We start from the raw sequence: 109482 nt of genomic DNA on the forward strand, positions 1-109482 counted from the left end.
ATGTACCGACGACTCCAAAGGCACTCGTTGGTTGAGATATCTATGAAAGGAGGATAAAATGCATGAAAGCGACAACAGGTAGTTTTTCAGCATATTTCCCCCCGCTACGATGTGTTGGATACCTGGAGTATCAGGGGCGCTTAGTGAACAATCCAGACCGAATGGAATTGTTATGTTTGTGAGCAGCAGGCCTCCCCAAGCACCGCCCCCCAGCACGCCCCGCCCCCCCGTGAGGGAGACTGTCACTGCCCCGTCCTGCCCCCGGGATGGGGCCCTGTGCAGCACAGAGCCCCTCCCCTCATGGGCTCTGGCCAGCCATCCTGGCCAGCTCTCACCTGCGCTGGGGGTGGTGGCACGGCCGGGAAAGCCCGGTCGACGCTGCTCCCATGTTTCCTGCCACAGGCACGAGCTGAGGGGTTGCGCTGAGTCGCGGTGACACCAGTGAGGGCAGCGCTGCTTCTGCACTGCTGGGCTTCTTTTCGGAAGCAAGAGGAGGAACAAGCAGCATTACTAGAAAATGCAACTGAGGGAAAGTGGGAAGAAAGAAAAGGCAGAAAAAAGGAAAAGTGTACACACGCAATTAAGAAAGAAAGGTGCCAAGGTATCCCGAAGACCATCTCAGCCCAACTCGCTTTCGCTGGCAAAAAGCTCTGCAGCTCGGAGGAATAAAACCTGACTTTGCTGCACAGAGATGTCTGAGTTCAGCTGTGAAACAGCTGAGAACCTTGAGACGGCTCCATTTCACTGTCCTCATGCCTTGTGCATGCTGTGCCTTCCTCGTTTCCCTGAAGTCCCACCAGACTAACAGGGATGTGGCGTCTGTCCAGTGTGCGTGTGACAAGGAGAAACATTTCCGCCCGTGAAGTGGGTAGGAAAACAACTGCGTCCGCAGAAGCAGAGGCGCAGCCACGCCTCAGCTTTGGAAATGGCCAAAGCTGCCCCGAGCACCAGGAGCTCCTGGAGCCGCGGCATTTGCTTGGCCCTGAAGCGCTGTGGAGCCTGCCAGCCCTGGGGAGATGCAGGGACAGGGGCAAAGGCCAGTGGTCAGCCCCGCAGCCACGGACAGAGCGACAGGGCTCTGTCCTTCCTTCTGGCCACAGGAAGATGCCGTGGGCAATGCCAGGCCAGGGCGTCTCTCCTCCTGGTTGCCCAGGGGCAGGCAGGGCCTGAGGAAGGCCCTGGGTGCTGGGCTGGGCACGCGCGGTGTGAGCGGGGCAGAGCCCTGACTCCTGCCAGGCGCCGGCCTTGTCTGATGCCAGCAGCTGCTATCACGCAGCCGCTCCTGCCCAGGGCTGTGGCCAGAGCACAGACAGAGCCGCATTTTCAGAAAGCCTTGCTGCTCCAGAGCAAAGCCCCGGCGGGTTTCCTCTCCTCCCCCTCTCCCCTGCCCTCCCTCCCTGAGCAGGCCCAGCCCCGTCAGCGCCCCCAGGGCCGGCAGAGCTGTGCACAGCCCCTGCAGTGTGCATGGCGCAGCTCCCGCGGCCGTGGCCCTTCCTGCAGGCCGCCTCTGCGCAGGGCCAGTGTCCCGGGGGGCCTGGGGCAGGGGCGCAAAGGCCAAGGGACCTGAGGAGAAACGGGCGCGCGGCAGGGCAGGGCCAGCCGGGGCGAGAGCGGGGCCGGGGCGAGGGCCAGGGCCGCTGCAGGCGCAGGGGCAGGTCCCTCCTTTTCACCTTCTCATTTCTCGCATCCAGCCAGTCGTTTCCAGCATCCACGTTTCACCTGATGTGGCCAAACATGCCTTAAGCATCCAAGCCCCTCTGTTAGGGGCCAAAGTCTCATTTCCAAAGTCCAAGGCTTTGAACCTAGGCTTGAAAGCCTTTCTTTCAGGGTCCAAACCCACACTTTGACAGACCACAGCAGCATTTTGAGAGTCCTGTGACTCATTCGTAGGGTCTAAACCCTCTTTTAGGGAAGAAGCCCTCCTTTTGAGGTTCTAAACCTCTACTTTTAGAGTACAACTCCTAGTTTCTAGGGTCCAAAGTCTCAGCTTTCACATCCAAAACTGATTACAGAGCACAAACTCTCTTTCTCAAAGGCGCAAAGCCTCATTATTACGTGCCAGTCTTCCATTTTGTGGCCCAAGGCCTCATTTTTAGGGCCCAAATCCCTATTTCTATATCCCAAAGTCTTACTTTAAGGGATCAGATCCTCATTTTAGGATCCAAAGTCTCTTTCTAGTCTCCAAAGCTACACTTACAGCTACGTGGTCCAAAGATTCAGTTTCAGTTTGCAAGTGACCCAAAATTACACGCTTAGCACACAGCCAGTAACTTTTTGGGGGATCCAAGCCACATCTTGAGTGTCTACACCCTCATTTTTATGCTCCCAATCCCTCTTTTCTGGACCAGAGCCGCATTTATAGGGGCCAAAACTTTGATGTTAGGGTTGAAAGCCTCCGTTTTAGGTCCCAAAGTCTCGCTTTCAGGGTACGAACCCCCATTTATGAATTCCAAAGCACAGTTTTAAGGTCTGAAGACTCGTTTCAAGGACCCATAGTGTCATTTTTAAGGGCCAAAGTCTAATTCTGAAGGTTCAAAGTCTCATTTTTAGAGTCCAAAGCCTAATTCACATGATCCCAAGCTGTCTTTTATGAACAGCAGCCTTTTTCAGGACACACGCTTTCATTTCTCAGGTCTAGTCCCTCACTTGTATGACAGAAAACCTTGTTTTTGACTCCAAAGCCTCGTTTTGATGGTTCAAATGTTCTGTTTTGGATCAGTTTCCAAAGTTTCATTTTTACACTCTAAAGCCACATTTTAAGTTTCCAAAGTCTCATCTGAAGGCTTCAAAGGCTCAATTTTAGGATCTAGCTAGTTGGTTTTACAGGTGTAAGCCACATCCTGTGTTTCCAAACCCTCATTTTATGGTCCAAATCCCTCATTTATGGCTCAAAGTTTCATTTTCAGGGTCCCAAGCTTTGGTTCTGGCATTTAAGCCCTCCTTTTTTATGGTCCAAACCCTCATTTTTAGGGTCAACATGTCCCATGTCTAGCCCCCAGCGTGCTGACAACACAGGCATCCACGTCCCTGCAATCCCCCGTATGAAGTTCAGACCAGAATTGCCGAGTTCCTGGCTTTGCTGCCATGGTGGCCCGGACAATTCTGCTGTTGCTCTCTATTTATACCTCCGCTGTTATTCAGGAAGAAATAGTCAACCCCTGGAGCTGTCCTGAAGCACATCCCCAATCTGTACCCCAGTGAGGTGGCCTCAAGCCCTCCCGGAAGATCAGGGCAATGGTCTTAGGGGACAGGGCGATGGTTTTATTTCCTCCGAGGGCTGGAGGTCGCAGGGTTGGTCCCAGCTGACTGACTGAGATGGGGACAGTGGGAGTGGGGATGGTGGCTGGGAGGGGTGAGTGGGCTGAACAGCTGTGCGGACTGGCAGGAGCAGTTCTCCGGTGCTCCATGGCAGGCGAGCCACTTCTCCAGGCACATGCGGTGGCTGCTGGCATCGGGTCCAGCTCTCAGCATTGCTGGGGCGCACAGGATAGCTGTCGGGGTGCGAGGGGTGGCTGCTGGTCTTGAATCAGACAGGTGAAGCTGGAGAGTTGTGCCTGTGGAGAGAGGAGGCTGCTGAGGCCCCACCACAGCTGCAGTGCCAGGCAGGTGCAAGGGTGCAGGGCAGTGCTGGGCGCCCTGTGGGGTTCAGGCACTCGGCTGCGCATGGAAGCTGTGGATGTGGAGAGCTCTGTGCAGAAAATGAGGTGTCCCGCGCCCCTTGGCTCGCCTGCCCGTGGCTCGTCTCCTCTCGGCCCTGACCATCCTGACCTGCTTTCATGGCATGTGCTGGGAAGGAGACCCGTCCCCGACAGAGCGAGAGGACCAAAGCTGGGCATGGCACTGCAGGGCCAGGAGAGCCTCCTGCTTTCCCTTCTCAGTGTGCCTGGCAGAGAGCAGCACCCCTGCCCATCCCCGACCAGACAAGGTGGCAGCCTCGGCTCTCTCTGCAGTGAGGTGCTCTCCATCCTCCTCAGAATACACACTCAGAGACATCACCCCCTGCCTTTGCTGAAATTACGCACGCTGGCCGTGTTGGGGTGCACAAGGGGCAGGCTCTCTTTCTCCAAAGTAAGGATGGTAGCTGGGAAGGTTCCTCCCCACGCTCTGAGTTGCTGGGACACCCTGGTTGAGATGAACACTGGACGTTTGTGGCATCACCTAATCACAGGGTGATTTCTGCTGCTAGCCTCACTGATAGGCAGGTGTTGCTCTTCCAGTTCTCACTTTCTAGGGCAATGTCGTCCCTTGTTGGTTTTACTTTCTGACCTTGCTCTGCCTGCCTCTGTCGCTGGCTCTGCCCTTGTTGAGGCAGGGTCACTTTCAACTAACACTTGCCACAGGAGGAAGGGACTGCAGAAAAGAACACCCATGAATTGAGAGGCCACTTAAAACAGCTCACAGCAGCAATCTCCGTCGAGTCTGGCCAATAACTAGCTTGGCACTCCACAGTACCCTACCTCTAAATGCTAAAAGCAGCCATCAAATACAGAAGTTTGGTAAAAATCTCTCCCAGCTACTCACCGTTTTCTCTTCCACCACAGACAGATAATGCAAGACAATACTACACCAAGCAGCATGGAGCCCAAGACTGCCGCGACACCTTCTGTGCAGTACTTCCAAAAATCTTCACTGTCTGCAGCATTTGAGTTTCTCTCGCCATCCGCTCCTGGGGAAACAGTTCTGCGTGTTAGCGTGTCCTGTGCACTCCTGGTACTCTCACAGGAGGTCTGACATTGCCAGGAAATGTTCTTTCCACTTTGTTAGCATCTCTAAAGCAGTGAACATCCTGGGCTTGCAACATTTCCTTGGTATCGGGAGAAACAAAGGATATTCCCAAAGCCATTGCAAATCAATGCACTCTGGAGCCTCTCTGTCTCCTCTCAGCTGTGCTTATGCTCTGGGATGGCCATAATGCAGTTTTCCCAGTGTCAAGGATTTGCTCCCCCCCTTCTTGGCCACCTTCACATTTGCGCACAATTACTTTTGCACTCTCCCATCTTCAGTCTCCAAGGCTTGCTGGTGCTGCTGCATGGAGGCTCTCTCTGAGCCTTTGGGACAAGCTGTCCCACTGAACAGAACTCATGAGGCCAGATGGAGAGCACGTGGGGAAGCGCAGCTGTTTGACCAGTCCTCCCGTTGAGTGACACGGACAGAAACCATCCCTGCCTCAGGGAGTGCCACCCCCAAACGTCCATTCCCAGCTCAGCACCCACACCCCGAGGGGATGGAGTCAGGCCCTCTCAGGAGACACCTCAACCTTGCTCTCCCTCTTTGCCTTTTCTCCAGCACGGGCATACGAGCGTCTCTCTGGCACGCCGATGGCAATAACCTCCGCACCCCAGAGACTACAGTCATCCTTCAGAGAGCCACTTCTGGCTTCTTTTACAACACTTGCTCTGCACTAACAGTTTGTCTGCTGACCTGATCTCCGGTAGCAGGCACCACGTGAGGAGCCTGCAGACACACAGCGATTTTGGTTTATGACACTGAATGATCGAAGGACAGCCATTACCTGGCAAGCCTTTGGATACAATTGCCCCCGTGTTTTCATCAGAGACTGGCAGCGCACGACTGCCTCCTTCCTGACGCGCCTCCTCCACAGTGTCGCTGTCTGCTACCGTAGAAAGAAAGAGGAACAGTTTCGTTAGAAGTAACCGTTGCTCATCAGGAACACGGTATCTTCAGGAGGCAAAATACATTAATAATGCTTAGAAAGTAAGCCTGAGCGTTTGGGGCTGCACCTCGTCACTAGCCCAAACAATGTCTCATTCACAGAGAAAAATTTAAGCACTTGCACTCTCCAGTTTATCAATAGACAGCCACACCTGAGCTGCTGAGAGAGAAGGAGATCGCCTGTCATCTCCTTGTTCGCATTCCACTTAGTGCATTTCTGGCAGGGTGCAAGATGACGGTAAATTACTTCCTTCAGAGAAGACAGGGAGACCGGCTACAGGCAGTTCAGCTTCCATCACATGGTAAGGTTTACAGACACACACAGTGGGCTGAACCCCAAGCTCTTGCAACCATGTTCTGGGCACTTTCACTCAGTGTTTCAGAAAGTGTTTCCCACTGTTCCCCAAAACAAGAGGAAAGCCACAACCAAGGTATCTAAAACACAACTACAAACTGACAGCTAAACCACCCGAGACTGAATTCACAGCCCTTCATTTGAGCTGCCTTCAAGTCTGGAGTCCGGCCTCAAGCTGGGCGTCCAGCTTTCACCTGTCCCTGACCTCAGGGTGTCACGGAGGGGCCTCAGACACCAAGGAGAACAATGGGGCTGGAGCAGGCTGTGAAGCCAGGGCTGCTCCAGTCCCGGCCAGGCCATGCCTGCAGCCCAGGCAAAGTCTGCTGGTCTCAGCAACCCCGCCTGGGGTTGCCTGCGCGTCCTCTCTACCACCCAAGGGCAATCTCCCCTCTGGCAACCGGCAGCAAGGCGTGAGCATTGCCAGTTCCTGCCAGCTGGATACCAACATCTGCCCAGAACAGCTCTGGCCAATAATGGTATAAGTGGGGCAGCAGCTGTCCCTGGGACTCGGCTTGAACCACAACTGGCAGCGCGGGCTCTGGACCATCTCTGTGGCTCACCAGCGCCTGCAAGGTGTGAAATCGACTGTCAGTGCCGTGAGGCTCTGATCGATCCCTTTCTGCTTGTGTTTGCTACGGCTTGTCCGTACGTGGACATAAAACCTCAGCTGCCCGAGTCTTCTGGTGAAGAGGGACATATACCCACCCCGTGCTGCTTTCTCCAGTTCCTTCAGGATGTTCCTTACGACGTCTGATGACTGCTGGGAATGTTTTTTAATCTTGGCTTTATATTTTGCTCCTGGATGACCTTAACAGAAAGTATTAAGTTAAATCTCTCAGTAATGCAACACTGAAAACGAGTGCTTCCCCTGTGAAGTCAGTCCAGACTGACTACTCACCCCTGGGATGCCAGGCAAGCCCGTCTGCAGGGCCCAGCCAAGGAGCCTGCGCTGTAGCCACATCTGCAACCAAACACCCAAGAGAAGTTTCCGTCATACGCTGTGATACACCCCATCCTATCTGAATGGCAGAACATAGAAGGGGATCACGTAATGACATGGCACACACAATGCAGGTCTATATTTGCTGCAAGAGATCCTTGCCTCACGTTTGGCCTTTGAGCTGGCAGCTCTCAACAGAACAAAAAACCCATGACGTACCCACGCGATCTCCCTGCACGTCAGCCCTGGAGCCCAGCAAGGAAGCAACATCTTTGTTGCCTCCGGCCATATCTGTAAACAAACAGATCAGAGCAGCTCCCGTGATCTAGTTCAGTAGACACCTTCAGATCTGAACAACAGTGAATGCAGTTCAAACACGGCATTGTGCCGTGGCACTCGTCTCTCCCCTCCACTCAGGAGCATGGTGCAGACACTTCCCGGCTGCCTGGACCACGCTGATCCAAAACCAAGCACGCCCGCCGCTGTTGGTAGAAAGGCCTCCCTGCAGCTCACGCCACCGCTCCACTCAAGCCCAAGGCGCCCGCTGGCTTAGCAGCAGGCACTGGAAGCGGCGCGGGGTGGCACAGGCTGGCAAAGACAGCTTTGCAAGGCAGAGCGCCCTAGGGCACGTCACTGAGCCAGGCCACTGCGTGGCTGCTCTTCTGCCTGTCTGAGCATCGGGCAAGAAAATGCCAAGTTAAATTCCGTAAGAACAGAATCCTACAACCTACACGCTCATTCCTTCAAGTGACCGACCTGCGGGATGGCCCTGAGTCTCCCCGACGCCACCAGCCTGAGATCTCGGGTAGCCTTCGCCAACAGGCACAGCTGGAAACAAGCACATTGCCGTGAGATGCTGGCATCTACTTCTTTCTCAGGGAGCTGCAGTGACTGGAGGGGCTCGGGTCGTGGTGTGGGACCCGGGCGTGGACGGAGATTTCCAAAGGTGCAGGGGGGCCTGCGTGACCTGTTGGCTGGAAGCTCTCCAAATGCTCTTGCCAGGCCGTGTGCAACACCCCTCGTGGATCTTTAGGAGCCAACCCCTCGTCTTACGGACCAAATGCCCCTTTGAAGGCCCAAAGCCTTCTTTTTAAGGTTCAGCAGCACTGCCTCATCTGTTCCTCTGGGCTGCAAACTCGCCACGGTTAGGGGATCTGGGGTTTCGTTCATTGAGCTCTTGAGGGTTCAAACACAAAAGCTCACGTCCTCCTGTGCAGACATCCTGCAAGGTTCGACGTCTCCAAGTCTGAAATCTGGGACCCAGCTGCCTCTATAGTTGCTTTCTCACCCCAGAGCACCGCTCCAGGCCTGTTATCCTGGAAAATCCTCTCAAATTGACCCCTGCGCCTCCCCAAAGGGGGTCTTCCTCCCACCTGCATGCAGAGCTGGCCACAGCTCACCCGGCCCAACTGCTCTCCCGGCTCTGCCTCACCACGTCCCTGGCCCCGCTGTCACGCTCCTGCCTGTCCACCTACCGAATCTCCGCGCTCGCCATGGAGCAGCACAGGCGTCCCAAGCTTGCAGGGTCACCAGGAGGAGAAGAATAAGGAGAGGAGTGCGGGCCACAGCCCCTCGTGCCTGCGCCATGGCACTGCTGCTGCCGCCGCTGCCACCGGCACTGCTGGCACTGGCGGAGCGGTGCCCGCAGCACGGCACAGAACATCCCGGCCTGCACAGCGGGGCTCTGTGACCTCACAGCACAGCCTGCTCACCACGGCCACGCGCCTGGGGTGTCACCTCCCCAAGCAGCGCCCCCCAGCACGCCCCGCCCCGCCGTGAGGGAGACTGTCACTGCCCCATCCTGCCCCTGTGATGGGGCCCTGTGCAGCAGTCCAGACCCTCATTTTTAGGGTCAGCATGTCCGAGGTCTAGCTATTGCTCCCACATGACAAGTGCCAGCACTGGCAGCGCTTGCTGCTCCTCATCGGTTTAGCGTCACGGTTAATGTTAGACCCTCGGAAAAAAAGGCCTCAAAACTGGGAACGTCGCACCATTGCTCCCTCACAAGAACTGCCAGCACTGAAAGCTTTTCCAGCTACTCATCGTCCCTTTCCACCACATCTACACGCCCACAAACATTGCTACTCTGCGCTTTCCTGGACAACTTGCACTCCGACAGATAGAAGCATCTTGTTCAAGTAGCCCAGAGGAAACGGCGCTCAAAAGCTGTGAACGTCTGGCAAATCTGCCAGACGACAAGTACCAGCACTGAAAGCTTATGCTGCTCCTCACTTGCTCTTGCAAGGGTCTGCGTCTACAGGCCCACTAACGTTTGGGCTCTGTGCTTCTCCCCTGACAACTAGCACTTCTAAAAGTTACAATCACCTTGTCCAAGCTGCCTGGAGGGAAAAAAAAGGCTCTAAAACTGCAAATGTGTAGAGAATCTCCCACAGCTGAAGTACCAGCCCTGCAAACTTATGCTGCGCCTCGCTCCTCTTGCTAGCAGACCTGCAGGACCACAAACATTTGGACTCTGCCCTTCCCTTAACAACTAGCGCTCTGATACTTAACATCGTCTTGCCCAAGATGCCCAGAGGAGATAGGACTCTAAAAGGGCATACATTGGACATTAGCTCCCACAAGAGAAGTGTCAGCACTCAGAGCTCTTGCTGCTCCTCAGTTGCTCCTGCCACTACACCTATAGGCCCACAAACTTTTGATCTCTGTGCTTCCCTATACGACTGGCACTCCGACAGCTATCCTGTCTAAGCTGGACAATCTGCTGACTTTCTTGTTTTGGCCCCAAGGTGGGCTGACCGGTGTCCTCCACCCTGGTCCCCAGCCTCCATGCTCTCCAGGTCAGCCAGGAGATGAGCTCAGGCCCTGCCATTGATGGCTGGCACCATGAGCCTGCCTGGCTCTCACCATCGCATCAGGTGCCCTGCTGCAGCGGCCCAGAGGTGCCGGCATGCCAAGGGAAGGCTGTCGGGAAGCCTTCACTGACGTAGTGGCCCGGTTAAAGTGCACCTGGAGAAGGGCCAGTGCAGCGCAGACGCTCACCCAGCAAGTGCCTGGCAAAGGCTGCCTTGCTGCGCTCAGCAGTCTGAGCCCACCACTAGTCCCAAGGGGTGCTTCCTCAGGGCTTCTGCCCAACCAAAGCTCCTTCACCAAAATGCAGGGTCACCTTCTTCACATCCCTGATGCATCTCCTTCCTCAGCTGAGCCACAGCCTCCTGCAGAAGCTGCATCTTTTGGCTTTGCTCCACAGAAAAAGACTGTGAATTCCTGCAGGAACGGGAAAGCACATCCTGCCAGACCGTGGCCCATCCCCTCTGGAGAATATCTGAGCTCAGCAAGGAGCAGAGATACATGTGCTTTCGCTGCTTGGCGAGTGCTTCCCTTCCTCACCAGGATGAGCAAAAGGCAAAGGCAGGAGGGAAGTATGGGAGCCCTAGCTGTTAGGAAAATGAGTGCAGGTAGCACGATGTGGGCTGATGCTTCTGCACAGACCCAGTTCCAGGAACCCTCTCTTACCTCAGGGTCTTCCCTTCTGCTGAAAACAGAAGACATCAGCTCCCGAAGGGGAGAAATGCTCTGTTTTTAGAGAATCCACTAGCAAACGTGCCAAGGCTTCCCAGGAGAGGCTTTCCTGGGAAGACATTGCCAAAGCTGCTTCTTCTATGGGTCACCCTGCATTGAAGCAGAAGAGGCAGTGATTTATGCAGGCACTGTCAGCAAGGCTCCCTTGGAGGAGATGACTGGCCCACGAGAGTCAAGTCACCCACGTCTATCTTTCCCTTTGTTCACGCTGACCGCACTGGCTGTGAGGTCCTGCGGTAAACAGCAGCTGGAGTTCACATCACCCAGACAACGTTATTTGACTAGCTTTGCTAGCTATCTCTGCAGTCACCTTTTCTCCTCCCTGGTGGCTTGACAGGTTAGCTGAGGAGGTGGGGTGCGGAGAGAGGACATGCCTCTATTCAGGAGGCATCAGCTTAGGCTTCAGGAGAGAGCGTAGCCATCACCTTGAGGTGTGTCCCAGAGCTATTCCCTGTTTCCCCTTGCTGCTTCCATGAGCCCTTAGAGTAGGCTGCATGGGCTACGGAGGTACTTCTTCGTTCCCCTGCACAACCCCTCTAGCAATCCCCAGATTTTGCCTGTAAAAAACGGAGGCAGTCCTGTGGTTGTCAATAAGCCGAGTCTTAATTACTGGGGACACTGAGGCTGGGGACACGGGAATGGGGAAAGGCACGCACCATCCTGGGAATGATGGATGCCCTCTTTTTTTATGGTCCAAACCCTCATTTTTAGGGTCAACATGTCCCATGTCTAGCCCCCAGTGTGCTGACAACACAGGCATCCACGTCCCTGCAATCCCCCGTATGAAGTTCAGACCAGAATTGCCGAGTTCCTGGCTTTGCTGCCATGGTGGCCCGGACAATTCTGCTGTTGCTCTCTATTTATACCTCCGCTGTTATTCAGCAAGAAATAGTCAACCCCTGGAGCTGTCCTGAAGCACATCCCCAATCTGTACCCCAGTGAGGTGGCCTCAAGCCCTCTGTATTGTCTGTATTGAGTTGTTAATCATTTTTTTGCAAGCATGGTATGTTAATGATTATGCCTAGTATGATGCCTAGTATCACAATTCCGATTTTAACCAAGGACAGCAACCACCCAGTTATGCCACACACAAGCTTAGTTAATAAAATTACTGATCACACGTTATACATATTCATGATTACGAAGCAAAGCTAAGCCACTGAGGCTGGTGGGACTCTGTCTCAGGTTGCCCAGAGAGGTGGTGGATGCCCATCCCTGGAAATATTCCAGGCCAGGTTGGACGGGGCTCTGAGTAACCTGATCTGGTTGGAGATGTCCCTGCTTCTTGCAGGGGGTTTGGACTGGGTGGCTTTTGAAGGTCCCTTCGCACTCAAACCGTTCTATGATTTCTCACAAGTTTCTGAAGTTATCCTGCTCCAGCGTTTGTTTTGTGTGGTGCTGTGCAATAGCACTGGGGTCCTCCCTTCAGATCAGGCTTTCTGCAAGTGGCTCCTGGGACAAACAGCCACCCTGGGACACGGGCCCTGAACCAGCAGGTCCCTGCTTGCGCCCAGAAGGCGAGGGGCTTGGATATCAGCTTTGCTGACTGGTGGAACTGGGATGGTTGCCGTGGAGCAGCTTTAGGGGAGAGCCCTTCCTGTCTGGGCACTATCCCCTGACAGGGTCAACGTGCCACTCGAGTCCCCTCACTGGGCTCCTGGGCCTACAGCTGAAGCCTTCTAATGCCTTGGACTGCCATGGGGTGATCTCCACCCCCGGACTCCAGGGATCCCCTAGGATGAACTCCTCCACATTTACCCCGCCTGACATTAACAGTGACCCTAACACTAAACCTTACTCTAAATCCTATCCCTAACCCTAACTATAATTGAGCAGGTCGCTAACTCTAACCCTAACCCTGAGACAAAGCTGGTTGTGGACACAGATACTTGTTGTCCACTCGAGAAGCCTTAACGGCGCATTCTAGGTGTCAAGAGGATTAGAAATCTTTGTTTCTGCAAGAAGTCTAACAGTATGTCTTACTGGGGTCGGGGCAGGATACCTTGCTGGCAGGCAAGCGCTTTGCCTGGGAGGTGCTGTGGGATTGCTGCCACAACTGGTTTTGCCTGGGCAGGCTGCTGTGCTGGTGCTGAGGTGGGGACAGCTGAGAGAGGAGCCTTCTTTAGCCCAGACGCGGTGAGGAGAAAAGCACCAAAAAGACGATACCAGGAAGCTTCACATAGCTGCTGGGAGAACAAGGCCAACCAACAGCTGGCAGAGGACGCAGCGGGGACCAGCCGCTGCCAGAGCAGGTACGAAGTGGGCTGCTCCTGCCTGTGGCGTCAGGATGCAGTGCTAACTGGGCCACAGCCTCACACAGACAGGGAAGCACGGAGCAGGGTGGGAAAGCTGCCAGAGGCTTCTGAGGAAGGGCCTCGTGGCTCCCAAAGGCCCCCTTTTCTGGGATGGGTGTCTGCTGCAAGTCTGGATCCCTCTCCAGCCAAAAGCCAGCGAACGTGTAGCAGGGGCTTTTGGGGAGGTGGTAGGCTCGTTCAGCAAGGTTTGGACCCCAGCACTGCTGTACAGCTAAGTAGCATTTGTGGGGACACCAAGCCCCTGGGACCTGAGAACGGCCCCCTCAGGACTTTGAGGTGCTGTCCTGCCTGGCCGAGGGGGGCACGCAGAGGTGCCTGCTGAGGGGCAGGTCCTGCTGGGGACAGGGGGAGAATTGGTCTGTGCTGCCAGGTGGGCTTCCCAAGGAATGGACTGCTGTCACAGCTTGCTTTCGCTTCTGTCACTGCAAGCTTGGAAAGCAAAGGATGGGGCAAGGAGAGGTGGGAGTTCCCCAGCCAGCTGCCCAGCGCTCCCACTCGGGTGCGGAAGGTTGGGAGCCACTCATGCTGTGGCCATTCTCAGGGGGAATCAAGAGCAAAGCCCTCTGCAGTCTCACATACATGCGTGTGCCTGAGGTCGAAACTTTGGTCGCGGTAGGACAAGCGGCTGTGCATAGCCAAACCTCTGCAGGGTATAGTTCCCCCAACTCTGGCAAGAGACCACACAGGTCTGGGACGTCTCTGGAAGGAAAGCCGGACAAGGCTCCTGCACTTCCTAGTCGTGTGGAAAAACACCCTTAAAAGAGATCTGAGTGATCAATACTGAGAAGATTCCTTCTTCTCCATCCAAACAGAGAGAAAGGTACACAACTTTTGCTCAGGCTCTTTACTTCCCGTTATTATTTTAATTCCCTTTCGCAATCTGCTCCTGTAGCCCTTCCTTCGGGGAAGAGCTGGCGGCAGTGTTGAACAATGGCTGTGGACAGAAACACTCTTCCTCCTGGGTGCTGCTCTGTCAGCTCTCTCTCAGCAGCAGGCTTTTCAGCCAGAAAGCAGAATCCACACGTGAAACGGTTTGCTCAAGACATGGCTTATTGAGAGCCACAAGACTCCCTCCCTCTTTCACAGACAAAAGATGCCCCCTGCAGAAGAAGATGATAGGCCTCTTCTTATGGCTCTCAGTTGCTCTTGGCACGTTTGCAGGATCAAACACCTAAGAGGGACAGCTTGGCTGTGCTGGATGCCAAGTTTCAGCTAGCCGCCTAGCCTTTTTGATGGTTACGTATGGAAACTGCCACAGCCCAAGTGCTTCCAGAGCCGTTGCTTGACTGGGACTGTCTTTTTGGGTATGGGGAAGACTGGTAGGCTGTCAGACATGCTGCTGCTCTGGCCACTGGAACAAATAGCTTGCTTAGTGTGCAAGTCTGCATGGGAATGGGGCATGCATTTTTTGAGCCTGAACTGGGGAGTACCAGAGGGGCAATGTGGGGCACCTGATGGAGAGGCTTTCGCTGGTTTAGAGCCTTTTTTTTCTCAGGGCATACTCGACCAGGTCATTAAAAAAAATGCCTGAGTGCTTATCCCAAAGATGGTGAACATTGGATGATTGTTCCCACAAGGGAAGAGTCAGCACTTAAATCTCTTGCTGGTCCTCACTTGCTGTTGCTATTGCATATATAGGTTCAGAAACTTTGCCACTCTGCACTTTCCTGGAGGATTAGCACTCTGACATTTACAATCAACGGGCACCAGCAATCAAGTGACATTCCAAGTTTTAAAGCCTTTTTTCTCTCTTCACGACTTGACTGTAAATGTCATTGTGCTAGATGTACTGGAAACCACAAAGTTGAAATGTTTGTGAGCCTGTAGATGCCCTAACAAGGGACTGCAAGGAGTACCAAGAGCTTTCATTGCTGGCACTTCTCCTTTGGTAGATTCTTCAGATTGTTGCAGTTTTAATGTCTTTTATCCTCTGAGCAGCCGACGGACCTTCATGATTGCCAGACATCCAGGAAAGAGCAGAGGATCAATGTCTGAGGGCCTGCATGTAGGCTGGTAAGAGGGAGTTATCAGCAACAGCCTAGACAAACAGATCTTAAACGTCGTAGTGCTAGTCATCCAGCAAAGTGCAGATTCCAATTATTTGTTGGCCTGTAGATGCACTGGCAAGGGTGAGTGACATGCAGCAAGAGATTTCAGTGCTGATACTTCTCCTGTGGGAGATTCGTCTGAAATTCGCTGTTTTAAAGCCTTTTTTTTTCTCTGAGCAGCTGGGCCAAGATGGTGGTAACTGTCAGGGGTGTTAGTCGTCCAGGGAATTGCAGAGCCCAAATGTTTGTTGATGTGCAGATGCATTTGCAAGGATGGTGAGCAGAAGCAAGAGTGTTGCGTGCTGGCCAAAACTTGTATCTATTATTATCTATTTACACACATTTTAGGAGCCAGCATTCCTTGGGATTAGTGGTGGTCTCGGACTGCTGCCTTTTTGACTGCAGTCCAATCAGCATCCAGTTTAGAACCATAGAACAGTTGGGGTTGGAAGGGACCTTTAAATGTCATCTAGTCCAACTCCCCCACAATAAAATTATTGTTGACACTGTAACATTGCCACTTGACTTTACAGTTCATGTATTTGCTGCCCCAAATTGGAGCATTGTTTTACTAACATATCCTTTTGTTGGTGTTGTTTACTATATGCTCGTAACAAAATCCATCCCCGCTGCTGCCCAACATGTACATTATATTTCCATTTGTCATTAAGCAAACTCTGAATACATTTTTAACATATCTAACGATTCACTCTTCGTAACCTATTCTTCCCAATATTCACTCAGTCCTCCCAATTTAGCCCATTGAAGTGCTTAATAACATGTAGGGAAGGTTTTACCATCCAGGAATCTCAGAAGGGACATCTTCCCCTCTATTACTCTTTTGCTTAGATTTAAAAAAAAAAATGGCATCTTAGTGCGGATTCTGCCCGTCATCGCCTTTTATGTTTTACCAAAGAGTAGAATCAGCCCCAGAATACACTACAATATTAAGTTTCACTTTATTTATTCAAATAGAGAAGTTAATAAAGGATTAGTAGTGATTCTCAACAGATTAACAGCAATAACATTTATCTCTCCTTTCTCCACTATTCCTGTTGCAAGACTCTTTAATAGCAGTGGAAATGTTTATGCACAGACATCCTAATAATAATGTTATAGGAACTGGCCTTGTTTTCTGGATCTCATCATCTGTGGAATCACAAGCGTACACTTCAGAACCGTTCCACAATGAGGTGGGTTTTGATTCTTTCTTCTCCTCTGTCCCAGTCGAGTGATTCTGTCACTCAGCCTCATTTCATTCTTTCATACGGCTACCAGTCAATTCTGTACACCATGGGGAGGATTAAAATATTGATACACTCCATGTTTCATAGTTTTCCAAACAGAGTCTAGGTAAAAGCCCCAGGTTAGGTCATTCCTTATTTCTTCACAAATTTTCTCAGTTGTTGTTCTATTTTGCTTTGTTTCAATTTTCTTATAATGTCTGACTGCACCATCCTATTCCTTTATGTCCCAGTAGGAGAATCCACCTAGTCTCTGACAAGTCCATTTTCCCATAGATACTACCTTTGTTCTTTCTTCAAACTTCCATTCAGGCACCAGAATTTCACCCCAGTACGATGGGAATCCAGTAGCTCACATTAGGGTTATTTTCATTCTTCCTGCTCTGCTATTTTTTCAAATGTCCTGGTCGAATCAAAAGTCAAACTTCCCCATTCTATTGCGTCTTTTGCCAATTTCAACAGAGGCAAACAGGCCTGGTATTTGGCATATTCCCAAAAGACTGGATCAACTGTAAAACAAAATTTCCACTCATATTTCCACGGTATTTACAAAGATACAAGAGTATAACAAATAAAATCCGTGACTCACACATTTTTCTTAAATTTCAGTTTTAACTTATCTGGATTATATAGTCCACTGGTCTGGTGTTGGTGCCTTCTTCACTTGAGAGTAGTTAAACCAAGGCTCAATGCCTTCCACCTTTAGTGCAGTGTACATCTTCAACAGCACTTGGTGATGTCCTTTCCAGTTTACCCGTAGTGGCTCTGAGTTCCATGTTTTCACATGCACAAATTGTCCTGGTTGATACTGATGCACAGGAGTGTCTAGGGCAAGTGGTCCCGTCAGCACTATGTGTCGTCGAAGTGCTGTAAAAGTTCTCCCTAAACAGATCAAATATGTGTTTTAAATGTGTGTCCCCTTTGATTTTTATATCTTCCGGAATCAATGGCAACTGATATGGCTTTCCACGTAGTACCTCATAAGGTTTTACTCGATCCCTTGACCTTGACTGTATTCTAATTCTCAAGAGGGTCAAAGATAACGCTTAAAGCTGCTTTAAAGAGGTTTCTTGGCATATTTTAATAATTTGCCTTTTCAGAGTCTGATTCATTGTTTCTACTTTTCCACGAGATTGCTGTCTGCATGAATTGTGTAATACCCAAAAAATTCAATACCCAAAATTTTACTTAACTGTTGCATTATAATGTCCCCTATCTGAGGACATCCCAATCGGTAAAACAATCCTTGGAATTATTTCTGTCAACAATACCTTGACCACCTCCCTGGCCTTGTGTGCCAGTAATTAACCTAAGTTACCATGATTCGGTTTAGAGGTTGGAAGTTTTACCTGTTTTACTGGTAGTAGAGCAAGAATGCCTTTCTCCACCACCTCCTTTGCAGTTTTTTCAGCCAATTGGTTGCCTACATTTATCACTGTTTGTCTAAATTGATGTGCCTTGCATTGCATCACTGCCACTTCCTTAGGCTACTGGATATACTCAAGGAGTTGAAGAATTTCTTCCTTATATTGATCCTTGAGCTGATAACAATCCCCTTTCCTTCCAGATTGCTCCATGTGCATGGATTACACAAAAACTTATTTTGAATATGTCCAAATATTTGCCCACTTACTTTTAGCAATCATAAAGGCCTGTTCCAAAGCCACTTACTCCGCTTTCTCTGTTGACTTGTTTGCAGGTAAAGATTCAGCATGTATTACCTGGAGTGTGGTGACCACAGCTGTCCTGCCAATCATTTTCCATCGGGGACTAAACTGCTTCCATCTGCTAACAGCTCCAAATCAGGATTGGCTAGTGGCTCATCCTTTATGTCCTGTTGTCTAGAATATACTTGTTCAATAGTTTGCAGACAATCATTATTCAAAGGCTCAGCATTTTTTTTTGTTTTAGAAGTCAAATACATTGCTGGATTTACTCCTGTAGTAGTTTTGAGTTGAGTTCCACATCATCATGTTCCAAGAGGATGACTTTGTATTTGAGCATGCCGCTCAGGGACAACCAATGCCCTCCTTTTACTTCCAGGATGGAAATAACCATATGTGGGACATAAACTGTAACCTTCTGCCCCATGGTCAATTTTCTGGCTTCTTGAACCAAAAGTACATCTGATAAATATCCAGGCCATCCTTTACTAGCATTATCCAGTTGTTTAGAGAAATACCCGAGAGGCCGATTCAAGGTTCCCAACTTTTGAGCACATGTAAGGCATGGTGTTGTCTCTCATATACAAATAGTTCAAAAGGTTTTGATTAATCTGGGAGACCCAATGCAGGTGCAGACACTAAAGCTTTTTTAAAATTCTTAAAGGCCATCTGACATCCATCCAGGTTTCCATAACAGGTGATTCTCCTGAGAACATTTCAAAGCTTCATACACAGTCTTTACTAATAATCCATAATTGAGGATCCACAACAGACACCATTCCCAAAAATGTTTGCAGCTCCCACGTCCTCCCTGTCTCTGGGACATGACAGATTGCCTCTTTCCTATCTGGCCCCCATTTTTGTCTGTCCTTGGAAATGTCGAAGTCCAAATATATCACTGTCTCTTTTCCAGTCTGGGACTTACCTCTTGATACTCAGTATCCTGCTAGTCCTAAAAATTTCAGTAAGTTTGTTGTTACCTGCAGGAAATCCTCCTGAGTTTCTGTCGCAATTAGGATATCATCTACATACTGTAATATGATTCCTTCTAAATTTTTCTTCTTCCACAGCTCTAATTCTTTTACCAATTGGTTGCAAAATATTGTCTGGCTGGTTTTTAAATCTTTCAGGTAACACCGTCCAGGTTAGTTGATTATTTCATCTGGTGGTGGGGCTTTCTCCTTTCGAAGGCAAATATTGCCTGGCTATTTTTGTCTAGAGGTATGTATGCAGAAGAAAGCATCCTTGAGGTCTAGCACAGTAAACCATTTATATTTTTCCTTTAAGGATGTTATCAAGGTCTATGGGTTAGCCACTACTGGATGATTATCTTGGACAATTTGATTCACCGCTCTCAAATCTTGGAATAACCTATATTCTCCGTTTGGCTTTTTCCCTGGTAATATTGGAGTATTTTATTCTGAGTCACTTTCTATTAATAATCCATAATATAAAAACTTTGTTATTATTTCTTCCAATCCTTTCCTGTTTACCACTTAATAGGTTATTGGTTTTGTCTTACCAGCTTATTTCCAGATTTTTAAGGCAACTTTTACTGGTTCCGCTTATTTAGAAAGGCCTGGGATTCTCTTGGCTCATACCAAAGGTGTTATGGCATTTTCCTTGGTCTCTGGTATGTCCTGAAACACAGAAAGCTTCGCCTCTACGTCTTTTGTCTCAGGTGTTAACAACTGAGTTTCTCCGTTTTGAAAAATTATTTGTGCATTCAATTTGCTTAACAAAGCTCGTCCCGGCAGGGACGACAGCTGTTCTTGCATATATAGCAATTAATGAATTACCCATTGTTTTCTGAATTTAAATTTCAGTGGTTTTAAAAGTGACCAATTTCCACGTTCCCGTGTTGCACCAACTTCTGCAGTTTTATGACCAAACCCCCTTTAAAAACATTTAGTATTGAATGTGCCACCCCTGTATTAACTAAAAAGTCTACTTTATCATTCCCCTGGTCCCCTACAAGTCTTCATCATTTAAAGTCATCGATTTAATTGCCTGCAATGAAGGATCCAGTTCTGCCAGTTTGGGGCATTGTCTTTTCCAGTGCTCCTTCTCTTTACATATAGCATATTGATCTTCTGCTAGTCGGGGAGTTCTAAATGGGGTTGCTACCCTTCCTGGTAGCTCCCACTCCCCTTCCCCTTCTTCTGCCTTTTTTGTCTCTCTCTACTCCTCTTCCTCTCCCAACAATTCCTATTAAAGCTGCAATCAATCTTCCCTCTGTTTTCTGTTCGCACCTGAAAAACACTTTTTTCTCTCTCTCTGTTGTTAAATACTATCCAGGGTACTTCTAGCATTTTTTCCCAAATCCCTAGAATCCACCCGTTCTCTGTGAATGAGACCAAGGATACCAACATGCTTTTCAAGTCTCGCTAATTTGCAGATGCAGGAAGCTGGGAGAAAGACAGACAGAATAATGGATCCAAACTGGCCAAAGAGAGTATTCCATGTCATAAATGTCATGCTCAGTATGTAAGTGGGGGCAGGCGAGGGTGGGTTATCTGCCTTCCTGGCATTTCCTTTGCTCCTCGTTTTGCTGGCATCGTTCCCTCTCCCTTGCTGGCTCCCTTTTGCTCCTTTGCTTGCCGCTCAGTTTTGTTTCCATGATCGCTGCTCGGGACGGGCTGTATCGGTCATTGGGACGTCGGGTGGTGAGAAAACACATATTGTTCTCTTTATATATTTTAATATCTTTATATTGTTATTATTGTAGTCTTTCCTTGTTATTTTAGTAAATTGTCTTTATCTCAACTCACGAGTTCTCCTTCCTTCCAATTCTCTCCCCCATCCCACTGGGGAGGGGGAGGGGGAGTGAGAAACTGTTTGGTAATTCGGGCTAAACCACCACACTCCCTTAGCCAAAACTCCACAGGCTTTCTCCTAGCAGAGATATGGCTCCCTTAGGTACCTTTCCTTAGCCCAACCCTCCCCATGGCTTTCACTGTGTCTTATGGGCAGGCTGTGGGACTCAAACTGACAATCCAGAGGGCACTCTAACTCCTCTCCTGGTTACCAGTTATCCCTTATAAAGAATGCCTTTTACTCACCTCTCCAGGGGACTCTGCTTAGAATTCTTCGGTCCGGGGATCAGAGGTTCTCCCCGAGAATCCCTTGGTGCTGGCTGGAGGTCCTGTGATCCCGTGGATACTTCAAGATTCAAAAGCCATGTCCCATCTGGGGTGCCAGAAAACTGTCACCGAAACCAGGAATCAAAACTCCGTAACATCAACGTAGTGTTAAGAAGCAGGCACTCTTTATTGCAGCGCTGGATGCACGGGGGATTTCTCCTCGAAATGTGCATCCCAAGTTAAGCAACAGTTGAGATATTTATGCATCACTGTCGTAGTTCAGCCCTGATCAGGACCAGACTACGCAGTCTCTCTCTCACTCCCCCCACCCTCCGAGAGAATAGGGAGATATAATATAAAGAAAAATGGCTCGAGGTTTGAGATAAGGACAGGGAGAAATCCTTAAAGTTACCATTACGGGCAAAACAGACTCGACTTGGGGAAAACTATTCATTTATTACTACAAACAGCAGGAGAATGAGACAGAGAACAAGATAACCTCCCCCCACCCCTCCCTCTTCCCAAGCTTAACATTATCTCTACTACCTTCCCCTCCTGAGCGGCACAGGGGGGAAGAGGGAATGGGGGTCGTGATCAGTTCATCACGTGTTGTTTTACGCCGCTGCTTAATGGTCGGGGGGAAGAACTCCTCACATTCCTCCCCTGCTCCGTTGTGGGGTCCCCACAGGCTGCAGTCCTTTGTGAAACTGCTCTGGCGTGGGTCATCTCTTCCACGGGGTGCAGTCCCTCCAGAACGGCTGTCCCAGCGGGCCCTCCACGGGCCACAGCCTCCTTCAGGCATCCACCTCCCCCGATGTGGGGTCCTTCACGGGCTCCAAGTGGATCTCTGCCCCTCCGTGGACCTCCATGGGCTGCAGGGGGACAACCTGCTCCACCATGGCCATCACCACAGGCTGCAGGGGAATCTTGGCCAGGAGCCGCATTACTCCTCCCCCTCCTTCTTCACTGACCTTGGCATCTGCAGCCGTTCCTCTCACAAGAAAAGTTCTTCACAACAGGCTGGCAGACGCCTCTCAGGATCTCTTCACATCTCATCTCCTCTCCACTTCTTGCAGGTGGGCCGGGCCGAGTCAGGCCCAGTTGGCCGCCTGGCAAGAGGCCAGAGGGTGAGGGGTGCAAGGCCCATGAGGCCTGCGCCTCCCTCCTGCACCTCTGCCCCTGCTCAGCTTCTTCACATCTTTTTTCTTTTTCTTCTGTTTCCCCTTCTTAAATATGTTATGGCAGAGGCATTATCATGGAACATTCTGCTACCAATCGGCTCGGCCGTGGCCAGCAGCGGGTCTGCCCTAGGCCCAGCCGAGTCCACTGAACAAAGGGGAGCAATTTCCAGCAGTTTCCTACAGAAGCTACCACCTTAGGCCCCCCTCACTAAACAAAACCACAACAATCACAGACATACATATTCGTAGAATTCCCGAGGACTTGGTTACATATTCATTATTTTTCCGATAAATTATTAGAATACATTTCCACCTGCAGGGGATAGGTTCTTCCCCGGTCTTTGCCGCCATCCAGTGTCTGGGTAGAGTGCTGAACAAGACACAACTATTTCACAACTGAGCATTTCCTAAGACGACATATCTACTGATACTTGGTTATAAACTTCTTGAAATTATCAAGAAGGCAAAGTACGAGTGGAGCCAGCACTGTCTGGTACATGTGGAGTAGATAGCAGCACTGTCTGGATATTTGATTTTCCATCCCCTCCATAACATTATGATGTACTTTCTCATACTCTGTGTATACTGAAGAAGTTACAATTAAAACACAAGGTTAAGGAATTGTTACTTATTTTATTATGCACTTTTTCACATTCTATGTATAATGAAGAGGTTATAATTAAAACACAATCCTGCTGAACATTAACAATGTGATATAGATCATCCATGAGTCGGCTCTGGCTAAGGCCTGTTAATCAGGACCTGTCAACTCAACTGGCCATCCAGGAGAGGGCAAACCCCAGTGTCTGTGGTGCTGTAGGCGCGCTGGCAAGGGTTGTCGAGGAGCAGCAAGAGCTGTCAGTTCTGGAACTTTTGGTGTGGGAGTAATTTTCTGACATTCGCCATTTTGAGGCTTTTTTTTTTTTATGGGCAAATTGGAAATGGTCTTTTATTTCTGTATGCATAACTCAATTTTTAGCAATCTCTGTTGTCAATATAAGAAATTGTTTAGCACCTAGATGCCAGTACAAACGTAATTAATGAAACGTGGGGGAAACTGATGTTTAAACTTGATTTTTTATTCAGTTTGGTTTTTTTTTATTAGAGTGTTGATGACATACTGGCCTGTGGCTCAATCCACATTCTGTTCAGTGGAGCTTTGAATCTACAACTTTTACATTAAAAAAAAAAAAAATCCTTCCAAAAAAAGAACTAGTCATTCATACCCTGGCAGTGTTCAAGAGGCGGCTTGATGAGGAGCTACAAGATATGGTTTAGTAGCTGTGGCAGCAATGGTAGTGGGAAGATGGTTGGACTAGATGATCTTATAGGTCCCATCCAACCATGTGATTCTATGATTCTATGATTCTATGATAGGATTGAGGTATGGACTTGGAGCGTCTCTTAGGTACATGATCAGAATTAAAGACAAATTTCACTTCATGTTGCTGCTGTTTGCCTTCACTTTTGTTAATTTCCCCATTTCTCCATCACAGTTTGGAGAGCTGAGTAATCTTTTTTTTTTTTTCCAGTTTGAAACACCTTTTTTTTTTCCCTAAGGAGACTACGTTTCAAAGTTAATTAGTTTCCTCACAAACGCCTAAGTCAATAAAATTAATGTAATAAACTGTGAACTGTTTGTTCATCAAACCTTGTCAGAACAAGAAAGTTACATGAAATACGCAAGGTCGGCCACAGGCACCCGGCTGTGTAAACACGGCATGCAGGGCTGCGAAAGGAGGGGGGGGCGGCTCATGAAGACGAAGGGTATAAAACCAGTAACTTTCTAACCATATAGTTTGAAGAAGCAATTAGTGGGAGGGGGAAGTCTGTTTTCATGAGGGGTGAGAAACAGTCTCACATTATCTCAAGGGAGTGATTAAGAGGAGCAAGGATTCGAAAATAGGATGGCATCCATCCCATAAATCTCCTTGCTCAAGGAAAACGGGTGGTTAACAAGGACAGGAATCGGCCCAGACTGATAAGGACACTGCCAACTTGTAGGATCAGCACATTCCAGGCAAAGGTGAAAAGTACACCATGAAGAAGACCTATGGCCTTCCTCCCAAAAGACCCCCGAAGACCCTCGCCCACAATTCCTGGGAGAATTTGCACAAGCACGAAGGACTGATAAGCTAATTAACATACGAAGCGAGAGTAGGCGGGTTTAGGTAATGAATATGTATCAGCGTCAACGAAATATTCATTGTTTTACTGTATAAGAATGGGGCGGTTTGCTACCTCAGCGCGCGCCGTTGGCGGAGCAGGAGACTCCCCGGCCGCCCAGCGCTGTTTTGCTTACTGGTCGCTTGCTTTAATAAACCAAATTTTTACTTGGCCAATCTCTGTCATTTAATTGGACAAAGAGGACAGATAAACTATAACAATTAAGTTATGATTATTTAAAAAAACCCACTAAAATGACACCAGTCTTACAGGTTCAGAATAGTCCAGATTTGTGTTCACGACGTGCAAATGTCATTGGGATGAAGATCATCTGCACGTCGTGCTCTGAGAAGACCATGTGCTGAGAGAGGGAGAACTCCGGAAGAAAAAAAAAAAAAGAGAAAAAAAAAACCCAAACGAAAAAAACCCGATGCAAGGTCACGGGGTTTCTTGTGTGCTTGTGTGTGTGGTTATTCGTACGCGTCCTTTTTGTTTGTTTGGGTTTTGTTGGGTTTTTTTTTTGTTTTCTTTGCAAGGAGGCCGTTCCCAAGGGCGGAAGGGCGGCAGTACCGCGCTGTGGCCACGGGGCGGCAGCAGCAGCGAGCACCCGGCGGGCGGCGCCGGTTCCGGCCCCTCCGCTGCGCCGTCGGCGGCCGCGCATGCGTGGTGCCCGGGAGCAACATGGCGGTGTGCAGGTTGCGTGTCCCGGTAGCGGCGGCGGCGAGTGAGCGCCGAGGGCACCGGCGAGGTGAGCGAGCGCCTTTGGCGGGTGCGGAGCTGTCTCCTGCCCGCTGGCCGCCCGGGGCTGGCGGGACGGGGCGCTTCAAACAGCCCGTTGCGGCAGGGTCCTGGTCTGCTGGAGCCGGGTGAGGGCAGCCCCGGGGCGTGACCCGAGAGCTGAGAGAGGGGGAGGGGGGAAGGAGGGGCACGCTCCCCCTCTGTCACAGACGCCGCGCTCCTCCCCAACTCGTCAGAGCATCCCCCGGCCCCGCTCGCCCCGTGCAGCTGCCCCCAGCTCCAGCACCTCCCCTGAAGCCCAGGCCCAAAGTACGGTACAGCAGCATGGTGTGTGAGTGTGTGAGGCTACATCTCTAAGACGTCTGGTAAGAGCGGTGAGACACGCAGGTATTCTCTTAGGTGGAGGACTCCCAAGTGACCGGAGTTAAAGAAGAGCAAAGGAGGACAGAAGGAGAAAGAAGCATCTGACCTTTCAAATTCTCCCAGCAGCACCAAAAGCAAGAGCTGTGTTGAGTCACAGAATCATAGAATCATGGAATGGTTTGGGTTGGAAGGGACCTTCAAAGCCCATCCAGTCCAACCCCCCTGCCAGGAGCAGGGACATCTCCAACCAGATCAGGTTGCTCAGAGCCCCAGCCAACCTGAATGTTTCTAGGGATGGGGCATCCACCGCCTCTAGGCACTCATCTTCCAGGGCCCTGAGGACCTGAGACCCGGGCCCTCAGGGCCCTGGTGCCCCTCTTGTGTTTTCCAGGCCCTCCCTGTCCCTCCCCTGGTCACCTGTCTTTTCCGTGCTGCTATGATTTTTTTTTCCTTCTCTCCTGTAGCTCCTTTCTCCATCTTGCTCTGAGTGGCTCCCTGTCCCCATCTTTTAGGTCCCCCCTCTCTCTGCCTTGTAGCGTGTGGCTGTTTTTTCCTTCATTTCTCTCTGTCACTGTTTTTGCTTTCCTCCTTCTTTGTCCTCTAGCCCAATGGTATTTTTGCTGTCTCTGGCACTCTGTCCAGCTCCCTGTCACTGTTGTTCATGGTCTTCCTTCTTGGCTCTGTAGCATGTCATGAGTCTATTTCTTTCTCCATCTCTCTTTATTCTGCTGCCCATCCCTCTTTTAGAATTCCTCCCTCTTTGTCCAGTTGATCTTTGCTTTTTTTTTTTCCTTTCTCCATGTCACTCTGTCTTGCTCCCTGTTCCTGGTTTTCTAAGTCTTCCCTCTGTGCTCTCTAGCCTGTCATGGTGTGTCTGGCTCCCTGTTCCTCTTTCTCAGTCCTCCCTCTCCGCTGTGTTGCCCCTTGCTTCTTTCCCTTCTCCCTGCCTGTCTGTCTCACTTTCCCCATTTTTAAACTCTCCTTCTCTGACCAGTATTCTGCCACTGTTTGTTTTCTTTCTCCATCTCTCTCTGTCCATCTCCCTGTCTAATTTTTAATTCCTCCCTCTCGCCCTGGAGGCCTGTCAGGACTTTTCCCCTTCTGAGTCTCTTTGTCTAGCTCTGTCCCTGTTTTTTAATTCTCTCTCTGCCCTGCTACCTATTACCATTTTTATTCACCATATATTCTGATGGCTCACCCTTCCCCTTTCCCAGGGGATTGCGGGAAGGGTGGTGGGCAGGGCCCGGTGTGTAAAAGCCACAGGCTCTCCTCAGGGAGCTTATTCTGCATGTGGGTGTCTCTAGGATCAGTGGTTTGCTGTTCTTTCAGTTGGTTGCAGCTTTTGAGCTCACTGAGCTCTTCGAGCAGGTGTATTTTGGCATTTGGAGAAGAAGAGATGTGTATTTCTGGTAGGAGTTTCACAACCAGTTGAGGTTCATCAGCATATATAGTGAAAAGTGCCCTGGTATACAGCTTTTTTTTCTTCAAGTCAATGCTTTCTCTGGGATGTTCAAGGGTAGCAATTCTTAATTCTAGGTGTGTTGTATTTTCTGGGAACTTCTGGCTTTGTTGATGGGAGTTTAGTCTGTTTCACTAATTTTGCTGTAGTCTGTGTGAGCTGCTCCTTTCATCTCTTAGTAGGACTGATAGTGAGATTATCTAGCAGGCGTTGAGGCAAGCGTCTTGGATGCATCTGTATATAGAATTTTAGTCCTTCTCGAAAAAGCATCAAGGATATAAGGCCTAATGTCTTTCAGGATACGGGACAGCTCATTGCCTTTCCCAATCACCTACAGAGTAGTGTGTTGTTCCTGTGACCTTTGCAGCTTGTGGTAGGCCTGTTGTATTTCATAAGCGTTGTCACTTTTCTTATTTTGTGGGCCTGTAGTGGAGCCTGGAGTCTGTGGGAAAAGAGAAGATAAAAGGTGCTTGCACAGAGCAAGGCACAGCTTTAAAGAGCAGCTCCTGAGGAGCAGCTGACACGGGGGATTTGGGGGCACAAATACAGAGTGGGAGCTGTCAGGAAGGACTGGGGTTCATTGCATCACAGTTCAGGAGCGGAGAGGGTGTTTCTAAAGTTTTAGGATGGGGGCATGGTTGAGAAAGGGAGGCAACTGTTCATCAGTTTCTCAGATGAGTTTTGCTGTTGAATTTTGGTGTTGACAAGGTTTGTTCTGTTTTAATTCCTCCACAGGTAACGGGGAGGTATGTCAAAGCCATTAGAGATGCAACGTAAACTGTCCAGGCCTCTGCATAGCAACACACGGAGCTGAATGTCAGATGAATCTCATCTCAAGAAGCATTAGCTACATTAAGATACATATATACGCATATGATATACGCCATCTGGAACGCTGAGGTCTCCGCTCCTCCCTGTCTTTTACTTAATGCATTCCTTGACTTAACTTTTGCGACTGTCCCTTTGCCATTGACCCAAATGTGATGGTCATTGCTAGAGGCATTGACTAAGCACGTATTTCTGGTGCAGGCCTGTGTTGCTGTCTCTGTTGGAGTGTCTTATGGAAGAGGATGTATATTTTTTGTGCTTTTAACAATCTCCATCTGAGGGTCTCTTGTTTATTGTGGGCCTGGGTAAGTAAGCTTTTTTGGTCAATTTCTTTCTTGTGTTTTTCTTTGTGTGTCCCATGAGGTTTGCTCTAGTATGTGTCATGGCTGTTAGAGTCTCTTCTTCTTGTTTACATAACATTTTTTAATGCTGGGTTCTGTAGTCATAAGGTATCCGTTTTAAATCTTTGAGTCATTCTGTCATGCCATCATGGTTTTTCCATTGACAGACTGTTGCTGTAATTCCCTAAGGCGCTTTGTAGGTTATCAGGGTTAAGGGTCTCAAGCTATTCAAATGGCAGACCTCTCATTCTGGTGGCTTCATTCATCAAGCAGTCTCGGTTCCTGTGTGGTATGACGTCCTGTCTTTTTGAGCTTCGTGAGTTTTCAGTATGTTCTGCTATTTGGTTAGAATTTTTGTTGCAGGTATTTTTGTTTATTCCTACAAGCAAAGCTGGGTTGTCTTTTGACATTCAGGTCTCCGTGGTGCTCCTCCATCGCTCTTTTGCCAGGTATTCTTATGGTTGTGAGAGCTCAAAAGGAGCTCCTCCTTTTGAGGAACATGTTGTTAAGAGATACGTGACTGACATGGTGCTTACAGCTGGCACTTGTGGGTTTCTTTCAGATGAAGAAGAACCTGGCAACTGTAGGAATATCCTGGTTAGCCAAACGTGGATGGATTCATACCATAGGCCCTTTGAAAGCTAAGTTGAGGAATTAGTGTTTAGGAGAGGGCTTGGGGGGAAGAGGATATTGTTGGGAATTGCAAAGAGAGGTTTTGAAGTTAGTGTTGGGTAGGGGGTGGTCTAGGAACAGTCCCCTTTGGGCAGGTAAAGGGTACCCTTCAGCACGATGCTAGGCTGTGCTGGGCAGGGCAGTTCCAGCCTGTGTCTGTTTGCATGGTTTGAGTAATCTGGTTTTTTAGTTCTAGGCGCTCCTTGGCTCTCAATGTCCTTGTTGCTCTTTGTGCCTGAGGAGTGCGGCATGTGCCTCGGGTGCCATCCCTAGGGTCTCGAATGCCAGTTTTCATTGGCGTGGTCCCGACTGGGCCCTTCTTTAATGCCATTACAAGCTTTAGGCATGGATTGTTCTTGTGTCTTGGAAGTTTAGAGACAGACCCCTCATCTGGCATTGTTCCCAGCTGCATCAGCAGCTCTGCTCTCTAGCTGTCCATTTTCACGGACTGAGATTTCTTCCCTGCATCTTTACGTTCTTAGGTCTTGAAGCCAGGCTTGTTGCCCATAAGTATTATCACTTTTTACAGTGACTTCTTGTCCCATGTCACAATGTTCTACTCTTTCTCTGGCGCTGCCAGAGAACCTCCTCTCATTGCTATCACGGTCCTGCAGGTCGTCTTCCGCAATGCCCTTTTCCATCTGGGCATCATCTTTCGGGCCAAGAGTTTTCTTTGATCTTTGAGGCCTGTTGCTTGCAGCGTTCTGTGTTGTGTGGTCTCTGTGTGTGTGTGGCTTGGAGGTGCCCTGCCCGGAGGTGTAGAGTCAGGGTTAGGTGCAATAGTGATAAGAGTCTGCAATTTATATGGTGAGATGCCTAGACTATGGAGGCAAAGATTGTATGGTCATCTCGGATCAAGAGGCTTTCGGCAGCAGGTGAGGAGAGTAATTTTTGCAGTATGTTGTGGGCGCTGAGGGGATGACTGGAGCTGTCTGGGAGAGGCAGATAGTGTGCCAGTTGAGAAAATGGAATCTCGAAGGTGTTCAAGCATGTATGTGTAGAGCTTAATGTGTGATTTTTGTATTTTCTCTAATGGCAGGCTGTAGTTGGACTCCGGTTGGTACTCCTAAATTTAAAATAAGACCTCTCTGGAATTGTTAAGCTATTGCTCTGCATGCAGTTGACTTGATTGATGATAATGTTTGTACAGATGCAGAGGGCCGAGCTGTGCACCAAAGGGCACTGGAGGAGAGGCGAGTGGTAAGAAGGTGGGTTGGTGTGTGGTATTAGAGGGGATGATTGATGGGTGGCTGTAAGAGTAAACTAAGGTATTGCTTTTTCTTTTTAATTTGAAGGTCTGTATTGATCAGTGCTGTAAGAGCCAGACACCGGAACAGACTCAGGCAAGGTGAGCGGTGATTGGCGGGCGGAAGTAGCGGTTATTTTTCAGATGTTGTCTGGCTGGCAAAGTTTTAAGCAAGCCGTGTTGTTTGGGGTTTGCAGGTGGAGCACCAGCCTCAATGCGGCAGTGGGAACTGAGGATTCCTAGGTGGATGAGCCGTCAAGGTAAAGGAGCAGGCAATGGATGCTGGTACGGGCAGGCTGAGGTTTTGGGCAGTATCTCAGCAAGTGCCTTTTTGCTTGGATTTTCGTAGGTGCTCTATGCAGGCTGGGAGGGATGCCGCTGGACACTGATGAGGAGTCTGAGAAGGTGAGGCGGTTGTGGGCCAGGTTGGTGTTTAAGAGCAAAGTGTTACATGGCAACTCAGTGTAGTGAGGTTTTTTTTGTTTTGCAGGTTCTTTGTGGACTGCCTATGGAGCTGTGTGAGCATTTGAGGTGAGGTGGGTGGCGGCGAGAAGGAACGTGGGGCTGCTCCTTTCTTGACACTGCAGTGGTAATTTTGTCTTTTGCATTCTTAGGCACCACAGGCAAAGACAGCTGCAGCATCTGAATCCGGAATTGCTCATGGAGCAGGTGAGCAGAATGCAGTGGTTTGCCTGAGGTGGGGCGTGTTGCCGGAAATGTCTGTGTTGATGCAGATGATGCTGAGTAATGGCACTGTTGGGTGAAGATCAGCGTTGGCTTTCTTTTTTGCAGACAATGAAGAGGGACCTGGCGACTGCAGGAATAATCCAGTGGTGTGACTGTGTTTTTCTTGTTGAGGATTGAATCAGGCTCCCAGCTCTCTGAAAGTGAAGTTGAGGCAGGGGTGGTGGCGAGGGGTTGGGGGAGGGAGGGGATGAGGTTAGCAATTACAGGAAGGGGTTTTAGAGAATCAAGTAGGGTAGAGGGTGTTTGAGGGACAGTCTCCATTGGGCAGGTGAAAGGGGGTGGGTTACTGTTCAGCAAGGTGCTGGCGTGTGCCGGGCAGGGCAGTTCCAGCCAGTGTCTGTTATTGTTTTGTTTGTGTGGTCTGTCTTCTGTGTCTTAGACCTTCCTCGGGTCTCCATGTCCTCCTTTTTGTCAAGGAGCACAGCAGGTGCTACAGGCACCATGCCTAGGTCTTGAATGCTGGTACTCATGGGCATGGTCCCAGTTAGGCCCCTCTTGTCCTGTGTTACAAGCATAATATATGGATTGTTCTTGCATCTCAGAAATTTAAGGATGGCCTTCTTTTCTGGCATCGTTCTTGGCTGCGTGAGCAGCTCTGCTCTCCAGCTGTCCACTTGCATGGACTGGGATTTCTTCCCTGCCTCCTGATGTTCTCTAGGTCATGAAGCCAGGCTTCTTGCATATACATCTCAGTTTTGAGAGGACGGTCTTGTCCTAGACCATGGTGTTCTACTCTTTCTCTGGCGCTGCCAGAGAGCCCCTTCTCCTTTCCATCATGTTCCCTGACAACGTTTTCTGACTGTCGTTCTTGCAGAGAGTTTTGTCTTACCTTTGAGGTGCGTTTGTAGTGTTCTGTGTACTGTTGGTCTGTGCACATGTGTGTGTTTGGCTTGGAGCTGCCCTGCCTGGGGGTGTAGAGTCAGGGTTAGGTGGAATAGCAATAAGAGTCTGCAGTAATTATGCTGATATACATAGGCTGTTGAGGCAAAGGTGGTGCAGTCACCTGGAACAAGTGGCCATCAGGAGATTGTGTGTGTGCAGCCATTTCACTGGTGCCTGAAGGGGATGCAAGGAGCGCTGTGGGCGGGGCTTTTCAGGGGCAGTGATCCAGATTATATTTCAGAGGTGTTAAGGCTCATTTGTGGGGCTAAGAAGTTGGGTTTTTTGACTTTTTGATTTTTTTTTTTAATGACAGCTGTAGTTGGGGTCTAGTTGTTACAGCTACATTGCAACTAGACCTCTGATTTGTTAGTGATCGCTCTGTGTCTAGGTAACTGGTTTGATAATGTCTTCTCAGTTGCTGCGGAAGGAGCCGTGCACCACAGAGTAACAAAGGAAGCAAGGGAAGCATCGTAAGAATGTCCCCTACAGTGGGAGGGTAGCACATGCTTGAATTCACTGAACTAGGGTGCAGCTCTGTTGAAAGGGACATGGTTTGAATATTATGTTCAGTTTTGGTTCCTGCTATACCTAAAAGAGATATGGACAGGTTGGACAAGGTCCAGAGAAGGGCCAGGAAGACGGCTAAAGGTCTTGTAGGCCTGCTATATGAGAACGGGCTGAGAGAAGTGGATTTGTTAAGCCTTGACAAAGAAGGCGTAGGGGAGGCCTTATCCCCATGTTCCAGTATTTAAAAGGTGGTACGAGCAAGTGTGATATGAGAAGTGAGGTGGTTGTTGACCAGATCACCCTTTAATAGCGCAGTGTTACATGGAATACCATTTAAGAATTATCTTTTTGGTTTTGTGGGAGCTGTGCTGGCTGCCTTTGGAATCAGATGACCATTTGAGGTGAGCCCGCTAGCAGGAGAGAGGAGCATGGGGCCAGTGGTTTCCCACAAGCGCAACAGAAACTTTGCCTCTCGGTGTCTCAGGTGCCACAAGTGATGGCTGCAGCATATGACTGTCAGGCTGGTGCACAGCAGTTGAGCGGAGCATTCTGGCACTTTAGAGGAGAAGGGTGGTGCAGAAGAAATTGTCTGTAACTCGTGTGATGCTGAATACTAGTGCTCTCTAGGAGTTTGGTTTTTTGCAGAAAGTTAAAAGGAACTGAGTGAATGCAGGAATATCCTGGGTAGTGTGTGGGGTTTTTTGAGGATGGAATTGGATTTCTGGCTGTCAGAAAGATAACTGTAGGGAGCAGAGCTGGGGAGGGTACAAGGCTGGGAATTGCGGGGAGGGCTTATCGAGTAGGGGAGATGGCTGTCTGGGAACCATTTCCTTTGGGCAGGTCAAGGGAGCGGTTAGTGTTCAGCATGATGGTAGCGTATCCTGGGCAGGGCAGGTCTGTCCTGTGTTGTGTACTTTACATAGATTCTCTGTGTCCTATACTGTAGCTTTCTCAGGTCTCGATAGGTCTGTGAGAGATCAGGAGGCACCTCGCTAGCCCTGCTGAGGGCTTTAAATGCATAGTCATCTGTTTAGTGCTGGTCGAGCCCTTTCTGTGTTGGCATTGTACCTTAAATGATGGACGTGTTCGACACGATGGTTGTTTCTAAGGGGTCATCTCTTGCGGTGGCAAGTGTGGCGGTGCCTGCAGTTGTGCTTGCGAGAGTTCTGTTTCCACAGTTGTCTTTAAGAGTTTCATTCTTGTGTCCCTAACGGTATGAGGTCTTAAAGCCTGGCTTTTCACGTGCTTGTTGTTGCAGTGTTGATGATAGCTTTCTGTTATGGCCTGCAGCAGTTGCTTGGTTTTCCTGGGGATGCTGTAGAGCATTTGGTAGTTGTATTGCAGTACTGATTTTTCTGGTGGAGGCTACTGAAGTTTTATGGGAACATGGTGTTACGTTGGTCTGCACAGATTCTTTAGGCAAGGACTGTATAGTCCATCTCTGGGCATGTAGCTGTAGAGGGCTACCACAGTTAGAATCATGTGTTTTGAAGATGCTGGATGTTGAACTCTTGCCTTTTTTGGAGCAGCGGTTTTCACAGTAGTCAAGTGGGTTGAATCTTGAGCTTGAATTAGCTTGTATATGTGGGGCTCACTGTGTGGGGTTTGTCACTCTGCTGTAGCTAGAAGGCATATGTGAAAGTAAGACAGAAATTTGGTGTGGTTATGCTAACGGTCACCATCTCGGTGAGTCGCTTTAGCGTGAGCCATTCGGGAGGAGGTCACCCAGGCCATAACTTTGGGTCGCTGGTTGGTGTTGGCATGCAAGGCAGTGTCCCCTTTGTTTGGTTTTGTAGGTGCATCAGGATGATTTGGGATTTTTCAAGGGAGTGTTACCAGAGCATACTGGTGGAAGACAAAATGGAGCAGGGACGGGCAGATGTAGTGAAGTGTCTTCCTCGGTTTGCTATTAAGGATGATGAAACTTTGGAATGGCATGGGGTGGCAATGTTGTTTTGAGGTGCATGGCAAGGCAGTTCCAGTGATGGCTCTGGAACTGGGGTGATATTCTGCTGTGGGAAGGGGGAGGTGAAAGAACTGTGTTTTGAGGCAAGGGTGGAGTGAGTGGTTGTTCTCAATGTGCCTGAAGTTGGAAGTGTGAAGTTTGTTAATGTATGTTGCATTTCATGTTAAGAGTAATGTTTTACATAGTGACAGAAGAAGAAAACCCCAGCTTCGGTATATTTTTTTTTTCCCCAGCTGGGTTTTTTTCCCTTGGTCTCTGCTGCTCTGTGAAGTGATGGTCATTGCCAATGTTTGGGCACAGGTCAGGCTTGGGCTGGGGTTTTTTCAGAGAGGCTGGGTTTTTGTTTTGTGGCCTCTGGGAATATGGTTCCCAGGGAGCAGTGCAGAGGCAGGGCTGTGATCTGTGGTGGCAGGCTGGATGAGTTGAGTGTGAGGGGTGGTGTGCGTGGTAGGTGAAGGTGTGGCAAGTTTGGAACGTATCTAACAAATCAGAGTGTTGGGTTTTCATGTTGGTTTTTTTTCAGGTTGTGTGTGGGTCTGACTGTGTCTTCCTTTACAGGCTTTTAGAGAAAAAAAAAAATCATAAAAAAAAAAAACACCCCAGCTGGGAGATTTTTTTTTTCTCCCCTAGCTGGGCTTTTTTCCCCTGGGTCCTGGCTGCTCTGCGAGGCGATGGTCATCACCAATGTGTGGGCACAGGTCAGGCTTGGTTGGGGTTTTTGCAGGGAGGGTCATTTTTGAGGCCTCTGTGGATTCCATTCCCAGGGAGTGCTGCAGGCACAGGGCGATGATGTGTTGTGGCAGGCTGGAGGCAGATCAGCTGAGTGTGAGGGGTGGTTTTTTGTGGTAGCTGAATTGGTGGTGTGTTTTGAGCATATGTAACCTTGTTTGAGTGTGTGGTGAGTTTTTAGTGTTTCTTTTTGGGTTGGATGTGGAGCTGAGTGTTTGTTTTCCCTTTTCAGGCTTTTAAGAAAAAAAATAAAAATAATAATTTAATTAAAAACCCCAGATAGGAGATTTTTTTTTTTCCTTCCCCAAGCTGGGTTTTTTTCCCTGATCCCAGCCACTCCGTAAGGCAATGTTCATCGCCAGTGTTTGGTTGGAGCTTGGGCTTGGGCTAAGGTTTTTGCAGGAAGGGTCATTTTTGAGACCCCCTGGGAACGCTGTTCCTGGGGAGTGCTGTCCGTGAATGTGGCGTTTGACTGTCAGTGCAGGGAGGTTTGTGCTGTGAGTGGTCAGGGCAAAGATGACTGAGGATTTTGCTGTGGAAGGGTGTGGGGAATTTGGAGTAGATGGCCAGTGCTGAAGAGGACTAGCTTGTGAACCAGCTGGGCTTAACTTTGATTATTGGTAAGATTGTTACATCAGAACGTATAAAGCCCCTCAAAACAACTTACAATATCTGTTTTATTTTTTTGTGCGCAGGCACAGGAGACAACTAGTCATTGAGTGAAGCTCGCTTGCTTTCTACCTGGGAATGTAACATGCAGAGATGATGCCTCCTTGCAGAGGAAAATGGGTACGTGTAAAGCAATGGACCGAGTATGGAACAGGAGAGTGCAGTGTGGATGAGAATCATGGGCACGAAATCATTGTGGTGGCTTGCAAGGTAAGGATGAATTTTTAGGGGTCCTATGTAGTTAATGAAATAATGAGTAAAAAGTGATTATTTTTAACGTAGTAGCAGAAAAATATTTGTCTACTAAGTAGAGAGTTGGTACATGGTAGAAATGAGTGGTAAACCACAGCTTTGGAAAATGTGCTTGGAGTCAGCAATGGAGTAAATTATTTTTGTTTACAACTGCTACTCCTGATGCATTCTAATATGAATTGCAGTAATAACTAAATTGCTGAGGAAAGTACAGAGTGAAGCCCATGTCTTTTTTTTAATCCCTATGGGGGTAAAAAATAGCTGTTTTGGGGAAGGGAAAGAAAATGTTGGAGACATGGAGAGCTCTTGCTTTGGGAGTGCTGCAGCCATTAAATCTGTAAATGGTACTTCAGATTGGACCGAGGCACGGGAAGGAGGGCTGTCCACGCCGCAAGGTGAATGGCGCCAGTGACAGGTCATAAGAAAGCGCCAGTATACGTAACCTCTAAGTTGACTTAAAGGGGTCTTGTAAAGGTTTGATATGTTCATATTTCTGAGTAGCTTAAAAGAAACTGAGGATACTACTGTAGCATAAATGATGCTCTAAGAGAGATGTTAGCAAGATTGTAGTGGGCAGGAAATATCCTTACTCTACATTGCTCTCTATTAGGATGCTAATCACCCTCTTATTATGCAACATATTTGATTATTTATACTCATTCATCAATTAATGATGCAAATTATAAGCTAAAAAAATATACAACAGAGAAAGGGTTAAAAAAAATGCAGCAGTTCAAAAAAAAAAAAACCAGCATGGCAGAAGGACTTTGATACCATAGCTGTTACCGTATTCATGCTACATGGTCAATTCTGGATCATAGACGTTAAAGCAGGAAGTATGTCTCTATGATCCTGCACTAGAGCTAGGCCGGAAGTAACCCTAAATTCATGGGAAATGGCCTTTACAGCACTGGGAAAAGCCCAGATTATGCCGTATGAAAACCTGAAGTCAACCTACAGAAACCGGAAGTACCCTCAAAATACACTAAAATCCACTTTTAACCCCTTTTTACTACTGCAAATCACATTTCACCATTACAGCCGTAGTACTAAACGGTTAGAGGTTAGGGTTACAGTTAGAGTTTTGGATCAGCTTTAGGGTCACGGTTAATCTTAGACCATTGGAAAAAAGGCCTCAAAAGAGCGAACGTTGGACCGTTGTTCCCTCAAAAACTGCTAGAACGGAAAGCTCTTGCTGCTCCTCACTGGCCCTTGCCAGCACACCTACAGGCCCACGAACACTGGGGCTCTGCACTTTCCGGGATAACCATCGCTGCAACGTTTACCGTCACCTTGGCCTGTCCGCCAATATCAAGAAAAGGCCTCAAAACAGCAAATGTCATATGACTGCTCTCAGACGAGAAGGGCCGGCGCTGAAAGTTCTTGCTGCTCCTCACCGGCCCTTGCCAGCACATCAACAGGCCCACAAACACTGGGGCTCTGTGCTTTCCTGGGCAACTTAAGAGATGCACCTTGTTTAGACTGTGAAGTTTTTACTTAATATTCAGTATTTATGCTCTGCATCAGTCACGTGAGTATTTGAAAATTCACTTTAGAGTTGTGTTAATGATCTCCAGATCTCCTGCTTTCACAGGTACACCTACTGCTGTTGCTGGATCATTTCATGCCAGTTTGGCAGTTTTATAATTTGTAAGGACTTACCGTCATTACATAAACCAGTGTATGCTTTGGGACTACATGGCATGAAAAATCCCTTTAATGTTGGAGGGATCTCACTACTATTGGATTAATTATTGCACGTCAAGAGAAAGGGCAGATAAAATAATCTGCAGATAGTTGAAAATACTAAGCAGACATCGTATGAGTTCTCTTACATAAGTAAAGATGTATATGTTTAAGTATAATTAAGTCTGCTATGTTTAAAATCTCACTATAATGAACTTTGCCAAGATTTTTAAGTATGATTTTCTTTTAAGCACTGTTTTTTTTTCTCTCCTATAATAGGTAATTTTATGTAAAATGAACTAGCTCTCATCTGTTTTTGACAACAGCATTTATAGTTGCTTTCCTCTCAGAAGAAATTTAAAACAGGAAAATACTGAGTTGCTGTTTCAGCCTGCTGCCTTCTTGTTGGTATAATCTCTGTAGCAAGATGCTTCAACTAGTCCCGCTGTTTCCAGGATCAGGGCACTGCACACAGGCTCAACAGTTGAACAGTAGCCTTGTGGAAAAAAGTAACCGTTTCTTGCCGGGCAGTGGGCCATAGAACAGAGAAGATTTTGTGCTCTTCCTGGTCTAAGCTAAAAAGTACAGACAAAGTCGTGATCCCCTCTTCAAACAAACAGGTATATCAGTACTGCCGTTGGGTTTGGGGACATGGTAGTGCTCTGACCCAGAAGTTGGATGGCCTTTTAGTTTAAGGTTTTACAGGGAGTGGGGGCAAGCTGAGAAGGAGAAAAGAGGTGGGAGGGGTGTTTTGGGTTAGTGTTTGTCTAGGTTATCACAACAAGGGTTGTGAGCTGGCAAGCAAGCAACGGAACTAGCAAACGCTGAGAAGTCATGTGTTGTGAAAGGGGAAGGTGGGGGGTTCTGACCAGCCAGAGGAATTAAGATGTTCTGAGGCTGGGAGACCACTGACCATTTCCAGAGAGAGACCCCAGAACTTCCCGCAGTGCAGGTTTTACTGTAAGTGGCTGCTGAACCCATGCCTTAGCGTGTCTAGAAAACCCAATTCCAAGATGTTTTTCAGTGCAGCCCTGATTCTGGGATAAAGTTTGGGATTTGTGTAAGTTCTGAAAGACTATGTATTGGTCTAGAATGTTACAGCAGTAGCTTACTTACCCTCAAGCAAACTGATCTTTGTTTCAGCCGCTTCAAACTCGAGTATATAGGCACCTCATTCTGCAGTTTGCTGTTGAAAGTAAGTGCAAATCACAGCAGTGACCCTTCTTTTTCTCTCCTTCGTGGTTAAAATGCCTGTTTTTCATGTTACTAATCAGCTATAGTATCTGACTTCAGTTTATCGGTGTTTTTTGGAGAAAAGCAAATAAATCAACAAACTAACAAAGATATTTGAAGAATAAGTGTCTTTATTGAGGCTGGGTTTGAGTTACAGTATTTGTTTAGGTCAGCTAACTTACTGAATAGTGCAGTAAACCAGCCAACCTCGTTTGCTTCTACTTTGCTTCCTTTTCTAAGACAGCACATGCCTTCTGCACATGTCAGGGCACACTTCTGTTGCCTTTATGTTAGTAGCTGCTGTGATTGTACCTGTTAGATGGGTCTCCAGTAGTTTGCATTTTTTAAAATGTTTTCATGAAGGTATCTTGCATAACACTGCAAGTCTTGTTGCATGTGATTAATGTGTTTTATAGAGGATGGATTTTCAGTTGTGAACTATCCCGCTGAATTAAACATAGAGTACTTGCTCGCTAATGTTTTCCTCAGTGCTTCATTTAAGAACTGTTTTACAGGCTGAACACCTGGGTTTTTTTTTTATTTATTCCCTTTTTAGTAAAGGGAATAGGATCAAAAATGTCTTTCTAGAGTATTTAATGTTCTCTGTAAAGCAAGAAAAACACAATTTAACACGTCTAGTCTCCTATGTGTATGGTCTAGAGGTTTGTAAAACATATAAATAGTGTTTATGCATCCACATGAACCTTGTTTTTGCTCAGCTTGCTCAGTGGCATTAAGGGGAATTTGTGTTATAGAAATTTGAAAAAATGGGTTACTGCATGCCTCGGATGTATGGCTAGCTGTAGAGATTATTATTATTTTTTATGAGTGTTTTCGAGTTATGTTCTCTCGGTAAGAATACCGAATCTTGTTTGTGGAAGTCGATTGCTAACAGAGAGAAGGAAATTCTGGAAGCAAATACTTCCAAAAGCCCTCCAGCCGCGGCCAGGGTTGGGCGTCCCGGGGCCGCCCGCAGAGGCCGCTCGGCGGCAGGAGCGCGGCGGAGCACCCTGCGGGGCGGGGCGGCTGCTCCCCGCCGGCACCGTCCCCTTGTGGGCGCACAGAGCCTTTGTTTCACGGGAAGGGAGTTACCGAGCTGCGGCGAGGAGGAAATAACGGCCCAAGTTTTGCCCAGCACCTTTCGCGGTCGGCACCGCCAGGCCGCTGCCCCTTCGCTCGTGTCCGCGGCCGGGCTCTGCGGCCTGGGGAGGGGCTCTCCCTTCATCTGAGGCGGCCAGGCCGGCGGCGGGGCTGAGCTTCGCCTCCCCGGCACGCAACGACGCCAGCTCCTCTCTGAGAAACGGGACGGGTCCCGGGCAAGGCCTGCGCCGGCAGACACCGCGTGTACAGATGCGGGCTTTGCAGTGCGCCAGGGCGCCGGTGAGGGCAGCCACGGCCGGCTGCGGCGGCCGGCGAGCGCGCACCCACTGCTCCGGGCCGCACCGGCAGCGCGCCGGAACGGGCAGGGGACGCGAGGGAGGAAGCGGCAGCCCCGGGTCTGAGCTGGCCACGCCTTTTCGCCCCGCCCCCCCCCGACCACCGCCCCTTGGATTGGCGGGCGGCGTGTGTACACACACGGGATCGAGCCAATGGCGCGGGGAGGGCGCTCGACCTCACGCGGTGCGCCGGCCAATGGTCGCCACCGGTTGCCAGACGCCGCCAAGCTTGTGCGGGGGAGAAGGACCTGGGCTGAGCGCGGCGAGCGGGGCTGGGCGCGGCGGGGGGCGGGCGTGGCGGCGGCGGCGGCGGCAGCGGCGGCCGCCGCCGAGCTGGAGGCGCCGCGGCTCGCGGACTGGCCCTGGTGGGCTCCCGTCCCTGGGGCCTCCTCGCGAGCGGCAGGTGCGCGGCGCCGGCCTGGCCGAGAGGCGTCGTTGGCGCGCGGGGCCGGGCGGAGCGCCTGCTGCTGCGGGACCGCCGCCCTCGCGTGGTCTCGGCGCCGCTGCCTAGGCCCGGCCCGCGCTACCGCCTTCCCCCTCGCCGCCGCCGGGCCTGCGGGTGAGCGGGGAGCCGGGGAGCGAGAAGGGAGGGGCAGAGCGTTTCTTCCCGGTGGGCTGGGGCGCCGCCCTGCGGCATTTAACGGCCGCCCCCCTCCCCCCTACCCGCGCCTGGAGGAGTTACCGGGCGGAAGGGGACCCGGGGGGGCGGGGGGCCGGTGCAAAGTGTAGCTGGGGACTTCGTGGCGTGGTGGGTGTGACTCGCGGGGTTTTGTTGAGAGTCCGGCGGCAGCAGCGACAAAACTTCACCGGGTGCCTCTTCCTGCCCCTTGGAGTCACAGGCCCTCCCCGGCTGTCGGACGGGAGCGGTTGGGCGGCAGAGGTGAGTACGAACGGAGTGCCGCCTTCGGGAGCTGAGGACGCCGACAATGGGAGGAAAATACGGAATAAGCAAAGTGCCTTGAAACGTGGGGGAACACGGCATCCGCGAGCATCCCGCTTTCAGTGCACGGATGGTGCTGAGCTCTGTAGCACAGGTTGTGTTGCTTTCCTCTGGAGAGTGGCCTTTGGCTTTCGTTTTCTCTGTAAATTTTTGACTTTATTTTTTTTTTAATTTTGAATAGTTTGAATTTATATGATTTCACATACTGTGCAAAAACTTAAAACTGTTATTTGGTCAGTTTTAATAACTTGGAAATCAGTTCAGTTGTTTTCAGGACTTCTCATTAATACTTTTAACAGCTGATAATTGGTTTTTTTTTTTGTTCCCAGCCGTTATCACTGATGTAGCTTAATTATGCTGACAGGAAACAGAGCAAAACGTTGGAGCTCGTGTGATGTTGTAATTAATTGCAACTTGATATAATCTTTGATTAAAAAATAATCCTATGCTAGTATAAATTGATGCCATTAAGAGAGAAATGAATAATTTATTCCCATTTCTTTACCCTTACCAAATTAACTTTAGTTCATGTGCTTATATTATATTCTGTCTTATACAGATGACCGGTGTTATAGAATGAATGCAGAACTGTACTTCACGGCCCGTATTTGTGCCAATTCTATGCATACTCAAAGATGTTTTGCATATAGTGAAGTACTGAATTTCAGAAACTTCTGTTCAAAATAGTATATAGAGTGCTAATTACAGCACTTTGGAGAAACATGAAAGAGCAAGAAGTTTGCATTATAGAAAATAAAATACTTGTCAGGAGAGGTGCTCATCAGAGTAAAAAAAGGACAAATTCTTCTCCTTTAAAAAGTTTCATGTGAAGTGAGTCTAGTGCTTCTAGAAGAGGAAAGAGTAATGGACCAAGTGATGTAGTTCTATACTAAGGGAAAAACTGAAAATTATTAAAATATTAGCAAGATTGTCTCATGGGTGAATTTAAGAGTGATCTTATTTCACTCTCAAATTGTTGGGCTTTCTTCTAACTGCTTCCTGTTTTGTACAGAAATCACTATTGTAACACAACAAAAAGAAACCATTTGGCTTGTACTATTTTGATGTAATGAACTTTACAGAAAACATACACCTCTGATAGGAATGCTCTTTATTACTGGAGAGGGTTCTGACTGGCAGCCCCGCTTCACAAAGTGGTAAGGTACAGTTTTCAGTACAGCATCTTCACAGCAGCTATCCAGTGGAAAGGGGATCGGCCAAACAGTTAAGCTGGGCAAAAGGCCCTGTGCTGTTCTGCAAGGGATGTTGGTACTGCAGGGGAATTATTTATCCTTGTCTGCTCCTGTAGATGTTGGATACAACTCTAGGGGCCTCTTGTGCATCTGGATGTACTTCCTGGACAATTGTGAGCACTGTTCAAGCTTACTTTTATACTTTCCCATATTAATAGCATAAAAACCAGTCTAAGCAAATCAAACTTCACTTTGCAAGACTATTATATTATATATGCTAATATTAAATATGCTAATAATGTGTGTACTAATATATGCATTAGTAGAATCCATAACAAAAGCACAGCTTTCTAGAATATCATATTTCTAGTGAAATACAAAATAGCGCTTAAATGAAAAAGAGTAATATTTGGAAATAACTTCTCCTGCATCTAGCTATTCACTTACTGCTGTTGAAAAAACACTTTGCCTTTCAGAACACAGTTTGCAAAATTTGTGGTCTGCTGAAGGCACTTTTGAGAATATTTGTCTTTACTGAAACCTGTAGAAATTTTTAGATCTTTGCAGCACTAACTTGGTGATAAAATAATGCTTTAGCCAGCTCACATTTAGTATTGGCTGTCACAACAGACTGAAACTGAGCTGTAAAAGGATTAGCGTTTGTTTTTGTTCGTATGCTTGGTTGTGAACTGCAGCAATTCAGATGTTGGCACGATTTTGTTCTTTCTGACTTGATGATAACATTTAAAAGAGAGGTAGAAGACAACTTGATATTTTTAACTTCCCAAATCACTTAAGCTCCCCAGCCCTCTGAATTGCAGAGGGAGCTGCTTGAGAGGCATCTTTGAAAGCGCTATCCAGAATTGTCATGGCAGTATGGTCTTCCTGGTTTTTTTTAATCTTGACTTAGGATATTTTACAGCCAAGTTTTTCCCAAAACTTCTCAACATACTGTTGGGTTAACATACCTTCTAGAAATATCCATTTTATAAAGGTGATACTCCTGTTCTTTTGACTGGTTTTATGTTATTTGCATCAGTGAGATATGCCCTGGCCACCAGGTTTTACACAAACAGTGGTAAGAGTGGTGGTAGTGATGGTAGGTGAGATTATACTTCTGTTCCTACATAGCTGATTCTTTTCTAACAGTGACTGGAGTGCGTGGCTCCCAAACATGAAATTTTTGTTAACTTGTATCGACCAAAGTTCATTTTTGACTGTAACTCTAGTCTTGCAGCTTAATTTATTTTTTTCCTATGGAAGTTAGGGCTTGTTCCTCTGTTTGGCAAGTTGAGTTTCTCCTGTTTCATCAGGTTCCTGTTACTGTCAGGTTTGTCTCAGTTTGGGTGGGAAGTTATTCATTTGTGTCTTACAACGTCTTTAGTTCTTTTCAACAGAGTCCCTTACTAACCTGTGTGGAGTGACTGTATCTTCTGGTAGGATGCATGAAAAGGTGGCTTTGGTAGGAACTCATAATCATTTCCCCGTGGTAGGTGTTAGCGGATCTGTTCTACATGAATATGTGACGATTTTCATTCACTGTTTTGTTATCGGGAATTTCAGCCCAGGATGTAAGTGGAAGAAAAATCAAGAAGAATAAGGTCATATGTTTAAAACAAAATTGGCAGGTTGCTATAGGTACATGCTGTGTTTAAGGCTGTGAAGTTTTAGTGAAGTTGTATAGATTAATTCTTCAACTTGGTAGCAGCTATTATAATGATATTTGTGGGAATTAAAGTCTTAAAACAAAAGTATCAGTATTTGTTCATTAAGGCTTGTGAATGTCAATGCATTAATGTACTAAAAGTCACTTTGTAAACCATAATGGTCCTCCAAGTATTAAACCTTTCCCATATAAGCAATAGTTGTAATTACCAGAATAACAGTAGTAGACCTACGGTAGAAATTATGGCAGTAAAATGGCCAATAATCATGAATGAGATCAGGAACTGCAAGTGAAAGTGGGCTTATGTCCCCAGAGTGAAACCATAAATCTTCATGTGCATGGGCTCTTCATATAAGGAAAGAGTTAAGTAACTTTTCCCTTTGTTATAAACTTGACTTGAGAAATAAATTTCTGTTCTCTTAAATGTGCAATCCAATTGTTGTAAGCTTCAGATTGTCTACTTAAAAGCACTGCAGCTAAATTTCTGTTAATTCCAAATGTGTCTGTGCTGAGAAAAGTAAATTGTCTATAAAACTGAAAAAGAAATTTTAGATTGTCTTACACTTTTAAGTGTTGCGTGAGCGTTATCCACTATTTTGATGTCAAGTCCTACCTTGAATGACAGTAAGCTGGTTTGAGGAGTTAAAAGAGCCTTCGAAGGTTCAGATACTCAGGAATTATTCCGTATGTTTAATGTAACATCCTCCTTATTTGACCAATAAGGGACATGGTTCACCTCACTGGTTTTGAAGTAAGCCATAAGTGCTGCTCCTGTTAGACATACTGTTTACCACTAGTACTTGCATGACATTAGACATGTCTAAGAGCGTGCCTAAGAAACCGAGTCCCTTGAGGGAAGGAATATCTTGTTCCAGGTTGCTGGGATTTGGGTGTCGGTGCTGTCAGGACAGCAGTGAAGCACATGGAGTCTTTGGGTGCTTCCATCTAGGGGAGAGTTAGGTTACAGTTTTGGATTTTATTCCTGTGTTGTGTGTTCTTGTCACTCGTCCGTCAACTCAGACCTGGTTTCATCCCTGGCATTCAAGATACTCAGTAGTGTTTTTGCTAATGATGTTGTAACATGTACAACACTGAGGGTAAGTCTAGCGGGTTCTTTGTACTGTTGTAAATTTGAGTCATAACTACTGCTGTTGTCAGGAGGTGTCGGTTAATTTGTTTTGATGATAAATGGGCATTATGCTGAATCACAGGAACTTAGGAGAACCTTGTCAGTTGTAGGTACTTGTTTGGTTTTGTTACTCCCGATTTCTTGTGTGTTAGCTGGTTTCCCCAACCTACGAGATGAGATCTTCACTTTCAAATTATGTTCAGGTAGTTGTATCTTCCATTTGCATCTTGGTTTAAAGCAGCCACACTCACTTCGGTTTTGTGTCATGTAGTAGTGAAAAATTCTGTATTTTGGATTCATAGGTTGCAGTCATGTAAAAATGATTAAACAATGAAACTTTTAAACTCATTGCTCTTCTTCAGTTACTTTATTTTGTTGAAGCCTCGTAATATTGTTTAGCAGTCAGGTCACTTAGATTTCTTTTGTTCAGTTTCTCTGATCACCTTGTCAGTTATCTACTAGGGCTTTTTTGAAGGCATATAGTTGCTCACAGCAAAAGCTGAAAAAATAAGTCGTAGTACCTGCAAGACCTTTTATCATGCACATCATGGTGGGAGTTCCTTTCAAATGTTTCCTAAGAGCTACTTTCTAATATTATTGTCAAAATAAAAATGACTGAAGATGGTGGCTTATTTCCCACTCTGTATGTGCAACTTCTTGAATACACTCTTTGGTTGGCTTTTATAAGTTCTTCATTAAGTGACAAGCTGGATGTTTTATGGTCGTGGGTGTTTCTGTCTTTTGCAGTTTGTAGGACAAATTTATTTCTTGTATACATAATTAAGGGATAAAACTGGGACTGAGTCAGCTGAAGAGGACTCAGGAAAATAAAGTTGACAAATCAATGGAGTCTTCTTATAGAGATTCAAAAGCTGTAATTTAAATTTCAGAAATTTGATAACAAAGTGGAATTTCTGTTTCTTGGGGTACAAAGAAATTAATCTGACCAGTACAGATATTTTCACTAAAATTGGTCCTTTTTTTATCTCAATAGTTTCAAAAAGGAGCTGGATATTGAAATGTTTTTTTTTTTTAAGAACAAGATGGGGAAATGCTTCCTTGGAGCAGGTGAATTTCTGATAAGTACTTCATAATTTGGGAATTTTACTGGTCTGAAAACTGAGACACAATAAAGCAACATATGTGTAACAGGTGGTCTAATCCATGTAGATGCTGTGCATAAATTAGTGGTTTAAAACTGAGCTTGTGCTGATTAATAAGGAATCTTTTTGTTACTGCTGTCTTCTGAAATCGGCCTTGCAGTACCGTAGCTTGAAAGTAAGTACTATGGAGCAGGGTGTGAAGAATATAAACTAGTTTCTAGTGGACAGGCTGGCCTTTTCTTGAAACTGATGACACTTTCTTTACTGTTAGCTGAACCAGTTACTTGGAATGATTTTCACTTTGCAATACTCGTGATCAAGTAAATGAAAAAAACGCTCATTGGTGATGATAGTCATTCTAGTATACTAAAATATCTCTACAAATTTTTTTGTGTTACATGAAGGCTTTTCATAATAGCAATTTAGGTAACTGTCCAATAGTTCTCTTAATTTGTAGATGTTTAATACTGATGTAATAATTAGGTAAATTACACTTTCTGTTCTGAGATGGAAGTGGCCTTGAACCGGAGAGAACCTTTGTGTGGCGCTTGTCCGCGTGAAGGTGTGATATGTGAAGTACTGATCAGAATTTGAGAAAGCTAAAGAAAACCCGTGTAAGTTGGATAAAGCTTAATTTTCAGGGGTAGAAAATAGACTGTTATGGTATGGGGCTTTATTCTTTTCTACTATTAGGTTTTAGCCAGTATGTGTATCTTAAAGGGATAATTTAAAAAGAAGACTTTGGACCACAGAATATAAACCTCTGAAGGAATATAATATTTTTCTGCAGATAACTGTTTTGCGTTGTGTCTTGTACTGGGATTCAGCTTCAGTATCCCCGAAACTTCAGAATAGATCTGGCTTTTAACTTGTAACAAGAACAGATTCAGATAAACACTCTTCTACCGGTTTGTTGTAACTAGAGCTTGATTGTCTGGGCTTTGGTAAATTTAATGCCCAAACTGACTTTTTAATGTCATTTGCGTAAGTGATTAGGCAACATACGTTCTAGGAGAAACTACAACTCAAAATTTACGAAGTCAGATAGTTCTGTTGGCTTACTGTACTGTACGATATTTGATGAAAAGGCAAAATGATGGAAGTGGATTATAAACCAAGGCTTAGATTGCGAAGGGACAACCTTGGTTCAAATAAAGTGATATTTGTGTCTCACGTGCTTTGGGCTCTAAACCCATCTTTATGAGGTAAAGAATTTCAGTAGAAACTGGCTAAGGAACAAAAAGTTTGCATTTTGTGTTTATCTGTGTTGTGCAAGCTGTCAAACAACAATGGGGAATGAAGAGAATCTCCATTTTGAGGCCATCTGTGTAGGTTCTTTTGTTTGAACCTGACGAGATCATGGCAGATGGTGAGGTCACAAAGTCTGGCCTCTAGAGCTTGACAAAATGTGTTCATAAGGTTGGAAGAATACCAACTGTTCACACTGGCTGAAGAGCATTGTGGCAAAGGACTGTAATAGTTCACGGACAATTCCTTCTGGATCCCTAAGCTTGATAGCAAATAACTTGTCAGAGATGAGACTAGTTTGCTTATCTGTAAACCTGTTAAAACTGCTTAGCAAATGTGTTCTTAACTATGTTTTGTTTGAGTAAATTACTTGTAAAGCTTCTTAAAGCAAGAGGGGGGGAGGTCAGACTGCGTCATGAATTTTGCCCAGGGCTCCAGATTATGTATTTGGAGGGTTTGTGTGGAAAGAGGAGGAAGGTGGGAAAAGAAAAGGCACATAGATGATAGTTTTCAGATGCAATGCAAGGATTCAGTTATTTGCTCTTTGCCGTGACTGCTGTAGATTTATGACTTTTTTGTGACTCTTCTTCAGGTTTCAGGATTGCTACACAGATCCAGTAGCCCCTTTCCCCAGGGTGTGAATAGATCTCTCTCTGTAGTGTTCTCCCTGAAGGCAGAGAAAAATGCTTCTTATTTTCTTGGATGTTTTGTTGTGAAACTAAAACTTACAAGTTTTCATGGGAGAATGTCTTAGTAGACAATGTTGTGTGGTGTTCACATGCTAGAGTAACTGCTTAATTATGGCTGCAATAAGTGGAGGCGTTAAGGAAGAGAAATACAACTCATTGAACAGGAAATGGAGGACACCTCTACGTTGAATAAAATCTTTTTCCACTAACTCTAATAGCAGTTTAATTGATATGATGTCTGAATAAACCAAGAAATGAACCAAAAATCCTAGAATTTAAAATTCTTCTGGATTGTCCAACCCAACTAATGCAGTGAGAGTTGAGTTCCACATTAGCTGCGCACACTACTGAAACAATTTTGACATTTTTCTAGAAAGGAGGTGAAGATACTGGCTGTTCTGAGACTTTGCGTAGGTTAAGATACAGAGGAAATAGCATGAATTGCACTCTGCTTTTGTAACTAGTGAGTTCTACTGTACATGGTCGTGGCTCATATTTGGTAACTAGTTTAGAATCACAGAATAGTTTGGGTTGGAAGGGACCTTCCAAGGCCACCCAGTCCAACCCCCCGGCCAGGAGCAGGGACATCTCCAACCAGATCAGGTTGCTCAGAGCCCCGGCCAACCTGGCCCGGAATGTTTCCAGGGATGGGGCATCCACCGCCTCTCTGGGCAACCTGGGACAGTGTCCCACCAGCTTCATTGTAAAAAAATTTTTTTACTAATATCTAATCTGAATCTCCCTCCCTCTATTTTAAAACCATCACCCCTCGTCCTATCACCACAGGCCCTGCTGAAGAGTCTCTCCCCATCTTTCCTGCAGCCCCCTTTGGGCACTGGGAGGCCGCTCTCCGGTCTCCCCGGAGCCTCCTCTTCTCCCGGCTGAACAGCCCCAGCTCTCTCAGCCTGGCCTCACAGCAGAGCTGCTCCAGCCCTCTCAGCATCTGCGTGGCCTCCTCTGGACCACGAAGATTAGGCATCTTCCAAAAGATTTTGCTGAATTGATTCTGCACTTGAAAGTGTGAACAGTTCTCCCTTTCTTATACATCCAAGTGCAATTCATATGTCTTTTGTAGTCTATTTTTTTTTTTTTTAACAGCAAGTAGTACTTATAAGGTACTTTCAAAGTACTTAAATGCTTTGTCAAGTTAATTCTCTCTTTAAAATGGTTTGTGTTGCCAGCATTGACTTGTAACCTGTGTTCTTCTCTTTTCTTTAAGGCTTCTGGAAGCTTTGCTTTAAAAAAAAAAAAGTCACTTTAAGTATTTTTCGGTATAGCAAAATGTTTGTCTTTTCCTGGAATTCTAATATTATAATTCTAATTGCATAGAGCTAATTAAAAAAAAAACTGTGAAAATATGAAAAAGATTAGTTTGAACTGGAATGTTTTTTTTTTCTTGGCTGTCTCCTAAAAATACTTAAGATTTGCTGTGTATATACATTTCATAGTATTTCCTACTTTTGTATCAAGATCTTTGAATGTCTGCAGTGATGGAATTAGAAGCCTTCTCTGTTGGTGGAGGCTAAAGACACAATGGAGAGAATTAATTCACTTCCAGTTTTTAGAGTTAATCTGCATTAGATGCAAGTGATTACTAAAGTCTTGTAATTAAAATCATTGAATGGTATAACATGTGTTACTAGTGCATTAATATAGTTAGGCCTCTATGTAGCGTGAGCCTCTGTTTGTAAGTTAACATTTCTGCCTAATCCAAGCAATGTGCATTTCTAATATCTGTGCAGAACCTGACTTTTATCAAAAAGTGAAGGGAAAAAAAAAAATCTGTCCTCTGGAGGTGCAGGGTTTCAGCTAAAGAGGTAACTGAAAATATATTTTAACTAAGATATTTCATTAACTTTCTTACAGCATGTTCATTTTAAAGATTCTGTGAAGATGAAAAGGGATATCTCATGGTTTTACGGACTATAAAGCAATATTGTCTGACATGACGGCAAAAAATGTAAGTATAATTCTACAACACTTATTACTCTTTACATTCGCTTGCTGCCAGTCACTTCTGGCTTTCAGAATTTGAAGATCTTTGTGTTTGATTTCTTATATTTGTCCATACAAGAAATCAAACACAAAGACCTTCAAATTAAAAAATCTTGTCCGATTTTTGTATACCACAAATATGTACCCCCATAATTTTCTGCAGTATTATTTTGAGAAATTTAAACTGGTTAGAAACCATCTAAGGATGTGGAGTTTACTCAGCTATAGGTCAGGTTGATAACAGCTTTATGCTGTTTCCTTATGAATCCATTCCAACTTGAGATATTCTATGATTCCTCTAACATTGCTCCAAACTCCTCATTTTGTTGAAGCATCTTCCCTTTGCACCAGAGTAAAATCCTTCTACTGAGCCCAACTCTTAAAACTCAATAAAGAACAGAAAGACAGCGTATTTCTTTACTAATGTCTATCCACTCTTGGTTTCTAGAAGACTGAGAGCCTTCCTGTTTCTTCATCTGCCACATTAACAAGCCTGTAGTGAGGAGTCTAGAGGCTTTATATTTGACTCTCCTGTTCTGAGGAAGGTCATGAACTGTCTAACGTCCTGGCCTTAGTTTTCTGCCTAATTAGCTGTGCTTCCTGAGGTAGACAATTTCTATAGAGAACAGTTCTGATCAAGCTTGGTGGTCAGTGAGTTCACTATGACTTTGGGTGCCTGCCATTTTACCTGTTGACTGCTTTTGGTAGGGCATCCTGCGGTCTAATTAAACCTGAACAGGTTTGTGAGCCAAGATGGCTGAAGAAATACACAATAAAAGTGTAGGTAACCCTAGGATGGCTCTCTGTTCAGTAACTGCCAAAGATTTTGTACATATTTGGTTAGATTGATGCCAACAGCGTAGTTTGATTAAATTAATTCTCAAGTCTTGGAAATCTATTTTCTGTTAGTTTTATTAGTAGTTTCATTTGCTGTGTCATTCTAGGTAAGGCTTTCAGATGCCTTATGTCTGATGGTTTGCTTCAAGCTGACCAAACCAGAAAGTAAATTGATATGTATATGCAAAGCCCTTTGACTGACTTATTTCATAGGCCGTATTCAACTGTAATATAAATAGGTAATTTACTGATGTATGTGGAACAGCTCCACAAATACAAATCGTTTGTGGTTGTGACCTTTTATTCTATGCAGTCAAAGAATAAATACCAATGTCAATAAAATCCACGGAGTATTGTGTGGTAGTCTTAGGTTGACATCGGTTGGGAAAGATCTCAGGAGGCCATCTCCTGGTGCTTTGTATAAAGCTCTTTTACGCTTGAATTCAGAACCCAGTGGCTTGGTGCGTTGTTCAGGACTGCTCAGGGCTTTGGGTTTGGAAAACTTCCAAGGACATTCAGTCTGAGCAAACCTACAGAATAGGTATGACATTCTGTCTGGGTCTTGTGCAGAATATAGAAATATGGTTTTGTTGTTTAATGCAAGGCTATGGTTATATAGACTACAGTTTTATAGAATAAATATTTTGTTGGTATCTATGCTTTGAAATTTTGCATATTAACTAGGTTTGCATCGTTTATGTAGTTCATGTTTATGGGTTTATTTTTTATAAAGCAGTTACTGTGGTATAGATGAAAGAAGAATTGTTTTCATGTTTGTTAAGTATACCTGTTCAAAGGATTTACAAAATAAATAACTGTGTGAAAACAAGGGTGATAATATGCTTTCTATCCTTATTTATAGCACTTCTTCAGGATTTCCTGACCTAAGTTACTCAGAACTGCACACTCAGGCCAATAGTGTCAGCCCTAGTGTTTTCTGTTGCTATTAGAAGGCCCAAGAATGCTTCTGAATTTGCAGATTTCCAGGGTTTAGCATATGTCTATGGGTTTCTGCAGCCTGAAACCTGTTTCAAATGTAAGGTTTGTGTTTGTCCTTTATACTGTCTAAAATATTTTAATGATTTGCAGAGTGAGTTAAGGGAGAGAGCTTCTCTGCAGAACTATTTCCATCTTTTCTTTCTGTTGAAGCATCAAGGAAAGGGAACTTTAAGGTACTGGAATTCGGACATCATCTGGAAAACCCTTAAAGGGCATGTATCTTATACATCAGTATCTTACACAGTTACACATCAGGAAGCTGTCAGCTCTGTATTCTGAAATCGCTACCCCTCAACAGGGACACAGTAGTCTAGGGAAGTTTGTGCTCCTAATGCATCACAAGAACAAGGTGCAGTGATCTTAGGCTAAAATGTCTTTGCATCTCACATGCATAAACTATGTTGAGCACCGTGTCTCCAAGGAAGCTTGTGCTTCAAGCACATGGCAAACTGTTTCCATAGATTGAATATAAGATGAATAACAATCCTCGTCACTGTTTTTCCATGCTAACTTTTTGAGTACATGATGGGAGAACTATTAAGACTGGGCTCACTGCTCACTTTCTCTAAATGCAGGACACTTTCTAGTATCTGCTTGTGGAACACTACTTACGGGTAATTTGACCTTCCTTAGAAAACAAATGCAACCAAAGCAGCTATGAGTAATAAAATGTTGAATTAAAGCTGAGATTAAATGTTTATGTGCTTGCCATACACATTGTACCCGGATGTAATTTAAATCACCCTGTTGTAATGGGTTATTTCATTCTTTGCTTATATAATAAAATGCATTTTTCCTGTCTGTTTTGTACTTTCATTCTCATCTGTCCTTGAGGCAAGAAGGCACTAAAACAGTACTGAGAAATCGGGGGGGGGGAGAATGAGTAAATACTAATTGTAAACTTATTTTTAGAACAAAATAAATAATATGACTCAAGCAGGTTATTTGAATAAGGCTTAGTTTTGATTGTCTGATCTGAGTTTATGTACATATGCTTGTGAAGTTATTTGTCGCTGCTTCTCAGAGGGTGGTTGTACTCTCATAGATGAGGTCAGTTAAACGGCTGTAACAGTTCTTTCACATGTCAATATGGAAGAAAACAAGTTAGTTTAACTGCTAAAGTTGGTCAAGGGGGCCTTAAACAAGGTTTAACACCTGTCTTCAAAGGAAATTCTTCAAAAACAATGTAAAGGACACTAGCTGTTCTGCACTGATAGTCCATGCAGGTTTCTTTCAGTTCATGATGAGAGCCCTTTTTAGGCCCTACCTGAGTTGTTTCTGTAAGTGTACTGTAACTTCTACAGTATGTCTACAACTGGGTCTGTTAGGGCTTACAGATATAAGAAAATGGACAGTTGATGGATTCCCTATCCATTTGCATGCTGTAGTCTGAATGAATGAGGGCAGAGAGAACAAAAACTCTTCAGGTTAATGGGAAAGTTGATTTCTGTCAGGAAAGGGAAGGTCTGCAGGCAGAGACTTGCTACCTGAACGCTATGTCAAGCAGCAGAGAAAACTCATAAGCTACCAGAACAGCTTGTGACAGTGTGCCTCGTCTAAGATTCTGGTTGTGATTCTTTTTTAATTTCCCTTTGCCCCATTTGGGTACTTCTTAGTCACCTACTAGGAAAGGGGATAAAATCTTGATGAAAATATTTAATAGGATGCAACAGCCTGCCAAGTGCTTGCTTCATTGTACTTCATGGCTGGATTCATCTTGCTACAGATGGACAGAAGCAGGAGTCCAGCTCCTGCCATAACCAGTAATCCAGACACTCTGGAGCAGTGTTATAAAGCAGAAATATCATGTGAGCCGCACAGAAAGCAACAAATGATACCTGTGTAAGCGTTGAATTGTTTGCTGGTTTCAGATTAGGAGTGGTTAAATAACAAGATTCCCCAAAGCAGTGGCACAGTCTCCTAAGGATATGGCCTGGGGCCTCTCTGACATTGAAATGGAATGCTTCAACGTTCTCATTCTGCTGCAGTATTGCATCGCACTTTGCTGCTTCTGAGGGCTTAGTTAGGATAATTTTTCTGTAAGCGAAACAAATTCCTTTTAGATCTGCCACACTTCTCATTTAAGTTCTCATGAAATTCAAGTTTGATTTCAAGTTCTTCTAAACTTTGATACAAAATTATAAAATTCAGTGCTTCTGAATGAAGCGTCCTTCCTCTTGGAACGAGTTAAGGCTCTTATATCTAACACTTGATATTTATTCCTGTGGTTCCCCTTTTCCTTCTCTGCATTAAAATTTTCTCATATTTGTGTTCTATTTCTTGCAGAGGCAGGGGTCCTAGGGAGAAGCTGATACTATTATTTATTATGCAAAGGCAGCAGTAGTATGATCCAAGAGTGCTGACTCTTCGTCCTGGCTTTGCAGTCATGATGCCCTTTCAATGCTATATGCTATGCAACTTAATAACCTTTCCAACCTCTCTTTTAAAGACCTCCTCAAGAATACATTTTCAGTGTAAGGAGTCACAGCTCTTACCACATGAGCTTTCCTTGCTGCCCGATCACCTGGGGAGAGGAGTACTAGAATGCTGCTGGTTTCTGCATGGATTTGTTACCAAAGCATGATAGGAGACATTGTGTTTTGGTTTCGTGTCTTCCTCCTCTTTGCCCTGCTCAAATCCAGATGTTCCTGTTCATGTCCTCCCCAGCTACTTTGTCTCTGCACCGCTGCCACCCGATGGGAGACAAAAGGGAAAACGGAGAGGAAAAAATGGGACAACACTTGCTCCGTTTCAAAAGCAACTCCTGGTGATACCATAGTCTGCAAGAAACGAAGCACTTGCTTGCCCTTTGGAAATAGTATATGACTGTCTAGTTGGGTGTGACAGGAAAGAGCAAGTCTGATACAGACAACGTTTGAAATAAATTGATGAGCCACAGTGAGCATCTCTAAGGGCTTGTTTACACAAGCACGTAGCTTAGCTCATTTAGGCAGTGTTTTACAATCAGGGTAGTGCAGCAACAGTTAATGTTCGTATGTTCCTCGTGATGGTGAAAAAAATCTTAATAGAAGTAATTTCAAGAGAGTCTGTCACAGTGCTGCGTGCACATTTTCCCCTTCAAAAATTACTTGCTGAATACAAGTTCTCTTGCGGAACTGAGCCATTGAATGCTTGTAGCAGGTATTTTTTTGTTCTTGTGTAGTTAATTTTAGTGTTATATTACTACTGTTCAATTTGCTTGCAGTTAAATGATTCTCTAATTTGATATGGTTAAAATTCTATGAGTGGCCCCAGTATATGTTCCATTATTACTACATACATCTGTAAAATAAAGCAAATATTTGATCCTTGATTCTATGATTGTTTTTTCTTAACTTAGAAACTCTTTGTTCCAATTATTTACAGAAGTACTCAAATTTTACAATATTTCAAAAAGAGATTTTGTCGTATTTTAATTGCCTACTGCTCAGGCAGAGCTCAGTCCCTCAGTGCTTGTCACAGCTTCCATCTTGGAAACAAAACAAAATGCTTTGTTGAACAGAGATGACTAAGGTGGTGCAAGCACAATGCTCTGAAACTGCAGAGTGCCTTACCATTACTTGCTTTTGCTGGGCCCATCCCTCGTTAGCTGGAATCTGAGGGACTTTCCATCTCTTCCCTCCCTCATCCAGGAGCAGTGATCTTGCATTTTTCTATATGAAGTCCACCTTGCCATGCTTTGTGTGCATGCCAAAATCTGAGATGCGCCATTCTGTATGTGGTTTAAATTCTCTGTGTCTCCGATAATTTATCCTCAGGGCAAATCAGTTTATCTCTAAAGACTGGTGAATGTATTTAAAATGCATCGATAGCCACATCTCAGACCTGTGGACTGTGCAGCTTAGTACTGAGAATACTGGACGTCAGGCAGATCTCTGCTGTGTGGCAGCTGTTCCGTTTGACTTGGTGGGGACAGTCGCTACTTACACTGTAATAGCCAGAATGTGCTGCTCAGGTCATGTATAGTACAATGTCAGAATATTCAGTGTTTATTTTAGGTAAGAACTTAGATAAAATTAGTGTTTGTCTTCATGTATACACAGTAAATGTTTTGGATCCTTTGCTTTGAATCTCGTGCTCTTTTTAGACTCTACTGCCTGCGGGATTATGGTGTTTCAGAAATGCAGAACAGATCGCTTTCATAATACTGTTAGTTGCATACTAGAAAACATAGAAAGGTTTATCATATTTTAAGACTTCAAAAATGTTTTGTCAGGTTGGTGTGACTTCCACAAATGGAGACTTGAAAGGATTTATAGATCAGAACCAGAGTCCAACAAAAGGTAAGATATGTCTATCTGTATACACAGAAAAGAACCATACATTAAGACTTATTTCTCCCTTAATGTTTACTAAATTCATGGTATTGCTGATTTCCCTACATATGGTTGGTTCAGTTTTGGGAGACTCAGAATTTAAATGTTCAAAATATATTTCATACATCCACACTGGTAGGTGTTTTATTACTGGCATGCAGGTATCGGTAACAAAGATTGGAAAATCTTCAGGTTTTCAAAGGGAAAAGAGAGTGTAGTAGAAATAATTAGAGGATAAAATAAGCCTTTTTTTTTTTTTTTTTTTCCCTTTCCTTCATGGTGAATAATGTGCTGAATTTCCTGATTTCCACTCTGCCCTTAAAGTTCTCAGGCTCTATTCTAGTCCAAATGGGAGAGGAGGTTAAGCATGACTTCATGGTCAGTGATATCTTATGGTACTTCAGGATAATTTACACTGGTAATTATGTTTTGTCCTATAATGTTTCATCTTAGCGTTTCTAGATTAATCACTTCTGACTCTAAACCAGTGTGTTGGCAATCAGAACAGCTACAGGATTCCAGTAAAATAAAACTGCAGCCCCTTATCAATATTAGAAAACATGAAGATTTACAATTCAAAAAACACTTCCATCAACCTTTCTAAGTAAATACTGACTTGCTGTTGTACACTGCAATAAACAAACGCTTGTACTAGCTGGAACAATTACTTTTGGCTCATCACAACAGTTTAGGTGCAGCAGAATTCAGAGTCTAAAAAATGAAAAAGTCTAAGCAGAAAATGAGTAGACTGTGCAGGATATTCCAGACTGGTTTTAGGCCTTTGAGAATGAATTTATTGTGCACGGGTGAGATAATTGCCCTTTGTGTTTCATTGTTTTGTGAAAAAGACTGAAATAGCGCAACATTTTCATACAATTTCTGTGAGACAAGCAATTGATTTTTTCAGATAATAACTGAGTTGAATAACTTCTAAAGTATAGGACGTTACTGTTAGTAGTAGCATCTGTCCTTATCTCAGTCTTTATTAGATTTTACCTCTGGGATGATGGATGTATTATTTACCTCCATTCCTCTATATTTTCTGAAATGTTATGCTCTAATTATTATTTTTTTAACCTTGAGGTATAATTAAAAATCACTGACATTTACATTGAGATACAACATTTTGTTCACGCTGGCTTATTCTGGCTTATTCTCAGAGGATCAAATATTCTGTAAAAGCTGGAAAAACTTGCATGCCAGTATTTAAGCTGTCTCTTACTTTCAATTTGAAGTATCCTTTACGTACTTCTTCTGGCATGTCCACTGTTGAACTCTGGAAATTGAGGAGGCGGGGAAGAAACTTCAAACAGGCGTTCAGGTCCACTATGTCTTAACAGGGCTTTGTGAACTTCCTAATGAATACAGTTTTTATTGTTTTATCCATTATTTTAGTTAACTCATTTGCTATAGTAAAATAAAGGCATATCTGGGCCTGCTCATAACATGCTTTCACAGCGTTCTTAGGCTGAGGCGTGATGGATTTATGGTATATGCAAGAGCAAAAGTGAGAGGCCATTTGCTCAAATAACTATTATCTTGAAAGCATCAGTTTTCAAGTGCTAGAAATTTTTGTTTAGAAAAGTTGCTTTTTTTTTCTTTCAAAAAAGATAATTTTTTTTGTGGTGTGTATTTATTTGGTATTTGGCTCTAGCACAACCATTCTAATTTAGTACCAATATTACATTAAAGCAACACCTCGTATTCCAGTGCTGAGCCGTGAGCACATGGAAAATTCCTTGCGAATTTTATCTTCCTTTTTTTAAATGAACTCTAATCTTCTATTATACTATGAAATCTGTTGTGTAATCCTGGTTTTACCAAGTTTATTTTTGAAAAGAGCTGGACTGTTTGAGGTGAACCCACTGCTCTGCTGCTTTGCTGAATAACAGTAGAGTGCTGCCTGGATCTTTGGGGATGCTGTTTCGAACTGCAGGAGCACTTGGAACACTTCTTGGAGCACTTACCAAATCAGCTCTTGCTCTTTCTTTGCTCGTACAGCTGCAGTCTCATTCTATAGCATTAGCACCACGAGATATAGTTATGTAGGAGAAATTTTCTGGCTTTTTCACGCTAAAAATACATAATCAAAATAGCTAATCCCTTGACTCTTGCACTCTAAAATTACTTTCTCTGCGTTTTTTTCCGTTCACAGGCTTAACTTTCAAGATCTGTTTTCTTCTTGAGTTTTTCCCCTGGACCATCCGAAGCAGTTACTCTGTTGCTGCTGTTCCAGGGTGTCTTTGATTAGGCTTCATTTATCTTTCCTGTTGTGACCTGTAGTGTCCATGCACAACCTCCAGATATTTTCCAGGTTTATTTTGCTACAGGAAAAGTGAATGCTTACAGACTGCTTAGGTGTTGCAATCTAATCTGTAAGTCTTAAAGTACTTCTGTGTCACTTCTGCTGATTTTTCAGTCTGAATTACTGTTCCTAAATAGCTTAACAGGTTGCTTGGTTTACTTTGGTGTTCAATTTTATTATTACTTGCTTGTTGCCTGTGCCTGTTAGTGAATACTGTGGTTTTCTTGCTGTAGCTTTTTTTGATTCAGGCTTTTTAGAGTACTTTAAGTATTTTTTTATTCTTGTATAAATGGTATCTGGGAAAAAAAGAAGTATTTTTAGTACTCAGTGTATCTAAACGCAATACAGTTTTACGAAGGAATTTGATGTTTTAAAAGTGATGATTGCAGAATCAAAGCACATACATCCAAATTTATAATCCTCATAAAAAGGCTTACTGCCTAATTCTGAAGGGAACTAGATTTTTCTTTCTAGATGTGGCTAGAAGAAATATCACAGTGGTCAGCAGAGCATTAACTCAGAATGTTGTTCACTTTGTTCAGTGAACAATTCCTGTTCAACAGACAATTTGCTTTCCTACATTTGTTGCCTTTAACTCAAAATTAAAACTATTTGGCTATGGTAAGCTGGGCTGACTAGTCTTCATTTTCTTATCTGAAAGTATCTGGCAGACTAGTGATTAAAATGATTCTTGTTGGAGACCTGGATTTTAATTCTCCCGGACAGAAAAGATTGGCGCTGGTTCTCATTCTTTACTCTTGAGTTACTGAATGCCAAAGGGATGCTCTCATGTTTTGGAGAACAAAGGTGATTGTTGCTGATCTGAACCTTGGGGACAGAGCTGTACGTATGTATTAGGTGTTCTTATAGCATTTTATCATGTATTGTGCCCCTTGGGAGAAGCTCCTGGTATGCTCCATGCTAACAAGACTGACACACGCCTAGGTGTAGGCAGAACTTTGGTGCCTAATAAAGTTAATTGACAACAACTAAAGGACTCTATTATTTAGGCAAAATGCTGGTTTAAGTGGCAAGATGTGTTTGTGGAGTTGGCCCATTCTGTTAAAATTATTAAGTACAATAGTTCAAGTTAGTTCTTAAACAGGTATAATAATGTTTGTGAATTAGTTGGATAGTGACAGTTCAGTTGTTTTGGGGTGATTGTTTCAAGCTGTGAGTGAATTAAATCAGACACACCGTAGAGTTCATGTTGAAAAGTTGCTTGTGTAACCAGGAGAATTTAAAATTTAATCTGTTTGGGAGACATTCACAGTCAATTAAGTTAGCACTTCCAGTTTTATAATCCTGTTCTTTTATATTGGAAAAATGGAAAATCGAATCTTTTCCCGCAAATTGCAAGCAGAGGGCACATCTGTATTACCACTTGGTCGCTTGTTCTGTAGAGCAACCTCACCTGCCCTCTGTGCGCCCACATGTATGTTCGTGGCTTGGAGCGCTCTGTTCTAGTTTAAGGAGTAGCCCCAAGGCTGCCTGATCCGCTGAGCGTTGCCTAGGTATGAAGGCCTGTAATAAAATCAAGGTTTGCAATCAGGTATTTCTTGCAAAATCATTTCAGTTGTCAGAGAAGCTGCTACTTCTTCTCAGCTCTAAGTTCAATGAGACCAGTGCCATCAGGTGCATGCTCTCATTCAACACACCTGAAATGAGTTGTTACCCTCTGCAGCAACAGCTAAATGGAGAACGTGTCCTGAAGATTCCTTTGAACAAAACAAGATATCGAGAGAACTCCAAATCTGAAAGCAACTGCAGATTTGAAAGGTTTGTGCTTGATCTCTGCAGCTGTGCAGAAGAAGCCGAGGTGTGGCTGCCCACTCCAGGGCAGAGCAGGACCGGCCAGCTTCCTGCTCTGGGAAAGCGCTCCGTCTTTAACACAGAGCAGTGTTGACTGCTCTGAGGTGGTGTCTTTGCTTTGCTCCCCTGAGTTCCTGACATTTCTTGCCGTGAAACTCTGTAGCCTCGGCAAAATCTTTTTCCTCCAATTTCCAGGCGCCACTACCGTGGCTGAACTGCAACATGGGACTGGCTGCATTAAAACAGTCTGTTTAAATTTAAGAATATCAGGGTGAATGGCAGCTGCACGCGTGGGAATGGAGAGGCTTTGCTAAGGCAAGTTTGAGACTGTGCCTCACGTTCTGTTGCGGCTCCCAGAGCACTGGGTCACCCAGTGTGTGTGTATCCGGGTGGAGACACTGGGTACTGATCCACTTTCGCCTGTGAGCAGTGAGTTGACAGTTTTCCACAGGTTCACTATGAGTGACATATCTGTTTCTCATCTTAAAATGTATAATGTCGATCATATTGCCCTTAGTTAATCCTTGTTTGTACTGTATTCTTACGTTCTGTGGATTTACATGGTGTTTCTCTGTTTATTCCTGTGGAGGGAAAAGGGAGTCCAGCTCTAGTCTGCCGGTCTTGCAACAGGCTCCACGAGGGAGGATCCCTCAATTAGATCACATCGCAACCCAGATTGCTTTTGGTGGGAATCTTAACTTTTAATACAGCTTCACAATGAACTTTGTTTCAATACATCTTTTTTGGTGCAGTACCTCATTTTTACTAAGTCCTGACAGGGCTGGCATTTTAGAAACTTCTCAGCGCACAGGACTGCGTTGTGCCTATGCTACTGTAATAGAAGCAGGAAGGCAGGAGTGTTTTTTCTTTCCTTCTGTTTTTTTAATTAACATATTTACCATTTTCTGCTTTTCCATGCAATGTAATCTTTTGCTTGCTTTGATGCACATCTTCTCTGGCAACAGTGCCAGTGAAGGTGGCTCTGGTCGCCTCACAGCTACTTTTAAACATTTTCCTTTGCTTTGTGCCAGCACAGCTGTGTAAGTGGCTGAGCAATTCACTGGACCCAGGAACAGCTTTGTCCAAAAAGTACTCATTGTTCCGCCTTGCCAAAAGAACAGAAGGCAAGTTCACTGCATAGCCATGGCCGTGGCTGTGCTGGCTTATGGCAGGAATGAGCATTGGTGAGGAGGTCGGCAGTGTGCTGAATGACCAGGCTCTGAGGGGGATTCCAGCTCAAGACCTGAAGAGCACCGTGAGTTCATTGTGTGCTTGAAGAGATCTGCTAAAATGGCCAAGGCATCAGAATCGATCACCAATAGGCTTACACTTGGTACTGTGAGAGTCGTTCAAATGTTAGCCTTTATAAATTTGTCTCAAATTGAACAGTAAAAGACTGAAAATGTACTGGTCAGCACACTGAAACATCATCTGCCCCATTTTGTTTTTTCCTTTCTACAGATCTCTTTGATTTCATGTATTTCTAGATATGTATGTGCTTCTGCAGACTATGGAATTTTTGAAGTAAAGTTCGTAGCCTATTAAGTTTGTACAATAAACAAATGAAGAAATGTACCAAGAAAATATATGCATGCTAATAGCATGTTAATAATTCAATTTTTCTATATGCTTTTATAATATTGTCTCCTGATCTTAGAGATCAATTTATGTTTTAGTATAATAGAGGAGCCTGAGGACACAACACATGTTATTGCAAAATATCCTAATGGAGTTCTGATATTTTCACAGCTCTGAACTGATTACCATCAAGCTATAGGCTGTATTATTTAAAATGTCTGTTCACTGATACACTTGAAAAAATGTGAACATTTGTTTCAGAGCTCTGAATATGAAACCCAAATTACCAACACTTCCCTAGTGTTTTGTATAAAAATTCAAAGACTTTTTTTGTTGACGTACACATTATGTGTGACCCCAGCCGAATGGTCTGTGCTTCCCATCAGCTATGGTTTCCTTCAGACTGGCAGTGAGAGATTCTATAGATTCTTTAGTTGACATGGATTCCGTTTATCTTTGCAACTAAGCTGCAGTCCTAATGGATTTAGTTGTACAGGAAAAAAAAACACTAAAACCTCTTTAGCTTCATATCTGTATCGGAGTCCGTGTTGTTTGTGTGAACTTAAGCTATTTAGGATGTCACATAATGATTTAAAGTTAGTTCTGTGGGATGGTTAGTTAGTGTGTGGATGTGAGCATACATGTACATAAACCTGAATAACTTTGTCCTGTGACTGCTTAAAGCTGAAGGTGATTTAGATTGATTTTTTCCTTTGTGCATGCAAGTTCTAACATTTCACAGATCCCAGGAAGAATAATAGTTACGTAGTGACTGTGTTTTTCTAAATATGAGAGAATAGCAACATTGGTTTTTCTCCATGAGACACAACAAGAGTGGTGACTGAGAGATGGAAGAATAATTTACGTAGAAGCAAAGTGCTTTTGTTCTAAGAGAAACATTCATATATGTCCACTGGCAGACTTTTATTTTGAACTTGCGTCAGTGACGAGCATGCTCAGCTTCTGGTGGTTTTGTATGTATTGCAGTTAAAGCAATACTCTGTGAGTTTTAAGTGGGTTTCTTTCCTCTGTGCCTAGTTTTCCATAGGTACTATGGGAATCATTACACTGACCTCCTTTGTGCTTTGAAAATACTGCTGAGAAACATTATATAAGAATTGGGTACTATTGTACAAATCATTCTGGTTTGATCCATCTTGGCTGACCTTTTTCATCCGTGCAGTAAGATTACCGTGACTGGGAGGCTGGTGGGTCTCATTGTGTTCAGCTTAGCACTGTATGCACTGCTGTTTTTTCAGTGGGACATAAATTGGTGTAGTTGGTTTTGTCCCCAAATGATGGGCGTTATTAAGACTTGGCATTTATTTGGAATTTGATCATGTTTAAAGCCTTTACAATTGCTGTGTGATAAAGTATATGTAATTAGATTGGTGATATTTCTGCTTTAAGTTGAATACAGAAATCTGTTGAATTTTATTTAGAAGTCTGTTGAATGTTTTTAGATGGTCTACGAACAGTGTGATACCTACTTCCTCCTCCTTTTCTATGCTATTTTATAAATGACTTGAAAAAAATTGTTCATGTTGATGCTTGCTGTTTTGTAAGACTGCTTTGCCTTCAAAACTTTAGAAATTAGCAGCTTTTTAGCAAACAGAGGTGCACTAATCTCAAAAATTTGATGTAAAATACAGCTAGTCATCTTAGCAAGCCACTGCCTGCTTTCTGAGCTGGTTGTGCTTGTGTCGGCAATTTCCAGTTTGTAGTGATTTTTTTTGTTGCGCTGGGATCGGTCCTGGCCAGCTCCAGGTCTTTCAGGGGCAGCTGTGGCCCATAGACCCAGGCCACTGCTGCGCGAGGGCCGCAGGCAGGACGGGATGCTCTTGGAAGTTGGATCTCTCTTTGTTTAGAGAAAAGTGGCGATGCTGGTGATATTGACTGCAAAATCTCTCTCCAGGTTGGGGTGCTGATGTGATCTATTTGGAAATACATGAACTTTTTGCAGCAGCTAACTGAACCAACTGTCGTATTTGCTGGGAAGAGACATGGGAAGTTGATATTTCCACCAATAAATATTTGGAGCAGTTGAGGTCACATGAGTATCTAGACTATGGCACTATTTTTGAAAAAAAGAAAGCAGGAGGGAGGGAATCTTTTATTTGTTAGTGATAAAACTTTTTGTTTACCATTTTTTCAACTGCTGGCAAACACACAGAATGAGCTCTTACTGTGAAAAATTTGATTACTCTTTCCTTCTGTCCATGGTGGGTGAGAGAAGCCTCACTTATAAAAAGAAACTGCTCCCTTTCTGTCCTATCTGTGTTTGAAAGTCTATGCATTCACGTATTTATATTTACCCATGAAGAAATTTGAAAGGAAGGACAAGGGCAGGGCAACATTTCTTTGAAAACCTGATCAACTCTGAAGATTGTTTTGACAGTGCTTCTGCCGAATGGGGGATTTGTGTAGGGATTAGAAGATGAAGATCTTACTGACACTAACTCTAGCCAAAATAACTTTTAAATATATGTCATACATAAGCAACTGTCTTTTTAAAATGAAGATAAGTAATGTGAATGTAGTTTCAAATGTAATTGAAGAAAGTAATTTGGATGAAAGTAATTTGACCGTAATTGAAGAAAGTAATTTGAACGACCCTTGAATTACTAAAGTTGCTCTAATGGTGACTATGCACATTTATCTAGGTAGCCTTGTAAATGAAGGCACAGTGCAGCAGTAGCTCTTTAATAGTGTTTTTTCCAGGGTTGCTACAGTAAACCGAGTGGTTGTGTATGGCTTTGGCCGTCAATATGGTATTTCTAAGCTACGGTTTTCAGAGAGTCTGCATGCGTGTGTGAGGGGAGGTACACGCCTGTGTATGTATACACATACATACATGTTAAAAACTAGTACCAGTGGAAATAGATTACAATCTGCATGCCACGTGTTGAGAAAGAAACAAATCTTGTGCGCAGGTTTGAGGTGGGGCAGTGGATAGACGCATGCATTGGACTGTGCCCCAGCAGTGCCAGCTGTGTGGTACAGAAAGTCTGGCGCATCTCAGCGTTACGTTGTGGAACGAGACGTGTTACGGTGCCTCTTGCAGGCCAGGAAGTGTCGCTGGAGATGAGTGCGATACAGCCCTACAGTAAGATAGCTGTCAGCCAGAGGCTGGTGTTTCAGGATTTTACTGCGCTTTGCCGTGTGATCTTACAATATCAGCACCGGAGAAGGTCATTTATTTCTCCTCCCTGGTGAGAAAAGGGACAAGGAGAAATAGCACAAGAGCTGATCTGGGAGAAAAGGAGGTCAAAAGATTCATCCGCAGCAGAAAAGAGGAAAATTTCTACAGCGGTACTGGGAAGTGACGGGAACGTCACGGATCACAACAGCCTACAATGAGAGGGGAAACTAGTTTTGGTGAGAATATGCTAGCATGGCTTAGTAAGTCCTAGGCAAAATGCTGTAGCCAAAGTAAAATTGACCAGTAAAATAGTTTAGAGAACTATTTTGAGCTTGAAATGGGAACATGGTCTATGTAAATTGTGAATTACTGTTGTCTTGTGCACTCTGGCACTACCTCACAAAAGGTGTTTCATAGTAGAGCAAGGATTTGCTGTCGGGGTGGGTTTGCAAGTGCATGGGGCTTATAAGTTTGGGTTTGGTTTTTTTTCTAGGTGAGTTAGGTCACTGATTAAATGATTCCATTTATTGAATAGAGAAGCAGCAAGGTGCTTCTGAAGATGTTCTCAGATACAGATCTGCCTTTTGAAAAATTAATATTATGTAGTAGCATTACTCCAGATGCCAAAGGAATATACACAGAAGATTACAGCATCCTTGTCTCAAATTGTAAATATTTCTCATACTTCTGTTCATGTTTTATAAAGGTGAGACTTTGCATATGTCTACATCTTTTCTACTGCTGTGCTGTAGCTGCAGAAGATCCTTTTTTAAGTGTTCCTTTTCTGTCAATTGTGTTGCTTCTGCTTCATATTGCAGAGAAGTAACACTGTTGAATTTATGATTTTCCAGTTAACTCATGGCAGAATATAGGTTTACTAAAATTAAATTAAATTCAATTTAAAAGGCCATGGTTCAGGACCAAGTGAGAAAAGAAGAGTGGGCAGTGGAGGAAAACAGGTTATATGAGAAAAGACCGAGGAACGGAGATGTCTGACACCACTGAGTCAGCTTGGGACCATCTGCGCTAAGCAGAATGTTGTCCAGCTCCTGTGAAAGGAGGGCAGGGCAGGGCGGTGGTGAGAGCTGGTGTCTGCACTGCTCTGAAGGAACTGGTCTCCTCAGATGCCTTCAGTTTCTGTACGCTAGTGCCAGAGAGTGTAAGTAGCTCTTCAGGAGCCGGCCCTGGCATTTGTGAGGTGCTTAGCTAGAGCTGCACTTCTCTATGTAAAAGCAGGATGAGTTAGGTCTGTAAGCAGTCCGGGATCACAAATGTGATAAGCACCTTGGGCTGAGAGCGTACTGGGTTAAAGATGGCGTGGTTGGCTTTGTCTTGATGTCGAGCTGCCTGCTCTGTTACTTCAGGGAAGTTGTAAAGATGTCATTTACTTCATGTACAGTGACAGGCTGTGAGAGGCTTACTTCGCTGATGTTTGCAGAATGCTTCAGTATAGTAAGATGAGGAATGGTTAAGGCTATGAGGATATATGGATACACATTTTGTACACATGCTTATGATTATAAATAGGGGTTTTATGATGACTTCTTTCTAGAAGTACACTAATTTTTTACTTTTAGTGCTGAGGTGTGGCAGGCTGTGTGCTCTTTGTCTTAAGTTAGAAGAAATTGTTTCTGGAAATAAAATACTAACATGTAATTTTAAAGGCAAAATAGTGAATGTGTAGTTTTGTGACATGTCCTTGTGACATCTGCTAAAAGGTCTGGAGGCTGTTACGTGAGGGTATGTTTGCAGTGTGCGAGACAGAAAAAAAGCTAACCTGATACCAAAAAGTGAAAATGATGTGAGGATTTGCTAAATGGTTATTCACAGGTTACTAAGGAAGTAATTTAAAACTCTCTTTTTACTGCTCTTTTTAGGTAATATTTCAATAATCACATTACCAGTTTCCAGTACCAACTGCCCCACTAAGATTTTGCCAAAGACCTTGGGACCAATCAATGTGAATGTTGGACCCCAAATGGTAAGTTTTGCAACTCTGGTGATGCTAGCTTGTGTAACTGGCTGTGTGACTTCCTACTGCTGTAATATGGAAACAAGAAAAACAAAGATGTGAGCAGTGCTAGGAACTTGCCACTTCCTGCTTCAGCAGAGGCTGCCGAGTGCCCCACTGAGGCACTGACCCGAGGGCACAGCAAGCTCCGCACGCCGGAATTGCCATTCCCAGCAACGATCTTGTATGGGGGTACCTATTTTCCTGGCTTTTGAATGGAAATTGAAACAACTTTACTAGTTGACATTTTAACTATTACTCAGAAGTGTATTAAGAAAAAGAAAATATCTGGTTAAGAATGTTATTGATACTCTGAATATTTAGAGTCATATTCTCACCAGTAAATCTCCAGCATTGCCAAAGAGTAAATGCCTCTGATGTGTTGCTAGAGCTTTAAATGGTTGATACTACTCTTCTTAAAACTGTCTTTTCCTGTCAATGATAACGGTATCTGAGTGTATATTGCTGGTTCAGGGATTTTGGAACTGGTTTTGAGAAAAATTTTTGGTTTTCTGGTGGCCAGAGAACTAAATAGGCAATACAGTGAACTGTTTGTAGTAACTTGGTGCTTACTAGAAGCACTTAGACGAAGTACGAGAGCCATTTGATGTGTTTTATAAATAATTGTGTTGAATCTTTTTCACATCAGCAGTTATTACTATTTTTCAATGGCTTTTATCCCAGTTGGACAGATGGGCACAAGCATTACGGCCAGGCCTCCCCGCGCTGCGTTCTCCGCTGTGTAGAGCTGTCCGTCTGCTGTACTGGCCACAGGCTCTCTGCCAGGGATTGGTGTTTCTCAGTGCATCAGTGCTGATGCAAGTATTGCTGGAGCATGTGTCCTGCAGCATTTCACTGGGATAGTTCTACTGCAGAAGATGTATTTTGTGAGTGCACTAAAAAAAGAGATGTATTTTGTGAGTGCCAAGAACAGGGGAGACCAGTCAGTTAATACACTTCCTACTCTTACGAGCGACTTCTCAAGGCCCTGCTTTTGGTTTAAATGAACCCTAGTTATGGTTTAGGTTCTATAGCAAGTAGGAGTTGCAAAAGCTATTGCGTGGTGTGACACACACATTTTATTATTTTTTATTCTTATTTTATTTTTAAATAATTTGTTATTATCACTTTATTCATCTGCTTTGCAAGGATGAAAACATGAAAACATTTTCTTAATAAATAGCCATTTTCACAAGCTTCCTGAGACATCCAGTGTACAGCTGTGTTGTGTGCCAGACCATCTAAAAGAGAATGCTCACAAGTTCTTAACAGTGGGAATGTTTGCGCTCCTTTGGCATCTCACCCGTGTTAGTAACATCCTGCTGCCGCAAGGGCTGTTTGGCTTCATCTGACCCCTGTGGATTGCAGCCCTTGCGGCTGCTCTGGGCCCTTCACCCCAGCACGCAGCTCTTTGAGCCGTGGAGCGGGCTGTTGGCCGAACCGTGGCCATGGGCTTGGGTCCTCTGGGGCAGGGCTGTGTGGTGATGACAGCACAGTTTGCAGGCTGGATTCTTGCACACTGGTGTTTGCTACAGTTTCTTTAGATTCCGTCTGTAGGTGTAACTTAAACAGCATAAGTATTATTGATAAAATGCTAGTGCTTAATGACAGGGATTTAACACATCCTACAGATGCTCTATTTGCTAAATTAGGGTGAGGTTTTCTTCTGTTTTATGCTATGCGGTGAATTAATGTGGTAACTTCAGGCACACTGGAAAAATGTTTGCCATTGAGATGGAATTAGTCCTCTAAAAACACGCAGTGTAGCATTTTTTGTGAAAGCAAACATTCAGTATTAAATTTTAAAGTGACACTGAAACACCACTGATTTGTACACCCATGACATCTGTGTGCCTGCATCCGGGAACTTGCAGCTTTACTAGTAAACTGCAGACAGGTGGATTTTTGTGGTTGTGCAACGCCCATCAAACCAGCGCGGCGTGGCTGCCGTGGGAAGGGGCTCCCGCAGCGCGTGCGGTGGGTGTCCATTTGCCCTAGATGGCCCCACGGGACAGCTCGGTCTGAAACCCCCAAACAGGATTTTACCACCTCTGTTTGTTTTAGTGGGTGTGCTGAGAAAATGATGAGGACATAAAATACTCTTTTATGACCCATTTTACCAGTGATTTACAAGACATTGGTAGAGCAACCTAAAAGCTCAGAGAAGGTGAAATGTGGTGACATGCATTTCAGTATGCAAAATATTTAAGATCTTATTTAAAATCATTTCTCTCTGGCATGTGTCTGCCGTATGCTGGTAGAACCATATGCTTACTGCAAATAAGCATCGTAGTGTTGCAAGAAATTGGTATTAAAAGTTCAATATCAATAAAAATTTATATTAAAAGGATTTGATTGATGTTTAACTGAAATATTGCAATACTGATTCTCACTTACATACTGGTGTTACACCAGTGCTGAACTTAAGCAAGCTTTTACAAGTTAATCATTCTATCACAAAATGTTTCTGACCTCAAACCAATGTAGCAGTAAATCGGTAAAAGTTGATACCTTTCCTGAGTCTGCATGTGGTGTGTAAAGCACCCAGCCAGGGATCGTCAGTTCTCTAGTATCAACCAGTAAATATCTGTCTAACTTGTACCTGTGTTTTTGTTTTCCTAAATTTCTGTTTTGACTTAATTCCTGTCAAGCTATCTGCTTGCAAAAATATATGACATAATTTATGTCTTTAAGACAAAAAATACATACACGTAATCACAATGTGGTGGCAGGAGGGATGTGAAGTAATGCTCAGTGATCTAAGGAAGTGGGAAGTTCCTCAGATAAAATTTTTTCTACTTGTTTAAACAATATTGATGGATATGAAACAAAGTATCTGCTGTATGCTTACATGGGTGTTGGGTCAGTTAAGTAGTAAAGGAAACAACAAAGTTTAATAAATTTGCTACTCAAACTGTCACTAGCAAATGGAGTAAAGTAAAATAAAGTTTAAAAAAATAAGGTATATGAGTAAGAAGCGTTCTTCAAGAAGCTTTGATATGAATCTTACCGTATTTGAATCAAAACAATTTAACATGTGTTTTATTTTAGATTAACTAATTAATACTCTTTCATTTTCAATACTATCTAAATTCTTCTCGTGACCTGCTTTAAAGAATTAACTTAGATATGATTTAAAAGTTGAGACTAAGTACACTGTACAACAACCACTGTACATAAAATTTCACCAGGTTTGAATAAATGTGAATTCTATCTATACTGTACAGAGTTTACATTTAATTCCACAGGCACAATGTTGTATTATTAGCTTGCAGGGAATGCCTTGAGATCTTGTGAATGCTAGAAACTGCAGGGAATACTTTGTCTGCAGCTCAGGTTTTCTTTGGTACCAAAGACAGACAGTTACAAGAGACAAATCCATGGGAAAGGAGGCTTTATTGATTACAGTGATCCAGAAATTGCCTAGATGTACTCTCAAAGAAACAATGAAATGTATACAGCTGCAGATCCTATCTGCCATACCGAATAATTATTTCTATTTGTTTAGTTCTTCTCCGTATGAATAATACAGTCATATGGTACAATTAGTAGAAAACTTAACAGCATTGTAATTACTTTCATGTATGAAGATCTTCTAATGACAACTCTTACGTATAGTTTGACTACAGCTTGCATCTGGAACATTTATTTTTTTTCTTAGTACCGTACTCAGTATGAATTTTTGGCTGTGGTAACCTCTGTTTTCTTAAGAGCTGTGTTTTTTATTTCTAAATTTCGTAGCTCATTAGCACATCACAAAGACTGACCAATTCAGGGAGTGTTCTGATTGGGAGTCCATATAACCCAGCTCCAACAATGGTCACACAGACACACATAATGGAAGCTTCTGACTGGGCCTCAGGGTAAGATTTTTGTTTCATTTAAAGATGTCTGAGGATCAGTTCTGATTGGCTTATGGCTTCTAGTTCTTGCACAACTAAAAGGAGTGTGCTCTTCAGCCTATTATGCACTTTTAATGTCTGCAGCATGTGAACACAGGACAAGCACCGGACACTTCACTGCCTGTTTTAATCTTGTTTTATGGCAGTGTCTGTTGCTTTGTGAAAATCGAGTGTCACAAATTCATGAATCATGTTAAAGCAAGCCTTTATTTTTTTTTCTTGAATTCATGGTACATCCAAGTAGCTTTGCTAATTGAGCATATCAGCGGGTGCAAACAGGGGCAGAAAATGTCAACAACACTTCAAGAGGCATTTAAGAATAAACTCTAATGGAAAATTTTAAATTAATACATTTTTATTGATAGTATTTTTATTACTATTTTACATTAGCAACGAGTTCTCATGGGGTTCTGAGGTTCTCCAGAGTAACACAGCTATCTTTATCTCTTCTAAGGAAATCTGGCCCTTACAGTATTTCATGGTTGGTTTTTTTTAATGCCAGTACTGCTGAGCTTATCTGTCTCAAGACAGGTGTAGTGCTTTGCCTCTGAAAATTAAGAAGTAATTTATTTCCACATCTAGATTAATTTTTATAATAAGTGATGAATGTCAGTAGTACCTTTTCAGCTTTAGAAGTGGGAAAATGGCGCATCTAGGAGAAATTAGAGTAATGTTTGTACCTTGACTTTCTTCATTCTCTGCTGTAAATAAGGACTGTAATAGGCTTGTACTTCCCAATCACTATATTCCCACCATAGAGTCAATATACTGCATGCCTAGCTGAGCAGTTTTTAAGTTTGATTTTTTTTCCTGAGTATATGTTTATTTCCTGAATTACCTTTTGAATCCACTTAGTTCTGATTTTATTTGAAAAAGGAGTTGTCAAAGATTTTGTTTCTGCAAATTTTGTAAAATGTGGAGGCCAGGCAGAAGTTCTTTCAGAGGAGAGAAAAGTTGTAGTGTCTGTTGACAGCTTGCTAAACAAGAGAATTGATGTCCGTTAGCTTTCTTAAGCTTTATCCAAACCCAGTGATGGAGATTCCCAGAGAGAAGCCTAGATGCAGCGCATCAACCACCACCACCAAGGAAAAGCACCATCCTTCTGTCTGTATACTGTCAGAATCTAAACACAGTATTTCCAATGAGCCTAACTATTTTGCCCATAAAAAGGAGCAAAATGTTCTCCAGACTGGCCAGTCAATACTGATCGCTGTAGAAGTCCATACAATAGGTCAGATTTTTCAGATTTTCATCTGAAGAACAGAGGTGAGGAAGGGTCTGTGGTATTGCTGAACCTAAGCGGTGAGCCCTTGCTGAAGATAGTTCCAGAAGGTTGCGAGCCCAGGCTCCTTGCTTTAGCCCTTGTTTACTCCCCTTCACAGATTCCAAATTGTTGCCAAAACCAAATGAGACAAGAACACAGTTATTCTCAGGGCTCCATACAACCTCCGTCAGCCTGGCTTACAGACCAGGGGACAGCTCTCCAGTCACTGCCGTTGCAGGTCCTTGTTGTCCAAGAAAATGCGAAATGCTACAGCTCCCTGCCCCAGCTCTGCTGCATTGAAACTCCGGTTAAACAGCATGAGCAGTTAAGCACCACAGACAAGGATTGCCAAAGACCTAAATCACAGAATCATAGAACCAAATCCTGCTGTTGCTGCTGAGGAAGTCTTCTGCTGATGGGTTTTGGATTGCACAACCAAATACATGCAGGCTTTCATGGTACAGACCTTCAAATCCATCATTTTTGTTCAGCTCCCTTCATAATACTATCAGGTTTTTAGCTGCCTAAGTATCTGCTGAGAATCCTGGTTTTGAAACTGCAGGGTAACAATGTGAAGTAGTTTACCAATAGTTCTCGAGCAATGTGCGTTATGTCAGCTGCAAGAATGAAAGGCAAGTTTGGAATACAACTTCTGAGGTCTGCTGCTTGTAGCTAATACACAGAAAGATACAGAAACCAGCAATGATTAGTGACTGCTACTCCTACGCAAAATTCATGTCAGCTACTTCTTCAGAGCATCTTTCTTCAGCTCTGTATGCATCAGCTCTGATATGAACATGTTTGGTGTTTTACCGTGGTTTTTGTTTAAAGATACCAAACATTCAATGTCAGGAAAATATAGGATATATCTTATGCACTGTTTAATGGTATTTTTCTTCCACATGAAGGAATTTTAAATAGAAATTTTCAAAGGAGCCCAGCTTCCTCTTTTTGATAGGATTTAGTTATCTAGCTCACATCAGCACTTCCTATAGTTCCAGATGAAGTGAATTCCCTAAAACGCTAGAGGCAAAGCAGAGTAAAATTGGGAATAGAACTTGTTTGGCAGTGAGCTTGCAACCTCCAAAGTCCTAACCACCTTCTCTCAAATTTTGTCAAACTGTATGTGTGTGATTTTCCCCTTTCAGTAAACACGTAATAGCAAACATGAGTACTCAGCTAGGTCCCAGATACATTTATTTTATTGGTCTAAATATGTAATGTTATTCTCATCTAAGTTTGAATTGTCTTTTCTTAGGGACAGAAAGCGAACTCGTGAATTTATAGAATCAGATTTTTCAGAAAGGTGAGTATTATTGAACATATATTTTATGTATGTGGTCATAGCTGTGTTACTTCAGATCTACTCTTCAGAGAGATGAGTGCCTAGTTCCCACTTTCAGCAGTTTTCACTCCTCCACGTAAATGCTATGTTGTATGTTATTCCTTGTAGTTATAACTCATTACTCTTTGCTTTATTGCTTCCTGATAAATACATCTGCTGTTACAGAGTTGTGAAAAACAAACACAACACATCTGCAGAAACAGAGTTGTTGTAGTTTTCAGTCTGACAAATACTTGTAAACAGATGGTCTTTACATCTTTACAACTACTTACATGCTTTCTCGGTGACTTTATTTGTTTACCTGTCAGGGATTACTCAAATTGAATATCTGCCTAGGGATTAGGAATGTTGGAGGTTTTTTTAAATCTTCTGGTGTTCCTTTCCACTCTTCCTTTTCTCCTGCCCTTCTTTCCAATGTTCGATTTTCTTAAATACATTTAAAATTTTGAAAAGCATTATTGTATTTTAATGTTTTCCTTAGCTTGTAACTGTTGGTGGAACTAATCGTTTTTCTGTAAAATAATTGATCTCCCTGAAACATATTATCAAACCAACTTGTAAAACTGTAATTAAAAAAAAAAACAAACAATACAGCTGAGCTTTCTAAAGGTTTCTGTTGAAATATGGATCCAAATCTAGCTGGTGCAATAAAATCACTTGCTCCTGTTTTTCATTACCATTATTTGAGCGCTTGTTTTTCTGGAGAAAGACAGTGAATGGGAAATAACCCTGACAGTTGCCAGTTATTAATTTGGCACCATAAATACCAATCAACATGTACTTACCCTCCACGAGACGTTCTTGTATCTCAGTCTTAACTATGATGGCACAGATATTAAACTTGGACGTTAGGAGAATTAAGGTATCTTCTGCTGTACTGTAAATAGGGATGTCTGAGCCTTGCTACTTTAAGCACAAACATGAGAATTCCCTGTAAACCTGGCTTCCAGGTACATAAGCACCATGTGAAGTTTCCCCCCTTTTTTTGGTTGCTCTTTTGTGAAACTACCTGGAGATGAATTACAAATCCAGTTTTTTAGGCATCTGCCCAGCAGCATGTGTTCAAATGCCCTATGTAGAAATCACCAAGAAAGGAAAAGGCTCCAGGATACTTTTTTGCCAACTCATACAAAAAAAGAAACTGATTCAAAAAAGCAGAACAATTTTATTTTTTATTTAGGGAGTACATAATGTCGTGAGTCCTGATTCCTGTTGCAAAAGGTAGACCTTTGCTGTGTGACAAAGTAGCTTATTAACGTTCAATGTATTAAAATAATTCCTTTTCTCCTTCCAGTAAGAGAGGCAAAAAAGGAGATAAAAATGGAAAAGGCCTGAGGCATTTTTCAATGAAAGTATGTGAAAAAGTTCAGCGTAAAGGAACAACTTCGTACAACGAAGTCGCTGATGAGCTGGTGTCAGAATTCACAAATTCTAACAGCCACCTAGCGACAGATTCGGTAAGCAAATATGTGCGGAAATTTGTTACACCATTACAAAATTGTCTAGTTTATCGTGGAATTCTGTCCCTTCTGTTTCTGCACTGTTCTGCCACACTCCGTACTTTCCTTCGCTTACTTAACTGCTTGCCAAAAGACATAGCCTCTGAAATTTCAAAATACAGACTCCCTCTAAATTATAAACAAAATAGAGAAGTCTGCCAAAAGAATTATCTTTTAAAAAAAGGCTGCTCTTGTCCCCACCAAATGTGATCTTGCCAGGCTTTCACCTGTAACAGACTTGCCATGATGGGAATTTGCTGCATAAAGGCTTCAAGCAGGCCTAAAGCTTCCATTTACAACCAATTACGCTCACGTGGTATCCACGTAGTAGCACAGGTGAAGGCATCGTGTTTTAATACCACCCTGACCTGAACTGCCATTTTGACTCTTTATCTTCCACATGTATGAAGAATATGTTCAGTCTTTTTTTCCTTTTTGAATTCTTTTGTTGTAATTAGTGTTGTATTGTTTTATTAGCAGGCTTATGATCAGAAAAATATTAGACGGAGAGTTTACGATGCCCTTAATGTCCTGATGGCAATGAACATAATTTCAAAGGAGAAGAAGGAAATAAGATGGATTGGCCTTCCTACAAACTCAGCTCAGGAATGTCAGAACCTAGAGGTAAAGTGAGGTAGATGGGGAAATTCTGTAGAGTTCACATGTTGTGATAATGGAGCTGCTCTACTTTAGAAGAGGGATTTTTTCTCATTTTGAACCTGATTGGTTTTGATTCTTGCACATTATGAAAATACAGCTTTGGATAAACTGAAAGGATATGTTTATGTATGTTTAGTTCAGTTTTATTTAGTGCACATTACATGAAGTTTAAAAAAAAAAAAACATGTTTATAGAATAGTTTGGGTTGGAAGGGACCTTCCAAGGCCACCCAGTCCAACCCCCCTGCAAGGAGCAGGGACATCTCCAACCAGATCAGGTTGCTCACAGCCCCGGCCAACCTGGCCTGGAACGTTTCCAGGGATGGGGCATCCACCGCCTCTCTGGGCAACCTGGGACAGTGTCCCACCAGCCTCAGTGGAAAAAATTTTTTCCTTATGTCCAGTCTGAATCTACCTCCCTCTGTTTTAAAACCGTTACCTCTCATCCTGTCACAACAGGCCCTGCTGAAGAGTCTCTCCCCATCTTTCCTGCAGCCCCCTTTAGGCACTGGGAGGCCGCTCTCAGGTCTCCCCGGAGCCTCCTCTTCTCCAGGCTGAACAGCCCCAGCTCTCTCAGCCTGGCCTCACAGCAGAGCTGCTCCAGCCCTCTCAGCATCTGCATGGCCTCATCTGGACCCTCTCCAGCAGCTCCACATCCTTCTGATGTTGGGGGCTCCAGAACAGGACACAGTACTCCAGGTGGGGTCTCACCAGAGCAGAGTAGAGGGGCAGAATCCCCTCCCTCGACCTGCTGGCCACGCTGCTGGGGATGCAGCCCAGGATGCCGTTGGCCTTCTGGGCTGCAAGGGCACATTGCCTGCTCATGTTGAGCTTCTCATCCACCATCACTCCCAAGTCCCTCTCCTCAGGGCTGCTCTCAGTCCATTCCCCGCCCAGCCTGTATTTGTGCCTGGGATTGCCCTGACCCGTGTGCAGGACCTTGCCCTTGGCCTGGCTGACCTTCATGAGGTTGGCATGGCCCCACCTCTCCAGCCTGTCTAGGTCGCTCTGGATGGCATCCCTCCCGTCCAGCACGTCGACCGCACCACACAGCTTGGTGTCATTGGCAAACTTGCTGAGGGTGCACTCTGTCCCAGTGTCCATGTCGCCAACAAAGATGTTAAACAGGGCCGGGCCCTGAGGAATGCCACTGGTCACCAGTCTTCACCTGGACATTGAGCCATTGACCACCACTCTCTGAGTGCGGCCATCCAGCCAATTCCTTATCCACCGAGTGTCGGTCCATCAAACCCATGTCTCTGCAGTTTAGAGAGAAGGATGTCGTGCAGGACAGTGTCAAATGCCTTGCACAAGTCCAGGTAGATGACATCCGTTGCTTGTCCCTTGTCCACCGATGCTGTCACCCCACCAAACTGGTCAGGCACCTTACAAAACTGGGGGTTGATTAAATCAGGGGTTACTTTTAAAGTCTGAATTAACCAGAAGAAAGTAAAAAGAATTTCTGGTACCGTTATTCCTACAAAATAGCTTACATTTAAAATAAGACAAATTTTCTATTAATGTCTGTACTTGGAAATGCCATTCAAACGAAATGAAATTAAAACATAATTCCTGCTAGGATGTAACATACTAGTTATGAACTGACAGGGGAAAAAATTGTTTACTTACTGGTTATTTCCATTATTTTTCCAGCAGGCTAAGAGTTACTATCATTTTGCAGGAATGCCAGAATTTATATGCACACATGTTGCTTGTCCTTCAGGCCAAATGCTCTATAAATAAAACGCACAAATTACTGTATTTTCCACAGAGTGCTGTAATGACTGCCTGTAGATATATCTTAATATGTATTATATTTTGTGATACTTATTATATCTGAAAAGGTGAGTGGGGTCCCTCTCCAGTACAGAACAATTTTTTTGGGGGGCAGGTTCATTTACATCAGTTGTCTTTCCAGATGTCGTAAGAAAAAAGCTTTTACTATCCTTGTCCATTACAGTGACTTGGAAAATACACCCACCCAACGAGTATGCACGTGCTCAATCATTATACTCCAGGATTGTTTTTTAAAAAAATTACGGATAAATCTACATTTTACATGCATTCATATAAATGCATTATTTTCAGTATAGATTATTGTTACAAATACAGAATTTGAATTTCGTTGTGTCATCTACAGTGACTGTATGCTATTCACTGTTTCAGGTTCTAGGTACATATGCGCAAAATGGAAGCCTGACAACTTTTCTTAAAATGTCGCTTCCTGTGACATAGTAGAAAATAATAGGAAATAAAGCTGCATTTTCATGGTCTGAAGATCAGAATTAATTTTGCTTTTAAAGCTGTATAAAGTCCCAACGCTTCTTAGAGTGTAATATCATAATAAGATTACCAGGACAAAAATGAGAAATCAGTACAAAAAAGCTTGCTATATGGAAACCATGTCTAAATTGTACCTGTCCTGTTTATTGGTTTTAAGAGTTCTATATTTGTCCCAGCAAAGAAAGTAATCTGCTGGAAGGAAGCATTTTAAACATTAAAGTGGGAGAGTGGGGAACTACCACAAAGCAACATTATGAATAAAACAGGGGAGTTTAGGCTTAGCTAAGTTTTAGAAGACCACATCATTTAGTTTCAGTGGTTGAATGAAAAGGTAATTTAAGAGTTTTAATATTTTTGGGAGCAGTGATACAGTGCTGGCACCAATAGGATGATGAGGAAAATACCTTTCAAATGTGAAGACTCCTGTCCAGTTCTTTAGTGTCACCCTGGAGCACTATTAAAACACCGCTGGTTGTATCGGCAGTGCCAGTAGGCATCCAGTACCATTGCTGTCCCAAACACCACGTATTTAGGTTGAAGAGAGCTTTGCCCAATAAACCAGCATTAACAAACCTGTTGCAAGAAACTGATTCTGCACTCACGTAGAAAATGCTACTTCTACCCCCTTTTTGTTGCTGAAATCTTGTCAGTTTAATCAAGTCTCAAATGAGCAGTCCAAACAAAAAGTGAGGGTCACTGGAAAGATGCAGGTGGTGATCCTGAGCTTCTTGTGACTATGCAATTCTTCTGTTTGAAAAGAAAAATACATGGCAGGTGGGCAGGGCTGAAAAGACTCGCAATTTACTTGCCGTGCCATGGAATTCACCACCATTTACAAAGAAAGTATGGCTTTTTGTAACAGTGCTAGCACAGTGATGTAACTCTAAAACCTGTTCAGTTCGGCACAATGGAGCAGACAAGGTAACTAAGTAAATATCTTGATGCATTTGCATTTATATTTTAAGATAGAAAAACAGAAGCGGATTGAAAGGATAAAAGAGAAGCAAGCCCAACTACAGGAACTGCTGCTGCAGGTATATTTAATTTTAATTATTTTTTTCTATAAATGAAATTGTCACGTGCAAATCTGACATGTTAGAACTTCTGACGTTCTTTCTGGAATTATTTAGTAGCTACGATATACTAGGGAGAAAAGGCTTGTGACCTTTCTGGATTCTAGTAGGGAGACCTCTTACCCTCACTTTCTGGTTCTTTACCTACTGTAAAACAACGTGCTGCATCTGTGTGCCACAAGCGTTTGTCAGTGTTCTGCTGAAGCTTTGTCCACATTAGTGTGAATGGGAACAACTCGCAAGTCTCCTTTGAGTCCAAGTCCCCCCAGAGTTATCTTCTCTGAGTAGCTTCGACATTTACAGCTGAACTTGTGTAAACGTGTACAGAGTTGTTTTTGGGGAGACAGACATTTCTGGATAGAAATATGAAGGGCTGGCAAATCCAGCTCTTTTACATTCTGACATGTACCTTTGAGGTGAGTTGAATTTTGGCTTTGATTACAGAAGAATGTTTCAAATGCATCTTTGCCTATAAAATAACATTCTATAAATATGGTTATGAGCATTCTTAAGTGCTTTTAGTAATTCAAGTACAATCAAGGTTTTTTATGAGGTTACAGGGAATAAGTTTGTATTTTTTTTTCCTGGTGCAACTGTTTTGATACTGTATTGATAGAACTTTCATGTAATTAGATATGCACTGAAACTTTTAAGTATCTGATTTTTCTCCTCTTTTCATCACCAAAAACTGTTTTTCTGCTTAGGACACAATTCTGATTCTGTCTGTCTGACCTAATAAATTAGCAGCTTCACTAAGAGTAACATGAAATTATCCTGGTGAAAATAAGGCAACTCAGGCCCTCTTAACTATTAGTCTGAAAACGATAGAGTTGCACTCCCTTACTGTCCACAACTGTAATTTCTTTGATTGCGTTCATCGTCAAATGGTATACCAGTCCTTTGGGATTCTATCTATCCATCTTCCCCTTAAGTGGAGTAAGTGGTGCCTCAAAGCAGGTAAGTACACTGCCTTCCAGTCCCTCAAATAACATTTCCTAAAACACGTTTTCGTATGTACGCAGTCAGCTATAAGCATTCAGTAGAGAGCGAGTGGTGTCATGAATGGCACCTGTTTAAAAACTTTCAGAGGAGAATTTCAAAACTAACTCTTCTGAGAGAGAAAAGAGGGCGATGGATGAGAAGGGGGAGAGAATATGGGAAGCAGGGGAATACTGTAATTTCTGTTAACTTTTGTTTCTGTGTAACTAGCTCCTAGTCTGAGGAAATTATGCATGTAAAATAATAGAGAAGACCTCTGACTCCAGTGCCTTTTCAAAAGGAATGGGGAACCATTCTTCACCAAGCTTTATTGCTCCTTTCTTGTTTCTTCACCAGGGATTGTGAGGGAGCCATAGGCATTAAGATATGTGTGAAAAATTTGTGTTTAACTTCTGTTCCTGGTGAGCTTCAGTAGTGCAACGGGGAAGTCAGGCCACAACTTACTTTTTGACAGAAAATTACTGGAGATACTGAGAGTTGGTAAATAGGAGCTATGAAGTTCCACTTACTGGAAACACTGATGCCCGCTCTTTTATTGTTAGTGATCGTTTTTTATCTCTATCTTTCTTTCTACAGCAAATAGCATTCAAAAACTTGGTACAAAGAAATCAGCAAAATGAACAACAAAATCAAGGCCCTCCAGCTTTGAACTCAACAATACAGCTGCCTTTCTTAATAGTCAACACTAGCAAAAGAACAGTTATAGACTGCAGCATATCGAGTGATAAGTGAGTGTTTATGGAATCAATTTTTAGAATTTTGTTTTCTTTGTGGACTGGGATTTTTCTTTGAACAAATTAGAGAAATTTTTCTAATTTACTAAAAGTAATTACGTATTTAAACTTGCTGCTGTCACTTCAGGGGGGTGTTTTGGTTTTTTTAAGAATATTTAATGCAATTGCAGTAGTAACAGGAATAAGTTCATCAACATTGCTTTACAACTACTAGTTAAAACAGGCTGACTTTTACTGTTGTAAAAGGCACTTCAGACTGACATTTCAAAGAGCATTCACAGCACAGGAAAAATAACTGAATGAAATTATACACTAGGACAGCGCCAGCTTTTAATGAAGCTATGTGGTAGTGCTTCTCAATTCTTATTCTTAATATGCCATAAATGTATTTAGTCTGAAACACAAGGTGATCCAGGTAGCACAAAACTCACATCCTAGAGGTGACAATAACAGCTTTTTAAAGGACTTCCGTTAACGTTTCTTCTTCTAAATAACATTTACATAAAGCATCGGTTGGTTGGTATTTATGATGCAACAGCAGGTGATGTTAGAAAGTCCAGTGAACAGATAAGCTCGCAGCTCTAGCTGCTCAAATTTGTATTTAAGGAGGATCTTCCAAAAGAAAATAATTGCTTGGAAGAATGGTACATATTAGGTTTGTATCTTCAGTTTTGTCCTATGGAAGAACAGGCTTTATCTAGCCAAAATAGAATTAAATTTCTCACATGTAAAACAAAGAGGTTATTTGGGCAAGTTTTGTTTAGAGTTTGAGAAGGCAGACTGGTGTCAAGCAGCATACTGGGAATGACATTTTTGAAGTTGGAGTAGAGAAAAATGGAGTCTTCAGATCATATTGAAAAGATGAGACACCTAAACAGGAAAAAAAAAATAGTGTATATGGTGCTTCTATATGAATGCTGTCTTAGGAAAAAGAAAAAGAAAAGGAAACAGAATACCTAGTTTTAAACAAGCATTCAGACACCATAGATGCATCAGAAACTTGGAACATCTCTAGGAAACAGGAAATGCAGGTGATTTTGCCATTGGAGACACAATGCTATATATAAGAGAAAACATGTAGGAAGTAGGCGCTTGTACTCCTTAGAAAGAATCGCCCACAAGAGCAGAAAATCCAGGTTAAATTCATTGTTGATCACATTTGCACTTACCATAGGAAAGGGACAGGAACCACACCCAAACTTTGCATAGACAGTATTGGCCTCTGGACCAAGCTTTTAGCCCTGATTCAGTAGATCATGAGCAGCTTTGTAGATCATTCTATGAGAACAAAAGTTGATTTCTTAATAATGGTCAAAATAATGCTGGGAATTATTAGTAAAACCAGTAAGAAATACAATGTAAAACTAGGTATGTATAATGCTTTTCTATCTGGAATACGTATGCTCTCTTGTTCTTGGAAAGAGTATTGCAAAACCAGGAGAGAGACACAGGAGGGCAGCAAGAATTCCTGAAGCTATCAAAAGGCTTTCACAGAAGGAACAGATGAACTCTGAGAGTTCAGTGGATTCACAGGTGTCTATAAAATCGTGGACAACAGGGGGAATGTGCATAGCGAACAGCTGTGCACAGTTGCTTATTAAAGTTAAAATTAAGAGACATTGAGAAGATAGCAGGTGACAGGTTTTAGACAAAAAGAGTGTGTTTCTGTAACAGTTAAGTCTCTGCAAACCATAGCATTTGATGATGTTCGTGCTGAAAGTTCAAAAAGGGGTCACATCAAGTCCCTGAAAGACTCAGGGTAGTAGCTGGTATGTGTGGTAGTAACTTGGTATGACACTGGTCTCCCATCCCCTGTTTGTGTAAACATAGTTGTCACTTTAGCTGCACCAGTCTAGGTAGCAGGAATGTAATTGTACCAGTTAAAGGTATAGTGACACATCTTATTTTCTCTTTTACTGTGGTTATGCTTAAATAAATATAGCTGCATAAACAGTAGGTTTTACAAGTAATATAAGTCACAAAAGAAATTATGCCTGTCACTGACAATTACACCTAGTACAAAGCATGTAGATTTCTAGATGAAGATTTTGTGTATAGGCACAAAAGACATAACTTTTACAAGCTTATTGGATCAGGTATAAGAAAATGAGTATTAAAAAAACCTACCAAGAAAATTAACCTGACACAAGCTTGGAGAGCTACTGGAAGACCCACCAGTGAATTATCTTTTAAAGATCATATCTCATGGATGGCTTGTTTTTCCAGGGATAAAAGTTTTGTCAGCAGAAAATGAGGTTACTGGGAGCTAGCCTTATATTGTGATCCCTGGACCCGTGCTGTCCAGGCTTTTAATAGCCTGTGACCATAGCATAAGGCCAGCTTAGATGCCCCTGCTTTTCATAAAGCTATCAAGTTTATATCACTATTTCCACTTTTATATGCAATGAAAAACATTCTGAGAGTCCTGCAGCAGAAGTGGTAGGTTGTGAACATACAGAACTCTGAACAGACAGCTTTGCTAGCTGCATCTAAAAAAGCAAAGTTATACCAAGGTAAATAGGTCAGTTCAAAGGAGTGCTGCACATTAGAGCAGAAAGTGAAATGTAAAAGAAGCAAAACCAAAGTAGTTATTTTGGTGACAGGGCTGCAGGTGACCTTTAAAAGTATTTGATTGAGTGCACGTGAAGGTTCACGTTTAGTAAGACCTCCCTCTTCCCCTTTTAATCTGTTTAATAAGGTAGAAAATTTTACTTTCTTCCTGCAGTGGTGACATTACTTTAATTGAGAAAGTGCCATTTTAAAACCTGTAGGCATGCCAGTCACAGAAGCAGAAGAGAAAAAGCATTTGCTACACGTATTTTATCCCTTAAGGACATTTACAGATAATGAAGAATCTAGACACTTAAGTCTGCTTATCAAACAAAAAGAAAAAAAAGGCCAAAAAAGCATAGCTGTGCTCTTTTCAAAACCATCTCACTTTGACTTTTTACATGCAGATTTGAATACCTCTTTAATTTCGATAACACATTTGAGATTCATGATGACAGTGAGGTACTGAAGAGAATGGGAATGTCCTTTGGGCTTGAGGCAGGCAGATGCTCAGCTGAGGACCTGAGAACTGCAAAATCACTGGTGCCAAAAGCTTTAGAAGGCTACATCACAGGTAAGTTAGGTGAGACTTGCAAATATTGTTCCTGATCGAATCAATAACATCAGTTAACTGAAGCAAATTTAATGATATTAACCTACATAGGTATGCAACATTTGAAGTTATATGGGAACTAGTAAGGTTGGTACATAAACAAGTTGGTTTATAGTTAATTTTGGAAGGTTTATCATAGTTGTCCTGTAAACTTAGTTCACACTGACTTATAACAACAAACTTTGAGTGAGCTGCATTGTGAAGAAATTATTGGCACCAAAACCAGATTTCCATTGGTTAGTATTAACATTGAGTAACTGTGGATGTGGGGAGGAGCAAATTGGGAGAAGGCAGCTCTTCCCGAGTTGAGGAGGAAAAGAAAAGAAAAAGAGCATCTTGAACTGGCTGAGTGTAATCCATGTGTGACCCAGCTGCATTCACACTTTACTTTGCCTGAAGTAGATGAGCTCTGCTAAGAATTCTCAGTGTCTCTGAACGCGCAGACGTGCTCAGTGTACTCTCAGTACATGGGTGGTAGGCTTTCCAGTGTCCAGTCATTTCCACACTTAGTTAACGTGTAAAACAGTGGTACTTAGATAAAACACATGGCCAGCAGCTGCCATCTGAGAACTGAGCTTCTCTAGATAAAGCAAGAGACTCCAGAGAGTTCCAGGACAGATGGCCCATGCAGAGGCTTTTACCTCCCCTAGTCATACTGTTTGAACAAATTTAAATAGACTCAAACGCAGAACTCCTTCAGTGTTGCATCATTAGACTAGAACTACTAAAATTTGTAATCACTTCCTTTAGTTATTGTCAGACTGCATTCTTCTTCCTCTACCCAAAGCTTAAACTTAGCCCAGCATTTTCTCAAGTCTCTTCTGTGAAGGAAGTGTTACCCGGTGGATTACTGAATACAGACCTTAATTTTTGAGGAAAGGGGGAACAAAGCTATTCGCCTGACTTCTCTACTAAATAGACTTCGGGCTTGTTTAAATTACAGTAGTATAAAACTGTGTCTTTCACACAGGGAGGTTGGAAACTTCAAATATTTGACTTAATTTTTCTAAAACTTTCCTATCCATTCTGTTGGCAACATTTAATCTTCATGTTGAGATCTTTTAAATGCAGGCTTTACATCAAAAATGCTGTTTTGTTTTGCTAAGCAAAATATAGTTAAGTAGCCAGGAAGCTGAACGTGCGTTTTTTGTATTCTTAATTTTATGTGAAAGAATTAAGAATTAAAGAGTTTCTTAAAATTTGTGATCTCAAAACACTGCTGGATATAAATTAGAATTCAGTTACATTCACTAAAATGAGTACATTTTAAATGGCTTAACATCTCAAACTGTATCAAATGTGCTTATGTTTACCGATATTTGTTTATGGTCCCTTTGTCCTGTGGGTTTTAAAATTAAGATATTATATTTTAATTTCAGTCAATTTTGAAATTACACCCAAAGTCCTTATAAGGCTGCACTAGTGCCAAAAAAGAGAAGTTGAAAGAAATCTTTGTGTTCCTTGCAGGTTCATTCAACTAAAAATTATTTCCCACATGATTTATCACCAGTGTAAAAAAGGGGAAAGGAGCAGAACCCACATATTTTAATAGTGTTGCAGGGTTCAAATTATTGCTCCCCTGTATTGAGGAGTCAACTAAAATTTCTATTTCGTTTTAAACCTGCATTACTTTATCTTCAGAGAACAGAGTTTCTTTACATTTGCAAAAATTCTGTCATTACACTATTTACTGAGTAAAACCAACTTTTAATGATTAAGCAACAAACCTACATGTCTAAACTAGTGTTTAGTAGTTTATTTTAGTTTCTTTTGAAAAAATTCAGTCACACCAATATACTGCTGATGGGTTTTTTACTGAAATCATTAAAGGCAAAACAACTGTGATGTTCCTGCGCAAGGGAGAAACAAGTAGTACTCTGTTTCAAAGAAACTAAACAGAAAAAAAAAACAGATTCTAAGACTGCATATTCTTAAAGAATGTTGTGATTAGGATTTTTCCCTAGTAGCAGACCAGCAGCCTGAAACCTATCAAGAATTTTAATCGTAAGCAATACATTGATTTTATTTTTTACTCAAAATGCTTTGAGGCAAGTAGTGTACTCTTCAGACACGGGATACATTCAGCTGTTTCAGCCTCTGAAAAAATGAGTCCAGAAGTGTTGTTACTATAGTATGTACATTTATTTTAAAGGTTTCTTCAATCTGTTGCTTGCTACTTAATTAGACAACACAAATCTACAGTTAAGAATATGAATTGCATAGTAGAGGTTTATAATGACAGTAACTGACAAATAAGTGAAACAGATTTAAATGTTTTGCACAATACTTGAAAAGCCAGCATTTGCCAGATTACGTATTTTTGGTTGTGTAACTTCCCGCTTTAATCTTGGCAGTTGTCGTAGTTCAGCCCCATTGTTTCTTACACTGCAAGAATAGGGAAATGGAAGGTTCATCACTGGTTTTTAGAATTTATGATTACTTCATGATAGCGCTCATGATGGCACTTTTCAGTATATTGGCTTCAATTACTGCCACACAAGAAAAGCAAATCAAAGTCTCTTCATTCGTCTCTTCATTCCCTGAGTAAATGTATTACAATCAAGATTAAAGTTCTCCCACGCTAGCTGACTCCATGGACTCAACTGCTGTAGAAACCCGTCCTGTTCTAATATGTCTAAGTAGGCAAGTCATTTCCTGTGCAATGTTAGCTTGACCTTAGCCTGGCCACCTTTTCTTCGGATAATTCCTGACTGACAAACACTACCAATAGCTTGTACTGTAATGCTTGCTAATAGTACTGGAGAGGCGGTTGGAAGAATCCAAGTCTAAACCAGTTTAATTAAAGAAATTTAAAATTGACCAAAAAAACCCTTGGACCATCTCAGCTAACTTCTAGTTGCATTAAACATGCCAAATAATTTACTTGGAACTGCTGAACTGTGCATCAAAACCTTACTACTGTATTTTGTTTTCAGGAGGATTGTGTGGTTTAGCCATTCTTCAAGTGCCCTAATTTGATAAAAGTAATGTCTTCTAGGGTTTCTATGGGTTTTATGATGTTTTAGCAAAAAAGCATTGTTGTTTTTTTTATTTTATATGTTTTACATACTACATTGGTATGATCCTCAGGTGTCTGACGCCACTGAAACCAGCAGAAGTTAAGGCATATTAACATCATATGTAAAAATATTCTGTATATCTTAAATGATGTCTGTAACACATTTTTCTGTTGCTTGATGTCACAATTGGTGCAGACTTCTGAAACTGACATGATTTGTACCTTACTTTTTCTTGTTTCTCAAAACAGAGTAAGAGTAGAGGATACAGCAGCTTAACCATAGTTTACAGTAAAAGTTAACATTGAAGTGTTGCTTTAGCTCAGATGGTAATCCAGAAAAAGTGATGGACATGCAACAGACTGCACTATGACCACAGTACTGGCCACGTTCTTACTATGCAAGGACCAGTGTTAGTTCTAACATGACACTTGCACCAGCTTAAGTGGCGTCCCACGGTCAGAATCCTAATTACAGATTCCTGCCCATTTCTTCCTTTTGACACACGTACTTTCCTCTGGCTTCTTCATGACCTCGTTCAGGGTACTAAACTGCAGGCATTTTATCTGGCAGAGGAGTTTCTGACAATTCAACATGTAGAACTGTCTAGCTAACGGCTCAAACCAGGACAGTTCAAGTGTAAAGGAGGGAGTGAGATTGCTGGACGAGCAGAAATACGCCGGTGATTGAGACAAGCATAAACTCTTGTAGAACCATATCCAAAGTAACATCCTATGACTTTTAAGCTATGCATATACTACAGGCAGTTAATGCAAACCCAGGTCCTGCCTTTGTCAGTCAAGTCCTCATCCCTAGAAATGAGACTACAGATTAAAAAAAAAAGCAGCAAATCAAACTTCTGAGGCACTAATAGTTGTGGTATTCCTTTAGAGCCTTCTACCAAGTATATCTGCTGCAAGATACGCCTAGTTTCTGATAAGTTTATATAAGTGGTACAGACTGGCCTGTACCACCTTGGGAAGGCTTTTCCAAGCTGCTTTCCCTGGTTTATAAGTGTAGCTATTAGTAATTTACCTACTGTCGTAGTTCAGCCCCGATCGGGACCTGACTACGCAGTCTCTCTCTCGCTCCCCCCACCCTCCGAGAGAATAGGAGGAGATGATATAGGAAAAAACGGCTCAAAGTTTGAGATAAGGACGGGGAGAAATCCTTAAAGTTACCGTATGGGCAAAACAGACTCGACTTGGGGAAAAACACTCATTTATTTCTAAAATTAGCAGGAGAATGAGACAGGGAACAAGATAACCTCCCCCCACCCCTCCCTCTTCCCGAGCTTAACATTATCTATACTACCTTCCCCTCCCGAGCGGCACAGGGGGGAAGAGGGAATGGGGGTCACGGTCAGTTCATCACGCGTTGTTTTACGCTGCTGTATCATCATCGGAGGAAGAACTCCTCGCATTCCTCCCCTGCTCCAGCGTGGGGTCCCTCCCACGGGCCACAGTCCTTTGTGGAACTGCTCCGGCGTGGGTCATCTCTTCCACGGGGTGCAGTCCCTCCAGAACAGCTGTCCCAGCGGGCCCTCCACGGGCCACAGCTGCCTTCAGGCCTCCACCTGCTCCGGCGTGGGGTCCTCCACGGGCTGCAGATGGATCTCTGCCCCTCCGTGGACCTCCATGGGCTGCAGGGGGACAACCTGCTCCACCATGGTCTTCACCACAGGCTGCAGGGGAATCTTGGCCAGGAGCCGTGTTACTCCTCCCCCTCCTTCTTCACTGACCTTGGCATCTGCAGCCGTTCCTTAAAACAGGCTGGCAGATGCCTCTTAGGATCCTTTTTACATCTTGTTCACTTCTCATCTCCTCTCCACTTCTTGCAGCCAGGTCGGGCCGAGTTGGGCCCAGTCGGCTGCCCTGTGGGAGGCCAGAGGGTGAGGCCTGCAAGGCCCATGAGGCTCGCGCCTCCCCCTCTCTGCCCCCCACTCAGCTGCTTCACATCTCCTCCTCCTTTTTTTCTGTTTTCCCCTACTTAAATGCGTTATCACAGAGGCGTTATCAGGGGACATTCTGCTACCAATTGGTTCGGCCTTGGCCAGCAGCAGGTCCGCCCTAGGCCCGGCTGAGTCCACTAAACAAAGGGGAGCAACTTCTAGCAGTTTCCTACAGAAGCTACCACCTTAGGCCCCCCCTCACTAACAAAACCAGAACATCTACTCTGCCAGAAGTAGTAAGTCTTTACATTGTAGGCAGACTTCTGTTTCACCAGTCCTTTGCAGACAGGAAATGACTTCCTGAACTCCCCATCTTTCACAAACTTCCTCTTTTCCCTGGCTCCTCAGAGCCCACTGGAAAATAGAATTTAGAAATATAAGGCAATGAAAGTACGAAGGGATATGCATCTATGAACCTTCTTTCTGCCTTAAGTGTAAAATCCATACTTTCCTTCACCTTGGTCTTCAAAAAGAAATGCTAACTAGCTATTATCCCAAACTGTTAAGAAAAAGCAAGATTACTAGTAGTGGCCTGTTACTCTGGAATATTAAGCATGTACACACAGGCACACCCCTTCAAAAGACCCGGAAACGACACTGTGATACACCTCTAATCCACTTCATTAATCTAAATACAATGTAGTCATTCCAAATAGCTCAGCATCCTCCTGCAAAGACAAGAGGAGACTGTCAGAACATGTTCTCTGTAAAAACAAACCTGCATTTAGGGTACTCTTAATGAAAGCCATCCAGCTATGTCCATATTTAACAATTCTCTTTGAAAACAAGTACTGTGAGGGTTGTAAGTCCCTCAGAGGGCTTTTAAGAAATTACCTTAAGGAATTCAGGATTATTGCAAAAATTTCCTATCCCTGTGGAGAAGCCTGACTGATGTGTCCGTCACACATATGTACAACAGGCTCTCTCTGTCGTACTGCTGGCACAAGACCTTTGGCATGCTCTGTTCATGTCCACAGCTGATTGCCATCTCTGTTCAGTGTCAGAATGGATTAGGAGGCTACATTACAGCCAGCCACCACGATGAAATTGTCTTTGGCCATCAGAACACACACAGCTGAATCGCATACTGCCTTGCTGGCTTCACTGCAGCATCTCCAGTCCTGATGAGTACAGTTCCATCTATACCTTCACCAAGCACAACAGCAAAAGCACTTGGACCTGTTGGGACATTTGATCGGATCAATCTGTAGCAGTAAGTTTCCACAAAGGACTCCAAAACTCTATTTCACGTACCTGTGATTCCATATGGCTACTAGCCAGGGTCATCTGCAGTGTGAATTCTCTTCAGACAGAGGGAGAAGTTTCATGATAATGACCACAATTCTGAGTGTGAGGGAGTGTAAGGCTTGAGTACATCCACACACACTGGGGGATGTGTGTGTGTTTATCTATATCATTTCCTCTTGATTAAACAGGACACGTCTACAGTGTGAAATCAAATCGAGCTACTGGTACCTTCTCTTCTAAACTAAACTAGGGAATCCTAACTGCAAAGGCAATGCAAATTTTAAGACTGAAAAGAAAGAAAAAAATTAAGGAATTCATAAAAACAATTATGCTTTCTTCTAGATATGTCTACAGGATTTTCATGGATAAACCAAGGGTTACTTTCAAGTTCAGCACAAGCAGTTTCACATTTCGAGGTAGCAGGAGGCACTTCTGATGCTAAATCAAGGTAAATAAAATAATTTTTTATTCAATGATAGTAATACATGCTTGTGGTACTTTCAATAAGCTCACTATTTCATACCATTTACATGCAGGAAATGAGATGTTTTCTATTATGGTTGATTTTCATTTGTGAAAAAGTCTGTTATTCTGGCTTCCTTGATGACTGTATTTGAAAGGTCAAATCAACATGCTTTGAATTTTGAACATACTAGCTATTTCGTATCTATGTTTCAAAAGAATAGAATTACTTTCAAGCCCTTATAATAAGGACAGATTTTTCCTGATTAACCCTAAATTCCTGTCTGGGCATGGACTACAAATAGGTAATTACATGTGGAAAAAGGCCTGATAATACTTCTGAAGAATGTAAAAGAATGTGTGGTGTCTAAATGCGCTACTGCTTAAGCTCTTATAAGAGAAGTTTAGTCCACACAGCCTAATCGTAATTTTAAATTAAAACCCAAACAAAAAACACCACCACCAAAAAAGACCCAATCCAAGACCTCAACAGCCTGGAGGTTCCATGTACCTTAAAAAATGGAAGGAGGGATTATTCTGGAACAGATTCTTCCTCATAGCATTTAATAGCTTAATTCCATATTGCAAACATTTCTGTGTGTTGACAGAACTGATGGAGTTATTCTTCTTTAAGCTTTCTTCAGCTTGAGCAATTCTACTAGTTGGTTATGAAAAAAAAAAGGAACCCAATAATCTTTTTTTATGCAACTTTTCAACATTTTAGCAGTTTTCATAGCTATAAGCTGTGTTTAATGTAAAGCTTTTTGATTTTTCCTTGTTGGTAGCTTTTCTTTAACTAAGGGAAAAGCTGAGGCAAAAAAAAAGAAAGCTTAAAACTTCATGAGAAATCCTCTAAACTTCAATATTTCTGCTGTTTTCATAGTGAGAATCCAGGGTTGTGTTTGGATGCTGAAGTGGCCTTAGCAACTGGGCAGTTTCTTGCCCCTAGCAGTCAACAGTTCAGTAGTGCAACATCACGCTACTGTGAATCACGGGGAGAAACTCCATGTTCGTTCAATGATGAAGATGAAGAGGATGAAGATGAGGATTCTTCCTCCCCAGAATAAGGACAGTAGAAAACAGAAGATACAAAATGCTGCTCAGATGTTCATAGTGGGAGCTCCTGTTTGGGTTTTACTGAAGTTACCTGGTTTTGCACTGTGTTCAGTGGAGCAAAGTGGAAACTTCAAAACAAATTAATCCACAGCTGAAATTGAAAACTTTTTATAATTGAACATAGAGTGACGTGCAGACACAGAGCGAAGTGTTTTTTATCAGCTATAACCAAGGAGAAGAACGAAGTCCCTGGAGATTTGGCAAAGTAAACATCAAGTTCATGTATTCCATTTTGGCATATTCTATCTCAAGTGTCTGACTTCCCCTTGTCTTTACCAGATGGAGAAGAGAACAGAGTCAGTCAACAAATGCCAGTACTTGCATTGTCTTTTGGCTTTGCTACCTTTAGAAACTATCTGATATGAAAATTGTTCTAGGGAAAAGGGGCTGTTAGAATGTTTGCTTTTTTCTGTTCAACTTGCTGTATAGGAGAGTCTTAATATAAATTGCAAGCGATTAAATGAATCTTGACATAGATTAAATCCATTTTAGATACTCTGAAAGTAACATTAGTATGTCTCTTTTGAAAGGTTCATATATTCATTTATACTGCAGACTTAATTTATTATAAATAATTAAGTGATTACTCAACCATTATTAAACAGTCAGGACAAAACCAGCAGTATTCTCTGCACTGGCTTTTCTGAAGGAAAAAAGTTTTTAGAATGTATTTCTAGATTATAGTGTATCTAGTATAGCTTCTTCTTTACTGTTCTAACTTTATAATCCCTTTGATTTTATAGCATGTGTTGGTTTTCTTTAAAAAAGGCCTCTGTGTTAGGGATCGCAGGCAGTGTGTTCTCAAGGCAGTACTTTCAAATTCAGGGTGGGCAGGTCACATAACTTTTAAAGTCATAGGTTGAGGTTCTTAGAAAAAAAAAGAAATTTCAACAATAGATCAATTCATGTTTTGTATTCTAGTCAGCTTGGGTTATGATAGACTTATTAACTTCTGTGGCACTCACCTCGATGCACCTTTGAAAACAGTAGTATTGAACCGCTTAAAATAATTTGTAGATAAAGTTACAGAACATGAATCTCATTTGAACTGTTAAATTAGACTTGCGGCAGCAGGTTCTGAATTCTATAGTTAACGTCACATCCAGGCATAAAGACCTTTTTAAAAAAATGCTTGAATAACAAAGCAAAATACACTGTAGATGTGCTCCTCTCATGGTGTTCTAACAACCAGTATTTTAACTAGTTCCGAAGTTAGCTATTTTTAATTAGGTAAATCCAGTTTAAAATAGTGTTACTTCTTTTTAGTTTTTATACTGTGTGTAAATAGTTGACCTGTTTCTAAGTACCAGTGTGTTAGTTGTCAGAGCTCACCCACCTTGGCTGTGTAAGGTAGTTAGGAGATCAGGCACCTTGTAATACTGATACTTGCTTGAACAGTGGCAGCAAACCGTGTCCCTCGACCGCTGTGCCCATTGCCCCAGCACAGTGTGAGGTATGTCCGTGTGTCTTTTACAGACAAACCTGCACTCAAGCCAACGTGATCCAAAAGCACCAAGCCTGAGCTGGTGAGATAAACTGAGCCTTCAGCTAAAAAGCTACCTGGCTGCTGTACAGGAGTAAGCACACAACTGGCTGCATACAGGACAGGTAAACCTGTGAGGAGCATACAAGCACGCCTGCACGTTTGCTTTAAAAATTAAAGCCTCCAGATATAAACTTTTCACAGATAGTTCAAACTCCTGCATATGAGATACAGATAGGGCAGCACCGTTATTTAGGTATAGCTCTTGATTGATCAGGTAGAGCTATCTAGCTTACACGAATGAGCTGCAGATGCACAAATTGAAAGAATTCTTATATGCCTACCATGTTACTCACCCACTGGGCAAGACTGTTAAGAGTGTCCTGTGCTCATGGCTCACGGGCAAATCAGACCGAGGGATTTACACCACCTCACCTCAACCACATCTGTGACACTACCTCTACCTGAAGAAAAGCTTTGCAAATACCAAATAATATTCTCGCTGAGAGAGTCAATGCATTTGATTGAAGTGGCTCACTTTTGAAAGAAGAGAAGGTAACAGATACTCCAGGTGTATTACTATGGAATTGTCAGTTTCATGAATGACACTTCATTTAAACAGATAATTGCTTTTATTCTTAAAAATGCATTGTTTTTTCAAAAACTATCCTGTCAGTAGCTTTCATTGCAGAGCAGAGATCAAAGATACTCGATACATGCAGGATCCTAAGGAACTCTTAAAGAGAGGAACATTTTCTAAAATTATTCCCCCTTCCCACCAATACATTAGGGGCACATTTAACTTCACACTTTCTTCACATTTCCCACGCAAGATCCATGTAAAAAGAAAAACCAGCAAAACACTAAACAATTCCGAAAGAGGAAAACTTTGAACTATAAGAACCTGGCAAAAAAAAAGGCTTCCTGCGCAGAAATAGAACGTATTTTATTAGCAGTCAGTGTGCTTTGTGCTTTACAGGAAGATCTTCTCGCATTCCATTGATGTTCATGTCCCTCAAAGCAAGCAGACTGCACAGCTACTTGCTTTCTGGCAACCTTCAAGCTATCAGCTTCTTAAAAAAAAAAAAATCATAACATAACATTCATTTAGACAGTTGAACCAAGACTTAAAAAGTTATTTTTCCTGAACTAGTTAAATAAAAAGAACAAAACAAGTTAGAACATTTAGAAGAGACTTCAAAAGGAAATTCTTTCCTTGGGATTCTTTGTGCCAAGTTCTAGTTGAGGATGGAGTTCAACTAAAGCACTGTGGTCTTGTGGTTACATTAAACTCTGGAAACCAGGAGAATTTTGGGCCCTATCCAGCTGTAGTCACTCATATATGATCTCAGCTGACATATTTAAAAAAGAAAAAAAAAACAAAAAACAATGTGAACCCCCCCCAAAACAAAAGAGGTAAATGCAGGACCTCACAAAATGCAGCGATGGCCTCCAAATTGAGCTCTGAGCAATTATGAGTAATGAGGGGGTTGAGAATATGAAGCAGCCACACAGCTCCCACTAAGCAGTAGGTGCGCTCAGCTGCTCCAACACGCCGGCCTGCCCTCCCTCCAAAAGCCAGCAGCAGGACCTTCCAGAATCAAAGCTGGTTTTCCCATTTTCTGTTCAGTTGCCATCATCCTCTCATGTCTTGTGGAATCCCCTTGACACTCACCAGCTCCAGCATTTTAACTCAAGAGCATGGCTGAAACTTAATCATATTTGAACACTGGGCAGTACTTATTTTTATAATTAACTGGCTCTTTTCAGCTGAAAATAATCCAGGCAGTTTATCGAGAAGACCTTCCTTTTAGTGAGTTAAAGATGTTTAGGTTTTGAGTTAATTTAAAAACAACGCTATAACTACAAGGTATAGTATATAGTAAACAAACAAACAAAAAGTTATCTTCTGGCTGACCCCCCTAATTTATATCTTTTCATTGAAAGAGTCTCTCAGGAACACAAGTATTTTAAGCAACCAGATAAAATGAAGCTGGGAAAAGACTATATGAGCTTTTTACCTTTTTTTTTTTTTTAATTCTAGTAATAGTCATACTTTGAGATGACATCCTTCTACTTACTACAAGCTTAATTAATGTTAAAGAAAGAAATGCTGTGGTTGAGTTACTCCAAGGCCTGGTGTATTTTATGGCTGAAGGCGCCTCAGCCTTCGGCATGGGGAAGCGGTGCCTCTTGAAGTGTTCCTGAGGGACAGGGACGAGGCTAAGGACTGCTGTGCTGTTTATTGAGGTTTTATTTTTTAAAATATGCCACTTCTTGAGTTCTGACCTATGTCTAGAAGTAATATGCCAATAAATCATTCATAATTTCTGATTATCACACATCTACCCTTGCAAGTAGGTTTACAGCTCTAAATACTTAATTTTCTGCTGGTAGGTGTTCACGTAACCAAATTCTGATACCAAGAAACTTCTTGAAACTCTCATTCCTGAGACTTAACCAGGTTCCCAAATCAGATTATCTCTTTCCTATGTAGCCATTAGAATTTTGTCTGGTGCATGTTCTTAAGAGGCTGTGAGTAACTGTTTGCCCCTGGTCCCAGGTTTATTGCCAAAAAAAATGCACACAACCACCATTACTCTCAGTTGCTCATTCCCTCTGCAAAGTATCACTGTCCTTTCAAGTGGCTGTAGAGCTGCTCGTACAAGTACTTCCTAGCTCATTCCATGTAATTACCTGAGTTGGCACCCAGGGATACCTAACCCAGCTGTACTGGTAGTTAGGTGAAGGAATGGAAGAAAGAAAATAAATAAATTAATTAATTAGATAGATAGATAAAAGCATAAAAGCAGCCTGCCAGTAGCAGTTGAAGGTGCTATTTGTTGCCGCAAGATAGAGTTTAGAGAGCATATTCATTCTACATCTTTAATACTCCTACCTTGTCTGGCCTATGCCCTTGCTCAGAATTGGGCAGCAGAGATCTAACCATCCAAATCCCAGGAGAAAGCCTCCCACTGAGGAGCAATATGGAGGAAATTAATAACTTAATTTTTCCTTTCTCCAATAAGAAAAGCAGGTTGACCTGGATCAGATCAGTATCCATAGGAGAGCCATGGTAATTCCAAGCTGATACAGGAACCTCTCAGTAGCCCGGACACGCGTCTCTTCGCAGTATTCTGTACTGGCTTAACCACTTAGACATGCTGACTTCTCTAAATGCCATTCTTAAACACTCTCTGCTCCTCAGGCAGACATGCTTTACATACATAAACACCATGGCAGAGCAGGATACAGCTATGTAAAAATTAAAGCCGGTTGTAGATGTAAAGCAAGCTCATCTATGCAGAAACTTTTTCCAAGACAAAAATGAGTCTTTTTAAGAGTGACTTGGTTTTAGCCTATTTCCATTATCCAGGCTGAGTGAAAAGAGAAATTAATCCCCAGCACTAGCTGGTTCTTGTGCCTTCCATGAAGCAGCAGTGGCACAGCTGTAAGGCCACAGCAGTCAGAGGGGAAAAAACACACCACGTATCCATAGCCCTCATGGAAATTTTTAGGTCGTACGATTATTCACAATGGCCACAAAAGCTAAAACATTAACCAGAAAAGGTTACGTCCACAAAAATTGCTCTCTCAGGTCTTTTTGGTGGGTCTGTTAAATCTCTAACAATTAGTAGCTTTGGTTTGCGCTAATTGCAGGGATTAAGTGGATCTCCCAAAATTTAGCTAGGAAGATACCAGCTGAATCACAACCCATCGCACATTCCGGAACATTCCCTTGTCTTTAAAGCCAGGCTGCACATATGAAAAATACTTCAGAGATGTATATGCAAATGTTATGACATTGTCTCTCAGCAGCACCTACTGTGAAGAAAAAAAAAAAAAAAAAAAATTAATCCTACTTTGAACAAACGTGTAAGAACTAGGATATGAGTTCATCCGCGTTTCTCAGGCGCAGATGGCCTCCAAGGCACCAGCCTTTGTATTTGCACATCCTACATCGTGTCAGGAATGACGAGCCAGCACATGCAGGCACAGTTTTTGCCACAGTACATGTCTGTTGGCACATCTTAGCTGCTCTAGCCATAGCTCAATCCCTTCGCAATGACTTCACGCAGATGTTACGGAGCCGCTGCACCGCACAGTGGGGGATAAAACAGGCAGGGCCATCCATCCAGCCCTGCGTTAGAGCAGTGCTTTTTAACATCTGCTACATTTGACATGAAGTAAGTTGTGGAGACACTGCCTTTTTATGTTTAAAACAAAGAAACCACTTGAAAGTCCATTAACTTTTAGATTAAATAAGACTTTTTTTTTTCTTTTTTTTTCTTTTTTTTTAAGAACGAGGCCAATGATGGATAAAGCTATTTTATGATCCCACTCACTGCTGACCTCGAAGGTGGGTGTGTATCCATGGTGGGTGGGAAAAAAAAGCAGCACTGACAAATCCAGTTTATGAGGATGCTACCTATATGGGATTTGAAGTTTTAATTAATTTTTCAATGCACTCGTCTTACTCTTCCCCTTCCCCAACATATGTATTGGCATAAAGTGTCACACACTTTGGCAGAATTTTTTCTCCCTTTTTTTGTGCTACTCCTGTGTCTTCAGGAAAGTCCACGTTGCCCATTGATCTTTTAAACAATTTGCTGTGTATTTCTGAATTCTCCATAGATGTCTTTATTTCCAAATACTTTTAAATTATAAACTAAAGGTTTATTTTTGCAGAAAGACTGCTATTAAGCTATGCTGATTTTTTTATCCTGATCAAATGGCGTTAATTTCTACTACCACATTGTAGGTGGCTAGAAGTAGTGTAAAAAAAAGAAAGTGGTAGTATTATACGTGCTCTAAACACTGACAGAAATACAAAGAGAAATGCATATACAGAGTTTTACTTTCCTAATAGGAACACTGGCATTAGCAAATAGTATATTTGAACCAATAGGAAATATTACTTTGTAGTAGCAAACACTTTGTAAATAAAAACGTGTTATTTTTGTAATTGAAATTTTATAGAAGAGGCTATTTCTGTATAGGCAAATGATCCTGTGTTTACCGAAAATGCTGCCGTTGGGAATTGCAAAATGGAGCTGGGTAGGCAGACAAGGACTGACATGAGAACTATGCCAGTTTTCTGCAACTTCAGAGAAGAACACCTGGTTGTCTGTGAACAGGAACGTGAAGCTCAACTGTAGAACTGAATAAAAGAATTTCAAGGCAACAGGATTGGGCTTGTTTTTGAGAAAAAGATTGTGGAAAAAAAGTTGCTCTCAAGGTTAGTGTTCACAGTATGTGTATCTCATTCTAAAAAAAAAAAAAGGAACTCCCTTATTTCTGATTTGATGTCCAGCAAATATTGCATCCTTTGGTGTTTTGAAAATAAATATAGATATCTAGCAATTGTAGCTTCACGGGTTTGTTTACCACTTAGAGAGATCTATTATGTCATCAGTCAGGGAAAGCCGCTGGACTTCTGAAATTATTACAGTTTGACAAAAAATAACTCACTCAATGTTTAGGAATATTATTGTCTATCTCATCAAAAGATACACCCAATCTGTAACTAAGATAAGGCCTCAGAAACAGCTATCAATTTCCATGTCAAATGGAATGCAAGTTTTGCACTTTAACATTCTTTTCTTAAAAGTGTTGGATCTTTATATGTAACAGTCAAGTCTGTGAGGAAGGAATTCACAGCGATCTCCTCAGCACGCTCTTTCTACTCCAGTACTCGTGTGCTGCCCTTGTGTCTCATGGTAAATCCTCCAGCCTGTGGACACCCTTCAAATACAGAACCACAGAACAGTCTGGGTGGGAAGGGACCTTCAAAGCCCATCCCGGCCAACCTGGCCTGGAACGTTTCCAGGGATGGGGCATCCACCGCCTCTCTGGGCAACCTGGGACAGTGCTCTACCACCCTCAGTGTAACATTTTTTTCCTTATGTCCAGTCTGAATCTGCTTCACTCTATTTTAAAACCATTACCCCTCATCCTGTCACACCAGGCCCTGCTGAACAGTCTCTCCCTATCTTTCCTGCAGCCCCCTTTAGGCACTGGAAGGCCGCTCTAAGGTCTCCCCGGAGCCTCCTCTTCTCCAGGCTGAACAGCCCCAGCTCTCTCAGCCTGGCCTCACAGGAGAGCTGCTCCAGCCCTCTCAGCATCTGCATGGCCTCCTCTGGACCCTCTCCAACAGCTCCACGTCCTTCTGATGTTGGGGGCTCCAGAGCTGGACACAGTACTCCAGGTGGGGTCTCACCAGAGCAGAGCAGAGGGGCAGAATCCCCTCCCTGAACCTGCTGCCACGCTGCTGGGGATGCAGCCCAGGATGCGGTTGGCCTTCTGGGCTGCAAGGGCACATTGCCTGCTCATGTTGAGCTTCTCATCCACTGTCACTCCCAAGTCCTTCTCCTCAGGGCTGCTCTCAATCCATTCCCCGCCCAGCCTGGATTTGTGCCTGGGATTGCCATGACCCAGGTGCAGGACCTTGCCCTTGGCCTGGTTGACCTTCAGGAGGTTTGCATGGGCCCACCTCTCCAGCCTGTCCAGGTCCCTCTGAATTGCATCCCTCCGTTCCAGCGTGTCGACGGCACCACACAGCTTGGTGTCATCGGCAAACTTGCTGAGGGTGCACTCTATCCCACTGTCCATGTTGCCGACAAAGATGCTGAACAGGGCTGGGCCTAACATGGACCCCTGAGGGACACCACTCGTGACCGGTGTCCACCTGGACATTGAGCCGTTGACCACCACTCTCTGAGTGCGGCCATCCAGCCAATTCCTTATCCAACGAGTGGTCCGTCCATCAAGCCCATGTCTCTCCAGTTTAGAGAGAAGGATGTTGTGCAGGACAGTGTCAAATGCCTTGCACAAGTCCAGGTAGATGATATCCGTTGCTTGTCCCTTGTCCACCGATGCTGTCACCCCATCATAGAAGGCCACTAAATTGGTCAGGCACGATCTGCCCTTGGTGAAGCCATGTTGGCTGTCACCAACCACCTCCTTGCTCTCCATGTGCCTTAGCATGGTTTCCAGGAGAATCTGCTCCATGACCTTGCCAGGCACAGAGGTGAGGCTGACCGGCCTGGAGTTCCTCAGGTCCTCCTTGTTCCCCTTTTTAAAAATGGGGGTTACGTTACCCCTCTTCCAGTCATTGGGGACCTCACCAGACCGCCACGGCTTCTCAAATACCATGGTCAGCAGCTTGGCAACTTAGTCCACCAATTTCCTAAGGACCTGCAGATGCATCTCATTGGGTCCCATGGACTTGTGCACCTTCAGGTTCAGATGTTCCCAAACCTGCTCTTCTGCTACAGTGAGTGGTTCTCCATTCTCCCAGTCCCTGCTTTTGCCTTCTGCACCTTGGGCAGTGTGGCTAGAGCTCTTAATGGTGGTAAGACTGAGGCAAAAAAAGTCATTAAGCACCTCAGCCTTCTTCATGTCCCAAGTAACCAGGTCACCCTGTTTCCTTTCAGAGAGGGCCTACATTCTCCCTCTCATTTTGTCTCTGACGTACCGATAGAAGCTTTTCTTGTTGCCCTTGATGTCTCTGGCCAGATTCAATTCCGTCAGGGCTTCAGCCTGCCACACCTGATCCCTGGCCTCTTGGACAACCTCTCTGTAGTCCTCCCAGGCTACCTGTCCCCGCTTTCACCCTCTGTAGGCTTCCTTCTTCACTTTCAGTTGGTCCAGGAGCTCCTTGCTCATCCACGCCGGCCTCCTGGCCTTTTTGCCCAACTTGTTCTTCATCGGGATGCACCTCTGCTGAGCTTGGAGGAGGTGCTCCTTGAATATCAGCCAAATTTCCTGGGCCCCTCTTCCCTCCAGGGCCGCCTCCCATGGCACTTTGCCCATCAGGTCCCTGAAGAGGCCAAAGTCTGCCCTCCTGAAGTCCAGGGCAGAGAGCTTGCCATGTAGTTTCCTTGCTGCCCCGTGGATCTTGAACTCCACCGTGTCATGGTCGCTGCAGCCAAGGCTGCCCTTGAGTTCCACATCCCCCACCAGCCCCTCCCTGTTGGTGAGCACAAGGTCGAGCATGGCACCCCTCCTTGTCGGCTCCCCTATCGCCTGCAGGAGGAAGTTGTCGTCCACCCATTCCAGGAACCTCCTGGACTGCCTGTGCCCTGCCGCGTTGTCCCTCCAAGAGATGTCCGGGTGGTTGAAGTCCCCCATGAGGACCAGGGCTTGTGACGGCGAGGCTGCTCCTGTCTGCCTGTAGAGGCCTTGTCCGCTCTGTCCTCCTGGCCAGGCGGCCTGCAGCACACCCCCACCGTGATGTCCCCTGTCCCTGCCCTTCCTCTAATCCTGACCCAACAGCTCTGTCAGCTCCTCCTCCATCCCCAGGCGGAGCTCCACGCACTCCAGCCGGTTGCTGACACCCTCTCCTCATCAGCCCTGCATCATACAAACTGTTTTATGTTTTTCTTCACATAAATCTGTATGTTTTCTAGGAAAAAAAAAAACAAAACACCAACAGTCAAGCAGTCAAGTAATGGTAATTGTTGCAGCATTAAGGTGCTCTGTGCTAACAATAACAACAGAAACATTAAGACAACAAAAAATCTTTTGCATGGCTGAGCAGGAAGGGACGTAAAAGCCTTGCAACAACGCGATGACATCAAAAGGAAGAAGCACTGGCAAACAGAAGGGTTCGTGTTCTCCCGGCATAAGGCAGCAGACAAAATGGCAAAATTATCTAAGCACCATTGTTTTACAATGCTCTTTGTTCAGCTGATCTGTGCTAACCCACGTTTTCATCATCTTGACACTGAAGTCCACGTTATGCAGTGTTCAACATTTTTACAGAAGCTTGGCATAAGAAAGATAGTAATTTTTAATAAATCAGCCTCACAAGGACCTACATTTCTTGACATGTTTAGCAGTTAAAAAACATTTAAAATGAGTAAACCACACGGACAACAGGAAAATATCCTAGCATTTACCTGGGTCCAGTTTAAGCCTCCAGCTTTCCAGAATGAAATCAAACAGCATTCCAAGCTCTCCGTAACAGGACTGGGCAGAGGCCGTGGACAAGAGCAAGTCCCTGCAGGAACGGCAGGGTGTGAACTCCCCACAGACAGCTCACACACCAGAACTGCCCATGGTGCACCCCACAGAAAGCATCTCTGGTAAAGGTAGGATATTTTTTTTTTTTATTATTTTTTTTTTTTTTTAAGGAGAAGAGAGAAAAAAAAAAAAAAAGTGGAGCTTCCACAGCTGCCAGGATGTTTTAAGGCCGCACGTTAGTTAAGCATCAGAAAAAGAGGTGTTCGCATGTTCATGTATCTTGTTAAGAGATTGTTCTTGTGCTTTGAATCTGCCATCGCAGAATGGCACCTTATGACCAGAACAGTGACATTATTCTCCTTCCCAAAAATTGCACAGTACGCCCTGCAGCGGGGGACTCTGGGCAGCCTTGTTACACCGCACAGAAACGCAAAGCCAGACAGGCTGTTGGCCTGCGGAAGGCAGGACCGCCGCCTGGTCCTCCAGACATGTGGTGCAGCCACCTGCCGCTGGCTTAACACTTCCAGGATTATTTTTGCATTCATCTCCCAGAAAGCAAAGTCGCATTTTGAGTTTTTTGCACCTGCAGTATCCCTGAGTCATCCTTGTTTTGCACATCTTCCCCCACACCTGCGGGGTAAGGTCAACTGCATCACCCAGAAATGCAGGTTTCTCAATAGATATTGTTAACTTTTTTTTTTTTTAGCCCAATTTAATTGCTATTAAAAATCAACACAGATGAGCAGGGGAGGCTCAGTGCAGTCTCTTTGTCTCCATATGGGAGCACCAGCGCTGCCACCCCCCCGTGCACAACACCGAGTTTTGCAGTAAAAGAGAAAAAAAGGTCTTACACAGAACTGCCCCTACGTAGGATTTATATAGAAATAGAACCAGAAGGCAAACAAAAACTCAACCAACCTTGATTTCTGAAGAGTTTGGGACAAGCAAAGCATGCCAGAAATGCCTCCAGCTCACGGAACCTCCCACCCTTGCTCCTTGCCCGCAGCCTGCGCCACCGGCCAGCCTGGGAGGCCAACACGTGAACGAATGGATAAACTGACGTGCACAGCTGGTTTTGGTCGCCTCTCAGCTGGGAGGAGGAGGAGGTCCCCATCCCTGCCTGTGGCGGAGCCCACGGCTGCATCGCCTGGCCTGGCCACTGTGACCTGTGCGTGAAACAAGGCCCTGTCACAAGCAGCCATTAGAATTATTTTAGGACTTTTTTAGGAAATTCCAGAGTTTAAAGCATACCGTAGGTCAGCAGCGTTCAGCTGCCGGAATTGGAGATTCGATTTGTATTAAAAAATAATTAGGAAGTGGCCAAAACTCTTTCAAAGCACTGCCTGGGAATTCTGCAACTGTTAGCCCTTGCATGGACTCCCTGACCGCGTTTGTGAAATTCAGGAAGCTGCTCCCACAGAGGCTTCACCATCAGGAACAGAAGTTGTTACTGCAAAACTCTGAATGTGCAACCACAGTAACAGCGAATAATCATGACAGGGAGAAAACATGAATTGTGTGAAATCGATATAGTATTAATTGGAGAAAAAAAATCAGTGATTCAACTAAACACTTAAATTTAATGGGTGGTGAACCTCTGAAGGTGAAAACCCTTAACTTTTATATACATTGGAGACTTAAATACAAACAGCTCTGGAGAATCCACAGACAAAAATTTAAAAATGGAAAAAGATCCAGTGCTTGCAAAACACCCTTTGAGGGACACACTTTTTTTTTTTTTAATTGTCATCCTCTCAACACTAAGATAACACTTTCACATTACCATAACAAAGCAATTAAGTATTAATAGTAAATTAACCAAATTTTAGAAGCTGCTATACCTATTGCTAATACAATAACTTTGTATGAGGACACGGTGGCTGTTTGCAGTCAGGCTAGCCCTTCTGATGAAAGCCCAAGGTTTTGTTTGTTGTTCTTACTTTCAAACCTTCTCACCTTTTTGATATTTCTCTCTTTGTCTCATTAGCACGACTAAAGCCGAGTTGGAAGCATTCCTCGCTCTCCAGCTGTATTCACGTTCTGCCAAACTGCTGCGTACGGTTTTCTGACATCAGGCAATACCAAGAAGGGACGATCGGTCTGTTCTGTCTCGGGTCCATCGCCAGATGACTGAGCCAGTTACACCAGAGTGTTCACCAGATCACTCTTCGTTGGCCCTTGAGCAGCAAACAAAGGGCAGAAGCTTTTTGCACTGGCAGAGACCTGGCCTGGTTTGTACATGAACTGAGGACCCTTCCAGCTCAAGTAACTGTATGATCGTGTGTGTTCCTGAGATGACTGGAATTAAGCCATCTATTTATCAATTTAAATATAGGGAATTTATGATTGGCATGACAATAAATGGGTATATCACCAGAAATGCAACAATTCTCGGAAACAAAGCAGTACTGGTTGCCAAAGATTTTTCATAAGTAACTGCAGAGTCTGAAGAACTCTTGCCAGACTCAGACATAGGTCTCATTAATTCATTCCACAGAGAAGAATTTCAAATCTTTGGAAAAATGCATCCACCAAATAGTATATTTTATGACTAATATACTGCACTAAAAGATAACTACAGCCAATGCTCTGATTGCTAATGGATATAATCCTTGAAACTGGGAGGGTTTTTTTTTTTTCTTGTTGCTATCTGACTAGTTAAACTCATGCTTAAGGACAATATGAAGAGATGAGTAGCAAGAAGAAAAAAGGAAAAAAAAAAAAAAAAAAAAAAGAGAAGTGGCCATATTCTTAAAAAAGATACAAAACCTGCAGGGCCAGCAGACACTGCTAACCGAGCGAGCCTGGCTTCATGGGTACAGGATGCAGACGCACCAGAAAAAGAATGCACGCTGATGAACAAGCTTTTGAAGGCGATACTACCTATTTCCAGAATTAATTTTGTTCCTTCTCCATTTACACAGTTTTGTAACTCTATAAAGAAGGTAAAATACTACATACCTTGGATACCCAGGCACGTATTCCCCTTCTGCGCTGAAGCCATGAAACAGTGCCTCAGAAGAGGGGAACGCTCAGTGCTCCGCAGGGCACGTTAGCGTTAAACCGAGCAGCCGCTGCCGCTCCTTCGTGCGGAAACTGCAGAGACTTTTGCACTTATCTCCACAGACTCCCATTGCTCATTACTGATCACCAGCAACGCTCAGTCAGTGGAAGAGCTATGACAGATTCTTAACTTTACATTATTTTCACTGTGCTACGTGTTTATTCTTAAGAGGAGCTTGGTAACCGGGAAAACACAGAGCACATCTTTCGCCGCGCAGAATGAGCTACAGAGCCGTGTGCCTTTGCTCCCAGCAGATGGGAGCCATGGGAAACCTCTGACAAGCCAGGCGGGTGATTCTGGCTCAGCAGATAGCAGGAACATGAACTCGAGAGGCAAAGACATCTCATGATTCCAACAGCCATTCCTGTCCCAGGGAGGTTTCAGAGAGCTCTCTTTTGAGCCAGAGCTGCATTTCTGTTTCTCAGAGCACATTTGCTAGCAGCACGGCTGAGTTTTTCTATGCAGGTCAGCCTACAGCAGTTTCGAGTAATGGTATCTTATGCAATTTTTGACCTACTTCAACACATTGGGGCACTTGGAAACATGAGATCCGCTGCAGCGGCTTTCTGCTTGACTGCATTACACTGCAGCAGGAAGCAACTCTTCAGACAAACACATCAATCCATGAAAATACAGGTGACAAAAAAACCCCAGACTTTAATTTTCAAGGTATTTGTCAAACCATTAGGAGCATCCAGATCAATCATCATACCTATTATTTTCAGCTAGAGACTGTACACATTATTTCAAAAGATTAAAGGGTCAAAAAATCAGTAAGCTGTTACATAGCCCACATACAAGTGTGGGGTCTCCTGAGCGGATCGTGGGTCAGCAGGTCATTTCCTCACGTCTTGGACAGCCTCAGAGGGCTCTGAATTCCTGTGGCTGTGGGGAACGCCAAAGCACGGCTCCCTCGGGAGGATGGGGTCCTGGTTGGACTAGATGACCTTTGAAGGTCCCTTCCAACCCTAACCATTCTATGATTCTATGATTCTATATACATGGCTTGCACGTTGGCCCTCAGCCACTCCAGGCTGCAGTTTCCTGGAGACCACCACTTAACACCTCAACCCAGGGCTTCCATGAGTGATGATAAAGCACTACAGCCTCAGCAACGCATAGATCTTTTCTTGTGCCCCACTGGATGGCTGTGTTGGAAAAGAAAGGCATCGCCTTCTGGAGATCCTCCTGAACTCCAGCAGTAAACTGAAAGTCTTTGAGGAACTAAAGGTCTTATCAAAGAGGATCTTTGACACTCATCTGTTCCACCGGCACGTACGAACAGCTGGGGAGCTAAACACCACTACCAAAGGCAAGGCAGCCACTGTAAGTATTCTCGCTGTCAGAACTGATCTTTGAACTGGAGGGGAAGCAGCGAGATAAAACGGGGATGACTATTCCTTCAGCTTCCTTCTCCCACATGAGAAACAGGGCTCTGATGTAGTGATGCACAGGGAATACATTTCAAATTTGTAATCCGATTAAGGTATCTGACCACAGTTACTTGAGTGGGCCCGCAGACACTTGTCACTGCAAACTATGTTAAAGTTCAAGATGTACAGAGCCCTTTTTTACAGAACAATCCTGGAAAGTTGCTGGGTTGGTTTTTTTTGTTTTTGTTTGTTGGTTTGGTTTGTTTGTTTCTTTGTTTTTCCTTCCCTAGTTCTGTTATTAAGACATCAGGAGAGTTTTAAGCATGGCTGAAGCAAACACAAAGTCATCCGACTTGTACACGTGTATACCAGCTCTGTGTATTTCATGTCTGTGTCAGAATAACTCCCTCTTCTGACCTGGTGGTTCGATCACCACCTGTATCTTCTTTGGTTATCCTATAGCCTACGTTCATGGAATAATGCTCTCTCACCTCAAAAGACTTAGGTATGATTTTGACATTAAAATATCGTGTACTTGATACCGTACAATCTTGATAACTGATTACTAGTTTAACCCTACAGCACTTCTCCCATGCAGACAGAATAACTAAATCCAAACAACATTCGGTATTATTCACTGACAGCTATTTAAAAAAAAAAAAAAAACCAAACCAAAAAAAAACCAAACCAAACCCTACAAGCATTTTGGTATACACTTGATGTGGGGTTGATTATTTCTGTGTTGTATTAAAGGGGTTTTATGTAATGAAGGTTGTTCTTCACTGTGTTCTGTTTAAGATAATTAATAAAATTAAGAAGTGTTTCAAACCTCACCCATAGGTTAATGCATCCCCTTGAACCTCAGTGCAAACCTTTCTGTGCCTATCCATCAGCTTCACTCTCATATTTCATTTGAAAATTAAGTGACAGAAGCCTAGATCTGTTCTGTTCTAGCTGGAATTTACACTAGGAAAAGATATTCCTTTTGTCCTGTAAGCTGCCTCCAGTTTTCCTAAAGTTAACCTCTTTTTTTTTTTTTCTATGTGATTTTCTACATGACGCGGTACATTTCACAGAAAGGCTACTGAAGGAGCTAATATTTGATCATATAGCTCTCTTAAAAAGTAAGCGCATCTGTCACATTTGTAATTAGGAGTGAAGTGGCACTTTCTGAAGTTAGAAACTACAGCCACAGCAGGTTTGAGAGACCTTGTCAGGGACAACAAACCCGGGAGGAGTTCTCACTGTAGGGGCTCTCTTGTATCGGAAAAATAGCATTCATACGCTCACAAGTCTCAAAACATTTCGGTACTGGAAGGACACAACTTTAAAGCAAATTCAAAAGATTATAATCCTCTCTAACACGTAATATACACAGCTAAGTATACTTTCTAAAATAAAATATGAGATTACATTTTTTGTTCTTTTAGGGAGTTGTTGCCAAATCCAGGTTAAACTCTCAGCAGTTCCCTTTGTTTAATGCAAAATCAGCTATGGGCAATGCTCACTGTTCAGAGTTGCATCACATAAAAAGATTTAAGTACATGCTAGTGAAAATAACTTTGACATTTCCTTTATTGGCTTCTTTAGGTGCTTGCCTGAGATTTAAAGAGACAAAAAAAGTCTTACTTTTAGTCACAAATTATGAGAGGTATTTGATCCAAACAAGCTACATGGAAGCTTCTGATAACCAACACGTTACACTGATTTTACATGAAGGTTCACAGTCACCAAATTAACGTACTCCAAACTGCAATAACCTGAGTTTTCAGTTTAGCTTTTCTCTGATTTTATTCCCTCCCATTTAGACAGGAAGCAAAACTGTGGCAGGTATCCTATAGAGAATCTCACTTTGATCTTTTGTATTAAAATGCTTCTCCTAACAAAACAATGACAGATACTCTACGTATTTTAACTGAGGGGCAGCCAGGACTACTATAAAATCAAGCCTTTATGATGGATCTTTGTCTACAGCAACACTGACTTCATAGTCAGGTAACACGTAAGGTGAAAGAGGACTCATATTTATGGTCTGCAGCCCAACACCTGTAACCAAACATCAGGACAAAGGCTCATGATGTGAAACAGCTGAGGTTAAAAGTTACTTCAATTATTCTTCCCCCCAGCATAGCTAATACCAGTAAAGCTTCCGATACAGAAGGGATATTATTCAGAAGTAAATCGGAAGGAAACCCCACATGTATTCCTTATTCTTACCTAAAAGAAAAAAAATAAATAACAAACCAGAAAAACAACTCAGTATTGATGTAGAAGGTGGGCTAAACTAAATAAAATCATCATAGCAGCTTGTAGCAAAGGGAGAGCAGGGTTCTGCCTGTTGCAGGTGAATTTTCTTCTACTCTCAACAGGTACTAAGCTAGATCTGACCTACAGGCAAAACCAAACAGTTATTTCTGAACACATTTATGCCTTGAATACTCGATTCATACAATGCCAAACAAAAATTAAAATCTGTCTAAATTAAGGATTTTTCATGGTAGGTGGTATTAACAGAATGATTTCTTCTGTAAGAGAAAGTACTTGTTTTCAGGTATACCGACTACAAACATATTAACATAATTTCATGAAAAGGCTTCAGTAATTTGACAGTAGATTCACCATGAACGCTGACATGTTTTAGCAAAGTGCCTAACTAGACAGAAGATGAATGTTTCACTAGCAGGGAAGTCAAAGCTCTGAATAATCGCAAAATGACAAACTTAAGTTTGAAGCTTCAAGCATTTTGAGGTTTGAAAATTGATATTCAGAGCTGCCCACATATTCTAGTATTTTTCAGTTCCGCCTTAAGTTATACAATTAAGACATTTTTCTCCATCGCACAAGATCCATCTCATTTTGTAAGATCAAAGTGCACTCTCTGAATGTAAAAGTATGCAAAATTCCATCCTTAACTTCAAGCTCTATTTGCTTCATATGATCCAAAAGTTATGATA

At 43.5% G+C, this 109482-nt stretch overlaps 2 protein-coding genes across 5 annotated transcripts; one reads left to right on the forward strand and one right to left on the reverse strand.

Moving 5' to 3' along the window:
• Window positions 1-3240: 3240 nt before the first annotated feature.
• Window positions 3241-8680, reverse strand: LOC147599586 (uncharacterized). Its single transcript, XM_086754591.1, has 7 exons — window positions 8444-8680; window positions 7725-7796; window positions 6927-6989; window positions 6724-6835; window positions 5513-5607; window positions 4522-4666; window positions 3241-3554 (listed from the first exon to the last, which is right to left on the reverse strand). The coding sequence occupies exons 1-7, from the start codon at window positions 8553-8555 to the stop codon at window positions 3527-3529; spliced, it is 627 nt and encodes a 208-aa protein (XP_086610717.1). The 5' UTR covers window positions 8556-8680; the 3' UTR covers window positions 3241-3526.
• A 19116-nt stretch (window positions 8681-27796) lies between these two features.
• Window positions 27797-92144, forward strand: TFDP2 (transcription factor Dp-2). 4 transcript variants are annotated; one of them, XM_086754186.1, is made up of 22 exons: window positions 27797-27902; window positions 29761-29818; window positions 29906-29958; window positions 30054-30116; window positions 30206-30261; window positions 30347-30387; window positions 30471-30525; window positions 30649-30760; window positions 35392-35566; window positions 35962-37914; window positions 49798-49891; window positions 55979-56045; window positions 66793-66896; window positions 70668-70789; window positions 73351-73398; window positions 74732-74894; window positions 75414-75560; window positions 78844-78912; window positions 80527-80678; window positions 83642-83808; window positions 90406-90511; window positions 91409-92144. In XM_086754186.1, exons 11-22 carry the CDS (start codon window positions 49877-49879, stop codon window positions 91590-91592), a joined length of 1344 nt encoding a protein of 447 aa, XP_086610312.1. In that variant the 5' UTR covers window positions 27797-27902; window positions 29761-29818; window positions 29906-29958; window positions 30054-30116; window positions 30206-30261; window positions 30347-30387; window positions 30471-30525; window positions 30649-30760; window positions 35392-35566; window positions 35962-37914; window positions 49798-49876; the 3' UTR covers window positions 91593-92144. The 4 variants fall into 4 exon arrangements, with proteins under 4 accessions (XP_086610312.1, XP_086610313.1, XP_086610315.1 ...); XM_086754187.1 differs by having other exon boundaries at window positions 75417-75560; XM_086754189.1 differs by lacking the exons at window positions 90406-90511; window positions 91409-92144 and adding an exon at window positions 89814-90004.
• The last annotated feature ends 17338 nt before the right edge of the window (window positions 92145-109482 follow it).

This window comes from Chlamydotis macqueenii, chromosome 9 (assembly GCF_036417535.1).
Source record: "Chlamydotis macqueenii isolate bChlMac1 chromosome 9, bChlMac1.mat, whole genome shotgun sequence".
NCBI classification, from domain to species: Eukaryota; Metazoa; Chordata; class Aves; order Otidiformes; family Otididae; genus Chlamydotis; species Chlamydotis macqueenii.

Excerpts from the sequence above, each read along its gene's own strand:
- LOC147599586 (XM_086754591.1), bottom strand. The coding sequence starts at position 8,555 with ATGGCGCAGGCACGAGGGGCTGTGGCCCGCACTCCTCTCCTTATTCTT. Across the intron at positions 6,836-6,926 it reads GCTTGCCTGGCATCCCAGGG|GTCATCCAGGAGCAAAATAT; the intron begins GTGAGTAGTCAG and ends CTTTCTGTTAAG. Across the intron at positions 5,608-6,723 it reads GCAGCACGGGGTGGGTATAT|CGACACTGTGGAGGAGGCGC; the intron begins GTCCCTCTTCAC and ends GGTAGCAGACAG.
- TFDP2 (XM_086754185.1), top strand. Across the intron at positions 66,897-70,667 it reads TGAATGTTGGACCCCAAATG|CTCATTAGCACATCACAAAG; the intron begins GTAAGTTTTGCA and ends TAAATTTCGTAG. Across the intron at positions 70,790-73,350 it reads GCTTCTGACTGGGCCTCAGG|GGACAGAAAGCGAACTCGTG; the intron begins GTAAGATTTTTG and ends GTCTTTTCTTAG.